The 142,375-nt window shown below is 42.7% G+C and overlaps 5 protein-coding genes and 1 long non-coding RNA gene across 17 annotated transcripts; 3 read left to right on the top strand and 3 right to left on the bottom strand.

Annotated features, from left to right (window-relative positions):
- Positions 1-14,415: 14,415 nt before the first annotated feature.
- On the bottom strand, positions 14,416-24,343 carry POP7 (POP7 ribonuclease P/MRP subunit). The gene is made up of 2 exons (XM_020979198.2): positions 24,149-24,343; positions 14,416-23,128 (listed from the first exon to the last, which is right to left on the bottom strand). Exons 1-2 carry the CDS (start codon positions 24,302-24,304, stop codon positions 22,688-22,690), a joined length of 597 nt encoding a protein of 198 aa, XP_020834857.1. The 5' UTR covers positions 24,305-24,343; the 3' UTR covers positions 14,416-22,687.
- A 43,614-nt stretch (positions 24,344-67,957) lies between these two features.
- Positions 67,958-72,818, bottom strand: LOC144457644 (uncharacterized). Its single transcript, XR_013487111.1, has 2 exons — positions 72,434-72,818; positions 67,958-68,379 (listed from the first exon to the last, which is right to left on the bottom strand). It is a non-coding gene; the product is annotated as an uncharacterized LOC144457644 (long non-coding RNA).
- A 103-nt stretch (positions 72,819-72,921) lies between these two features.
- GIGYF1 (GRB10 interacting GYF protein 1) lies at positions 72,922-86,923 on the top strand. 8 transcript variants are annotated; one of them, XM_020979093.2, is made up of 28 exons: positions 73,170-73,404; positions 75,228-75,306; positions 78,758-78,915; positions 79,042-79,115; positions 79,197-79,358; positions 79,451-79,580; positions 79,704-79,802; positions 79,985-80,096; positions 80,212-80,335; positions 80,843-80,883; positions 81,085-81,255; positions 81,462-81,712; positions 81,828-81,936; positions 82,277-82,411; positions 82,568-82,659; positions 82,824-82,995; positions 83,107-83,273; positions 83,532-83,632; positions 83,747-83,860; positions 83,973-84,073; positions 84,390-84,472; positions 84,561-84,698; positions 84,869-85,078; positions 85,667-85,848; positions 85,966-86,126; positions 86,211-86,383; positions 86,503-86,632; positions 86,780-86,923. In XM_020979093.2, exons 5-28 carry the CDS (start codon positions 79,324-79,326, stop codon positions 86,830-86,832), a joined length of 3,084 nt encoding a protein of 1,027 aa, XP_020834752.1. In that variant the 5' UTR covers positions 73,170-73,404; positions 75,228-75,306; positions 78,758-78,915; positions 79,042-79,115; positions 79,197-79,323; the 3' UTR covers positions 86,833-86,923. The 8 variants fall into 8 exon arrangements, with proteins under 8 accessions (XP_020834751.1, XP_020834750.1, XP_020834752.1 ...); XM_020979092.2 differs by lacking the exons at positions 73,170-73,404; positions 75,228-75,306 and adding an exon at positions 72,922-73,010; XM_020979091.2 differs by lacking the exons at positions 73,170-73,404; positions 75,228-75,306 and adding an exon at positions 73,029-73,052.
- Positions 86,924-89,475: 2,552 nt separating this feature from the next.
- On the bottom strand, positions 89,476-95,811 carry GNB2 (G protein subunit beta 2). 3 transcript variants are annotated; one of them, XM_020979100.2, is made up of 10 exons: positions 95,396-95,811; positions 92,527-92,647; positions 92,132-92,170; positions 91,912-92,018; positions 91,330-91,393; positions 91,011-91,173; positions 90,845-90,911; positions 90,334-90,535; positions 90,021-90,237; positions 89,476-89,927 (listed from the first exon to the last, which is right to left on the bottom strand). In XM_020979100.2, exons 2-10 carry the CDS (start codon positions 92,581-92,583, stop codon positions 89,821-89,823), a joined length of 1,023 nt encoding a protein of 340 aa, XP_020834759.1. In that variant the 5' UTR covers positions 92,584-92,647; positions 95,396-95,811; the 3' UTR covers positions 89,476-89,820. The 3 variants fall into 3 exon arrangements, with proteins under 3 accessions (XP_020834759.1, XP_020834760.1, XP_020834761.1); XM_020979101.2 differs by lacking the exon at positions 95,396-95,811 and adding an exon at positions 95,006-95,313; XM_020979102.2 differs by lacking the exon at positions 95,396-95,811 and adding an exon at positions 95,080-95,313.
- A 9,120-nt stretch (positions 95,812-104,931) lies between these two features.
- ACTL6B (actin like 6B) lies at positions 104,932-115,052 on the top strand. 2 transcript variants are annotated; one of them, XM_020979207.2, is made up of 14 exons: positions 104,932-106,058; positions 106,680-106,756; positions 107,065-107,230; positions 107,899-107,999; positions 108,514-108,611; positions 109,935-110,029; positions 110,144-110,250; positions 111,884-111,973; positions 112,266-112,327; positions 112,731-112,845; positions 113,112-113,192; positions 113,322-113,417; positions 113,681-113,767; positions 114,716-115,052. In XM_020979207.2, exons 1-14 carry the CDS (start codon positions 106,034-106,036, stop codon positions 114,794-114,796), a joined length of 1,281 nt encoding a protein of 426 aa, XP_020834866.1. In that variant the 5' UTR covers positions 104,932-106,033; the 3' UTR covers positions 114,797-115,052. The 2 variants fall into 2 exon arrangements, with proteins under 2 accessions (XP_020834866.1, XP_078011693.1); XM_078155567.1 differs by lacking the exons at positions 112,731-112,845; positions 113,322-113,417; positions 113,681-113,767; positions 114,716-115,052 and having other exon boundaries at positions 111,884-112,327.
- A 2,060-nt stretch (positions 115,053-117,112) lies between these two features.
- TFR2 (transferrin receptor 2) lies at positions 117,113-135,675 on the top strand. Of its 2 annotated transcripts, none has more exons than XM_020979200.1 (18): positions 117,113-117,334; positions 118,723-118,969; positions 119,523-119,700; positions 127,421-127,561; positions 127,653-127,764; positions 128,014-128,136; positions 128,853-128,972; positions 129,191-129,330; positions 129,692-129,855; positions 130,864-130,983; positions 131,294-131,376; positions 131,467-131,530; positions 131,621-131,688; positions 131,928-132,004; positions 132,182-132,266; positions 132,436-132,663; positions 132,903-133,043; positions 134,569-135,675. In XM_020979200.1, the coding sequence occupies exons 1-18, from the start codon at positions 117,302-117,304 to the stop codon at positions 134,839-134,841; spliced, it is 2,397 nt and encodes a 798-aa protein (XP_020834859.1). In that variant the 5' UTR covers positions 117,113-117,301; the 3' UTR covers positions 134,842-135,675. The 2 variants fall into 2 exon arrangements, with proteins under 2 accessions (XP_020834859.1, XP_020834860.1); XM_020979201.2 differs by having other exon boundaries at positions 134,573-134,786.
- The last annotated feature ends 6,700 nt before the right edge of the window (positions 135,676-142,375 follow it).

Below are 142,375 nucleotides of genomic sequence, written 5' to 3'. Positions count from 1 at the left end.
TATTAAGGTCAGGAGAGCGACTCTCTCTGTTACAGACTAGTTACAAACCTAGGCAAAACTCTTAACTTATACTCTTATGTGTAGAAGTTATAAAAACACTCATACTATCTATTTCACAGAGTTGTTATAAGGATCGAATGAGACAAAATCTGTTAAAATGTTATACAAAATGTTAGTTATGATGATGATAATCATTGACCCAAACTATGCCTTGGAAAATTAATCTGCCCGGTTGTATGTAGGATGATTTTAGGAGAGAGGCTGCCTATCAACTCAGCTGAGAACAACCTAGCCAGGAGTGTGATAAAGCAATCAAAATAGGCCCTCAAAAGGAAGGCCACATCTAGATATGGGTGCCACATGTTTGGAAAGATAAAGTTAGAAGCTGGAAGTTAGAAAGTTAAAATTATAAGACCCAAAGTGGTCGATACCACCCCCTGGGGGGCACTGGGACAATCAAGGAGGGAATGGGTGGGGGGTGAGGTAGTAGCCTGGGGTGCAATTGGGGGCCATTGAATAAAAATAACGGGGCGGTGGAAGCATAAGGAAAGAAGAGAAGAAAATTTTGAAAACACCGTTTGTACGTGTTTCGCCTGTCATGTAACAGAGTGAAAGTTGTAGTGATTACATTATTTTCCAAATAAACACACAAAATGCAAGTTATTACTGATCAGTGGTCAAGTCCACCACATTGTCGGGAAGTCCAGCATGCATAGGCAGGAATATGTGCATGGAATGACTCGTTTACAATACGATATGATACATATGATATAATGTTTATGACACAATATGGAGTCCTCAAAATTTCAATGCAGGAAAAAAACCTACAAATTTATAATAAATTATTAAATTTAAGATGCATCATTTAAAAAGATATTTTATATATTTTTTGAAATGATGCAAATTTCAAAAAAAAACCATTAAAGGATTAAAGAAAGTAGATTTTCAGGGGGCTGCTGAGTGCTTTTTTTAAAGAGGCGGTAGGCCAAATAAGTCTGGGAACCTCTGAGTTAGAGCTGGTGCGGAGCAGTGACTGGAATAGTGAAGAGCCCTGAGAAAGTACCATCTGAGGATCAACATAACTTCAAAGGAACTGGGAGGCATTTATAGAGTACTGCTATGAGCCAAGCACTTTTTACAGATATTATCTCATTTGATTCTCACAACAACCCTGGGAGATAGGTGCTGTCATAATCCCCATTCTTACAGTTGAGGAAACTGAGGCAAACAGAGGTTGAGAGACTTACCAAAGGTCACACAGCTAGTATATGTCTGAGTTCAAATTTGACCTCAGGTTTTCTTTTTTTTTTAATTAATTTATTTTGATTTATCAACAATCACTTCCATATGCTTTTGAGTTGAAAATTTTTCTCCCCCTTCCTCCCCCCCCCCGCCCACCCTCCCCAAGACGGCACACAATCTGATATAGGTTATACATTTACATTCCTCAGGTTTTCTTGATTCCAGGCCCAGTGCTTGATCCCATTGTGCCACCAGCTCCCTCTTAACGTGATAGTTGTTGACAAGTATTTCAACAGTAGTTGGGTGGGAGACAGATTAGACGTCTGAGGAGTTGAACCCCAGAACATATGGGTCAATTTAGGCTCCATGAAAGGGAAAAAAAATTCTTAATAATTAGAGCTGTTTAAGAGTGGAAAATGCCTTGGGGGGATGGCTTCCCTAACATAGGAGATCTTCAGGGAAAAACTGCATGGCTCATATTGTAGAGAGGATTTTAGCTCAGGTAAGGGTTGAACTAGGTGGCTTTGGGAGTCCCTTACCTGCCTAAGATTCTCAGTTTTATATCTAGAAATGAAGATATTGGTTAGCAGGCTACTGCAATAATATAGAAACCGAACTGGGGATTGGGGGCGTGGATTCTATAGAACGAATTGCCACCTTTTGCTTCAATTTCCATGTCCTTGCCTGGCCCTGGGAAAGTGAAAGGGTATGCATACTAGCCATAGCCTTTTTCCTCATTAGAGCTGGGTGACAAAACTGAGGCAGTATTGAGAGGGAAATTCAGGAAAGGGAACTTGGGTGTCCCATCTCTTTCAGCCCCTTAGGTCATCCCCTAAAGAAGCATCACAACACTGGCCTCTGCCATGGAGATAAAAGATCTGGATTTGAATCCTGGCCCTACATTTTACTAGCTGTGTGACTGGGGACAAGTTATTAAATCTCTTTGGACCACAGTTTCTTCACCTGTAAAATAGGAACCTCACTGGATGGTGGTGATGAAAGTGCTTTGTAAAACATATGCATATGTTTGTATCATGTGTATATATTATGTAGTTATGTATAGATATACACATACATGGGTATATGTATTATATAGGGGTGTGTGTACATACACACCTATGTATACACACGCATATATGTATAAATACTCATACATATGTGCGTGCGTGCATACATCTATGTATGTGTGTATGTGTACATATGGCAGTTAGGTGGCGAAGTAGATAAGCACCAGGCCTAGAGTTAAGAAAACCTGAGTTCAAATCTAGCCTCAGACACTTAACTAGCTGTATGACCCCAGGCAAGTCACTTAATCCTGTTTGCCTCAGTTTCCTCATTTGTAAAATGAGTTGGAGAAGGAAATGGCAAATCAGTCCAGCATCTTTGCCAAGAAAACCCCAAATGGGGTCATGAAGAGTCAGACACAACTGAAAAAAGACCGAACAACAACATATATCTACAGTGGACAAGTTATTGAACCTCTCGGAACCACATTTTCCTCATATGTACAATAGGGACCTCACTGGACTGTGGTAAGAAAAGTGCTTTGTAAACTATGTGTGTGTATGTATGTGTGTATCGTGTGTATGTATATTTATTCGATTATATAATGAATCTGTAACACATGTAATATAGGCAGATATAATATGCACATATATACACATATCTAACACAGTGCACCCATATATTATATGTGCATGCGTGTATGCACACGTATACACAGCCAACATTTAAAGTTCCATCACATTGCATACATTATCTCATTTGACCTTCACAACAACCCTGTGAGGGGGCTGTTATTATAATTGTTTCACAGATGAGTAAACTGAAGCTAAGAAAGAGTAAATGGTTTGCCCAGGGGTATAGTTAGAAAGTGTTCAAGGTAGGATTTGAACTCAGGTTTCCTGGTTCCAAGTCCAGTACTCCATTTACCATGCTTTTCATTTAATAAAAATAGGTATTGATGTGAATTATTATTGGTCCAGCCAACATTCCACCTTTTGAAGCCAGGTATCTCATTCTGGGGCCTGGCTTTGCTCCTTTGTCCCTTCCCCTCTCAGAACCTTGGTATTCTATTTCCTGGTCTCGTAGTCCCTTTTTTTTTTTTACCTTCGCTATATCCCTCATTCCCCTCTGAGAACCCAAGCATTCTCCACCTTGGTCGCTATCTTCTCCAAGTTTCCCTAGATTTTACTCCCTTCCCATAACGTAGGCAATTAAGAATGACCATCCCTACCCCCACCCCCAGCCTCAATACATGTACATCTTTCTCCTTGCACACACGTCCACACACGTCCACACTGGATCCCTGCTCTTCTGTCCCCCAGGGAAGTGGCTCTGCTCTCTCTGTTCTCTGTCTGCGTCACTGGGCTGCCCTGCCCTGACCAGGGAGAAGAGGCCAGGGACAGCTGGTGGGACAACCAAGAGTGAGGGGGAGGATAAATGATAGAGGAAGAAGGACACAGACTTCAGACAAGAGAAAAGAGGAGTTTTTCAAAGTTGTCCTCTGCCCTTGCAACAACTTGCCAAAACCCATAGCATATCTGTTAAAACAACGATTATAATTCATATTTCTATAGAGCTTTAAGGTTTGCAAAGCACTCTCTGCACAGCAAACCTGAGATTCTTTGTGCCAAGTGGGACTCAGCAAGGTGTAAGGGCATTCTAAGGGGACATCAGTTTCGCCAAGACAGTCAGGGACTCTTTTCCCCTATGCTCTAATCTAGAGAGAGATGGAGCTACGCTGCTTTTCATGTGGCCTTAGGGAGGACAGATATTCCTGAAGTTTGAGGGATAGGGGAATGACACGCGTATCCCATTTCCCCATCTCATCCCCTCCCTAGCCTTGCCCCACCCTCACAAAGGTGTAGCAACTTGATTGGTTGTGGAGCACAAATGAGACCTGAATGGATATAAAGTGAGGGACTATTTTCCTGTCAGATCCCTCTTAACCCTACTTTGATGGGAAAGTCAGCTAAAGTCCAGAAAATAAAGTAGAAAACCCAAATTCCATGACTTTTTTTTTCTGATATCACTGTTCTTTCCATCTTATAGAGCCTTTGATATCCTTCTCCCTTCTTGTGACACCATGGTTCCTCAAAGAGGGATACTGAACACAGAGAGGGAGAAGAAAAACCCTATCTCCAGAAGCCTATTTGGAGTTGAGAAGAAAAATTACAGTGTTCCAAAACTCATGGGGACGCCAAGGGCCTCTGGGTAGTCATCTTTCACTTCCTGAACAGACTGTGGAAGCCTATGGAGCAATAGCTGAGAATGAGCACTTGGGGAGAGATAAAGGGGGTGGGGGTGGAATTCATTGTTCCATAATTTTCTCCTGGCAACCAGAAGAGATGGAAAATCCAAGGAGAAGCAAATTTATAGCTCTTCTGAGCCATCCAAAATCTCTCCAGGCAGCACGACTCCACAGCGATTTAGAGAGGGAGACTCCCCAATATATCCTTCCTCTCTGCTTCACAGCAAAGATTCTCAGACTGGGGAGTTCAGCCAGAGGCTGAGAAAGCCTGCCTTTCTGCTAGGGAAATAAGGAAGTCAGGGGTTTGGAGGAGGGGCTTCCTGAACTTCAAAGAAACTAGGAAAAAGGCAAGAAAGTTGTAGAAATAGAGACCCCCTCCTAGATAAATGAAACTGTAGAGAATACAATTAGACAATTAGGGAAGTTGAGGCAGGAATGTTTTTCTTTTGTTTTTGGTCACAAGCTAGAGGCACCGGAAATAGAATCAGGCACCTGATCCTTCAGAGGCACATTTGCCGTTTTGGGGGAGCACCTCTGGTATGAGGGCTTGCTGAGCCCTTTTCAGGGTTGCTCATCGACCTTTGGTGTCCACCTGTCCCCCAATTCTCACCTGTGGCTCCAAGAAGCTGGAGCACACACAGCTGTTTCAATCTGGTAAAACTGTCTAGGCTGAGGGTAACCAACAGGCCTCAAACCCATCAGTGGAATTAGGGGGATGTCTACTCCAAGCATGTGAAGACTTCCCCCAATGGAATGGGCGGATGAGAACAACTGGTTCCGACAGCCATGAAGGTGGCTGAAGCAGGGGTTGAGTTCAAATCTGGTCTCAGGCAGTTACTAGCTTTATGATCCTAGCCAAGTCAGGTAACCCTGTTTGCCTCAGTTCCTCATCTGTAAAATGAGCTGGAGGAGGAAATGGCAAAACACTCCAGTAGCTTTTCTAAGAAAACCCAAATGGGGTCACAAAGAGTCAGACGTGACTGAACATCACCAATGAATTTCCACATTTTCTCTCCTATTAAAACGCAGACTCCCAGAGGGCCATGTTTTTGCCTTTCTTTGGATCCCTAGTGCTTAGCACAGTGCCTGGCACATAGTAGGTGTTTAATCAATACTTGTTGACTGACTATGAAGGGTGATTAGAAAGATGATAGTACCCTGGAAAGAAATAGAGAGGTCAGGAGGAGAGGTGGACTGGGTAGGAGGTAGAGGGTGGAATGAACTGCAAGTTTGAAATACCAGGGGGTCACTTAACCCCATTGACCAGCCAAAAAAAAAAAGAATTACTTTAGGGGCACAGGGGATAAAGCACCTGATGTCAGGAGGACCTGAGTTCAAATCCAGCCTCAGACCAAACACTTGACACTTACTAGCTGTGTGACCCTGGACGAATCACTTAACCCCAATTGCCTAAAAAAAAAAAAAAAGAAATACCAGGCAGTTAGGCCAGGAGAGATGGCTAGCAGGCAACTAACTGATACGTGGGATTGGATGTCAGGAACAAGATGAAAGCTGGATATACAGATTGTAGGGTGTCATCGACACAGATGACACTTGAACCCCTTGAATTGTATCTAGACTCTTTCCATCATAGCTGTGTGTACAGGTCACTCACTGAGAAAAGATCATCAGAACAGCAGAGTATGGGTAATATCCTTTCTTTAATGTATTTAAGTATATTTTGGAGCACTCTCCCTTAGAAAGAACTGAATGAGTTAGAATGAAAGGTATATTGAGAGGTACCTTTATTGAAACTCTGAACATCACATCATTTCAGGTCGGTTTCTGCCCTAAATTATTCGTAGTCCTGAATGCCAGATTACTTCTGGGGCTTCTGTATGGTTTTGTAGCTATTTTCAGGCAGGTCCAGGATGGTCCAGGAGGGCCAGGATCCAAAACACAGCTCTGTACGCCTGCCCTGGAATAGATTTGAACCTAGGAAGGATCAAACTTCATTTTGTTGCTTCTCACAAATACCCTTACTCTGAGCAGTTGCTTTCCAGGGGTGGGGAATCTGTGGCCTTCTAGGTCCCTGGGTGCGGCCTTTTGACTGAGTCCAAGTTTTATAGAACAAATCCTTTTATTCTCTAGGTCTTCAAGTTTGGTCCTTTGACTGAATCCAAATTTCACAGAACAAATCCCCCTAATTAAAGGGGATTCTAGCAACCCAGGGTAAGAGTTGACACTAGGGATGTGGGAGGAACTTCCTTGGTTCATATCTACTCCACTGCTGCCCAATTCAGTCTGGTGGGCTTTCCAAAGACAAAGGAGACCACTATCCTGGGTACGACATTTGGTCTCAACATTCTTGATTGCCCAACATAAACCCTCATCCCATCCAGTTCGAATCAGAAATCAGCCAGGAATTGCTTCCCTGTTGTAGGACTCAATAAACCATCACTGCTATGATTCATTTCATAGTGTCTGGCTTGTAGTTTCATATGTATAGAATGATGTTTGTTTCTTAGAACTGTGTCATCCTTCCTCTGAGTAAATGAATTTATATTGCCATGTAGGAAATAGGAACTTGGCTATATTAATAATTAAAGCCTTTCTCCCCTTGTTAGGATCTTTATGGACTGAAAGTTCATTCTCCTCTTAGAGAATCTTTATGCATTGAAAGTTCACTTACCACTAAAGAGTAACATCAAGTGATCATAAGCCCAAAAAGAAATCTTGAAAGAACTTAGAAAGGGTTTTAAAAATCAAATGAAAGAGAATGAGGAAAAATTAGAGGAAAAAAAGTAATTCAAGAAAACTATGAAAAGAAAGTTAACCAACTGAAAAAAAGAGATACAAAATCATAAGGAAGAAAATAAAAAGGAATTCAGAAATCAAAGAAAAGAGAATGAGGAAAAGTTAGAAAAAAATAAAATAAAAGCAAGCCAAGAAAATTATCAAAAGAAAGTTAACCAAATAGAAAAAGAGATACAAAATATTAAGGAAGAAAATAACTCCTTGAAAACTAGAATTGGACAAGTGAAATTGAATGATGTTAGAAGACATCAAGATATAATAAAAGCAGAAAAAAATAGAAGAGAATCTGAAGCAAGTTATCAGAAAAAACAACTGATATGAAGAACAGATAGAGGAGAGACAACATTTGTCAGACTACCTGAAAGTTATGATCAAAAAAAAGAATATGGATACAGTATTACAAGAAATTATTATGGAAAATTGCCCTGAAGTTCTAGAACAAGAAGGTAAAGTAGAAATAGAAAGAATCTACCAATCACCACCTGAAAGAGATCCTAGGAAGAAAATTTACTGGAATGTCATAGCCAAGTTCCAAAACTCCCAGGTAAAGAGAAAATATTGCAAGCAACAAGAGGAAAAAAAAACAATTTAAATATTGTGGTAAAACAATCAGGATTTCACAAGACTCAGCAGCTTCTACACTAAAAGACTGTAGGTCTTAGAACTTTTTATTTTGAAGAGCAAAGGAACTGGGGTTGCATCCAAGAATAACTTATCCAGCAGAGTTGAGTATAATCCTGAGTAATAAAAAAAAAAAGAGGACACTTGATGAACTGAAAGACTTTCAGGTATTTGTAACAAAAAGACCAGAACTCAATGGAAAATTCTATGTAAAAGATCCAGGAGAAATATAAGAAAATCATTAAAGACTAATTATAAAGCACTGATAAAGATTAAACTATTTATGATATATGAAAATGTTATCAGTATTCTTAAAACATCACTACTAAGGTAGTTTGAAAGAAAAGTTGTAGATGAGTTGTGTATGATGGGGTGATTTAAAAAAAAACAAAAATGGGTAGGAAAAGGTCAAAAGGAGTAATTATCTCATAAAAACAGGGTGCGAAAGGAACTAATACAGAGGAAACAGGTTTAGGTGGAGGACTAGTAATGTTGTAACCTTACTCTCATCTGGGTTTGAAGAGGAAACAAAGCTGAAGAGACCCGAAGCTCTAGAGAGGTGAGAAAACTTAGTCGGGGGAAGGGAGACATTTTTAAAAAGGTGTATAGAATAAAATTAGAAGGGTGAGGGAATTTTAGAGTGGGTAAAATAAGGAATAAGACGGTAAGGAGAAAAGATAAGGTAGGACACAGTAAAAAGAAAGGCTGAGAAGGAAAATAGTAAAAATGAGATGGAGGGAAATCCACAAATAGTAATTAGAACTTTGTCAAATCTATAAGAATATGAATCATTCCCCAATTAATAGTCAAAAGATATAAACAGGCAATTTTCTAATGAAGAAACCTAAATAATTTATAGTCATATATAAATGCTCTAAATCGTTACTGATGAAAGAAATGCAGATTCAAACAGCCTTGAGACATCATTTTATACCTACCAGATTGACCAAAATGATAGAAGGGGAAAGTGACAAATATTGGAGAGGAGGTAGAAAAATTGGGACACTAATTTTCACTGTTTGTCGGATTTTAAAATGATCTATTTTGGAGAACAATCTGGAATTATGCCCAAAGAATTATTAAATTGCTTATACCTTCTGACCCAGTTTAGAACATATAGGTTCTCTTCCTTTTTTCAAAAAAGGAAGAGAACCTATACGTTCTAAAATGTTTATAGCAGCTCTCTTTGTGGTGGCAAAAAATTTCGGGGATGATTATCATTTGGGGAATGGATGAACCAAGTTGTGGCATATAATTGTGATAGAATACTACTGTGCTATAAGAAATGATAAGCTCTATGATTTTTGAAAAAAAACATGGAAAGACACAAAATAATGAAAAGCGAAATAAGCAGAACTAAGAGGTCATTGTATACAGTAACAGCGATATTCTTTTAAGAACAACTTTGAGCAAACAAATTATTTTGTCTATTATAAATATCTAAATTAACTCTAAAGGACATATGAAGAAAGATGCTATCTGCATCTAGAGAAAGAACTGATAAATAGAAGTACATATAGAATAATTTTACATATATATGTACCTATTTGTGTGTAATGGTAGCTGTCTAGGGCGGGGGAGGGAAGAAAAAAAAGAAAAAACATATATGATAATTTGGTTGTATATTTAAAAGGAATAGCAACTTGTGCATAGTAGATTTGCAGTTTCATGTACAATTGTCTTTTTTATTGTACTCTGTTATAAAAATGATTGTTTTATTCCATAAATTAAAAATAAAAATAAATATATATTAAATTTTTAAAAAAAGTTTGCTTGCCCTCCCCTGTAGAATGTTTGCATTCATATGTAAATATCCCAAGGAATTAGCCACAAACACTTCCAGAAGACCTTTGATCCTCACTTAAGAAAGTAACCCAAAGCCATCCTTTTGGCACCAGACAATTTAGAGGCAGAACTTGGAAAGATTCATTTGTATTAGAGGGAACTTCCAAACCATCACCCCAAATCAGATGCAGATTTGGAAGTCCACAGCATCCCCACCCCCATATACAGCTTATGCTGTAAAGAATATAATCTAATAATTATTCTCATAATAAATCTCTTTTGGACACTTAAGTCTTGTGAGCTTTCTCCTTTCTCCTTCCTCTAGTGCAAATGTTGGGTAATTACTCTTTACATTTTTCCTCAGCTCTGCATTGTCTCCCTCAAAGTTCCTGCCTTCTTGGCCAGCCAGGCTAGAAGCTGGGCTCCTTCCTGTCAGTGGTATCCTGTCTGATGCAGCAACTTGCCCTGCCACCAATCAGTTCCAACCCAGGGATTCCAGGATCTCCAAATTCTCAAGCTCACAAAGTTGCTTCCAAGACTGGACATGTCCATCTCAGGGTCACTGTTCTGTCAGGAAAGGATACACAAAGTAGAAAAATGGCAGGCAGAGTAGAGTTCGTCTGCTAGCCAGAGGAGAGCATCTACTCTAGTTGCCAGTTTACATACAGGCAAAAAAACTGAGAAAGGGTCCACCTTTTTTAAGATCTATTGTATCACTGCTTCTTCCTGATCAGCATTCAATAAGAGGATTGCTTTGTTATCCCTAAAAACACCTGGGTCTGGTTCTGAGTCGGACATACTGCCAGTTAGAGCAGCCAGGGGCTTCATTATCCCCAAAGCACTCAAACACTGAGCTAGCACGTGTGATCAGGTAGAAGTGAACAGGGCTTCCTTGGACATGCCCTGTTATATATAGGAGTCATATGATTTCTTCACAGTAGAACTGTGTGTGTCAGTTCAACACAAAAGGTCCATTTTACCACGTAACCACCTAACAAGAAAAGTTCTCCTTTCCTTTTAAGGAGGTCCCATACCATACCCGGAACCTCTAACAATCATTCTACAAAACTACCCTGTAAATTATAATTTCTCTTACCTGGAGGAACACCGACCAAAATATGCCCAAAGAGGGTTAAATTAGCAGTTGAATACTAATATTTTAAAAAATAAGAAATATCCATAAGAAACCAAGGTCTTACGATTGTACTGGGTAAGCTAAAAACTATGGGTTTATGGTATGCTCAACGCTTATCTTTCATGCTTTCATTCTATTGTTGCTATGCCTGTAACCATCAAATATTCATTTAGGCCAATGGAAGAATTCATCCAAATGGTCCGTAAATGGCTGTAATGGGAATTCACACTTTCTGACAAGCCTCTCAAACACAAAACCTGGGTCCATCTTTACCTGTAGTCCGTGGATGACTGGTATCATCAGCAATCACATCAGGCCATCTCATCTGCACACCCAGCCCTTTGCCATCTTATTTTTTAGCTTATTTCATTTAAGGAAGTTCTAGATAAGCTATAGCCCGCACTAAATCAACAGCTAAAATGAGAAGAACCAAAGAATCACAGTTCAGAGTGATGAGATAGATATGTTTAGGAGATGAAGCTCCAGTGTCCTGTTCTTTTTCCTCCACAAAATTAAATACAAACCACATTTCCTACCAGAAAATTGCTTCTGGACTTCTTTGGACCCCAGGAAACATCACTGGGAAATTTCATTGTGCTCCAAAATGAAATCTGGCTAGTACATCTCATCAGTATCCTCTATCCCTCTGATTGGAGGACAGGGCCATGGGCTCCAGGGCCTCTTTGTAAGAAGGGAGCTCAGCACAGTTTTTCTCCCCATTTTCTACCAGCTCCATGCTTTCTGGACTTCTTTGGAATTTTCCAACATCCCCCCCACACCTGGTACCTTCAACCCCTACTTCCCTACAACTTTTCAGGTATGTGTATGGCCTTCTCCCATCGGATTGTAAGCTCCTTGAGGCAGCAACTTTCTTTGTTTTTATTTGTATTTCTGGCACTTAGCACAGTGCCTGGTGTATAGCAGGCACTTAATAAATGTTTATTAACTAATATCATCTGGGTAGCTAAGTAATGTAGTGACAGTCAGAAAGATGTGAATTCAAATCCTGCCTCATACCCTTACTTGTTGTATGACACTGGGCAAGGCAAGTCACTTAACATCTTTGTACCTCAGTTTTCTTATTCATAAAATAAAGAGACCTGACTTGATGGTATCTGAGGTTTCTTCCAGCTCTAAATTTAAATTCTATTAGCTAAGCAGCACACTGAAATGGCTTCCCTCTACTTTTCTGCCTCTCAGTAGCTTTATATCCATTTCTAGTTGAAGATAATCTATCTTTCACAATAATTTCTACATTTGTTGTTACCTTAACAGGTCTCTGCATCATTGTCCTGTTTGGCATTTAAATCCCTTGACAACCTAGCCCCTTCCTACTTTTCTAGCTCACCCCCAACCTTGTGTTCCAGAATGGTATTTGCAGGATGCCTACCAAATATTTCAGAAAACATATGGCATAGTAAAGAGGCTCATTCTAATCAATCACTCTTTCTAGCCTAGAATTTTAGAAACCTGATTTCCTTAACCAAGTAGAACGCTACCCCACACACCTCAGCAATTATGGATGATTATTAACAAGCTTTAAAAAAAAAAATCAAGGTATTATTACTGCCTACATGCATTTGGAAAAAATAAAATTTTAAATGCTGTTTCAAAAAAAGTAAACTTGGAAATATTTTAAAATAAGAAACTAAGAAATTAAGTTTTTATTAATATTTAGTATAACTATTGCAAGTACTGACACTGATACCTTCACTCAATCTATGTGTCAGTCTCATGTTACATGTCACATATGAAATATCCTGAGGAATTGTGGAAATTCTGCAAAGTGGATAGATAGATAAAAGCATTTATTACATGATTACTATGTTCTAGGCACTGTGCTTAGGGCTGAGGATACAAATAAAAGTATGCCAGAAAGTCCCTGCCCTCAAGGAGCTTATAATCTGATAGGGGAAGGGGAGCTGGAAAGGGAGGGGGCTACACATGCATTGGCATGACTGGAGGCATCCAGGAGTACAGTGGAGGCCTGGACCCAAGCAAGACCAGGCCAAGGCAAGCCCAGGGAGTTTTGGAGCAGAGTCCAGGTTTCCTGTGAGAATGGAGTACAAGAGATTTGGGGAGGAGATAGCATGAGGAGAGGCATCTGAAGAGGTGGCAACAGTGGAGCCCTCATTCATTTCTTCCTTTTCAGCATAGTGCAACCTATTCAACACATTCAACAACCTATCACACTGTCAGTACCATGTAACACTACTACATTAAATAGCTATACATATAGGTACAGACCAAAGAAATACAAATTAAGTTGAAAGCGGGAGATAAGTACTGATACCTGCATCACACAAAGCTTCGTGTGGAAGGGGCACGAAGAGGTGAGAAGAGAGTGCCTTGCCAGCATAAGGGATTGGAAGGCACAGAGTAGGAAGATGGAGGAACAGAAAGAAGGCTCACTGGGCTAGAATGCTGGACTAGGGATTGCATGAAGCATATAAAGAACTGAAAGGAATTATAATTTAGGGCCAGGTTGTGAAAAACTTTACATGTCAGAAGAGTTTATATTTTACCTAAGAGGCTACTTTCAGTATTAAAAATGTAAGAGGTTTTTGTCTTTTAATTGAAGCAACAAATAACAAGGGCTCCCTAATACCACTCCAAATTTACCTGGGGAAGCACAGTGAAATCACTGGGTCTTGACCCCACAAGTCTTCAATTTTTGGAGATTATGACGCTCTCCACAAACCCTGCTACCATCTTCTAGTGACCATGCGTTGAGTGCAAGCAGGGCCTCCAAGTTAACCTTGTGAGCTACAAAGACTTCTGGGTCTCATACTTCTTACAGTGATTTGTTTTGCAACCCTCTCCAACATATTAATCTTGCAGCATTGCATATTAGTTCCCTGATTAGTGGTCACTAGGATGGAAGGTCCATAGGGGCAGGTAAATAACCCTACCTTTTAATTAAAGTAGAGGCAGTATAATACAGTGGAATGAGTATTAGATCTGACATCAGTTTGAATCTTAGCTCTGTAACTTACCATCAGGAAGTCCTTGGGCTAGTTAATTTCCTCCTCAGCTTCAGCTCTCTTTAGCTATAGAATGAGGACACAGAACATGATCCCTAAGATTTTCTCCTTCCTGTGGCTGTCAGCCACTTCAAAAAGTTAGTAGGAGGGGAGGGAGCCAGGGCTTAGTGGGAGAAAGGATGGTGATGGAACCAATTTTCCTCATCTTTCCTGTTTTTTCTGAAGGGTCAGTCCACCAATTATCCCTTTGGTACAAATTCCAGCCTTTTTCTGAACATCTCATTTGGGGCTGGGAAGGTATTTGCAGTGAACTACCACAGAAGGAAAGCCCCACTGGTGAGCAGAGAGAAGGAATGTATTTAAACGAAAGAACAAACAAACAGGCCTGGGAAGGGAGAGACCAAAACAAAGTCAAAGTAAAAGGGCCCATGGTCACCACCTCAGCTGGGTCTCCAGCCAGGAAGGGAGGAAGAATGAGCCAAGGATACTGCCGTACATATGTGCAGGCAGACACACTGTTTACAGGACCAGAGATTTAAAATCCAAAATGACTACTGCAGAGAACCTACCCCCTTCATTTTACAGAGCAGGAAACAGAGTCCCAGAGAAGTTAAATGACTTGCCCAAGGCCACACATCTAATCAGTCAGTCAACGAGCATTTATTAAGCACTTACTATGTGACAAGTACTGGGAATACAAATAAGAGCAGATAGTTCTTATCTTCAAGGTGCTTACATTCTAATGGGGAAATAGGGAAAGACAACACACAAAAAAGTAGCTGGGAAGGGGAGGAAGTATTGTGCAGGGGCACAGTAAAGAAAGTCCTGTGGACATAGGTCAGCAGCACAGCCTTCAGAAAGATGAAGACGTTTGGCCTAGTAAGGACTAGGATTCACCCTATTCGTCTCCACGTACAATGTTTTGGGCTTGTTTAAAAAAAATTTTATATACATACACACACACACACACACACACACACACACACACACACACATATATATATATATGTATATATATATACATATATATACATATATATACTTCCTGTCCTTTCTGCTTCCATCACCACTGGGTTTAAGTACCTGGAAGAGGGTTAGCTTGTGAGGATTAGATCTGAGAGTACCTTGTCTTTAGGACAGACATATTTCTTTTCCAAGATGTGAAACTCAGGTGCTGGCAGCTGTTACTGGCTCAGAGTGGGCATGACAATTAGAAACTAACTATCTGAGAGGCAGTGGAGTAGAAAGGGTGCTTTTGGAGTCAAATGACCTGAATTCAGAACCAGACTCTACTATTTCAAGTCACTTAATTCTGTGGGCTGGTTTCCTTATCTGTAATTTGAGGGGACTGGACTTGTCCTTTAAATTTCCTTCCACTCTAAATCCTGTCACCATGTATCACAGGGAAGTCCTAACAAGAAGTCTCAGTCATCATTGTCTTCTTTCAGGCACTTGGACTGAAAGTAACCATTTTAAAACAAATTAAAGCATAATTATTTTACATTCCTCTGAGTCACCTATTTGATAAAAGAGGAGCATGCACCACAGAATTTCTGAGTCGGAAGGAATAAGAATGACCTCTAGAACAGGGATTCTTAACCTGAAGTTTAAAGACCCCCAAAGGGTCCACTGATAAGATTTCAAAGTATCCATGAACTTGGATAAAAAAAAGTATACATCTTTATTTTCACTAACCTTTGGTTTGCTTTATAATCCTGTGTATTTTATTTTGTCTTGAAAAATATTATTGTGAAAAGGTCCATAGGCTTCACCAGAAGTGAAGCAGGCTGGTTCACGCCACAAGAAAGGTTAGGAATCCCTATATTAGAATATATTCAACAAGTTACCTCCTAATAGTAACACTGTATCTTATGGTCCTACCCTGCCACTGAATTCTCCATCCCTCCTTCCCGGGGGATGTCAAAGTCCCTATCCTAGGTAGGCCCTGGTATCCTGGTGGATGAATAGGCTGGAGTTGGATAGACATAGAAGGTTAAGGTGATAGTAACTACCTTCTAAGCCACAGTCAGGGCAGCTATGCCACAGGGAGAACCCCAGAGTTGAGTGAAGTTAACTCCCTCCACAGGGGAGGTGTGTCTGGAGGACCAAGTGGTCACTGTTCCTAATAGTGAAGGTGAAGAAGGTGGGAGGGCAGTTGTCAAGATACCTATGTTGGCTAGGCCCCATACCCTGGTAGGATGGCTGGATCAAAGGTAATCTTTCTAGCTCCTCTTTCACACTATAGCCTGGCTAAGGATGCCGGTGGAAGTTTCACAGTCCCAGGATTCACTTTTCTCTCGGTGTATTCCTAAACACTTCTGCCATCAGAACATATCTCTAATAAGACATTTAGTCCTTCTTTCTCTTTCAGAGTCCCAAGCTAATTAAAGCTTTTCAGCAAGGATTTATTAATTACAAAGGAAACAACAACAACAAAAAATCTACAAAATAAACAAAAAACTTATAAAGCCCTGAGCATTTGGTCTTAGCCTCATTCAGAGCCTGTCATAATAAAACATTGGGTGGCCTGTGGCCCTCTTTCAAGTAGGAGCCTCTTTCTATATACCTACTTAGTCTCAAACCTCAAAAATCTTTCTCCGAAGATCTGCAGAGGGACCAGACTCTGGCTCTAGCCCTCTTCTTGAAAAAAGCTAACAGGGGCAGCTGGGTGGTACAGTAGATAGAGCACTGGACCTGGAGTCAGGAGGACCCGAGTTCAAATTCAGCCTCAGAGCAGACACTTGACACTTACTAGCTGTGTGACTCTGGGCAAGTCACTTAACCCCAATTGCCTCATCAAAAACATTAAAAGTGCCAACAGCTCACATGACCCTTAAGAAGGCCTCAAATTCTCTGTGACGTAGAGAATATAAATATTACAACCCCCATTTTATAGATGAGGAATATGAGTCTCAGGGTGTTTATAGAATTTTTGCCTAATCATACTATCACTATCAGAACCAGGATTCAAATCTAGATTTCTTGACTCTAATGCTCCTCCCCTTATGCTATACTCCCTTAACATATGGCATCCCCAAATGTTAAGGATGCTAATAAAAATGACTGCATGTTCATTTTAACTATATGTAGACACTCTCCCCACCAAAATACACACTCACACACCCACCCACACCCACACACCATTTTGCCACTCTCAAAGCACCTGCTGCTACATAAGCCTGTTTATCATTTTAACCCCAATATTCTCCTGGGAATGCTCTACAGCTGCAAACTCGAGCAACCACTATCTCAAAAAATAGAAGGAAAAACCAGAGGACAATGGAGACGCAAGGGAGGCATACAAATGCAAATAGCTAAGGGCCTGTTATCAATGCTAACCTACCTATAATAAGCAGGATAAAGAGAAATTAACAGGAACACAAATGACTTGAAAAGAAAGTAAGCCACTCATGCTACAAAAATGAATGACAAAACTTCCAGTTAAGGTGGTATCGTGAAAGGTCCAAAACAAGCCCAGCTCTCCCACACAAACCCCAACAAACATCTGAAAACAGTCCCAGAAAGACCAATGATAAATATTAAAGAAAGCAAGTTCTCTCCATTCCATAGTTGCACAAAAAGATGACTGGAAAAGGGCAGAGACCGGTAGCGGGGTCAAAACAGATACGCAGCCACCAGCTCAGGTGAACAAGTAAGCAAGGGTTACACCCTACAGAAACCACTATGAACTCTAGTAACCGGGTACAAGCCAGTAAAGGTGAGGAAAGAAGAGGGACTGGGGTGAACAGGATGTCTTGAGCCAATGCCCAGTCTGTCAAAATGGAAGTGGGAGAGAGAATTAGCCCTAATACTCCACAGGGAGACCAATCCCAGCACGCACACCTCGGAGCTTTGGGAGTTGAGAAAGAAGGGAAGAGTCATGCTTACTCAGCTCCTGGGCACTAGCGTAGGGAGGAGGGTTATGCAGGAAATCGTATATTAACACGATCTTCATTAGATTGGTGTCCATTAGGGAAACTGCAGAGGACAGAACCAACTGCTGACTGAAGATCATGAAATAAAGAAGGAGACCACTCAAGGCCAGAACTCACAGTGGACCACTAGAAGACTGATTTAGACACCAGAAATTGAGGCAGAGGGTGGGACCTAATACCAGCCACTCATCTAGATGAACAGCAGCAAAGGCATACAGATTATCACAGGGACGGCCAAACAAGACCAATCCAAACCATCCACCAGTTCCACAGGGGACTGACCTGAGCACAATATCCCCAACAAGAACAACTGAAGATGAACATATAAGGGGAAAACACACACACAATCACAATTAAGAAATACTATGGGTTATACAAAGCCTAAGCAAAGGTAAATCCAGAAGAGAGTAACACAACTATAATCAGAACCCCAGAGAAAAAAATGGCTTGGCCCTAAGTACTACAAGAGTTGGTGGAAGAAGTAAATTTAGTAATAGATGAAACAAGAGTTTGGGAGGAAAAAAATTAAAAGGAAAAAGGAAGTGTAAAACCTTGCGCAGGTGGCAGACTTGATAACAGAATAGAGCAAACAGAATTCAAAAACTATAAAATAAAAAGATTTTTAAAAATAGAATAAAACTTAAGTTATTCTACAATCAAAAAATGACCCAGAAAACAGATTGAGGAAAGATAATTTAAGAGTCATTGGAGTCTCTGAAAGCAAAACAAAATTAAAAGCCTGGGTCCCATATTTCAAGTAATCATAATGGACAACTGCTCAGATCTTTTAGAACCATGGGGCAAAATGAAAATGTTCCTAAAAGAAATGCCAAACTGAAAATACTCATGAATGTGTCATAGCTAAAATCCAGAGCTTCTAAGTGGGAAAACAAAAACAAAAACAAAACTACAAGCACCTAGTATTTGAAGTCAGTTCCTTGAAGTATCAAGGAGCCACAGTCACACAACACTCAACAGGAAAGAAAATACTGGAGCATGATAGTCCCAAATGCAAAAGACAAAGGACTGTAATTAAGAGGAACATATCCTGCAAAAATGAATAAAATCCTACAAGGAGAAAAATGGGCCTTTAATAAAACTTTCAAGCTTTCCTAATGAAAATCCAAACCTGAATAGAAACTGTGAAGTATAATGAATTATAAAGCTAGCCTTTACATAGTCACTAATATGTGCCAGTCCTGGTGCTAAGCACTTCACACAAATTATCTCTTTTGATCCTCACAATAATCCTGAGGTAGGTGATATTATCCTCATTTTGCAGTTGAGGAAACTGAGGTAAAAGAGGTTAAGTGACTTGCCTTGGCTTAGGGTCTGAAAACACATTTGAACTTAGGTCTCCCTAACAACAGGCTCAGTACTCTTTCCACTCGGCCACCTACTGCCTCTATAAACGTATTTGAGCACTTCACAGGGTTATATGATGAAGTACTCACGATACAGAGAGAAGATGCAAATGCCCTTTCAGAATCCTAATGTTTTTAAGTGTCACAGAGGAAATTAAATAAGAAACACAAATGTTGGGTATAGTTTTATTCTGTTTTGTTGCTTTTAAGAAAGGAAAGAAGAAGGAGGGGGAAAAAAGGAATATATTAGTGAACGGGCGAGAAAGGAGAAAGAACTTACTATTTCATGTAAGTGGGGTAAGGGAGTAGACAGAGAGAAGGTTAGGGGAAGCAAGCATCTCATGACCTCTCTTATCAGATCAGATAAAGGAGGACTGAACACAGAGTCTGGTGCAGAAATGTATTTAAGTCTACAAGTATACAGGGAGAGCAAGGGAAAGAGAAGAGGAGAGTAATAAGGAGAGGAGTCACAGGGAAATAGTTCCAACTAAAACAAATTTCAATTTTGGAAAGCTGACCATAGGGGTGATTTTTTTTATAAAAGAGAGAAAGTGTAAGAACCAAAGATCACGGTCTGAACTTTGGTGATGAGAGGAGGGGCAAAGAAGTAGGAACAGTGGTAATTTCAATTATGGATTATTTGACTGCTGCTGCTTCACTATCCCCTTCTTGGTAAAAAGGAGGCTGAGAAGTAAAGAAGGAAAAGTATAAGAGGATATGGTGGAGGGAAATACATAATAACAACGCAATATCAGTCATGATTGTGACTATGAAAGGGATAAACTTATCTATAAAATGGAAGACAACAGCAGAATGAGACACAGATATCAAAAACTGGAAAGGAAAATTGGAATTGGAAAGCAAAATCCAACAATATGTTGTTTATAAGAAATGCACCTGAAACAGAAATATTCATATAGAATTAAAACAAGATGCTAGAGCATAATTTATTATGCTTCAGGAATTTTTTAAAAAACAGTTGTAGCAATCATGATCTCAGACAAAGCAACAATAAAATTATGCTTAATGGCACCATAGATAATATTAGTACTTAATATATACATACCAAATGGCATGACATCTAAGTACCTGAAGGAAAAGTTAATGGAATTACCAGGAAAAATTGATAGCAAAACTATTAATAGCTAAGAACTTCCTTTCAGACTTGGACAAATCTAACAAAAAGATAAATAATAAAGAAGCTAAGGCTTAGAAAATTTAATATGGAAAATCTATGCTGATTACTAAATGGGAATATAAAGTATATGACATCTTTTTTCTTTTTTAAAATTGTCCATGTATTAAATTAGGGCATAAAACTGCAAATACAGAAAAATGAATTATTAATATTTACTGATCACCATTTACTGAATATTTGCTGACCACAATAAAATAAAAATTAAAATCAATAAAGAGCCTTTGAGGAGAAGTTAAACTTACACGGAGACAATTCTAAAGAATTAGTGATCGGGGCAACTAGGTGGTGCAGTGGATAGAGTACCAGCCCTGGATTCAGGAGGACCTGAGTTCAAATCTGGCCTCAGACACATAACACTTACTAGCTGTGTGACCCTTAACCCCATTGCCTAACTTAAAAAAAAAAATTAGTGATCAAAAAACAAATCACAGAAACAATAGATAACTTCATCCAAAAAATGACAATGACACAAAACTTTTGGGATGTAGCCAAAGTAACACCTATGGAGAGATGGATATCAATGAACACTTTCATTAACAAAAGAGAGATCAATGAATTAGGCAACTAGAAAGAGGCACACACAAAAAAACCAGAAATACTGAAAATCAAAGAGATAAAAAAGAAAACAAAAATTGAAATGATAAAACTAGGGCTCAGTTTTATGGGGGGAAAAAACGAATAAAATAGACAAAATATTAGCTAGTATATCCAAAAAAGGAGAAGAAAACTAAACTGCCAATACCCAAAGTAAAGGAGTTAGAAACCATTCTGCCCAACTATATGCCAGAAAATAAATGAGATGGATAAACTGTTGGTCCATCCATTCTGGAAAGCTATTTGGAAATAAAATTCATGCGTATTATTTGACACAGAGATACACTAGGGCTAGGCACACCCAAAAGGTATTAAAGAAAAAAAAGGACTCACATACACAAAAATATTAATAGCAACAGTTTTTGTCCTACCAAAGAAAGTAAAGGGATGTCCCTTAAGTGGGGTAATAGCTTAACAAATTATGGTATCTGCACAATAAGAGATGATGAAAGCTACTGATAAAAAGAAACTGGGGAAAACTTGAATTGATGTAGTAAAGTGAGCAGAACCAGTATTATTTTTATGTTATAACATCAGAAAGGAAAACGACTTCAGCAGAATTAAGAAGTTTTTATCAATGCAATGATCACTCACAACTCCAGAAGACTGATGAAGCATGACTCTCACCCACTTCTTGGTGAAGAAAACAGACTATAGGTAAAGACATACTTGTCTAGATGTGATCCCAAATTTGTTTTGACTATGTTTTTGTTATAAAGAAAAGCAGGAAAGAATTGGGAGGAAAAGTGGGAAAACAGATGAAAAACAAAGGGGTAAGAGAGGAAAGAAGAGATGGTTAATGGTGCATTTAAAAAATAAGGAAACCAGAAGAGTAGGGCTCAGATGTGGACACAGACAAGCAGGAAGTATTAGTACTCCCACATTAAATTTAATATATATTTTTACAAAGAACAAGCTATATATAGGAGATTGTTTCATAACAATGCTCATTTTCTGGCTGTCCTTGCATATGGGAGTGGTCATGGTTTTCTAGTTCACAATCATTTTAAAAAAGGAATAACAAGCAATGGGTAATACTAGTACATTAATACCCCGAGATACAAAGGCCTCCAGCATGTTGAGTAATCCTTATCATCTGCACTCCTGCTGCACTTTAAGGACCAGTAGGCCTTTCCATCTGTACTACAGCTCCTATGTGGGTCCCTCCTATCCTTTTTGGAATGTGAATGAACTCTTTGAGAACAAGATTCTCTCACTTTTCTATTTTATGTCCCTAACATTTAGCACAGAGGTCTGTATATCATAAGAGCTTACTCAATGTTTTTTCATTCACTTATCATCTGTGAAGGAGAATGAGAAAGCAATGGGGGAAAACATGGATCCCTCAAAGCAAAGTACAGTCTCCAGTGAGTGGGGTCAGTCAGAAGGAGGGCTTCACAGGCAGGAAATGAAACATCCCATTCCCTTCCAGTGGCCAGGAACCCTACAGGTGGAAAGACTGTAGGGTAACACATAGTAACACAGCGATGGAGGAAGATCAGAGAGAGAATTACAGAACATTCCAGCTTCTGAAAAAAACTCACTACTTAGGCCCAAACAAGAAAGAGAACATAAACTTCTCCCTCACACAGTCTTTTTTATTTCAGGAGCCTGAACCAATGGCTTTCTCTGGGGTTGGTGGCAGAAAGCTGGAAAACCCACAACAGTACCTCTCTCTAAGAGCCTGAATGGTGGGGAGGGAACCGAGATCTCTGAATGCCCAGAGTGTGAAAAATGAAAAGGAGAACCATGGCCCAGCACAAATGTAGAAAGGAAAATATGGCTATCCAGCTGAGAAAGCAGTAGAACTCCATTCCAGCTACTTGGGTGTAACACGGAAGACCCGAATGTGGATGGCCGAGTTATTTCGGGTTCGGGTCAGTGGCTCCCGAGTGTTAGTCTCAGGCTCCAGCTCATCCACCAGCTCCACAGTGGACGTGTTGGCAGCCACTTGCAAGGCCCCAAAGCTGCTGGCTTGCAACTGCAGTGCAATGTTGATGGCTCGATTAATGGCCAGGCCCAGGCCATGAATATAAATCTCAGGACAGCCACCCTGGCCCCTACCCCCTCCACCACCATCCAGAAGCTTCTGACATCGAGCCAGCTGGGCTTTGAAGTCAGTCTTCATGTTAACATAGATGTCATTTGGTCTTCGGGGGAGACGGTGGGGAAGCCGCTTTCGAAGAGTGTACTCCACTGGGTCCAGTTCAGTCTCACTGGCTCCCCATGTCTCTCCATTCTCAGCCATAGCTCCTGTGTCCTGTGGATACATGGGAAGAAAGGAGTCAGCTAAACTGGATTCCATGTACCCCAGGATGAGAACTTGAGGAAGGGGACACATATATGGACTTTTCCCTCTTCATTCTTCTAAATAATCTAAGAATGCTAGATCTAGAAGACACCTCAGAGTTCATCCAGATCGGATGTTTTTAACCTTTTTTTTTTTGGCATAGGGACCTCTTTGGCAGTTTGGTGAAGCCTATGGATCCTTTCTCAGAATAATGCTTTTAAGTGTATAACATAAAATGCATAGGATTACCGAGGAAGCCACTTACATTAACATACAATTATGAAAATATTTTTAAAAGTTCATGGATCCCAGATTAAAAAACCCTGATCTAGGCCAAATGACTCATTTTACAGTTAAGGAAACTGATGCTTAGAAGAATCTTGCCAAATAACAGTAGGGTTTGTCAGTCTTTCTGACTCCCAGCGCAATCCAGTTTTCATTAGAGCAGAGAAGCAGATACTTATAAGTATGTAGCATTTTATGGTTACAAAGTACTTGCCATAACTTCCATTTAGCCTCACAATAACTACCACCTTCCCCCATACAAAGGAGGTGACCCAAAGTGTTAAGAGATTCAGTTACCGTCCTAAACCTCTTCCCTCAACCCGTCAGAGGGGGTGAGCCAAGAACCTGGGCTCAAAGACCACTAAGCTCCCCCAAATTCCCAACCCTGACTGACAGATGAATAACATAGATACAGACGTAGAGCTATTTCTATACACTTCATTCATCAGCCCTCATCCAAACTGGTTTGCCACCTACACAACTCACACCCACACGTTCCACAAACATACACACCACATACACACATATGCCACAATACTCCACACGCACATCACATACACTTCACATACTACACGTACACATTACCCACAGCGCACCAACATACCACACAAAAATCATACAACTACATACATACTCCACACACCCCCATCTCAGCTTCCCAGCTGTCCCTGCCCTACCCCACCCCACCCCACCCCCGGCACTCACCGCCGTGGGAAGGGAGCGCCTTCCTCCCCGGGTGCCGGGGCCGGCCCGCTCCTCACACGCCAGAAGCACCTCAAGGAAGGAGTCGCCCGCAGAGGAGCAGCCACACCACCTATGGAAGCAGCGTCGGGATCCCGAAGCGCGAGTAACAAAGCGCATGCGCACCTGGCCCCGGAGGCTTGATCCATTAGACTTCCGTGTTTGCACCAATCGCCTGCCCCCTTCTTGGGTTTCGCCCTCCCATTCCCCCTTTCCTCTCTACTCCGGCTTGCGTGTTTTGGAGTCTCGCGAGGTTTCTAAAAGGGGGGGATGGGATCTCTCGAGTGGAAGAAAGTACCACGTGAAAGGAGGGGACGGAGCCCAAAAGAAGAGGGCGGGGTCGGGTGGAAGGGGACTTGAGTTCGGCTGCTGGGGAAGTGGGGAAGGGAAGGGGAGCTCCTTGGGGCTGCTGGCTTGATGTTCCTTTGGTGTGCGAGGGAGAAGGGGAGGATCTGGGCGGGCCTTGCAGGGCCGAGCTAATACGGGCTTCCTGCCTGGAGGAGGAGGCTGAGCTGTCTGGTGAATTGCCACAGCCCCAGGCGTTCAGGCCAAATCCGAGGACACCCTGGCGGGACCTATCTTTGCTAATCTTCACCCTGGGGCACTCTGCTGCCAAGGGTTAGGCTAATTAGCCTCCTTACCATCTGCATGGCACTTTACAAAATATTTTCAAATATGGTCTCATGTGTGATGCAAAACCCTGGATAGAGGACTGGACCTGGAGTCGGAAAGATCCCTAGTTCAAATTGGAACAAATGAAAATTCCGAGAGACAGTGTCTGGGTAATTAATAAGCAATTTATTAATTAGGTTAACACATAATAAATTGAGGTCAATGGTTTTTGTGGAAACCAAAGACCTCCTCCCTCCCCTCAAGGAGGCTGCTGAATGTTTAAATACCCTTGGAAAAGGGGGTGTCCCTGAGGGTGGAAATTGTGGAAAGCCCTGTAGATGCACTGGACACAGAAGAAGCCTGTTTGCTGAAAGGAGCTAATCAGGAGCCTGTAGTGAGCCAAAATATGGCTTGCTCCCAGATGCCTTTGTTGGTGCTGCAGGCTGGCCTTGCTCAATTGTGGCCTCCCCCACTTCCCCAAACTTGCCCAAACCAGCCTTGCAGTCAGCTGTTCCTGCAAACCATCTTGCTTCTATGTCCACCTGTTCCTGGGAAAGATTGTCCATTCTTTTTCCCAGCCCCTCCCTGAACGTCCTCTTTGTAGTTTTCAAGCATAAATCTCCCCTGCCTCTCCTGGGCTGTGGGCTCCTTTGTATGTGGGGGTTTTGGAACTAGTGTGTGATTTTCCTCCTAATAAAACTTCTGCTTTCAACCTAGCTTGGAAGTCTCTACATTTTGAGGGGTGGGCTTCACCTGGTTGACAAAATCAACTCTGATTGGTTAACAATGAGAAAATTAACATTATGATGAGAGGTGGACTGTTTCTAAAGAGGGACTGGGTACTGACTTTGATTAGGTTTGAGTTCTTGAACAGAGACCTGTCTCCACCAGTCATGCCTGAGTAGAACAATGGTGGGGTTACAGTAAGAATTCCATGAAAATAAGATGCTCTGGGTGGGATGAATTTTTGGGCAAGGTCATAAAAGTCCTTGAGAGGCTTTGAATGAGTAAGAGAGTCCCTTATATTTGGGTCCCTTATATAAAATTGATTGTTAATGTAATAAAGTAATAATTTTTCTCAAAATCCTGGTCTCAGACACTGTGTGACCCTGCACGAGTCACTTAACCTCTGCTGAAAGGAGCCAATAGGAGCCTGTAGTGAGCCAAAGTCATTTTGCTCACTTTCAGTTTCCTCATCTGTAGAACAAAGTTATAGCACCTACCTCCTAGGGTTGTTGTGAAGATCAAATGATAATTGTAAAGCAATTGGCACCTAGTAGGCACTATATAATGTTAGCTATTAGATAAGCAGAATTGGTGATATTCCCACTTCATAACTTAGTTAACAGAGACTGAGAGGGAATAAGTGACTCTTCCAAGGTGACCCAAAATATTCCCTGTCATGGCCATGATGCTCTCCATCCCCAATGTTTCCTAAGTTTCATATTAATTCTGAAAAAGGCATTAGTAGAGGTCATTCATAAAGAGGAGGATGAGGTTCAAGAATCAGGTCATCCAGAAAGAATTCAAGAGGCAGACATTCTCCTAGTCAAGAGGGCTTTATTGACACAAAAGCTGCTAGTCCTTAAGGGTACTAGCAGCTTGGAGAAGAACAGGAGCTTGCTTTTATACACAAATCTTGGGCACTCAACCAGGAATTAGGTATGCTTCTTTGTGGGCAGTTAACCACAGGGAAGAGGAAGCAGGTGTGTTGGGTACTTTTAACCACAGGGAAGGGGAGGCAGGAAAAGGGAAACACAGATGTGTCTTTTTTTAAATAATTTATTTTTAGTTTTTAACATTCACTTTCACAGGATTTTGAGTTCCAAATTTTTTCCCCATCTCTCCCCTCCTCCTACCTCAAGATGGCATTCATTCTGAATACCCCTTCCCCAAATCTGCCCTCCCTTCTATCACCCCTTCTCTTATTCTCTTCCTTTTCTATTTTCCTGTAGGGCAGGATAGATTTCTATACCCCATTGCCTGTATGTCTCATTCCCAGATGCATGTAAAAATGATTTTTAACATTCGTTTTTAAAACTTTGAGTTCCAAATTCTCTCCCTTCCTCCCTCCCCACTCACTCATTCAGAAGGCAAATAATTCCGTATAGGTTATACATCTGTAGTTATGCAAAAAACTTCCATAATAGTAATGTATATAATATATATATATATATATACATATATATATATATATATATATATATATACACACACACACACACACACACACACACACATATAATTCCCTCCATCCTATCCTGCTCTCCTGTTTATTCTATTGTCTCCTTTGGCCCTGTCCTTTCTCGAAAGTGTTTGCCTCTGATTACTTCCTCCCCCAAACTGCCATCCCTTCTGTCATCCCCTCCTCTTTTATCTCCTTTCCCCTATTTTCCTGTAGGGTAAGATAGATTTCCATACTCAGTTGAGTGTGTATGTTATTCCCTCCTTAAGCCAAATCCAATGAGAATAAGATTCATACCCTCTCACCTACCCCCTCTTTCCCTCCACTGTAAAAGCTTTTTCTTGCCTCTTTCATGTGAGATGATTTACCCCATTCTACTTCTCCCTTTTTCCTCCTCCCAGTACAATTCTCTCTCACCCTTTAATTTTATTTTTTATATATCATCCCTTCATATTCAACTCATCCTGTACCCTTTGTGTGTGTGTGTGTATACATGTATAATATATATATATATATATATATATATATACATATATATATATATACATATATATATATATATTCCCTCCAACTACCCTAATACTGAGAAAGGTTTCATGAGTTACAAATATCCATCTTTCCATGAATTGTAAACAGTTCAGCTTTAATAAGTCTCTTATGATACCTCCTTTTCATGCCTCTCTTGAGTCTTGTATTTGAAAGTTAAGTTTTCTATTCAGCTCTGGTCTTTTTCTACTTTGCCAGAGGACTGAGGGTGCCAGGCAGAATGAAGATGGCAGATCATGTCTAATCCCTCAGCAACTCCCTAATGACCTGGAAAGTGAATGCTGGTCCATTATCACTTTGTAAGGATTGAGGGAGCCCAAATGTGGGATTGATCTCATTCAAAAGTACCTTAGTCACTTCTGCAGCTTTTTCAGTGCAGCAAGGGAAGGCTTCTACCCAGTTTGTAAAGGTCTCTATTAGCACTAAGAGAAGCTTAAAGCCTCTGCCGGGTGGCATATGCATAAAATCTAGTTGTCAGTCCTTGCTTGTGAAGGTCTCTCCATTTTGGACAGGGGTAAGGAGAGATGGGCATCTCGCTGCTCCTTCAGGGTTGGCTTAGGCAGATACAAAGCCAGCCTTGCAAACCTGCCTAATTGTTTCCAGTATCTCAGGTCCAGTAAAGAGGGGTTTCACTAGATTGTAAAGGGTATGCTTTCCTAGATGGGTAGCCTGGTGGAGTCCAAGAAGGAGTTTCTACATTCTGCATCCTGGGATTGCTAATTGACCAGAGGGTAACTTATACCAACCATAAGGGAAGAGTTCAAATCCATTAGCCTGATATTGTTATTGTTCCTCAATGATATATTTCAGGAGTGAAAGGGTAACCTGAGGTATCAAGGATGTCATCAAGACTGAATCCCAAATGGTGGATTTAGTGGCCTTCTTTTAGTGCCAGTTGGTTTCCCATAGCCTGTTTGGATTCCCCCTTCTGGTGGCCTCTGCAATATATAACTGCCACCTCCTTAGGAGAGTATACTATCTGGAGAAGGTGCAGAATTTCGATCCCATGTTTAACATGGGGAGTTCTTTGTGGTCAAGAATCCCTGCTCCTCTCTCTCTCTCTCTCTCTCTCTCTCTCTCTCTCTCTCTCTCTCTCTCTCTCTCTCTCTCTCTCTTTTGCTAGGCAATGGGGAAGTGTCAAGCGTTTGAATCCACATTTGAACTCATGTCCTCCTGACTCCAGGGTCGGTGCTGTATCCACTGCGCCACCTAGCTGCCCCTCCTGCTCCTTTCAAATAGTGCCATGGGCACGTAAAGCGTGGAAGTCATATTTGGAGTCTGTAAAGATGTTTACTCTTTTGTTTTCCCCTAATTTCAGGGCTCCGGTGAACACTATGAGCTTGGCCTTTTGTACAGAAGGTCCTCAAGGGAGAGGCTCAGATTCTATAGTGCCCTGTAGGCTGATTATTACATAACTGGATCTCCTTACCCCTCCTTTCACAGAGCTAGAACCATCAGTACGCCATTCCTCCTCAGAATTAACAAGGAAGGAGTCCTTTAGATCAGGACGGCTAGAATGTACAGAATTCACAATTGTGGGTGAGGCTCTCAGAACCACTGGAATCAGGAAGTAAAGTGGCTGGATTCAGGGTGTCACATACACCAGGAGTCAGGTCAGTGGTCTCTAGCAGCCTGAAAAGGGCAGGGTTCTCATCTGGCTCTTGTGTAATTTCTCTTGTTTTGTCATAGCTCGCTTGTTTCTTTAGGCCACCTTTCATGCTTTCTAAAAGGCAGGTGATCATATGATCCCTTCTCTCCTGAGCCACATCATCAAGATAATTCCAGGAGGAAGCGAGAGGGATGGCCATTGCCCCAGGTGGATAGCGGGAGTCAGTCATGGACTTGGATAGATCATCACCATTTTTCTGGGCACAGTCCCAAATTATTCTCTTTTCCTCAACAGAATATGAGGTAGAAATAATGAGGTTAATGTGGCCCCAGGTTAGGTCAAATTGTAAGGAAACAGAGCAAAATCCTTCTGTAAATTTGGTGGGGTCCCCCGAGTAGCTGCCCAATTTCTCTTTAATTTGGGCAAGGTCAGACATTGAAAAAGGAACATGAACTCAGGTGTTCCCCACTCTGGGATCTGGGACTTCTCTTAGAGGGAGCATCAAAACAGACTGAGGGGGAGTTGGGGCTGGGGGTGCTAAAAAGGGAGGCTCCTGTCTGGTATTTGAGGGACTTAGTATCGGGTGGTCAGGAGGGGATATGAGGGAAGCTAAGGGACTTGGAGAAGCCCCTTTGGAGTCTGGGTAAGGAGCGGGCAAACTGGGATAAAGTTTTGGGACAGGAGGCACAAGAGGTTTAAGGGTAGTGGGTAGAGATTTAGGTTTAATCCCATGCATGATTGGATCATCTCGAATGTCAGATTCGAGGTTTGGTGCCTTGTCAGATTTGGGGAGTTCAGGACTGAATTGAGGGCACACAAGGAGCATTTTGCAAGAATCACAGAGGTCAGGGTCTTGAGAAAGAGCTATAAAGGCTTGAACATAGGGGACTTCTGTCCCTTTACTCTCCCTACAGCAAAAGAGATCTAACTAGAATAGTAGTGTAATTAAGGGAGCCATAGACAAGCCATTTTCCCTGGTCCTCTAGGTTATATTGTGGCCAAGCTGTATTACAGAAAAAGATGAGATGCTCTCTCTTAAGGTCCCCCTTCCCAAATTTTTCCCAATGTCTTAAGAGGCAACTGAGGGAAGAATCTTTTGGAATAGAAATATTTCGTCCTGTGTCCAAGTTCCTGTGGCTACTCACCACCTCTTCAGCTTTCCAAAGAGGAGGAGAATGGAGAAGGTGGCTAAATGAGAGGCATCCCCCCTCAAGAAGCTAAGAACCGCCTCACCTGACTGCTTAGAAGTCAGGAAGACCCACAATGAGGCTCTGAGTAATCTAGGCACCCACAGGAGTCTAGTCATAGGACACAGATAAAGGAAAGGGTAGGGAGAGAGAGAGAGAGAGAGAGAGAGACCTACTTGTTGGCCAGCAGAAGGTCCAACCCTCGGGTAGGTTCTGGGTTTTGGCACCAAAATGGCCAGGCTCTCATTGTTGCTGGGCAGAAGTCAGCCTCATCAATTTAATCAGTCCTCATTTTACAGATGAGGAACAAACTGAGGTACAAAGAAATTAAGTGACTTATCCAAGGTCACACAGATACTGGGTTTCAAACCAAAACTAGCATTCTTGCCACTATACCAAGCTCCCTCCCCTACACATGTATATCTTTAATTTAAAATGCTACTCTGCTATTCCCTGACCCCCACCTTAATCTATCTGTTTCTTTTGAAGGAAGTATATTCTTCCAAAGCCTTAATCGTGTCATACTTTTAATCCTACCAAATATCAGCGATATCTATGAAAACACATTTGCCTCCTTACATTAGGATATCTAATGTACCTTATTACCATGTTTTATACATGTTTGTGTAGACATCTGAGGTCATGAGTTTTATTGCTAGGTCTTTTCTAAATTTTGTCTTCTGTGAATTTTGGGGTGATTTTAATGCTAATCTTACTTTATAGCTGTTTTCTGATGGATAGCTTCAGTGGTTATAAGAGGGTAGTTTTCTCCTTTTTTAGCTTAAAGTACTTTTGACTAATTCTTAGTACCTGCCCTCTATTAATTATTTCTTATTTATCCTGTATTTAGCTTGTTTTGTATATATTTGTTTGCATGTTGTCTTCCCCATTAGATTATAAGCTCCTTGAAGTCAGGGACTGTCTTTTGCCTCTTTTTGCCCAGTGCTTAGCAGAGTGCCTGTCATATAGTAGGTGCTTAATAAATGTTTATTGATTAATTGATTGATAGACACAGAGCTGGCAAATATACAGAAGAGATATGTAGATATACTGCAGATATACAGAAGAGTTGCAATAAGTGCTGCTGGAATAAGAGATTCCACAGATAACTGATTATATGAAGGAATATTAGACCAGGTTCCTGCTACACTATAAAACCTAAAATCAGATTCCTTTGGTCATTGAGATCTAAAGCCAGATTCCCAAGTAAACAAAAACTGGGTGCTAGAATCAGTTAAGTGAGGTTTGAGGACATATCACCCACTATACAGGTAAGGTATAACTGAGTGTCCAACTTGGGAAATTTAGAGGAACCTTAGCATGGGGAACCTTGAAAATAAATGAGCAAAGAATCATTATTAACTCTGAAAAATACCAAAGAATAGGGGGCAGCTAGATGGCTCAGTGGATAGAGCTCTGGCCTTGGGGTGAGGAGGACCCAAGTTCAAACCTGGCCTCAGACACTTGACATTTACTAGCTGTGTGACCCTGGGCAAGTCACTTAACCCTAATTGCCTCACCAAAAAGCAAAAAAAAAATGTGTGTGTGTGTGTGTGTGTGTGTGTGTGTGTGTGTGTGTATATATATATAAATAACCAAAGAGCTCACAGAGATAACCTCAACTGTTAACTCTGAAAAATAAAATAAAACCAAATGGCTAACAGTGGTTATAAGCAATTCCCTCCATTGTAGGATGTGCACGCCACAGCTTCCTCTAGGAGGAGACCTGCTTTAAGCGGGGCCAAGCCTTGATACATATAGCAGTGGCTACACAGTGAAGTGTAGCAGTGACAATGAGAGGTAACAGAAACAATGAGACAAGTTTGATTCATAGCAGGGCTTCATGACTGTAACATGGTTTCTGCAGGTGCTTGTCCAAGCTCAGGGACCACTGGGGCTGGTGTGAAACAATGCTGGGATTTTGCCACAGCAAAGTTCATCCAGAAGGTGAGCACAAAGGATTGTCGTTATGCTAAGCTCAGGGCACAGGCTGCTTGCTGGGCAACAGGATGTCTCTTAATAGTAAAAAGAGAGGGATGGTCTTGGTATGGGGATCCTGATAATATAAAAATATATCTGTCCCAGGAAAGGCAACATTTCTCATGCACCCACTAGAGAAGTGAAACTTTACTTTCATCTCAACCAGACAAAGAAGGGCTGAAAACACATATAAACACTGACACAGATACAGTCACACACATGTGTGTGCACACACAGAAGGCTTGTTGTAGAAATACTGAGAAAGGGGAAGTGGAGATTAAGAGGGAAGGGAAGATAGATTCAGGGTAGATAGCCATAAGCAAAACAAACTCCAACCTCACAAGGTAGATTGTGAAGCAGGGTTTAAAAGCAAAGAAAGGGTAAGAACACGTGATATCAGAGGCTGAGCAAGAAGAATAAAAATAGACCAGTGGAACGAAAACAAATTTCATCAAACGACAGATCCCTAGTGCCTAGTATGGTGGTGCAGTGCTAGAACTGTAGTTGGGAAGACTCATCTTCCTGAGTTCAAATCTGGCCTCAGACATTTACTAGCTGTGTGACCCTGGGTGAATCACTTAGCCTTGTTTGCCTCAGTTTCCTTATCTGTAAAATGAGCCAGAGAAGGAAATGGCAAACCACTCCAGTATCTTTGCCAAGAAAACCCCAAATGGGGTCACAAAGAGTCAGATAAGACTGAAATGACTGAACAACAATAAAGTGCCTAGTATGGAGCTCACTCCACTCTTCACACCTTATTCTTTGTAAAGAGTGAGGCAGGGGCAGCTAAGTGGCGCAGTGGATAGAGCACCAGCCCTGGATTCAGGAGGGCCTAAGTTCAAATCCGGCCTCAGACACGTAACACTTACTAGCTGTGTGACCCTGGGCAAGTCACTTAACCCCATTGGCTAGCAAAAAAAACAAACCAAAAAAAAAAAGAGGCAGAAGGGCAAAGAAAGGGGAGAGCACAAGAGGACAGGATAGAGAGAAATACACAACTATCTTAACCGTGAAAGTGAATAGGATGTATTCATCCATTAAAAGAGAGGAGGGTGGCATATTAGAAATAAAATGTCCATACTTTTTGACTCAGAGATTCCACTGCTAGACACATACCTCAAAGAGGTACTTAACAAAAAGAAAAGCTCTATATAAAACAAAACATTTATAGCAGTTCTTTTTGTGGTAGCAAAGAACTGGAAACAAAGTGGATGCCAAGAGGTGGAGAACCTGTGGCCTTGAGGTCACATATGTCCTTCTAGGTCCTTGGGTACGGCCTTTTGACTGAGTCCAAGTTTTACCAAACAAATCCTTTTTATTAAGAGGCTTTGTTCTGTGAAGTTTGGATTCAGTCAAAGGGCCACACTTGAGGACCTAGAGGACCACGTGTGGCCTCAAGGCCACAGGTTCCCCACCCCTGGTAGAAGTCTATCAATTGTGAAATGTCTAGACAAATTGGGGCATATGAATGTAATGAAATATTACAGTGTTGTAGGAAATTATAAACACAATGGATGAAGAGAAGTATGAAAAGAGTGACATGAACTGAAGCAAAATGAAATAAGCAGGATTGGGAAAACAATATACAAACTGACTTAACAATGTACATGGGGAAAAAAAACAACCACAAAATAAGCCAAACTTTATGCTAATGAAAGTATAAGAACAAGCTTAGTCTGAAAGAAAGAAAGAAAGAAAGAAAGAAAGAAAGAAAGAAAGAAAGAAAGAAAGAAAGAAAGAAGGGAAGGAAGGAAGGAAGGAAGAAAAAGATACCTTCCCCTGCTCCTTTGCAGAGGTTGGAGCCCTTGAGTGTGGAACTTTGTTCAGAATGTCAATTTTTTGATGTGTGATCAGTTTTAATGATTTTTTTCTCTTTATTTCTTTTTAAAATTTTCTTTCTTTTTTTTTAAGAATTAAAAGGAGTCAAGCAAGAGAGAACATTATGAAATGCAAAATGGATAATTTTGATTACATTGAATTGAAAAGTTTTTGCACAAACAAAGCCAAGTCAACCAAGATTAGGAGGGAAGCAGAAATCTGGGAAAGAATTTTTACAACCAGTGTCTCTGATAAAGACCTCATTTCTAAAATACATAGAGAACTGAGTCAAATTTATAAGAATACAAGTCATTCCCCAATTGATAAATGATGAAAGGATATGAACAGGCAGTTCTCAGAGTTTCTAAAGCTATCTATAGGCATATGAAAATATGCTCTAAATCACTGTTGATTAGAGAAATGCAAACCAAAATGATTCTGAGGTACCACATCACACCTATCATATTAGTTAACATGACAAAACAGGAAAATGATAAATGCTGGAGAAGATGGGAAAATTGGAACACTAATGCATTGTTGGTGGAGCTGTGAACTGATTCAACTATTCTGGAGAACAATTTGGAACTATGCCCAAAGGGCTATAAAACTGTGCATACCCTTTGACCCAGCAATACTTTATCCCAAAGAGATCATACAAATGGGAAAAGGACCCACATGTATAAAAATATTTATAGCAGCAATTTTTGTGGTGGCAAAGAATTGGAAATTGAGGGGATGCCCATCAGTTGGGGAATGGCTGAACAAGTTGTAGTATATGAATATAATGGAGTACTATTGTGCTATAAGAAATGATGAGCAGGTGGACATCAGCAAAACCTGGAAAGACTTTGTATGGTCTGATGCTGAGTGAAGTGAGCAGAACCAGGAGAACATTGTACACAGTAATAGCTTCATTGTGTGATGACTAACTTTAATAGACTTATCTTTTCTTAGCAATGCAAGGATCTACAACAACTCCAAAAGACCCATGATAGAAAATGCTGTCCACATCCAGAAAAAGAACTATGGAGTCTTAATGCAGATCGAAGCATACTATTTACTCTCTCTCTCTTTTTTTGTTTCTTCTTTCTTATGGTTTCTCCCATTGGTTTTAATTCTTCTTTACAACATGACTAATGTGAAAATATGCTTAATATGAATATATATGTTGAGCCTATATCAGTTTACATGCCACCTTGGGACGGGGGGAGGGGAGAGATGGGGAGAAAATTCAGAACTCAAAATCTTATGGAAGTGAATGTTGAAAACTAAAAATAAATAAATAAATTTATTATTAAAATAATTAAAAGTTTATTAAAAGTACGTCAAGACAGTAACATGTTAGCAGGCTGATCACTAGAGATCAGCCAAAAATTTTCACTGTTATAAAAGATGGCTCTTTGGGAAATATACAAGAGAAAATCTAGTCAAAGTAAAAACAAAAGATGCCAATAAAAATCCATTTTAGAAACAAAGCTGAATCCAGCAATAGATAACAAGAAACACACTTAAAACAGAAAGATTCAGGGGGTAGCTAGGTGGCACAGTGGATAGAGCACCGGCCGTGAAGTCAGGAGGACCTGAGTTCAAATCTGGCCTCAGACCAAACACTTGGCACTTACTAGCTGTGTGATCCTGGGCAAGTCACTTAACCCTAATTGCCTAAAAGTAAAAAAAAAAACCCAGAAAGATTCACACAAAATTAATGTAAGGGAACAAATTCTAAAAAAGAAAAAAAAAAGGAGGAGCAATTATAATCTCAGAAAAGATAACAGCAAACATTTGATTAAAAGAGATAAAAGGGATTATTATGTTTAAATATGCATAAAGATGCCAAAGACAATGTATTAATATAAACACTTAATATGTAATATGCATTAAGTAGCATTGCACCTAAATATTTAAAGGGAAAAGTTAATAGATTTACAGGAAAAAATAAAGACCCAAACTATAGTGTATATACACTACTACTACTACTACTACTACTACTACTACTACCACTACTACCACTGCTACTACTAGTACTAGTACTACTACTACTACTACTACTTCCAACTCTATAATATCTGGAAATCTCAACATACTCCTCTCAGACTTAGACAATTATAACCAAAAGATAGACAAGAAAGTTAAGGACCTGAACAGAACTTTAGAATAGTTAGAATAATTCCCTGGTAATTGTTGAGTGGGATTAGAAAGAAATATACATCTTTTTCTGGTGTCTATGGCACCTTCACCAATATTGACCATGCATTATGGCAAATAAATGCCTAAACAATGCAGAAAATCTGAAATGTTAAACATATCCTTTATTGACCATACTGTAATAAAAATTAAATTGAATAAAGGGCCTTTGAAGACAAGATTAAAATTTGTTGATGGTTAAATAACATAATACTAAAGAATTGGTAGATCAAAGAACAAATCACAGAAACAATAGATAATTTTATCAAAGAAAATTTAAACAATAAGACAACATATTAAAACTTTTGGGATACAGACAAATCAGTTTTTAGGAGGAAAATTATATCTCTAAACACTTTTATCAACAAAATAAGATAAAGAGCATTAATTGGCCATGAAAGTAAAAAAGAAGAAAAGTAACAAATTCGAAAAAACCCTAATCTATACTGAAATACAAATTCTGAAAATGAAGGAAGAGACTAACAAAACTGGAGACAAACCATTGAATTAATAAAATTAGAAGCTATTTTCTTTTAGAAATTAAATCATTAGCTAGTCTGATTTTTTTAAAGAAGGAAAACTCAATTGCTAGTATCAAAAATGAAAAAGGTAAAACCACAAGTGTACAAAAATAAGGAAAATTCTTAGAAACTATTTTGTCCAATTATATGTAAACCAAACTGACAATTTAAATGAAATGGTTGAATATATGCCCAAAAAAAGACTACCTAGATTAACAGAACAATAAAGAATTTAAATAACTCCATTTCTGAAAAAAGAAATTCAACAAATCATAAATGAGCTCCTAAAGGATAAAAAAAAGGACCAAACTACTTACATACTTTGAATTTCATTCCTGATCACCCAGTAGAAAAGTTATGCAATGGATTTGAGATACATAATAAAATTGTACTAATTTGTGAGAAAAGACAGATTTAGTGGGAGGTAAAAAAAAAGTTAGCTTTAAAAACAAAATCTGAACATTTGAAACATGATTCAGAAGCAAAGAAATATAAGGTTAATACAGTGAAATACTAAATCAATACAAAGAGGAATGTAATTCTGATTTGTAAGAATCAGTTTGAATTAATCAGAGTCAATAATTGAAAAATAATTAAAAGAAATTTAAAGCGGTGTAAATTGGCACAGTGTAGACTCTAAGTTTAATTAAAATATAGTGAGAAATGGTAGAGAGGCTCTGGAAACTGGGCTTTTTAAAGAGCAATTAAGTATATAGCAAGCTTTAAACTAGAGCCCAGACAAGTGATTTTAATTCCTGTTTCTCCAATGATAGAAAGAACTATTACTTTTCCCTTAAACAGGGACCAACACAGGGTCCTCACTTTTGTACCAGCTATAAGAATTTCCACAATTGGCCAAGTCAAAAGCAGAATGAAAAGGAAAAGGAAGTTTAGACTGCAGAAACGGTGATGACCTTTTTAAGGTGAGAAGAGAAAAGTAAGATAAAAAGAGAATAGCCATGACTATCAAGCTTTGAATTACACTTGGAGAAATGTTTGTCATAAATATGGCATATAATATAATAATAAATGTAACAATAAAAGCTCACATTGAACTCGGGGAATTCATGAAGAATTCCAGAGCCAAAAGGGCAATGAAAAAAAAAAACTGGAAAAGAATAAACCAGCAAAAAGGAAATTTGCCTCAGGAACTTATCTCCTAGGTTCTGGGATAGGAAATTGCATGTGAAGACACATTTTTCTCCCCAGGAAGTTAGAGCTATATTTGAAATTTCTAATGTTTTCCAAGCTTGATTTCATAGATATTGGTATTGTGGAATCAGAAAAGCAGATGGAGTCACAATGCAACCTTTAGAATTGAATAGTTTCAAATCTGTATTTGTATTTGGTTTGATAAAATGATTGGGGACAATAACTATTCATGCATAGATAACCTGTGCTCTGGATAGTAATTGATCAACAATGGTAGCAATGAAATTAAAAATGAAGACTGTTCTATACTGGATTATGGGTGCAACCTGCATAGAATGTCAAAATTAGAAGATGTATGTGTAGTTGATAGAAGTTCTGAAGATCTTTATTTCAATTCCCACTCTCATTGATGAATCTCAGGATCTAGAACAAAGCTACATCTATCTCTCAGGGTTCTGGGGGTACCCTTGAGGAGTACAGGTAATTCTTTTATGCCATTGATTTGAACCCCTACCATTGGGTTCCCTGCCAATATTATCAATCAATAATCATTTTAGTTAGCCACTCTTAAGTTATTTTTAGAAAGCGATGCAGTACCACTGAGGTAGTACAGTAAGAAGATTTGGTAAAAGAAAAAAAAATATCCCTCTGAAAAGTCTGTAACACACTCTCTCCTACAAAGACATGCAGAGTCCAGGGGAAAGTGGGCTTAATCTTAGAGAATATATATAGCAAAAAAAAAATTCACAAATCCTGATTTCTGGAATTTCTTTTCTCTTGTTTTTGGGTTGCTCAAAAAATTCCTAGTAAGCATAGCATAGTCCTTTTCTGGACTCTTTGTACAGTCTGTCTTTGGTTCCTAAAACAGACATTGGTGATAGCAAAAGAGAAATATAGTAAATATAGTAAAACCATAATAGTAGGGGACTTTAATGTTTCCCTTTCAGATCTAGACAAATATAAGCAAAAGGCAAAAAAGAAAGAAGGACTTTAATAGAGCTTTAGAAAAATTAGAGATGATCAATCTCTGAGGGTTACTTAATGAGAATAGAAAAAAATTATACATACTTCTCAGCTGTATATGGCACCTTTACAAAAACTGTCCATGAATTCTTACATGAAAACCTTACCAAAAAAATGTAGAAAAACAGAAGAAGTAAGCCCATCATTTCCTGATCTAATTACTGATATAATAAAATTATATTTAGTAATGGACGCTTAAATAATTTTAAACTAATTGAAGATGAAATAACACAATTCTAAAGAACTTGTATATCAAAGAACAACTTGAAGAAATAATAGGAAATTTCATCAAAGAAAATGAAAACAATAAGAAATTCTGAAAATTAAAGAAGAGATGAGTAAAACTGAAAGCAAAAAAGAGCATTGTATTGATAAATATAGGAGTTGGGTTTTTTGAAACCTAATAAAACAGATTAACAGTTAGCTAACTTGATTTTCTTTAAGAGAAAGGAAAACCAAATTATTCATATCAAAAATTAAAAAGGAAAACCTTCAACAGTTGAAAAGGAAATAGAAGAAATTATTAGGAACTATTTTGCCCAATTATATGCTAACAAAATGAAAAACTTAGTGGAAATAGATGAATGCTAAATATAAATATATATAAATATATAAATACCTAGGGTAACAAAAGAATAAAAAGACTATTTAACCCAATATCAGGAAAAAAAAATTGAACAAAACATAAGTGAACTCCCAAAGGAAAAAGAAACCTAAGACTAGATGGATGCATAAGAGAATCTATTAAATATTCAAGAAACAATTCCAATAGTTTGCAATAATTGTTGTTGTTTGTCTTTTGTTCTTGAAGAGGACCAATGACATCATGAGGGTGAAGTCTTGACTTTTTGGTGAATTGGAATTAAATGATTCAGAGATACATGAAGTCATCACCTTTACTCCAGAGTCATCTGAGTCCAATAGCAAGACATAAATCAAGATAACTGGCGATAGAGCTCTTGGCCTTTCTACGCTAAGGTCTTTCCAGGTCTTAGTTTGTCTGAGACAATACCCATTCAGTGATTAAGGGCTAGGTAAGAACTGAGACAAAAGATGGCCTCGTTTACCATCACAAAAATGGGGAAGACCCTCAGAATTTCTGGACAGAACAGAAAACAATTGCTATTTATACTTCCTCTGAACCATCAAAACTCAATGAGCAAGACAGGCTTGGGACCAGTCAAAGAAAGCCACAGAGGTTTGGCAAAGGCATAATCAAGTAGCTCCATTTGAATCACAATGGGCTTTTTCAAAGCTTGTTTTTCTAGAGCTATAGTTCAAGAAATCATAAATGAAAACTATAAGAGACAAAGAATTAATTGTCTCAGCTTTTGGAGAAAAAAAAGGATAAATAAATAGGGGGAAAATCTAGCCTCCAGACTCCAAGATACCTTTTAAAGTATAATCAAACACTATATTCCTTTGGATGGAGTACCCACATGTAAGAATATGACTTCCCATATGCACAGAGTAACAGAAAGAAGAAGAGAGTTTGCAATAATAAAAAGAAAAAGAATCTTTCCAATCTCTTTCAATGCTACAAATATTATTGAAAAATAAAACTACAGGTCAAATATCTTTAATTAATAATGATGCAAAATTTTTGAATAAAATATCAATAAGTAGACTACAGCAACATATTAGAAAGATTATGACCAGGTTGGGTTTATACGAGGAAAGTGGGTTTTAGTTCAATATAAGGAAGGCCACAAATATAATAAACCATCTTAACAATATACATTATAAGTAATATAAATATATTTATTTGTTTTATTATTATATGTTATTATTATAAAATAAATAAATATAAATATAACATAAAAATAAATTAAAATAACATAAAAACATATAATTATTTCAATAAATACTGAACAGGCTTCTTATAAAATCCAACACTCATTTCTATTAAAACCCTAGGAAGGATAGGAATAAATGGACCTTTCCTTAATATAATAAATGTATTTATCTAAATTTAACAGTAAACATTATATGTAATTTAGAAAAGTTACAAGTTTTTCCAATAAGATCATGGGTAAAGAGAGAATGTCCATTATCATCAATACTATTTAACATAGTCTTAGATAATTTGAGCTACAGAAATAAGACAAGAAAAAGAAATCGCAGAAGAGAAATAAAAGTATTACATTTTTACAGATAATATGATAGTATCCTTAGAGAACTCTAGAGAATCAACAAAAAATTAATGTAAGCAATTAGTAACTTTAGCAAAGTTGTATACAAGATAAATCTACATGAATTATCAACTTTACTATATATGACCAACAAAATCCAGGAAGAAGAGCTAGAAAGGGGAATACTATTCAATATAACTACAGAAGCTATAAAATATTTGGGAGCATATCTTCCAAGATGCACCAAAGTACTACATGAATATAACTATAAAACATTCTTTTTTAAAAATTTAATTTATTTATTTTTAGTTTTCAACATTCACTTCCATAAGATTTTGAGTTTTAAATTTTCTCCCCTCCCATTTCCCTTCCCCCCCCCCCGACAGCATATAATCTGATAGAGGCTCTACATCTACATCCATGTTAAGCATATTTTCCCATTAGTCATGATGTAAAGAACAATTAGGACTAATGTGAGGAACCATGAGAATGAAACAATAAAACAAAACAACAAAGGAAAAGGAGAGCAAATAGTATGCTTCCATCTGCTTTCAGACTCCATATTTCTTTCTCTGGGTGTGGATAGCAATTTCCATCATGAATCTTTTGGAGCTGTCTTAGATTCTTGCATTGCTGTGAAGAGCCAAGTCTACCAAAGTCAGTCATCCTATAATGTGGCTGTTACTATGTACAATGTTCTCCTGGTTCTGTTCATTTCACTCTGCATCAGTTCATGTAAGTCTTTCCAAGTTTTTTTGAAGTTTGCTTGCTCATCATTTCTTATAGCACAATAGTATTCAATTACATTCATATGCTACAAATTGTTCAGCCATTTCCCAACTGATGAGTATCCCCTCAATTTCCAATTCTTTGCCACCACAAAAAGAGCTGCTATATTTTTGTACATGTGGGTCCTTTTCCTGTTTTAATAATCTCTTTGGGATATATACCTATTGGTATTGCTGGGTCAAAGGGTATGCACAATTTTATAGCCCTTTGGGCATAGTTCCAAATTGCTCTCCAAATTGTTGGATCATTTCACAATTCCATCAACAATGTATTAGTGTTCCAATTTTCCCACATCTTCTCCAACATTTATCATTGTCCTGTTTTGTCATGTTAGCCAATCTGATAGGTATGATGTGGTACCTCAGAGTCATTTTGATTTTCATTTCTCTAATCAATAGTGATTTAGTGCATTTTTTCGTATAACTATAGATAGCTTTAGTTTCTTCCTTTGAAAACTGCCTGTTAAAAAAAAAACCAAAAAAACCTGCCTGTTCATATCCTTTGACCATTTATCAATTGGGGAATGACTTGTATTCTTATAAATTTGCCTCAGTTCTCACATATTTTAGAAATGAGGTCTTTATCAGAGACACTGGTTGTAAAAATTCTTTCCCAGATTTCTGCTTCCTTCCTAATCTTGGTTGCAAATTGGTTTGTTTGTGCAAACACTTTTCAATTTATTGTAATCAAAACTGTCCATTTTGCATTTCATAATGCTCTCTATCTTGTTTGGTCATAAATTCTTCCCATCTCCATAGATCTGAAAGGTAAACTATTCCTTGCTCTTCTAGTTTGCTTATAGTATCAGTCTTTATATCTAAATCATGTACCCATTTTTACTTTATCTTGGTATAGGGTATAAGATGTTGGTCTATGCCCAGTTTCTGTTATACATTTTTCCAGTTTTCCTAGCAGTTTTCGCTAAATAGTGATTTCTTATCCCAGAAGCTGGAGTCTTTGGATTTATCAAATAGTTGGTTAGTGTAGTCACTGACTGTTGTGTCTTGTATACCTAACCTATTCCACTGATCCATCACTCTTTCTTAGACATAAAACATTCTTAGCAGAAATAAGGACAGACTTCTCCTGGTTCTGCTCACTTCACTCTACATCAGTTTATGTAAGTCTTTCCAGGTTTTTCTGAAATTATCTTGCTTGTCATATCTTATAGCACAATAGTATTTCATTACATTCATATACTACAACTTGTTCGGCCATTTCCCAACTGATGGACATCCCCTCAATTTCCAATTCTTTGCTACCACAAAAAGAGCTGCTGTAAATATTTTTGTACAAATAGGTCTATTTTGTTTACAGCATTTTGTTTATAGGTTTCTTTGGTTTACAGACCTAGTAATGGTATTGCTGGATCAAAGGATATGCACAGTTTTATAGCCCTTTGGGCATAGTTCCAAATCGTTCTCCAGAACAGTTGAATCAGTTCATAACTGAGTGGAGAGCTTTTAATACAACATTCCGTGAAGCAAAGGATATAGGCCTTCAGCCAAGAATAACTTATCCAGCAAAACTGAGTATTATGCTATAGGAGGACAAAATGGACCTTTAATGAAATACAAAAGTTCCAAGTATTTCTGATAAAAAGACCAGAGCTGCATAGAGACTTTAAAGATCAAACACAGGAGTTAAAAGAAACATGAAAAGGTAAATTCTAATGAACAATGATAAGGGAACTACTTACATTCAAATAGAGGGAGATGATACATGTGTCCCCTCTGAACCCTATTATCATTAGGGGTCACAGAATGGTTCTATTATGTCTTGATGATCTTCAGAGAAGAATAGAAAGAATGGAAAAGGAATACACTAGGTAAGGAAGAGTATGGAAAGTTAGGGGAAATTATCTTATATAACCAGGGTGTACAAGTAGACATCTATTCAAATAAGAAGAGGGAGTGGGGAGAACAGATAACACTTGAACCTCACTCTCTTCTGAACTGGGCAAAGGAGGGAAAATTACACACACATAGAGCTGGGCATAGAAATACATTTCACTCAACAGGGAAATAGGAGGGAAAGGGGAAAAGATGAAATGGGAATTAGAGGGAAAATAGATTAAGCAAGACATTAGTTCTAAGCAAAAAAAAATTCTAAGGATGTAAAAAAAAAATTTATAGCTAGCTTTTTTTTAGGTGGCAAAGGATGGAAATCTGAAAGGGTGCCCATAAATAGGGGAATAGCTAAACAAGTTATGGTATGGTTGCGGTCCTTCATGCTTGAATGATATCATTATGTCAGGGTCAAGGTCTGACAGACAAGATCTGATACAGGGTCAACTATATTTCTGATTTAGGCTGATCAGACTAATATGAGCTCAGAAAGCTCTATCACAGATTAGGCATAAATAGTCCATATGAACTTATAAAGCTATGGTATAAAAATGTGATGGAATGCTATTGTGCTGTAAGAAATGATGAAGGAGATAGTTTCAGAAGTACCTTTCATAAACTCAAGTAAAGTACCTTTTATAAACTCAAGTAAACAGAATCAAAAGAATAATCTATTCAATGACAAAAATATGGTAAAGACAAACATCTTTGAAAGAATTAGGAGCTCTGATCATAATGACTCACTATGATTCCAGAGAACTAATAAAGAAACATGATACCCATATCCTGGTAGAGTGGTGAAGGATTCAGGGTACAGAATGAGACATTGATTTTTTTTTTTTTTGGCTACGGCCAATGAGGAAATACGTTTTGCTTGACAGGGGTTTTGTTTTCCTTTTGTTCTCGCGGAGGCGCGGAACAGTGATGAGAAGGTAGATTTTTGTTATTTGAAAAAAGCAAATAAAATACAATTTTAAATAGTCTAAATCACTAGTAATTATAGAACTACAAATTAGTACAAATTTGAGGTTCCACCTGATACCTATCACACTGGCCAAGATGACAAAAGAGAAAAATGACAAATGTTGGAGGGGCTATGGAATAATAGGTACACTAGTGCATTGTTGGTAGAACTTTGAATGGGCGCATTCATTCTGGAAGGCAATTTGAAACTCTGCCCAAAAGGTTAATAAACGGTAAATACTGTTTGACCCATTTATTTCACTACTAGGCCATTAGAGGTAGGCCTAATGCCAATACCCTTTTAGTTCAGGTTGGATGTTGGGACAGAGTTAAGACCTTGTAAGTTATTGAACAGTTAACAAATGGAGGTTTATTTTGCCCTAGCATAGCAAAATGCAGCAAGAATACAATGGTTCTTACATTTTATGGGCAAGGGTTTCCCCCTCATCTCCATATGGAAAGTATATGGTCAGAAGGACAGGATTTGGTTGTTCCCATGGTTTCCAGGCAACCATAAAGTTGGAGGGGCCCTGACTCCAGGTGGGTGGGACTTTTTATGCCCTTAGGTAACTAGGAAGTTGAGTCAAGGGTTTCTGGGATTAATCAAGTTCCAGGGGAGATCACATAGGCCTAAACACAACGAAATCAAAGAAAGTGGAGAAGGATTTTAATGTATGAAAATATCTGTACTAGCTCTTTTTGTGGTAGCTAAAAATTGGAAACTAAGTGGGTGTCCTCTCATTTGGGAATGATTTTTTAAAATTTTAATAAATTTATTTATTTATTTATTTATTAGTTTTCAACATTCGTTCCCATAAGATTTTGAGTTCTAAATTTTCTCCCTCTTTCCCTCCCTCCCCAAGACAGCATGCAAATCTGATATAGGCTCTACATATACATTCATATTAAACATTTTCACATTAGTCATGTTGTAAAGAAGAATTAGAACCAGTGGGAAAAACCACAAGAAAGAAGAAACAAAAACAAACAAACAAAAAAGAGAGAGCAAATAGTATGCTTTGATCTGCATTAAGACTTCATAGTTCTTTTTTCTGGATGTGGACAGCATTTTCCACCATATGTCCCCTGGAGTTGTCTTAGATCCTTGCTTTGCTCAGAAGAGCTAAGTCTATCAAGGCTGGTCATCACACAATGTTGCTGTTACTATGTACAATGTTCTCCTGATTCTGCTCACTTCACTCAGCATCGGTTTATATAAGTCTTTCCAGGTTTTTCTGAAGTCCTTCTGGTCATCATTTCTTACCATTACATTCATATATTACAACTTGTTCAGCCATTGTTATTTGGGAATGATTAAACAAATTTAGTATATGAATGTAATTGTACCATAAAAAATGATTAGTTTCAAAGGAAAGTGAGAAATCTATGAACTGATGCAGATAGAAGTGATCAAAACTACAGTAATAATAATATTGTAGAGAAAAGCAGCTTCAAAAGACTTTAGAATTTTGATTAACTCAATGATAAACCATCAGTTTGTCGACTGGATCAGAACTGGCCTCTAAGCTGTGGGTAGTCAGAGCCAAACAAATAGAGCAGGCTAGAGACAGGTGAGTCAGGACACAAACAGAAGTTTAATTTCAGAAGGAGGAAAATTACATATGCATATAGAAGCCCCCCCTTCAAAAAAGGAGGGCTTAACATGCTGGACTAAAGACAGGACCTATATATATATACATATATATATGTGTGTGTATATATATACATATATATACATATATACATATATATATACATATACACATATATACATATATATACATATACACATATATACATATATATACATATATATATACACACATACATATATATATACATACATATATATATATACTAGGCTGGGCCATGACATAATCATTTTAGGTCTTGAGTTATTGTTCCCACAGTGGGGAACAGTATTGTCTCAGGTCTTTAGGGTCATGCCTACCTTTCAGGGCACAGAACCAGAATTCTGTAATGGGCACAGGAACGCAGTGATTGTGAACATGTGATGGATGGCTCTGGGAAACAGAGGGAGCTAAATACCTCAGTGAACATCTGGTACTGGTTCAAGCAATACACTTTGCCAGAGGGTGATATCATCCTGGGTGCAAGGGATTATTGTTATGCCAAGCTCAGGGCACAGCCTGTTTGCTAGGCCTTAGCTCTTGAAAACAGGGTATCTCCAAAATATTTTGACAAGTTCAAATGAACGATGATGAAACACATCACTCCTCCTGACAGAGAGGTCATGAACTTAAAATGCAGAAAAGGACATACATTTTCAGACACGGTTAATGTGGGATTTTGTTTTGCCAGACAATGTAGATATGTATTAAGGTATTTGCTTTTTTGTTTTGTTTTGTTTATTTATTTGCTCACTGCAGGGAGGGAAGTAGTGGTAGGGACAGATAAACTTTTTAAAATACTCATTACTTGAAAAAAAAATTTAAAAACTAGAAGAAAAAAAACCCTCCCATCCAAACCACTTTCTATTTATTAACTAAAGAGTGAAGAAACAAAGACAAAATTCTACAGATAAAATTAAATGAAGTATAGGTTAGAGTTTTTGAGCAACTTAAAAATAGTGACTTAACTCTGGTACACCTTGGAGAGTTCTAAAATCATTGAATCCAGTCAACAATGGAGAAAAAGGCAGAATTCTTAATTGTATTTAAAAGGAGGCTGCTGCTCTTGTCCAGTTACCACCCTAATTTATCTTCACAGAGATCAGAGTTCCTCTCTAAACTCTGACTTAGTTTGTCTTTAGAAACTGGGTAGGCCTTTTCCAGAATTAAGCCAAAGAACTTCAGACCAGGACACAGTCTCCTTGACATTGTCTCTAGGCAAGGGGAAACTGCTAAGATCTTTTATTCAGGGAATTTCCTCACATGCGTATACCTTCTTAATATACAATACTGTGCTACCTCAACCCCCTTTTACCTTGTGTTTCCTCTGAATAAAGTAGATCCATGTCTTGGGTTACATCCTGCCAAGTCTCAGTGATACTTGTAAAGTCAAATAAGGGCCCTTTGTAATAGATTCTCTAGCTCCTCTGTTGCCTCAACTTTGGGTATATAAATATAAGCATAATTTCCACACCATCTTTCCAACCACTACCACCACCTTAGTCTAGGGGGAGGATGGAAGGGAATTATTAGGTTCATGGCTTAGCTCTGTTCTTATAGAACACAGTAGTAACCCAAAACTCCCCTTAAGGCTTAAGCGCCAGGAGCCCTGATCCCTTCAGCCTTCTGTACCAGGATGACTACAACATCTCACCTGGAATAATGGCTTCGAGGTGACCATGGTTCCAACTCCCCATCCAATGACCTATCACTAGCACCTAAAACCGAGAAGGACAAATAAAATAGTGACTTTGGTGACTCTGCACAACCCTCCCTTACTTAAATCCAGTTGATTTGCAAGTCGTGACATCATCTTCCTGATGTCATGGTCCTCTTTGAGAACTAAGGACAAACCACATGTCTGGCTCCCAAGTATTGGTTTTACATTTTCATTGTGAGAATTACACCTTGAAAAAATCAGCAAACATTACGAACCAAGGCTTGATTTACTGTTTTGTTAATTGTCTAGGCATAATAAAATAATGGAGAAAATGTTAATAATGTAGATTATATTTAAAGGTGTATATTGCGGAAGCAGCTAGGTGGTTCGGTGAAGAGAGCACCAGCCCTGGAATCAGGAGGACCTGAGTTCAAATCCAGCCTCAGACACATAACACTCATTGGCTTGTGACTCAGGGCAAGTCACTTAACCCCAATTGCCTCACCAAAAAAAAAAAAAAGGAAGAAAAGAAAAAAGTGTATTGTGTGTACATTTTTTCCCAATTGTTAAACTTTTATTTGCTAGCACACTTGTGAATATATTGCTCTGTTCTACAATGGATCTCAAGTGATCAAGGATCAAAGTATTTGAGGAAAATCCCCTTATATTTCTTTGAAAGCTTCTTTTTAATCTGTTCTTTTACTATACCATAGTTCAATGGTTACTATACAAATTGCCTGTGAACCAAATCACATCAGTAGATTGTGAATGAGAAAGGGAGAGCCCCAAAATGGAGATGGAAAAGTGAGAGAAGAAATTAAAATTTTCCTAATTTCAGTATTTTGGAGCATTTTCTAGGTTATATACCTGGATCCATGCAGAATCCATATCCAGACTATGAATGCTACATACCAGCTCATTAGAGCTGTATGGAGAGGAGAGAGTACTCTACTTGTGTATAGTTGGCGTGACCTCTGGTGGCCAAAATATGTATTGTGTTCCCAGCCTGATTCTCAGGAGATCTCAAAAAGCAGGGGAATGAACCAGTTCTGAGAGCAACATAAAGGGTTGTGTGAAGGGCCTCACGTGGAAGAGTGATTAAGAGTTGTCCTGCTTGATTCCCCCAAAGATATTGTACTGGGAGAAGGAGAAAGGGAGAGGTAGAATGGAGTAAATTATCTCACATAAAAGAGGCAAGAAAAAGTTTTTACAGTGAAGGGGAGGAGGGGCGAGGTGAGAGGAAATGAGTGAACCTTACTCTTATCAGAATTGGCTTAAAGAGGAAATAACATACACACTCAGCTGGGTATAGAAACCTATCTTATCCTACAAGAAAGTAGGAGGAAGGGCGTAAGAGAAGGAGGGTGATAGAAGAGAGGGCAGAATGGGGGACGGGGTAATCAGAAGCAAACACTTTTGAGGAGGGACAGGGTGAAAGGAGAGAGTAGAATAAATGGGGGGGTGGGATAGGATGGAGAGAAATATAGTTAGTTTTTTACAACATGACTATTATGGAAGTGTTTTGCATGACTACACATGTATAACCTATATCCAATTGCTTGCCTTCTCAATGAGGGTGGGTGGGGAGGGAGGAAGGGAGAGGATTTGGAGCTCAAAGTTTTGAAAACGAATGTCAAAAATGTTTTTTACATGGAACTGGGAAAAAAATAAAATATCAAATAGAAAAAAAAAACAAAAATATGAACTTTCCCCTAATGCCTCCAAGGCATAATTTCTTCTATACCACTTCAGTCTCTGCGAGTGAAGGCTCAAAAACTTAGTCCAGTTCCCACATAGCCTTGAGCCCACTAAGCATCTCCAGATGTTGCATGCCTTTTGGATGAATAATTCCACTGCACTGGAGTCCCAAAGATCACTCCTTGCTCCTTGGGAATTTGATGCTGGGCTGGCTGCAAAACTTAGCTGAGATTCTGACTTTAGAATTCCTACAGCTCCCATGGTCAAAGACTCCCCTCCCTATACCTATAATGGAAAATAATGAACAAAAAGGCTAAGGAGGCCTATTTCTCAAGGGTCATGTGGCCTGGAGGTGGAGGGAGACCCCTTGGCATTTCCCTTTACAACATGGTTTCTCACCAGATGCCATCATGTCAACACAGTGCCTCTGAAGACAATGAGGCCAAAGCAAATTCAGGTCTTTTTGAAGACATTAATTGTTCTGGCTATATAATCAATCAGGAAAGTCTCCCAACCACTCACAGCATGGCTACAGTTGCTCTAGTCTCACTAAGACCCTTCTATGTGACAGGAAATTATCGATATCAAATGTAATATTAACTGTGGCCACCTCTGTCTCCTTATGTTTATTCTTTCCTAATATTAGATGAGTAAGTATTCTTAACTATTGGTTCCAGGGATGGAGGAGAAAGGGAATATGAGGCAACTGCCTTTCTCCCTACCTAGCTTTTAGTTCAAAGCGGTTCTGCCTACAAGCAACTGCAAAGGAAAAGACTCAGAGATGGGCAGGTTTTACATGCACACTCAATTTTGGCTCAGAACTTCCTGAGTCATTAGTTCTTCTAGCTTCACAGTCAATGAGAAGACTTTTTATCATTTCAAAATACCGAACTCTGTGTCATCATAGCCAGAAAATGGATCCCCAAAGTTTATACATGGTCTCTTGTATTGAAACCAGGTGGGGAATATCTGCATATGCTTGAAGGACCAAACCCTGTAGTCTAATTCATCCATGCTACCCCAATCTGAAGAAATAAAGTTATAGGTCATAAGGCAATGGAGAGACCCTTGGGGGTTTGAATAGGCTATAGCATATTACTGTGGAAGAATTATTCAGGAAAAGAGGTATAAAATTATATTATCAGATATATTTATAATTGGGAAAGAGAGGTGGACAAATCACGTAGCAAGAGATAACTGATGGACAACCCGAATGCTGCATAGTTACCCATGTAATGTCAAAAGATCTGGAGAAAGGCCCCCAAAACATCAGATGGATCCCTTCTGGAGGATTTCCAGGGAAAAAAAAAAAGGACAAACATTACAGAGAAGGAGGTGTGGATGGATTACTATAGATGGAAGTTACCACTTCCATTTATGGTTCTTCCTTACAGAGCCAAACCTGTGAGATGAGTGGTCTCTATTTGCTGTCTCCATTTCCTCATCACTCACCCCCTTCTTCACCATAGTTAAAGATATTCTGCAATCAACTACTCCAGTTTCATCTGCTAAGTGTGTCCTATTTCCCTGCGTGCTGATGGAGGAAGAGTTCAAATGTGAAGGGCAAAGGGAAGAACAATAAGCATCCAGTCCAGTAGACCCACACACTACTGTGTCCTCTTGCATGGTTTCTTCCCAGTGAAGTTGGGGAAATATGATGACAACATGGTGAGACAGCAAGGTGGTACAGTAGATAGAGCATTGGGCCTGGAATCAGAAGAAACCAGAATTCAAATTCAATTTCAGACACTTATGAGTTGTGTGACCTTGGGCAAGTCACTTATCCTCTGTTTGCTTTGGTTTCCTTATCTGTAAAATGGGGATAATAATAGTACCTACTTTCCAGGGTTTTTGTGAGGATCAAATGAGTTAATATTTAGGTAGCATAGCATCTGGCACATATATAAATGCTATATAAATATATATATATATATATACATATATATATATATATATATAAGTGCTATATAAATGCTAGCTATTATCATTATTTTATTATATATATTTTTAATATAAATTTATTTTTAGTTTTCAATATTCACTTCCACAAGTTTTTGAGTTCCAAATTTCTCACCCCTCCCCCCATCCCAAGATGGCGTGCATTCTGAATACCCCTTCCCCTGGTCTGCCTTCTCTTCTATCTCTCCCCCCTCCCTTCTCTTATCCCCTTCCTCTTCTATTTTCCTGTAGAGCAGGATAGACTTCTGTACCCCATTTCCTCTAGTTCTTATTTCCCAGTTGCATGTGAAAACATTTTTTTAAAAACATGTGTTTTTAAAACTTTGAGTTCCAAATTTTCTCCCTTCCTCTCTCCCTACCCACCCTCACTGAAAAGGCAAGCAACTCAATATAGGTTGTACATGTGCAGTTATGCAAAACACTTCCTTAGTAGTCATGTTGTGAAAAACTAACTCTATTTCCCTTAATCCTATCCTGCCCTCCCATTTATTCTATTCTTTCTTTTGACCCTGTCCCTCCTCAGAAGTATTTGCTTCTGATTACCCTCTTTCCTAATCTGCCCTCCTCTCTATCACCCCCCTGCTCTCTTGTCCCTTTCTCCCCCTATTTTCCTATAGGGTAAGACAGATTTCCATACCCAATTGAATGTGTATGTTATTCTCTCCTTAAGCCAAATCCTATGAGAATAAGATTCCCTCATTCCCTCTCACCTTCCCCTGTTTCCCTTCCACTGTGAGAGACTTTTCTTTTCTGGGTTTTTTTTTTTGTGAGATAATTTACCCCATTCTACCTCTCCCTTTCTTCTCCAAGTATCCTCCTCTCTCATCCCTTAATTTTATTCTCCAGATATGACCCCTTAATCTTCAACTCACCCTGTGCCCTCTATCTATCTATACATACATACATTTTTTTTCCTTCAAATACCCTAATACTGACAAGGTTCTCATGAGTTACAAATATCATCTTTCCATGCAGGAATGTAAACAGTTCAATCTTAATAAGTCTCTTATGACTTCTCTTTCCTGTTTACCTCTTCACGTTTCACTTGAGTCCTGTATTTGAAAGTCACATTTTCTATTCAGCTCTGGTCTTTTCATCAGGAATGCTTGAAAGTCCTCTATTTCACTGAATGACTATTTTTTCCCCTGAAGGATTATACTCAGTTTTGCTGGGTAGGTGATTCTTGGTTGTAATCCTATCTCCTTTGCCCTCCGGAATATTATATTCCATGCCCTGCGGTCCTTTCATGTAGAAGCTGCTAAATCTTGTGTTATCCTGATTGTGTTTCCATTTTAATTATTATATTGAGGGGCTTGTAGTAAGCAATTAATAATTCTTTTCATTCATTCATCTCCTTGCCTCCCACCAACCCTCTTCCTCCAAATAATTATTATTTTCCCCAGAGCCTGAGGCAATGGGAGTTAGGGAATGGAAGAGATAATAGGGAACTGACCATCATCATCATCATCATCATCATCATTATGTATTAATAATAACAATTAATGATAGTTGATGGCCAATTCCTTATTACTATTTTTACTGGCCATCAATGATTATGATGACAACAACAACAACAACTACTACTACTACTATTACTCCTCCTCCTCCTACACTCATAGATGAACAGTTCCCTATTATTTCTCCCATTGCCAAATATCCATTGATATTCCCCAGAGCCTCAGGCTCTGGGGAAAGTAATAATTTGGGAGCAGGGTGATTGATGGGAGTAGAAGAGATAATGAATGAATGAAAGAAAGAAAAAGATTATTGAGTGCTTACTATATTCCAGGCACCATGCTAAGTACTAGAGGTACAAATATAAGCAAGCAAGAAGTCCCTGTCCTCAAGAAGCTTACATTCTAACAAGGGAAGGAAAGACAACAAATATAGGAGAGTAGTGGCCAGGGAGGAATGATTTGTATAGAGAAGTCCCAGGAATGGTGATAGGAATCATAGACAATACACTGGAAACATCCTTTCCAGAAATGGTAGTGTTGATTTGATCACTTTCCTGAGAGCCAGAGTTGGAAAGTGGGCTGGGGAGTGGAAAGAATAGAAGGTTTTAATGGTATTAAAATAGGTAGGAGATCTGACCAAACAGTGGATACTGAGATGTTAAAAATCCATGTGTGGTGATTATATTGTCATGGTGATCAGAGGCAATGGCAAATCTGTTCTAGCTCACTTCTACTCTGTTTCCTTCCTTCTGATTTCATCTAAAATTCTGTGAATATGTATGTGCATATGCAATATAACAATCATCTATAAACCTCTGGGCTAATTTTGTTTAGTTTGTGAGTGTGTATGTTTCCCGTGTAAAGTTGTGTATATGTCCACATTGGTCTATCTAAATGTGCCTTGTAGGAAGTCAAGAGGTTCCGAGGAAGATTCTGATTCCTGCAAGGAGTAGAGCAGCAGATAAAGACCATGAGTCTGCATCCTCAGAATGAGGGGACTAAGCTAGAATTATATCTTTTTGCCCCTTTAAATATTGTTAGTCAAGGGAAAATAATTTTTAGGTTCAAGCCACTCTGCTGATCACTATCCCTTAACAAAGAAGGTGTGAAGCATAAATCATGGAGATGAAAGAGGCATGTTATGAACTCTAATTACATGATCATCACCATGACCTCTTACTAGCTAAATACTGGCTAAATAGCCTTCTTTTCACCTCTCATCCTGACCTTTCATCTCTATTTTATACTACAAGTCACTCCTGGCAGCTAGGTGGCACAGATCCAAGTCTGGAGTCAGGAGGAACTGAATTCAAAATCTTGCCTCAGACACTTACTTGCTGTATGATCCTGGACAATTCACCTAACCCTGTTTGCCTCAGTTTCTTCATCTGTAAAATGAATATCAAATGGGATTAAGAAGAGTTGGACAGGACTATAATGGCCAAACAACAACAAAAGTTACTCCCTCCTTGAAACCTCTTCCCTTAGCATCTGTGATACATTTTCCTCCTTTTCTCCGATCATTCCTCCTGTGGCTCCTCTGCCACCTCTGGATCCATGGCTGTGGGTAACCCTAAAAATTTGCCTTCAGTCTTTTCTACTATATTCCCTTAGATATTCCACTCAAAGTGAAATGATGATGATGATGATGATGATGATGATGATGATGATGATGATGATGATACCTTTTTGCATTGCAAGGTTTGCAAAGTACTTTACACATTTCATCATTCGTATCTCACATTAACTCTGTGAAGGAGACAGTAGTATCATTATCCTCATTTTACAGATGAGAAAACAAGCTCAGTAAGGATTTTGAGCCCCACCTTTATTCCTTAACTCCAAGTCCAGAGCTCTTTCTGTATGACAGCATTCCACTACCAAATCAACATCTTTAGCTATGAAGTTCCACCAAAGGCCTGTGCTTCATGTATTTTATTTCCACTCGACATTCTTAAATACTTTCTGCACAAGGTATTGGGTTAGGAGTTGAGTATACAAAGATAAATAGGACATAATGGAGTATGTGCACAAATAATTGTGGAACACAGGTTCTGGGCTCACTATCCCAACTTCCAAAAGTAGTAGCAGGTTGGGTTACCAGAGAGTGGATGGTTATTGTTCCCTTCAGCATTCTAGAGGCTATCCTAAAGGGCTGGGGTACAGGGGATGGAATTCTCTAGTACTAGGGGCTCATGAGCCCCCATCCAATGTGTTCCCCTGATGTCAACTGCCCAGTTAATATCTCCCCAAGGAATATTTATTGATATGGAATAGCAAGGACTAAAGTGTAACAAACATTCCAAAATAGGAACACCTCTGTCCTGGGGAAGAGTATACTCAAACTTAATGTAGCTGCTGCAAAATACTCTCTCCACCAAGTTCACTTTTGGGTGTGGCATAGTCAACGGACTAACTTCTTCCTTGCTTACAGGATATGGTGTCTCAGGTACTGGGCTGATGCTCTACTGGGCTGGGTCAAGAAGGTTGCTTTCAATGCTAGCTCTTCACCAGACTCAGTATCTATTGATGAGACTGGCTCTGATTGTTGAGGGGACCTTTATTGGCTCTTCCAAATTTTCAGAACTCACAAGATAATCTGGCTTGTTATATCTCTAATACTTATTCATCTAAAATAAAAAAAAAATAAACAGAAAGAGACAAAAGAAATAGCAGTGCCATGTGTTCGTGAGTACATGGCAGCTGGGTGGAGAAATAAATCAGGGCAGTGGGCTACAAGCTACTGCCACTATTGCTGCTCTCTTCTCATCCCAAGACCCATAGTATTTCTTCCTCATCACATGAAAGCCACAGGAAAGAGAAAACTCAGTTCTAGCTCAACAGCCAATTAAAAGGCTTTTCATCACCACACAATAAACCAAAAGGAAATAATCACAAGATATTTGAATCTAACATGAACTAAGTAAGGAAAAAACCCTATATTGTGTGTTTCCAGAAACAGGCTCACAAAAGATCCACATCAACTTGTAGCCCACAGAGCATATTGTGCATCCTCTGAGGACTGGACCTTCGTTGGCCAGTCCTTCCATTCAAAATGTAATGCAAAGGAGGACATTAAGTGCATAGGAGAAGCATTCAGGATATTTAAACTCACATGTTAGAGGGTTTTAGCAGTGGTAAACTTAAGTAGGTTCAGGAAGGGAACAGTCGAACCCCTAAATGACCTCTGAGGGTGAGATTCTATGTTTTTATATGCCCTTTCCTAAATGCAATGGGGACTGTAAATACAGCATGGGATAATAAATAGGCAGTTAGTAATTTTTTTTTAATCAGACCTGTGACTTCATCAGTATAGGGAGCTCCTAGAGATGAAATTTCTTCCCCCAATGCAAATTGTCACCTGTTCTATGACTTACACTCTCAGAGAGTTGCCTGGACCCATGAAAGGTTAAGAAAATTAGTCCAGGGCCATACGGCCAGGATATCAGAGGCAGTACTTGAACCTGGGTCTTTTTGACCTTGATAGCTTCTCTCAGGCACTCAGGCCAGCCATATCTTCATTTCTCACTATGCTGAAATCTGGACTTCACCATGTCCTGCAGCTACGGTAGGCATCTTCCTTCCTTCCTTTTTCCTTTTCAATCTTCATTTATATGTTATCTTCCCACATAGAATGTAGGCTTCTTTCTTTTTGCTTGTATTTGTATTCCCAAAACTTAGCTTAGTGCTTAGCAAGTGGTAAGCACTTAATAAATGTTTGTTGACTGGGTTGACTCCAAGGTCAGCTCTCAATCCAATTTCCTATGTTGCCTCTGTCTAATTCAATTCAATTCAATTCAATTCAATTCTGTGTCCCAGTGTGGCAGTACTCTGTAGTTTAGAACGTAGTTAACTGGGAGTCAGGAAATCTGGTTTTGAGTGCTGCCTCAGACACTAAGTAGCAGTGTGACTGTGGGAAAGTCACATAACCTTGCCAAAGAGAGGATTCTGGGAAGATGGCAGAATTGGTCAGAAAACTTTCGGTTCTCCAAATTTCCTCCTCAAAAAAAATACAGAACAGTGAACGTAGAATCAGGGTAAAGCAGTTGTCCTCCTAAGACAACTTAAGAAGACCCCAGGAAAGACTCGACCTCCAGGGGCGGAGGTTTAGCCTGGGTAAAGTGCAAATACCTCCTGGCAGATTCTGCAGAGCCTGCAAACAATGAGCTGGGGAGGGAAGCTGGGTTGGGAGGCAGCCTCTGACTCAGGAACTTTCATCTCACAGTTGGTGTGGGGATTGGATGGTTGAATAGGAGGTTAAAGGGCCTTCACCTGTAGAGAGATGCCAAGCTCAGCTGGGCTGACCTGATGCGGTCCCAGGCTGTGGCTGTGGAGGAGAAGGACTGTGGTAGCAGAGGGGCGGAAAACCTGTTGGCTGTGGGCACTTGCAGGAAAGCAGAGTTCCTGGTTTCAGTTGCAGGGCAGAAAAGACAGCTGTAGTTTGCAGCCACCAGAAGGAGTAAAGGGAGCAAGAGCATTTGTGGGACAGCATGGCTGGGGTCCCTAGCTGTGGCTTAGAGGTGGAGAGGAGTGTCCAAAGTTGGGTCCTGGAACAGTTCAGAAAATAACAGTAAGAAGGACTTGAGGCTTGAGACATTATTCCCCACACCTTAAGACTACAGCTTGATTATAACACTAGCTTCTAAAAAACAAAATAAAAATAAAAATGAGTAAATAAAGAGAAAGAACCCAACCATAGACAGCCACTATGGGGATAGAGAAGACCTGGGTTCATAAGAAGATAGTGGAGCTAAAAAAAACCATTCCTTTTTCAATGAGAAATGTCAAATGGTCACAAGCCCAAAAAGAGTTCTTGGAAGAACTTTAAAAAGACTTTTAAAATCAAATAAGAGAGACGGAGGAAAAATTGGGGGGGGGGAAGAGCCATCCAAGCAAGTCAAGAAAATTATGAAAATAAAGTCAACCAATTGGAAATAGAGAAGCAAAGACTTAAGAAAGAAAATAATTCCTTGAAAACTAGAATTGGGCAAGGAGAAGCTAATGACATTATAAGACACCAAAAAATAATAAAACAAAATCTAATGAAAAAATAGAAGAGAATGTGAAACATCTCAGCAGAAAAACAAATGATCTGGAAAACAGATCGAGGAGAGACAATATAAGATTACCTGAAAGTTACAATCAAAAAAGGAATCTTGATACACTATTATAAGAACAAGAAGGCAAAGAAGAAAAAGAAAAAATCCACCAATCACTACCTGAAAGAGATCCCAGGAGGAAAACTTATAGGAATATCATAGCCAAGCTTCAAAGCTCCCAGGTTAAGAGAAAATATTACAAGCAACAAGAAAAATACAATTCTTACAATAAGGATTACACAAGACCTACTTGTAGTAGCTACTACCTAGGTCTTGGAATACTATATTTGTAGAGCAAAAGAGCTAGGGTTATGATCAAAAGTAACTTACCCAGCAAAGTTAAGTATAATCTTGAATGGAAGAAAAAAAATGGACATTTAACAAGCTGAAAGACTTTCAAGTATCTGTGACAAAAAACTGCAGAACTTAATGGAAAATTTGACATATGAGATCCAGAAGAAATATAAGGTAAACATTAAAGACCAATTATAGGGGACTTAATAAGGTCAAAGTGTTTATTTCTTAGATGTGAAAGTGTTATCAGTACTCTTATGACCATCATCATTATTTGGGTAGTTTGAAAGAAAGACTTGGGCTAAGCTGTACTGTATGATGGGGTGAATGTAAAAAAAACTGCATAAAGAGAGATAAAAAGGAGTAATCATGCAATATGAAAAATTGATACAAAAGAAGCAAGGGGGAGGCTGGAACCTTACTCTCATCAGAAAGGGTTTAAAGAGGGAACAACATATATATGTGTGTGTATGTGTGTGTGTGTGTGTGTGTGTGTGATATATATATATATATATATATATATATATATATATATGTATATATCAAGAAGGGTATAAAAGTCTTCTAAATTTTGAAAGAAATAAGAGGGCAAGGGGATAGGGTAGGAGGAGAGAATAAAGGAGGGACTCTCAGAGGGGTAGGTAGGTTAAGGAATAGGAGGGCAAGGTAGTGGGAAGAAGTAAATTAGAGGAGTGAGGTGGGATAAAGTTAATAGGCAAGAAAGGATAGTGAGGAGGGAAATATACAACAAGTAATTATAGCTTAGAATATGAATAGGATGAATTTACCCATAAAATGGAATCAGAAAGCAGATTAGAAATCTGAAATATGTTGCTTTCAGGAAATACAATAAAAATGAGAGATACACACAAAGATAAAATAAAAGGCCAGAGTAGAAATTATTGTATAAAAAAAATCAGGGGCAGTAATCATGATCCCAGACAAAGTTAAAGCTAAAATAGATTTAATCAAAAGAGAAAAATAGAGAAATTATACTGTGTGTCAGCAATATTATTCAATATTGCTTTAGAGCATTTAAAATAACTACACAGTATAAAATACTGGTGGGTATACTTGCTAAAACAGACACAGGAACTACATGAAAACATAAAACATTTTTTATACAATTAAAGTCAGATTTAAATAACTGAAGTAATATTTATTGTTCGTGGGTATATAACACCAATATAATAAAAAATGACAATTTTACCTAATCTATTTTTTCAATGCCATCCCAATTAAGTTACTAAAAAATTATTTTACTGAGTTAGAAAAAATAATAACAAAGTTCATTTGGAAGAACAAAAGGTCAGGAATTTCAAAGAAACTAGGAGGAAAAGGTGTAAAGGAAGGAGATTCAGCAGTATCAGACCTTAAACTATATTATAAGGTGAGAGCATTGTTGAAGTATAAAATGGATATTTTTCATTATTTTAAATTAAAAATGTCTTGTATAAATAAAACCAATGTAGCCAAGAATAGAAGGAAAGCAGAAAACTGGGGCAGGGGAGGACTTTCTTAGACAAGCTCTCAGATAGGGTGTGATTGTGTTGGAATATTGCTGTGGTGTAGGAAATTATGAGCTGGTTGATTTAGGAAAACATGGAAAGACTTGGACCTATGAAGGAAGGTGCTATCCACCTCTAGAGAAAGAGAAGACAAGTGGAAATATGCATAGTGCAGTCTTACATATATGTGTATGCTTACAGATATCTACATATAGATATCTATGTATATCTATATGTATACCTATATCTATATCTATCTATCTATCTATCTATCTATCTATCTATCTATCTATCTATCTATCTATCTATCTATCTATCTATCTGTCCAAGTTTGATTGTAGCCTTTGCTAGGGTGGGGGCAAGGGAAGAAGGGAGTGGGGGAAAAAGTAAGAAGTGCATAGCAGAGAACAAAAGAAAACCTAGAAGGAAGCAAAGAAAAGCTGGGTAGCTTTGAAAACAATGTGTAGTATTTATTATACAGGTTTTCTTGAAATAAAAATTTATTGTTTTATATTGAATCCTCTCTTATGTTCTGTTGTGGACATGGAAATGTTTTTTTTCTTTTCTCATTTTGTATTTAAATTTAAAATGAATTTAAAAATTACAAAAAAATAACCTTGCCAAACCTCAATTTCTTTATCTGTAAAAAAGAGAATATTTTTACTATTTACCTAATATTATTTTGCACAAAGTACTTTGTGAACTTTAAAGCACGATGTAAATGTGAACTGACATCTCAAACTCAATGTATTTAATAATACTCAGTTCACTTCCCCTTTCAAATCTGTTGTTCTTTTTTCATCCTAGCTTTCAACCTGACCACAATGAACTACTTCTTGACTTGTATTGGTTTCCTTACTACCTCCGTGCTCATTCCCAGGTTGCCTATCCAAATCAGACTTGCCCTTTAGGTTCTAGTTCAAGTCTCAGTTTCCTTATCTCACCCCATCTCACAGTAATTTTCCCTTTCCTAAATTTCTGTAGCACTTCTATTTTGTATCATATAGCTTCACACTTGTTTAATCACATAATACTACTACCACTTCCTAAAAGGTCAGATTCTCAGCAATAAAATCATCTGAAATACATTTGTGAACTTAGAGATAAGTGAAAAACATCTCACTCTCCAAAAGTCCTCACTACAGATTCCCCAGAGAGTGTTCATTCATTTTACTTTTTAAAGTTTGTTTTAAATTTCTTTTTAAAAATCCTATTTTAGGGGCAGCTAGGTGGCACAGTGGATAGAGCACAGGCCCTGAAGTCAGGAGGACCTGAGTTCAAATCCAGCCTCAGACCAAAAACTTGACCGCCTACCAGCTGTGTGACCCTGGGCAAGTTACTTAACCCCAGTTGCCTAGAAAAAAATAAAATTAAAAAAATTCAATTTTATTTTCAGTTCCAAATTTTCTCCCTCTTACCTTTCCCATCCATTAAGATGATAAGAAAAACAAAACCACATGATGTTCAGACTCTTTATAACCCCATTTGGGGTTTTCTTGGCAAACATTCACTGGAGTGGTTTGCCATTTCCTTCTCCAGCTCATTTTACAGATGAGGAACTGGGGCAAACATTGTTAAGTGACTTGCTTGGGGTCACACAGCTAGTAAATATCTGAGGCTAGATTTGAGCTCAGGAAGATAGGTCTTCCTGACATCAGGCCCAGCACTCTATCCTCTGTGCCACTTAGCTATAACCCAAGTCCCAAAGTCCATTGGTATGGGTCAGGGGTGGGGAACCTGTGGCCTTGAGGCCACTGTGGTCTTCTAGGTCCTTGGGTGAAGGCTTTTGACTTAGCCCAAGTTTTATAGAACAAATCCTTTTATTAAGTTTGGATTCAGTCAAAGGGCTGCACTTGAGGATCTACAGGGCCACATGTGGCTTCAAGGCCGCAGGTTTCCCACCCCTGTACTATGGGTAATTGGTAGAGATCAATGCCCTACACCTTTGCAACAGGTGGTATGGAGTAAGAGGAGAGATTCAATCTCTTCAGTTTCTTTGTACTCTTCAGTCTTGTCAGGCTTGTCACTTGATTCAGGCACTTGTGACTCTTCACTTGGAGAGACAAGGTGGACAATGATTTCTGGACAAGATGGACTTCAGATTTGTCAGGGGGGGTTTTGGGGGGGGCTAGGCAATGGGGTTAAGTGACTTACCCTAGGTCACACAGCTAGTAAGTGTCAAGTGTTTGAGGCCAGATCTGAATTCAGGTTCTCCTGACTCCAGGGATGGTGCTCTATCCACTGCTCCACCTAGCTGCCCCCAGACTTCAGATTTCTGAAGGGAGAGTAAGACTCTGGAAAAAAGTGAACATGAAAGGTGCTAGAAGTCTCCATCAGGTCCTCATACCTACCTTGTTGCACTAGAGACTTCAGGGAATTTCTCCTTTGGGTGAGATCTGGGACTCTACAACTTGGCTTGGTTGAGCTGAGTTACCTCACTCCAGATGAGAGAGCTCCTTAACTTAGTACATCTGGAATATTTTCTCCTATTTTTGCTTTGCTATCACCTTGGGTAAATGGGTTTCCACTGTGGAATTAGTATTTGTTGGGAAAGGGGTCAAGCTCTGAATACAGAGCTTGGGGATCTTCCTTCCTCCACTAATGACTAGTGATCAGAAGTGTACCTTTAATATGAAAACTACATCCCCTAGACTAGTAACGTTTAAGGGAGGAGGCAGATATAATTCCAGCCTTGTAAGCTCTCCCTCTGGGAAGAATAGAATGACCAACCTCTGACTCCTCTTTTACTTTCCCTTCTAGAAGGAAATAAGTAGGGTTGGGAGAAGAGACTAGAGATGTTTATTCTACCTCCCTTTGAGTCACACGTGGCACAAGCAAAACAAATATCCATGAGAAGAAGAAGGAGAAGAAGAAGGAGAAGGAGAAGGAGCAGGAGAAGGAGAAGAGGAAGAGGAAGAGGAAGAGGAGGAAAAAAGGAAGAAAAATAAAGAAAAAAAAGAAAAGAAAATATGCTTCAGTCTATACTCTGAGTCCATCATCTCCTTTTCTGGAGATGGAGAGCACGTTTTACCATGAGTCCTTTGAAATTGTGGCTGGTCATGGTGCTGATCAGAATTCCTAAGTCTTTAAAAGTGTTTATCTTTATATTTTGTTGTTATTGTATATATTATTCTCCTGGATCTGCTCACTTCACTTTGTACAAACTAATAGAAGTCTTTCCAGGATTTTCTGAAACCATCCCCTTCACCATTTCTTACAGTACAGTTGTATTCCATCACCTTCATATACCATAATTTGTTCAGTTATTCTCCAATTGATGGGCACTCTCTCCTTTTCTAACTCTTTGCCTCAATGAAAAGAGCTATAAACATTTTTGCACATATGGATCCTTTTCCTCTTTCTTTGATCTCTTTGGGGTACTGTAGACCTAGTAAAGATGTTGCTGGGTCAGTGGGTATGCCACTGTTGATTCATTTTACTTATAATTCTAACAAGCTTAGTTATTTGGTTTCCCACTCCAGTCATCAGATTTGAAATACCAAATTGGAAAAGGGGTAGAACAGTCAAGGGTTGATAGAAATAAGTATCACAACAACATCCAAACATTCTCAGGCCTAGAAATGGGAATGCCAGTAATCAAGTAGTTTAATTAATCAGTTTCAGAGTGATGAATGTTCTCTTTGCTGAAGCAAAAGCACAGGTTATATACTTAAATCACAACTGGGGAAGGAGGAGGGAAGGTAGATTATTAAAAATCATTTAGTGGTTTCCTATGAGAAATCCACATGTCTCACAATACAACAATTCTGGAGTCAAGTCTTTGGGGGTCATGACCACCTCCCCTAAAGTACAGAACCAGAGTTCTGTGACGGGAACAGTTTCTACAGTCTTTGATTCGCTTCACTTCAGCTATGCAGGCAGAAGGATGCCAGTGGTTGTGACCCTTGTCAAGGTTTGCTTGATCAGTTCAAGCTATGTTGTGAGTTTGACTCACAAGCTGGAAAAGACAGCTCTTGAGAAAACTAAATTATTAGTATATTCATTATACATATCATATTGATTAATATGAAAATTATAAATTTCCTTCTCAGTAACAACTGAAAGCCTAAGGACGACTGAAACTAGAAAAGAACAGTAGTACATTTTTAAAAAATACTAAAAACCACATGGTAACCATCAATAGATACTGAAAAAACATTTCACAAAATTTATCACCTGTTTTTGTCAAAAAAAAAAAACCCAACACTAAACAGCATATAAATAAATAGGTCTTTCCTAAATATGGAAAATAGTTGTTTTCTAAAACCGAGAGCCAATGTTATATGTAATAGTGAAGCCTTTCCAATATGATCAGAGGTAAAGGAAGGATGTCCATTATCACTACTATTACTGAATCACAGATTCAAAGCGGAACATGGGTTTCACTCTGGCTGCATTGTCCAAGGGTGAGGTCTGCCACATTTTTCTGTGCCCTCCCCACTTAGGTTTACCTGGCACTTTGAGCGGATTCAGGGAGTCTTGGTTCTTCACCATCAGCTCAAGCCCCCACCAATTGTGTTCCCCTAATTTTAAGGGGGACTCAGTAACTAGTATCCCAGTTCAATTTAACCATTTAACATCAGATTAGCTTTTGTGAAGGAATATTTACTTCAAAGATATAGAAAGAACAAGCATAAAAATATTTTTGTCCAACACTTTGAGGAACAATCCCTCTCCTTACAAGTCCTCAGTCTCTAGGGAGGGGAGGAGGATTAGGTTTAAGCTTAACTCAGTTTCTACATAGAATTAGTCCCACTAAGTTCACCTTTGCTTCTCAAGGCTTCTCTACTTGCCTGGCTGTAACGCCTGGTCTGGATTCCTAGACTCTGAGATCCCCATGGCTTGTGCTCCTGGTTTAGAGGCCCTACTCACTGAATTGAGAAGGACAAATAAAAATAAAGTCCTAGACCCATTTCTGGAACCAAATGGCCTACTCTTTGGGAGGTGGAAGAAAGGTAGCCCTCAGGTCCTTTCCTCTTATTGCATGGTATCATCTGCTGTGAGTGAAGGAGTCCTTTACCCTCGGAAACAAATTCAAGAAAAAGGGCAGACTATGGTCAGTCAAGTTGTTTTAAAGACACAGACAGTTCCAGACAATAGAAAAAGTCTAGACACAGGGTAGGTCAGTGCAGAATGCCCATCCATGTTCAAGTCTCTCAGGAGCAGGCCCCCAGTATCTTCCATATGCGTAATTCCATCTTAGGTGATCTGAACATGCACCAAACCCCCACTATAAAATAATCACAGAATTTGAGAATTACAAGGGATCTCAGTGACCATGTAGTACAACCTACCCAACCAGTAGTTGTCCAGTCTCCAATTGAAAATCTCCCAGGAAAGTGGACCAGTCATGGAGGCAGCACATTTCCCTTTGAGATAGTTTGACATGACCGTAGGTTTTTCCTGACATCAAGCCTAAATTTACTTCTCCAACTTCTACCCACTACTCTTGATTCCGCCTTTTGGAACCAAATAAAATGAGGCCAACCCCTCCTCTAGATGATAGCCCTTCAAAGACTTGAAAACAGTTATCAAAGCCTTTTCAGTCTTCTCCAGGCTACACACGTTCAGTTCCTTCAGTTCCATGTTTTATAACATCTATTCTACTCTCTTCCAGACACTCTTCAGCTTATCAATATTCTTAAACTGTGTCATCCAGACGTGCACATAGTGATCCCTCCAGATGTGGTCTGATGAGGGTAGAGTACATTGAATTTACTACCTTCTTATTCCTGAGAGGATGGTGGTACCCTTGACAGTAATAGGGAAGTTTGGAAGGGGAACATTTGGTTAGGGGGAAAGAAAATGAGTTCAGCTTCAGCTTCAGATCATCATTTAAACCTGTCAAGACCCCTTTGGATCCTATTCTTCCCAGCTTTGTGAAATCTGCAAATCTGATAACCTACCATCTATGCCTTTATCCAAATCATTGATAAAAATGTTATATAGCATAAAGCCAAACACAGATTCCTGTGGTACTTCCCTAGAGAACTCCTGTGACATTAACATTGAACCATTACCTGAACATGAACCATTACATAAACCATTAACAAATACTCTGAGTGGCCATGCAACCTGTTTAAAATACATATGATTTTATCATCTTCTCCACAGGAACAGTATGAGGTACTTTATCAAAAGCTTTGCTAAAATCCAGGTAGACCACATCTGTAGCATTCCCTCCATCTACTAGTCATCTACTTCAGCTACTAGAATAGTCATTTTGCCAACGATGAAAATTAGGCTAGTCTAAGAAGATCTATTCTTTTTTTAATTATTTTATTTTGATTTATCAACACTGACTTCCATAAACTTTTGAGTTTTAAATTTCTCTCTCCTCCTTCCCCAAGACAGTGTACAATCTGATATAAGCTATATAGACAGATAGATAGATGGATATGCATATGCATATATATATATATATGAATGTGTGTCTATATATATATATATATATATATATATATATATATATATACATATATAGACACACATTCCTATTAAACATATTTTCACATCAGTCATGTTGAAAGGAAGAATTGGAACCAATAGAAGGAACCACAAGAAAGAGGAAACAAACAGAAGGAAAAAAAGACCAAACAGTATGCTTTGATCTGTATTCAAACTCCATGGTTCTTTCTTTGGAGATGGATAGCATTTTCCAAGGAAGATCTATTCTTTTTTTTTTGGTTAGCCATTGGGGTTAAGTGACTTGGCCAGGGTCACACAGCTAGTAAGTATTATGTGTCTCCCCACTCCAGGGCCGGAGCTCTCTCCACTGCGCCACTTAGCTGCCCCTAAGATCTATTCTTAATGAAGCCATGCTACCTCTTTATAATTACCACTTCCCTGCCTAGATGTTTGCCAACATCGCTTTAAAGATCCTTTCTAGAATGTTCCCAGGAATTAAAAATCAAGCTCAGTGATCCACAGTTTGCAAACTCTGTTCTTTCCTTTTTTGAAAATTGAGACATTTGTCCTCCGATCTTGTAATACCTCGCCAATTTTCCATGATCTTTTAAATAGCACTAACAGTGGCTCACCAATCATATCTGCCAGTTTTTTAGGATCTGAAGATGCAGTTCTTCTGGATCACGTGTCTTGAGTTCATCAAGGGCATCTGGGTGCTCTCTTGCTACCCCTTTATTTATCTTGAGTATCAACTCTTTGTTGTAATTTTTTCCTACCATTTTCAGAGTAAAGATCACCTTCAATAAGATCAAAGGAAGAAGAAAAGGACATACGTCTGGAACTCTTTGTTGTAATTTTTTCCTACCATTTTCAGAGTAAAGATCACCTTCAATAAGATCAAAGGAAGAAGAAAAGGACATACGTGTGGGAACAATTTATACAAATAACAACATTACAAAAAAAACAACTTTGAAAGACTTAAAAACACTCATCAATGCAATAGTTAAACACAATTCAAGAGGTAGGCACTAGTCATCTTCTAAGAAATTATGTATTCAGGATTCAGAATAAGACACATGTTCAGTCATAGGCAGTGTAGGAATGTGTGCATATTTAGGACAAGGTCTTTTGGGGTTTTTTCTAGTTTGTGGGGAGGGGATGGAGAGAGCAACGGAAAACAGAGATAGACTATCCACAAAAGAAAGGAGTGGAAAGAAAGGAAGGAAATAAGGTCATTGAAACATTTTTAATGCACAGAAGAGAATTAGAAAATCTAGAAATAAAGACAAGCAAAAATGTTAAAGGTTACATATTAAATTTATTGTATATTTAAAAAGAAAAATATGCTGTATGTAGCTCTGGCACCACTCTCTAAGGGTCAGGTTGCTACATCAGCCTCTCAGTCAAGCTACTGTTCCTTCCTATTGCCATTGGCTTGAGCACCCACTTTTTACTTTCTCTCCATTTATTAAGGGGCCAGTGAATAGCACAGTGAACCACTTAATATCAGATTAGCATTTACAAAATAATATTTATTTCAAAGATAAAGCAAGAGCAAAAATACAAAAGTTACAAACATACTCCTTCACACTACCTCAGTTTCTGGGGTAGCAAATTCAAATTTTAATTCAATTCCCACATAATATCAGTTCTACTAAGTTTAGGGCCAGAGGTGCCAGATGGGTCCTTTTCTTGGCTACCACCAGTTTGGAATCCTGAAAGTCCCTCCTTATTCCTCATCAGCACAATGTTGCTGTGGTTGTAAAGTTGAATTGTGTAACTCCAGGATGTGGAAGAAGACTCTGTTGGTTTATGCTTGCTCTGGCGGTGAACTTGAACTCTGGAATAACCAAATCACTGAGGAACCTTCTGGACCTTTAAAACTCACAAGGTCTTAAGGATCCACTCCTTCACTTGTCCCCTCCAAAGGGTGCTGAGGAAGAGACAATAGCTGAAGCTGACAGGTCTTTCTTTGATTGCCTCTTCAGCAAATCAAAGAGCCTCCTCTTCAACACATGGTTAGCCAACCAGAACCAGTTACAGAATGTCTACACATGCTCTACAGTCTGTCTTTCCACGACAGTCTCTTACACATTATCACAGTTCTCTCAGAAGCAGTTCCCTAGCATCTTGATGAGAGAGACACCATCTTCTCCTTAGCTTCTTCTACATAGCATTTAAGGCATTCTAGGCATGTGCCAGATCCCAATTGAAATAATAGAAATCTGAAGTTTCATGTACAATCCTCTTTTACTTTTCTATGTAGAAAATGGAAATGCCCATTTTATTTGGTGTTTGTTATGTTCAGAATAAAAAGGACCAATGATGATGCTAATAACCCACTTGCTGATACAGATGTGATGGGCTCAAGGTATAGATTAAGATACACATTTTTGGACAAAAGCAATGTAAGAGTTGGTTTTGACAATCCATATTTGTTACAAGGAATTTTTTTTCTTTCCCAATTGGGTGGGTCAAGTTGGGAGGAAAAGGAGGGTTATAAGATTGAGAATACAAAGAAGAGAACTATTGAAGTATTTTTTAATGTACAGAAGAAAACCTAGGAAAGGCCAGAAGAAAACAGAGACAACACCTTTTTGCAAATTTGTTTTATGTATTACATACTTAAAAGGAAAATGCAAGGTATGCATCAATCAATAAGCATTTATTAAGCACCTACTATGTGCCAGGCACTGTACTAAGTGTTCTAATCTTTTCATAATAGAGATTTGAGGTTTCATGTACAATGTTCTTTTTCTGTTCTACTTTTTGGTATTTAAGTTGACAATAAATTAATTTTAAAAAGAACAGTAGACTGGAGGCCAACAAACAGTATCTTGCACATAATGGCTGCTTAATTAATGTTTGGCTAGTCCCCCACTACAAATGTATTGAATGAATGAATGAATGCATGCAGACTCAATTCTCTCTTGGATTTCCTCCATCTGTCTGACCTGTCTGACTGTTCTGTCTTAGTCTCCTTTTTGTGTTTCCTTTTTTTTTTTTTTGGTTAGGCAATGTGGTTAAGTGACTTGCCCAGGGTCACACAGCTAGTAAGTGTTATGTGTCTGAGGCCGGATTTGAACTCAGGTCCTCCTGAATCCAGGGCCAGTGCTCTATCTACTGCACCACTTAGCTGCCCCTGCCTCACTCTTTACAGTGCTCTATCCACTGTGCCACCTAGCTGCCCCCATCTCCTTTTGCTGGATCTTTATTCGGGTCATGTCCACTAACCATAAGGGTCACCTAAAGCAATAGCCTGGGCCTTCATATTTTCTCCCTCTAGAAGATCTTGTTTGGTTTTCTCATCAAGTCCTATGGGTTCAACTATCATCTCTATTCGGATGATCCCCAGATCTATAGATCTAGCCCTAACTCCACTAAAGTCCAGTGGACTCCTTCTCCTTCTTGGGATCCTCAACTGGATATCCTTTAAATATCTCAAACATTATTGTCCAAAACAGAACTCATTATATCCTCCTCCCTACCACTCACATCCAAATCCTTCTTTATTCCCATCTTTCCTATTGTTCCCTAGAGGACAGACACTATTCTTACAATTATCCAAGCTTAAAACCTTGGTGTCATCCTCAACTCCTTACTCACTGGACACTCCTTAGTGTCATCCTCACTCCCTACATATCCAATCTGTTGCCAAGTCTTATCTTTACTACCTTCACAAAATCTCTCCTCTATCTTTCCTCTCAACTCACAACCACCATTCCGGTGCTAGCCTTCATCCTTTCTCACCTGGATTATTGCAATAACCTTCTGTTTGGTATTTTTGCCTCAAGTCTCTCTCCACTCCAGTCCAGCCTTTACTCAGAGGCCGAGGTAATTTTCCTCAGGTCCAGGTCTATGTTAGTCCTCTACTAAAAAAAATTTTTTTAAAAAAATCTAGTGGCTTCCTATCACCCCCAGGATCAAATATAAAGTTCTCTGTTTGGCATCCTACAAACTGCTTCTTACACTTTACTTCCTTCCATAAGGGGGCTGGAGGACTGCCAAGCCCTTTTCAGGGCTGCCTTCTCTCTTTTCCCGATTCACCTAACTCTGACCTGTGGCTTCAAGAAGCTGTTGCCATTGGCCACACGCTGTTAAACTGTTTCAGCAGACAGACTAAACCAGGTTGAGGGTAACTGAGGGGTTTCAAACCCACCAGTGAGTTAGGGGGTGTCTACCCCAAGCATGTGAGGACTTCCCCTTGGTGGAATGGATGGATGAGAACAATTTGTGCCACGAAGGCAGCTGAAGCAGGCGATGTGGAGCGCTTAGAGGTTAGTCAGACATCAAAGACGCCAAGGTCATCCACTGCATCTTGAACCATCACCAGTCATCCTGACTCTGTCCTGTACTGTGATGATTCTGGAAGACAGAGTGAGGCTGACTACTTCGTGCAACTCTGCCTCACTTAAATCCAATTTACACATTAATCAAAAGACATCACCTATACCATACCTAAGGAAAGTGTGGGAGAGAGGAGGAATTAGACTGACTACCAAACAAGGTTTACAGAGCCACGTGCTGACTGCATGCCTGTGACACCAGGAAAGTATACCAGTGCCATGCCAGGAAACTGAGTCACTCTCACTTGAATTGCCTTAGGAAGATTCTGAAGATCACCTGGCAGGATAAGATACCAGACACTGAGGTCCTTTCTCAAACTAAACTGCCAAGCATCCAAACTCTGTTGCAGAGAGCACAACACTTATGGGCTGGCCATTTTCGGATGCCAAATGTATGCCTGCCAAAAAGACTATTTTTTGGAGAACTCACACAGGGCAAGTGCTCACAAGATGGTCAGAAAAAGCGATACAAGGACACTTTTAAGGTCTCTCTTGAGAACTTTGGAATCGATTGTGTGACACGAAAGACCCTGGCACAGTGTATTGCCCGGCATGGTGTGCCCTCATCAGAGAAAGTACCACGCTCTATAAGCTGAGCAGAATTGAAGTAGTTCAAAAAACCTGAGATGTGCAGATTTAGAGAATCTACCCCAAATGTTCACATGGACTATTTGTGCCTGTAGAGCATTCTGAGTTCCTGTTGGTCTAACCAGACACAGTTGGACACACTGTAACTTGACTCTAACATAGTGACTTTATTTTGGTCCTCTTCAAGAACAAAGAACAACGACCAACCAGCTAGCCAACCAACCCTTCCATGAACCCTATGATCCATCAACACTGGCCTTCTTGCTGTTTCTCCCACAGGACACTGCGTCTCCTAATTCTGACTTTTCACTAGTTGTCCCTGGTACGGGAAATGTCCTTCCTCACCTCTACCTCCTGATTTCTCAGGCTTCCTTCAAGACAGCTCCAATTCTACCTTCTGCAGGAGGCCCTTCCCAATCTTCACTCCACCTAACCCCACCGCACAAGTGCCATCCTTCTGAAATTACTTTCCATTTACATTACATGTACATATATGTGTGTGGATACATGTATATTGTATGTACAACTGTTCTCATGTTTTCTCCATTAATTCTAATGAATTAAGTGAGCTCCTTGAGGGCAGTGGCCATGCTTTTTCTTTTCTTTGTATCCCCAGTGCTTGGCACAGTGCCTGGCATACTAGTAAGCCCTTGATAAATACTTGTTGACTGATTGAATGAATACTCTCCTAATTCCGCAGGCTGTGAAAAAGGCTCCATTGTAATACAATGCACTAAATAGACTGATGTTCATGAAGTTAACAAGAATGTTTTTGAGACAATCAACTAGCATTTAAACACCTAGTATGTGCTAACATGCTAATATCTAGCGAAACAAAGAGAGGCAAGACAGTTCCTGCTCTCAAGGAGACAACTTGCAAAAATAAGATGTATAAACAAGATAGACTGAATAAATGGTTGAGGGGCCGATGTGGCTAGAAATAATAAGACCTGAGTTCAAATCCAGTCACACACTTACTAGCTATGTGATCCTGGGCTAAACCTCTACCTGCCAATTTTCCCCCTTTAAAATGGGGATAGTAGTAGAACCTACCTCCCATGGTTGTTGTATCAATAAGATAAAGCGCTTTCCACACCCTGAAGCGCTACACAGATGCTATTATTATTACTGTTGATACTCTTCACAGTGTTTACAAGTGCCTTTCACATCCACGATCTCATGTGAGCCTCAGGATAATAACCCGGGGAGGGGCGCACTCCCACTCTCCCGTCCCACGTTGCCTTGGGCTGTGTGTGCCCTGGCAGGGCCTGGGGTCTCACTCCTCTTTTGTGTGTCTGCTTGCAAGCGACCCTCGTGGATCCGACTCGTACGTCGCCCAGCTAAATCGGACCCCCGGTAGGAGAGACGCGGCTTGACTGCTAATGTTCGAGGTTCGATGACGCCATGAGGCGCCCTGACGTACGTCCGTCAGTCCGTCCGTCCGTCCGTCGGTCCGTTCAGAGCAGCAGGGAGGGCCGCCTGTCAGGTGCTGGGGGAGCTGGCGCACTTAATTGGGGGAATAGTAGGAGGGGAAGAGGGGAGGGCGGTATAAAACAACCAAACAAGCCATCCCAACTGGCTCCGGGTCACGTGACGCGCCAGGCTGGGCTCCCCGATCACGTGCAGATCGGTAGGTGCTGTTCCGCGCGCCTACTGGAGCCCCCTTGCGAAGGTGTGTGAGTGTGTGGTGTGTGCGTGTGTCTGCCCGCCCGCGTGGATCTGTATGTGTGTAGCGGGGCCCGAGGCAGGGGGGTGGGGGTAGTTGTTGTGGGGGGCGGGGGGATTGGGCGCGGAGCGTTCCCTTGTCACGTGGCGCAAGGCGGGCAGCCATCTTGCTACAAACACAAACACTGAGGAGCGGCTGCAGCGGGAGCGCCAGCGCGCGCCGCCCCCCCTTCGCCTCCCTCCCCCTCCCCCCTCGCCGGCCAGTCTGCCGCGCGCCCTCGCCTCGCGCCACCAACGCCCCGGAACTGGAGCCCGAGCCTGGCGCAGCCTGCCCGGGATCGCCCGCCCGCCCACCAGCGGTAAGGAGCGCGTCCGTCCCATCCAGCCCAGCCCCCCAGCTCTGCCGGGGGGCGCCTGGGGCCTGCGGGCCGGCGTCCCCACCCCCAGCCCTCCCCTAACCCCAGCAGCCACTCTGGGGACCCAGGAGGCTGGAGGGGCGGCAGGCCGTAGCGAGGCTCGCTCCCCCCTTCCCCGCTAGGGCCAACCCCTCTTCCCCTGAGGGCGGGACTGGGCGGGCCAGGCCCCTCCTGCCTCTCCTGCTGGACGCCCAGCCGCGCGGGGCTCCGGCAGCATCTCGGCCTGGTCCGGAGACCCTGCCCCATCCGGGGCTGCCCTCCAGTCACCCCACCCCCAGCTCTGCGTGGCCGCTACAGTGACCCCGGACCCGCGGCCTTTCTGGGCCCCTTGGGGAAAGGCCCCCGAATCTCATCGAGGGGTGCGCTGTGTGCCGCCCGGGGTCCATGATGCCATCCTTCCTCTGCCCACAGATCTGTCCCCCTCTCCCCAGAATACCCCCCTTCCCATTGTACCCCTGTTCCTTCTCCAGTGAAATAAGGGGGCTGGACCGTAGTGATCCCAATTCGAGCTTTGACATTGTGAGTCTTGATTTTTAACGTGAAATTTCCTCATAAACGAATCACCCCAAATTGAAGCTCTTCTAAACTCCCCACCACAACAGTATACTCATCCCATTTCCATAATAGCTCTGACGGTTTTGGCAAAGAAGTACATCTCCACACAAAGTCATAACCCCCACTTTTCTACTCGAGGTCATAAGATCCTAGATTTTCAGCTGGAAGGGACCTTAGAGTTCGCTAAGTCTAACCTCTTATCTTGAACTAGGTGTCACCGATTCCAAGTCCACGACTCTGCCTACCTTTAGAGTGTTCGTTTTGTTTTTCCTGTAAATTTTCTTGTCTGGCAGTGACAAAGAGGAGAGGCAACCTCATGAACCCCATCCTCCTCAGGACTTCAGCCTTTTTGCAGAGCTCCCAGAAATTCCAGGATTCTGCTTTCATAGTGCTAGTCATGTAATACTTATAATAGCCCACATTTAGATAGCAGAAAAAGATGTCTCTGGGCCTCAGTTTTGTCATCTGTATCATGAGAGTACAGGAAGAGATTATTTCTAAGGTTCATGTGATTCTGTGAATATGGTTCCTCTCCCACTATTACCCTTTACCTGAATTACAACCAGATCTAATATCCCAGCTCTTGTTTTTCTTTCAGAATAAGCCACCTGTCTAGGTATCATTTTGATTTATGCAAGTATGCATAGGTTGAGAAATGTTTGGAGGGATTGCTCTGGGAGTGTTTTGTTATGTTTAATCAGGTCACACTGGAGCCTGGTTCAGCTGAGAAATCAGGGTCTTCAGGGTACTTGGTGATGATTAGAGACTCTGGAGAATCAAGTTTGGGCTACCTGAGAGGATATGGGAATTGATGGACTTTGAATCATTAGGGAAACTGGATTCTTGGATTTTAACCTTGTGACTGTTACTCAAGCTATATATAAGTTTTTGTACCCATGAGTTCCTAGAAGTAATAATATAAAAATGTAAGTAACTGGGAAGGAAGGGATTGGGGAGGACTTTAAGTGGTGCATTGAACCTTTGTCAGATCTTGGAAGTAAAGTGAGGAACAAGCAATCCAACGGATAAAATTTCAGAAACTAAAGTATCCCAAGGAATTAGGGATGATGAAAGAAGAGTTGCAGTTGATATGAAGCCCTCTTCAGCCTGTATCTGGGGACAGGAATCCTTGTTTTAGGCAGCAACAAGTATCCCTTGGCACAGTGTTTTGCATGTGGTAGGCAACTAATAAGTATTTTTAATTCCTTCAGATCCCATCAACTTGGAGGAATCAGTGGAAGAGCTCAAACAAAATGAAAGGATGTGAAAGCCCTTCAGCACTGTGCAAATGTAAATTATATTGATGGCTTCAGGAAATAGAGTTAGGGAGCAGAGATGCTCCCCCGCCCCCAATAGACTATGTCCTTTTCTAAGCTTCAGAGAAACTTTTCAACAGGATAGGAGAAAGGTCTAGTCTTTTTTTGAAATAGGGGGAATCTTGAAGACCCAAGCAGAGACAGCTACTCTGGATATTAGAGATTTGAGTGAGATTTTTCTGTCCACCACTTATGGTTAGAGCTAAGTTTGGAGTATTGGGAAGAAAGTATTTCAAGGATCTAGAATCTTAATGGTTTGAGTCCATCTTCCACCAGTGCAGATTTAAATCTCTTTTGTGACAGTTATTTTCAGAAGTTGCTGTGGCCAAAAAAAATATCACTTGTGGTCGACCTGGCGATGAACCTCTGCCACTTAACCAGGCTTGCCCTCAGACAGTACACATAGTCTGACAGAGCTGGTGCTTTGTTGGCATGGTTTTCAAGAACCTGGAAGCACCATGGTGTTCGTACTGTGATGAGGCATTGACGTAGAACTTGTGCTAAATAGACACTTAATTCCCACCTCCATCTTTCTTTTCCTTCCTGTTTCCTGGTAAGAACAGCCCTGACAGATCTGACACTAGCTTTAGACTGATTGGTTCGTTTACCATTGTCCTATTTTCTTGGTCTTTCTCTTGTATTCATAGAGAAGAAGATTCAAAATGAGTCCCCGAGTAGGGGTGTGTGTGCGCGTGTGTGTGTGTGTGTGTGTGTGTGTGTAAAACAATGAGCCTCAAGGATAAAGAGAAGTTGGGAGAAGTGAAGAATATGGTCATTAAGTTCCAGGAGAAGAAAAGAAAGCTAATCTATGTGTGATTTTCTTCCTATTACCTTGAATCTGACGAAATTTTAGGACATTTGGTCCTTAGTTCCCTAACATTCTCTCTTTCTCCCACCCTTCCCTTGCTCTGCTTCCTTCAGTTCATCTCAGCACACATTTTAAGCAACAACTGTGTGCTGGGCTAGGACATCTAAATTTAAAAAACTATTCCTTTCTCAAGGATCCTCCTATCACAATTTCTTCATCCATTAGTGCAAATGGGAAAACTGAACCATTGTGAATTTAGGATTCTTTCTGTATATATTCTCTTCCTTTGTGATTTTGTCAGCTTCCATGGGTTCAATTTTGCTTCAGTTAAACAGACGGCTCCCAGATTTCATATCCAGTCATAATCTTGCTCTTGAACTCCTGTCCTGTATTACCAACTGCCTGCTAAATATCTCCACTTGGTTGTCTTGGAGGCACCTCAAATTCAGTGTGTTCAAAAAAGAACTTATTTCATATTTCCCATCTGAAAATCCATATTTCCTCTAAACTTACGCATTCTTGTTAATGGCACCACCTTCCTTCTAGTCACCCAGGTGTACAACCTTGGAGTTATTCTTCTCTTCCTCAGTCCTCATATCCAGTCAATTTGCCATATCTTATTTAGTCTGCCTCCACAATATTTCTCCTATCCGTTCCCTTGTCTCTACACAAACAACTTTGACCCTAGCTTATGCCTTCATCAGCTTTTCCCTGAACTATTGGAGGATTCCCAGTCTCTCCTTTTTCTAGGCCAGATTTCAACTTGATATTCCTAAAACACAGATCTAACCATGTGACACTCCCCCAGCATATACACAAATCTTCAGTAGCTCCCTATCATAGGATAAAATGTGAAATAATCATCCTGTCATTTAAAGATCTTTATGATCTTGGCACAGTCTCTCTCTCTCAAAATCTTAGACATATGATTTATATTTCCTCATATAAAAAAAAAGTCTGTCCTTATTGAGTCCCTTATAATTAGTCTTTGATGTTTACCTTACTTTTCTCTTGGATCTTGTATGTCAAATTTTCTACTGATTTCAGGTCTTTCTGCAACAAAAATCTGAAAGTCTGGCAATTCATTGAATGTCCATTTTTTTCTTCATCCAAGATTATGCTTAACTTTGCTGGGTATGATACTTTTGGCTGCAACCCCATTTCTTTTGCTTTTCGATGTATAGTGTTCCAAGACCTTTGGTCTTTTAGTGTAGCTACTGCTAGGTCTTGTGTGATTCTAATTGTGGCTCTATCATATTTGAATTGGTTATTTTTCTTATTGCTTGTAATATTTTCTCCTTGGGCTGGGGATTTCATAATCTATCTATGATATTCCTATAAGTTTTCCTTTAGGGTCTCTTTCAGGTGCTGATTGGCAGATTTTTTCTTATTAGTCTTCTTGAAAAGGAAAATCTGACAACAGTACATGTACATTGGAATAATCCAATAACAGAGGAAATGAAGAGAGCTTTACCTGTTTTCTCTGACTCCCTTTTATACTTGTGAGAATTTTTTCATATATTCTCTTCTTCCTCTTTCCCACCTTCTCATTTTTGTATCTTTTATTTTTTAGATGCACAGATCTTACACCGTATTCTTTCTCCCCAGTGGCATAAAAGCCTTCAGTTTCTCTCCTTTAATTCCTATTTCTACAAGCAAAAGAAGTTTCTACCCAGTAACTACTCAGTTTTTTCTTCCTCTCCCTAGGGGAGGAAGGGAAGCCTTGGAGAGTGGCTCAGTGGTCCATTCCTGTCAGATAACTTACATCTTACCTTTGAGTACCCTTCTGAAACTTTTCCATCCCAGTTAATTCAGAACTTGATTCTTTCCAGAACTTGCAACAAGCATTTATTAAGTGCTACATACCAGACACTGCACTAAGTGCTAGGGATTAAAATATAAACAAACAAACAAACAAAAGACCACTTGCCCTGTGTCTGCCAGAATTCCTATCATTACCTTTTAAGGAGCCTCCCTTCTCTGTCCTTCTAACATTCTTCCTGTTCTTGGTCCCTTTCCTTCAAGTGTCCTCTTTATCATGAGAACAGGTTTCTCCTCTATTTTCCATCATGTTGTGTGACAACTCTTCTCTGATTATCTCTAGATTTAGTTTATCCAGAATAGGAGTCCTTAATCGTGGACTGCTTTGGCTGGTTAAGCCCTATGGACCCCTTCTCAGAATAATGTTTTTAAATGTGTGTGATAAATACATAGGATTATAAAAGAAACCGATTATATTGAAATCATTATCAAAATATTAACAGTTCCAAGTTCATAGATTGCCTGAAATCTATCCATGTACCCCAGGTTAAGAACTCCTGGTCTAGATTCTACCCCTTCCCCAACTGAGACTTTCACAGAGTGGTTTATGAAGTAATTTTTCATCCTGTCCTTACCCTGCCTTCCTCTGTAGGGATGCTGGTCATTTGGCAGTGTGTAATGGAGAGGGATGGAAAAACTAGGGGCTTGGGTAATCCACACACTGGATAAACTGCTCCTAAGTTTTTAATGTAGGCAGTAATCTGTACTTTGGGCAAAAGTAGGTTTTCAGATGGTCTGTGAAATCTGTGGTGACTGAAAAGTCAAGAGCATCTTTTCTTCTTCATTCTCTCTTAAGGAACTTTCCCAGATGTGAAGGGCCCTTGGTCACCATTATATTAAGGACCATATCTGATAACTGGTGACCCCTGGCTCAGTCCCTTACACCAGCCTCTGCCTGAAGAGAGCCATCTCCTCTATTCCCTGTCCCCAGGTACCTGGGGGACAGATTGCCAGGTAAGCTCAGGGTAGGAGTGAAGGACCCAGAACCTAACCTAGTGTCTCCAAAGAGGTCTCATTCAGGGTCAGAGAGGGAAAAGTAATCAGATTTATTGAGTTTGTCCATTTTTTTTCCACCTTCAGGTTATCCTCCTAGATTGATTTGTCTCTGGCCATCTTATGTTGTGAATGGCCCTGCACAACTGTCTATAACCCAGGTATTTTAAAGCAGCCTCTAATTTTATTCCCAGACCCTGGTGCCCTTGATTGATCCCTTTCTCTGATTTCTTGTTCCCCAGTGCACCATCTTCCTTCCTTGTTTCCATTTAAGTGTTTGGATATCAAGTGTCAAGCCTCTACCTTCCTGTCACACTCTCCCCATCTCCTCCCAGCTTCCAGCCTTCAGGAAACTCAATCAGCTTCACAATGGCAGCAGAAACTCTCAACTTTGGGCCCGAGTGGTAAGTTGGGACCTATTCTATAGGGTAGAAGAACCATGGGGAGAAGGGAGGGATTTCTGTGACCTTCTGTTTGCTTACCTACCCTGCCCTAGGCTTCGGGCACTGTCAAGTGGGAGTAGTGTGATCTCCCCACCTCCTTCCCCTGCCATGCCTAAATATAAGCTGGCTGAGTATCGTTATGGGCGTGAGGAGATGCTGGCACTCTATGTCAAGGAGAATAAGGTGGGTAGGCTTCCCCAAAAGAGAGTCTACTGAGAGAAACTATTTTGTTCTTTAGTGTCTGTACCTCATTGGGGAAGTATGTGGGAATATATAGTGTCTCAATTTTTCTACTTCTGGGACTAGCAGATTCCAGATGAATTGCAGGACAAAGAATTTGCTGCGGTGTTACAGGAGGAACCACTGCAGCCATTGGCATTGGAGCCTCTGACAGAAGAAGAGCAGGTGGGCCTAAGAACTAGATAACTATGTTTGAGAAAGTAAGTGAACAGGAAAGTCAGATACCTGGTTTTGGGGAGGGGGAATGACTTCTGAGGGTGGGGTATTAGGGTGGAATTGTAGAGAGCCAGGTGTTGGGGAAGCAGGTTATGCTGGTTTCTCATTCCCAACACTGGCTCCTTCCTCAGAGAAACTTCTCCCTGTCAGTGAACAGTGTGGCTGTGCTGAGGCTGATGGGGAAGGGGGCTGGCCCCCCCCCAGGTGGTATCTCTCGTGGCAGAGGCAGCACGAGGAGCCGAGGTAGTAGGGGATTACTGGGATTTCTGTAGGGTGAGGGAAGTGGGTGAATTGATTCTAAGGATTCCTAATAGTGGAGTCTGGTAGGTTCCTCTGCTAACCAGTTTATGGTGTCTAGCCTCTCTTTTTCCAGGCCGAGGCAGAGGTGATAGTGGCTTTTACCAAAGAAGCATTGAAGAAGGAGATGGAGCTTTTGGACGCAGTCCTCGGGAGATCCAGCGCAGCCAGAGTTGGGATGATAGGTATGGGCTGAAAAAAGGAAGGAATAAGGGGCAGCTAGGTGGTACAGTGGATAGAGCACTGGCCTTGGAGTCAGGAAGACCTGAGTTCAAATCCAGCCTCAGACACATAACACTTACTAGCTGTGTGACCCTGGGCAAGTCACTTAACCCCATTGCCTAGCAAAAAAAAAAAAGGGAGGAATATATAGACAGGGAATAAGTTAGTCAGAGAGGTAAGGTCACTGGAAGACCTATTTTTTTCCTATATCTTTTTGGACCATTTGTTAAATTCACTTCTGGTCCTGTGTTTTATTCATACTTCCTTCTCCACCCTCCCTACCCTGCCTCCCATTCAGATTCTGTTTAAATATTCCTTTCACCTAGGCCTCTCTCTCTAGCTCCCCTTTGTCCCCTCCTGCTTTCTTATTACAAAATGACTAGGGGTCTGTAGAACTTTGTACAGCTCGGGGTAATAGGGATATTTTTTTGTTTGATCTGACATCTTTTCCACCACTTTACCTCTTACAGAGGCGAGAGGCGATTTGAGAAGTCAACAAGGAGAGATGGAGGTACAGAGGATGTGGAAGGAGTACAGTTGGGTTAATCCTGGGAGGGAAAAAGATTGGGGACTCCCCTTGAAAGAAGCTTTGGGAATCAGTGTCCAATCAATGAATGCCTCATTTTCTAGTAAGGTTCATATTAGAGAGTCTTCTATACACCCCTCCCCTCCCAACACTAATCTTTTTAATAATTCTCTCCACTACTCCCAGTACGTTCTGGGTTTGAGGAGGGAGGATCAGGACCCCGGAAGGAACATGCACGCTCAGACAGCGAGAATTGGCGTTCTCTACGAGAGGACCAAGAAGAGGAAGACGAGGGCAGCTGGCGACTTGGGGCAGGTCCCCGTCGAGATGGAGATCGATGGCGTTCCACCAGTCCTGGTGAGGGGATGGGGGAGAATGGCATGGAGGTTAAGGAGAAATTCTTGCTGCTTTAGAGTCCTAAGGCAGAGAAGAAGGGAGTGTAGAAAATCCTGAGATGAGGAAGTATCTTCTTGGACTTCAGCATTTTTTCTAAGATTATTGGGGTTAATCAGAACTGTAGAGCTCAGATACTGATCCTTTCTCCACCTCCTTTTATTCCTCAGATGGTGGACCTCGATCTGCTGGCTGGCGGGAGCATGGGGAGAGGAGAAGAAAATTTGAGTTTGAGTTGCGAGGGGAGCGGGGTGGGGGTGTCGAGGAAGAGGGGCGGGGTGGGGGAGGCTCCCACCCCCGGAGGTCTCGGGGTCCTGATGGCTTTGATGATGACAAGGATGGACTCCCTGAGTGGTGTCTGGAGGATGAAGATGAGGAAATGGGCACCTTTGACTCATCTGGGGCCTTCTTGCCCCTTAAGGTATATTAAGAGAAAGATTGGGAAAGATTGGGCTGGGAGAACTGGTAGCAACTTCTACTATAACTAGGTCTTATTCTTCACCTCCCCCCCCAAAAAAAATAAATAAATGGTACAGAAGGGTCCCAAGGAGCCAATCCCTGAGGAACAAGAGCTAGACTTCCAGGGTCTAGAAGAAGAAGAAGAGGAGAAGCTGGATGGGCAGAATGGAGAGGGAACTGAGTCAGGTGAGACTGACGAATGAAATGGACAAGATGTGAAACTTGAAAGGTTAGGGAATAAGACAAAATATTGTGATGGGTTTACCGAAAAGGATGGGATCAGACTATCTGATCACTAGTGGAGTGGACCCATACTTCCAATGATGGAAGTTAATACTGGATGCTAATCAAAAGTCCTTGTTCTTCCACTGAATAGTTGTATAGCCCTGGGCAAAAGGTGATGATTTCCCTGTCTTCATTTTCATCGTCTTTAACCTATTTATGTTCAGGGACCATGTTACCTCTTTTTGTATCTTAGCAAGTTCTGTGATTTTTATGATACTTCCCTATGTCGCTCCTCTCTTAGGCATGGACCCAGGCCCACTACCCATCCAAGAGGAGAAAATGCATCCTCCATCCCCCCTGCCTACTCTGGATCCTCTCTGGAGACCTGACGGGGAAGGGGATGAGGCTGTTGAGAAAGATCTTCCAGTGTTTGAAGGTATTAGAAGGCAGTGATTTTAGGGGTTGGTGGAAACGCCCTTGGGGTGGAGTAATGGGTGGAACAGAGCTTTTTGTTTTAGTTGCTCTAGAACTGGAGGCAAGTTGTGTGGGCGTATGCTGCTCCTTCTTTATTTTCCCCATTCTTCTTTCTTAGGGGATGAAACTAGGGTGAACCCTGAGGCTGGTTTACCACCTGGTTCTCCTGGAGACACAGAAGATGATGAAGGCATGAAACATCTGCAGCAGGTGATGAAGGGGCTGCTTGAGGACTCCCTAGCCCATAGGTCTTACCTTTGCCCAATTTCAATTTGCCACGTCCCTAACTCTAACTGACTTTTTCCACCTTTTTGCCGCTCATCCTGCTCTGGCCTCAGCTATTAACCCCATGTCTTTCCTCCCTGGGGTCTTAGGAGGCAGAAAAGCTGGTAGCATCACTACAGGATAGCTCCCTAGAGGAGGAACAGTTCACAGCTGCCATGCAGGGCCAAGGACTTCGACACTCAGCTGCTGCTGCTGCTCTTCCACTCAGCCATGGGGCTGCCCGCAAGTGGTTCTACAAAGACCCACAGGGGGAGATTCAAGGTATTTCAGAGGGTGAGGGAGTTGATAACTAGGTCTAAGAAAGGAGGAATTAGAGAAAGGACATCCATGTGCTTAGTGTCTTTTCATTTCAGTGTTTTCTCTCTGGCCTAGGTCCCTTCACAACACAGGAGATGGCAGAGTGGTTCCAAGCTGGCTATTTCTCCATGGCATTGTTGGTGAAACGGGGCTGTGACGAAGGTTTCCAACCATTGGGTGAGGTTATCAAGATGTGGGGGCGTGTGCCCTTTGCCCCAGGACCCTCACCTCCCCCACTGCTGGTAAGCACACTTAATATGCTTCCCAGGGCACTAGAGTCTGTGTGAGAGAGATACCTCATGACAGGTGACAGGAAAGACCCAGGAAAATTTTGGTTAGGAGATACGGGACATGCTGAGGGAGTGAGAAGGTTAGGGGTCCCTTGGAAAGAGAGGAAGAATGTTTCTTCTGGAGTGCTTTCCCATGGTCTCTAGTGCTGTCTTCTTCCCACCACATTGAGCCTTGTTGCCTCTATGTTTCTGTTTCTGTCCATGTCTCAGGGAAACATGGATCAGGAGCGGCTGAAGAAGCAACAGGAGTTAGCCACAGCTGCACTGTACCAGCAACTGCAGCACCAGCAGTTCCTTCAGCTCATCAACAGGTAGTCCTGAGGTGGGTGGGCAGAGGTAGGGAGTCCCTTCCCTCAGCTCTGTGGAACATAGATTTGAAGTCCTGCCACAAGGATTAGAAATTGACTGTCCTGCATACTACCCAGCCGCCAGTTCCCACAGTGTGCACTCCAGCAAAAGGCAGCTATGGGAGACCTGACGCCTCAGCAGCAGCAACAGCTCACTGTGTTTCTGCAGCAGCTACAGGCTCTCAAACCCAGGTATAACCAGGACATGAGATCTTTCTCCCTTTTCCCCTGTCCCCAGAATGTGAAAGGAAGGGTCATATTTAGGAATAACATTAGAGTCCTAAATCAGACCTATTCTTCTCAGAGGTGGGGACCAGAACCTCCTTCCAACGATAAACCGTTCCTTGTCGGTGCCAGACTCAGGCACCCTCTGGGATTTGCATACCTCAGCTTCATCACAGTCAGGTATGTATATGACCAGACAAGGCCATCTGAGTCTTTTCCCACATCTCTTCTGCTATTCTACCTCCATCTAAAAAGTATCCACTTTCGTATCAAAAAGGAGCCTCACTGAAAATTTACCTTCCTTTCCATTCCTTGCTGGAAAGCTGGGAAGCAGTTGAATTCCCCTTCACCTTCAGCCTCACCAATCTCAGAGACCTGACCTAATCCCTTTATCTGATTCCTCTGATACGGTATCCATTTTCTGAGCAAAAGGCCTGAAGGATAAAAAGATCTCTCTTTGAAAACGACTCTTTTCCCCTCCCTTGCCTCTTTTCAGGTGGTGAGGCCAGTTTGTGGGACATACCAATTAACTCTTCGACTCAGGGTCCAATTCTAGAACAACTCCAGCTGCAACACAAAGTAAGTGAGTCACTTTAAGGCTGAGCATAAGGGTGGGATTGACTCAGGGGCCAGAGGGCTGGCCTCTGTATGCTGTTTTCCTTCTCAGCTCCAGGAGCGGAGAGACGTGGAACTCAGGGCAAAAAGAGAGGAGGAGGAACGGAAACGCCGGGAAGAAAAGCGGAGGCAGCAGCAGGAGGAACAGAAACGGAGACAGGAGGAGGAGGAGCTGTATCGGCGCAAGCAGGTAGGGAATGTAAGGGGTCAGCTCCTTCCAAAGACTAAAGAATTTGCTGTCAGGAGCCTTAGCTTCATCCGTTTTTAAGAGTTGCAGAGGGACCTTAGTCCCTGTCTAGTCAAATCCCCTACTTTTGACTTAGCAAAACCTCCTTGACTTAAACATGTGTTTCTTCCCAGGTTCGGCAGCAGGAACTACTCCTAAAGCTATTGCAGCAGCAGCAGGCAGTGCCTCCATCACCAGGCTCCCCTCCTCCACTCTGGGCTGGCCTGGCAAAGCAAGGCCTCTCGATGAAAACCCTGTTGGAGCTACAGCTGGAGGGTGACCGGCAGTTGCACAAGCAGCAACATCGGGAGCCTCCTCGAGCCCAGGCCCCAACCCAGCGGGCGGTAAGCCAGAGCCAGATCTGAGCAGTGCTTACATAACCCCTCGTCTTCTTTCACTGTCTTTTCCACCCCCATCTCATCTATACCATATGTAAGAGTGATACCTTAGTACCTGAGGGGAACCATTCTCGCTATTGCCTTCAGCTTTCAAGGGTGACCTAGAGATTGATGGGAAGCATCTAGAAGTAGAGGAACACCCAAGTGCTCATCAACCCCCACCCCTTTATTATTCTATTTGTTTTGTTTTGGAGGCAGTTGGGATTAAGTGACTTGCCTGGGGTCATACAGCTAGTAAGTGTCTGAGACCCTATTTGAACCTAGGTCCTCCTGACTCCAGGGCCAGTGCTCTATCCACTGTGCCACTTAGCTGCCCCCTTCCTCTTATTCTAAAGCCCAGTTTAATTTTTAAGATGTTCCTTTTTTTTTTTTGGTAAGTATGTGCCCTTTACCTCCTATCTCCCCTTCCCCATCCCCATGCAAATACTAAGAATAGGTTTCTCCCACCCAACTCTCTTGGCAGCTGTTCTAGAAAGCCTTCCTATCCTATTGTTCTTAGTAATCTGACTTCCCCTACTCTCTGTGTTTCTGCAGCATGGGGGCCTGGGCAGCGCACCTCTATCCCAGTGGGTGGCAGAGGCAGGACCCCTATGGGGAGGGCTAGAGAAGAGCGGGGGCAGTGGAAGTCTGGGGCTCTGGGAGGAAACACTCAAGGGCAGCAGCAACCTGGCCAGGAGCCTGGGCCTCAAGAACAGCCGAAGCAGTCCTTTGCTCAGGTGGGTGTGGGGCCTGATCTAGTCTGGGAGGAAGGAGGGCAGGGAAGCAGCAGGGTGAAGGATGGGGCAGGGGCAGAGTCAGCTCTGAACGCTGACTTCGCTCTGTTCTTCTGACAGTGATTCTTATGGCCACCCTTCTGGCCGACCTGGGCGAAAGAAGACAGATGAGGAAGAGAAGTTGCTGAAGCTGTTGCAAGGCATTCCTAAGCCCCAGGACGGCTTCACCCAGTGGTGTGAACAGATGCTTCACACGCTGAGCACCACTGGGAGCCTAGATGGTATGGACAGGGCACAGTGGGAGAGCCAGGGACCTGTGTAACCATACTCAGGTGGTCCCTGATATTTCCCACAAACCCCTACAGTGCCCATGGCTGTGGCGATCCTGAAAGAGGTGGAATCCCCCTATGATGTCCATGATTACATCCGGTCCTGTCTAGGGGACACGTTGGAAGCCAAAGAATTTGCCAAACAATTTTTAGAGCGGAGGGCCAAGAATAAGGCTAGTCAGCAACGGCAGCAGCAGCAGCAGCAGCAGGTGGGGGTCCAGAGGGACTGATCCATGGCCAGTGGGGGACCAATGCTTTTTGCTCTGGTTATAAGATAATGAAAATGATGGTTCTCAGCTTTTCTTCTGATCATCCTCTGTCTTTACAGGAGGCATGGCTCAGTACAAGCTCCCTACAAGCTGCTTTCCAAACCAATCACAACACGAAGCTGGGCCCTGGGGAGGGCAGCAAAGCTAAGAGGAGAGCACTGATGCTGCATGCAGACCCCAGCATCCTGGGTAGGTATGATGGTTGGGGATCTCCTCCTGTGGAGCCAAAACTGGGTGGGGAGGGGGTACAGTATGTGTGAGCTGTAGGAGCAATGGAACAAGTTGGTGACAGTCTGAGAGAATATTATTTTCAAATCCCTTACTCCCTGGCCCCAGGCTACTCCCTGCATGGATCCCCCAGTGAGATCGAGAGTGTGGAGGACTACTGAACAGCCAGCCCCCCAGCCCCACCTGAGGGGGGGGAAGGAGGTGGCTTGGATACCTGGGACCCTGAGCCTGGCCAGGTTCCCCCGGATAGGGGGAAGGCAGAAGCTGGAGGAAAAAGAGGCAGAGTCCTCAGCACTTGTTACAAACCACATGATGCACCTTAACTCACCCACCACGAGGCACTTTACAGATTTGGGGGGGGGGGTTGGGGGAGGGGAATTTTTTTTTTATTAAAACCTGAAGAAAATGTTTAAAAAAAAAAACTAGACTTCCCCCTCCCCTCCCAGTACCCTTTCTCCCCTTTGGGAGTTGATGGGTTTGGGATCTGATTGGGGTGGCAATGGAGTCCCAAAGGTCCCTTTTTAAAAAATGATGAGAGGGGAGGGTGGGTTCTGATTGAAAAAACAAAACACTGTTATTTGGGGGTGATAAGGGAACTAAGGCCCAGGGACCTGCCGAGTCCATGTTCCTCCTCCCCTAGGCTGCACTTAGCCTTTGCTACCCCATACACCAGCCCTCTGTGTAACTGGAAGCTTGGGCAAGAACAGTTTGCACAGTAGGGTCTCCTTTGACTCTATTGGACCCTCTGTGAACTGCTTGGGGTGGTTCCTGTGATTGTTGCTGATGTTTCTGGGGGGGCAGGGGCTGAGGAAGCCATCCCTGCTCTGCTGCTTTAGGGGTAAGTTGCACAAATCTGATGGGCCCACCAGCCTGGTCCCCTTGGCTGGGTAAGTAGGAATGGGGCCTTGTGTCAGTGTTAGCCCTGTTAAGGGAGCAAGAAGCAGTGGCCCGAGTTGAGGGGCTTCCATCTCTGCCATTTGGGGGGTGGGGGGAGGGACTAGTGCTGGGTAAACCAGCTCCCCAGTCCCCCATATGAATGTATTTTTTGGGACATGGCACCTATGCCCTATGCCCTACTCAGTTTTTGGCAGAAGGAATAGGAAGTGGACAGCCCTCTCCAGTAGCTGCCCTCCCTTTGAGGTAGAAGAGTAGGAACACAGGGAAAGGCAGCTTGGAGAAGGGGTTTTGGGGGCGGGGGGGGAGGGTGTGCTTCACACAACTTAAATTTGACCAAATTGGAGAGGAACAAATGGTCTCTCTCTCTACTCCCCTCTCCCTTTTACAAATACTGTGATGGGGGAGGGCGGGAGGATATCAAGAAGACATGTCTGTCTGTCTTGTATAAGGGTAGGTTGGAATTTGTTTCTTTTTTCTTTTATCATCTAATTGAGATCCATCTGAGTTTCTTACATTGTCTCCCCAACATTATCCACACTGCTCTCAACCCCCCAGAGTGCACAGTATTAGGCTAGGGTTCTGCCTCTACCTCCCCCTCATGAATGTACTTGTTCCCCTACCCTGGGGGAGGAGGGGAGGGGGAAGAGCAACATTACCCCCTTGGATCCCATATTTTTATTTTATTTTTGCACCAAAGTGGCAACTGGTTCAGAGTTGGTCATGGCCTTGGGTGGGGGAGGCTCCCCTATTTGCTTCCCCTTGGCTTCTTCAACAGTGTTAGTGTCTGTGTAATACTCTCTAAAGCAATAATGGGGATGGGGGGGGGAAATGTTTGGTTGTTTTTTTTTTTGTTGCTGCTGGCCTCCCTGACTCCCCCTTCCCTTCACTCCCTGCCCCCCTTCTGCCAGTATTCAGTGGCATTAGAGGTGGGGGAGGGCTACTATTGTGACTGAATGTAACCACCCCCCTGCCACAGCCAGTGTGTGTAGGGAGGCTGATTATCCCCGTCCTTGTGTCTTCCCCTTCCCTCCCCCAGCTGAAGAGACTTTGAACTTAGGGGATCCTTGAGCCTGGAGTGGCCTTAACCCTGTGAGGAAGCTGGAGGGAGGGAACCCCCACCCCCACCCCCTTTCTGAGAGTGGTCAATGTTTACAAATCTCTGAGCCCCTCGGAGGGGCCCAGGGACTCTGTACCCTGTTTCCATCCTATTTCCCTTTACCACCTCCCACAAACGGGTCTTCCTGGGCCCTGGCTGCTCCCTCTTTCCTGGGGCAGGGGCAAGGGAGGGGCCAGTCTGTTCGGTCTGCCTTTTTGCCCATACCCCAAATTCTATGTGACAATACCCCTCACCTTCCCCATGTAAATACCTATCCCACCCCTAAATAAAACTTAGTGTGTGTTCTCCCCTTATGTCTCAGCTGTCTCTTTATTGGGGGTGGAGGGAAAACAGAAGGGGGTCATGTCAACTCCAGGGACTGGAGCCAGTTTGCCCCTGGGACAGTAGTCCAACATCTATCAAGAAAAGGACTGGAACTCCTTCAGGAGATACAGCTAGTCTACCCCCCAAGGATATTTCTTTAGACTTCACTTGTGGCTTAGGTAAGGAAATTCCACATCCTCATCTTTTGCAATCACTTGGGCCCTGTGAGAAGGCCACAGAATTGTGGCCTCTAACCTTCCCTCAGATCTCAAAATTCTCAGCTGCTTCTCTCATCAGTTTTCTAGGTTGCATGATACATACTTGTGGCTCAGCTGCTTATACTACCTATTCTTTTGTCTTCTCTACATCCCACATTATGGAATGTGGGTGCATCTCATTTTCCAATAATGCTAAGTTTCTCTGGGCAGTCAATACCCAGAAAGGGACTTCTGGGAGGTAGAAAGGCAAAGCAGGGGCAGAGGCTAGGTACAGAGTTGGAATTGGTTCCTTTATGGAAAAACAGAAAATATAATAAAAATTAAAATAAAACCAGTTTTAAAAAGCCACTTCCTGGAGCTTCCCACTCTTGGCCCTGACCCTGGCCCTCCAGCAGGGAGAGGCTCCTGACCAGGGAAGGCAAAGAAGAGGGTAGGGAGCTTCCCCCCCAATCCCATCCCCATCTCTGGGGGAGGAAATGAGCCCCAGGGAGGAGGGAGCCCGAGCCCAGGTGTGTTCCACCAGTCCCCTCCCTCCACCCCCCAGCTCCTGGCCTGTAGTGTGGGGCATGGCCCTCCCTCCCCCCTCTTGGCCTGATACATTGGGGGTATGGCAGCTAGTTCCATATCTTGAGGAAGGAGTCCCAGGAACCCGTGGCCACAGCCATACCATCATCAGTCACCCCAAGACAGCTAACACGGTTGTCATGGCCAGCAAGGACACCTGGGAAGAAGTTGATCAGAATCAGCCCTGTACTTGTCCCAGCTCCTCACACACTTCCTCATGCATCTAGATTTTTTCCCCAAAATTACTCACCTGCCCGATCGCCTTTCATGGCATCCCAGATGTTGCAGTTGAAGTCATCATAGCCAGCCAGCAGCAGCCGGCCACTTCGGGAGAAGGCAACGGAGGTGATGCCACAGATGATGTTGTCATGAGAGTACATAAGTAGCTCTTGGTCTGCCCGAAGATCAAAGAGGCGGCACGTGGCATCATCAGAGCCCGTGGTAAAGGCATAGCCATTTGGAAAGAACTGGCAGGGAGAGAAGCAGAGTCAGGAGGAAGGTAAGAGAAAGAAAAGACTACAAAACTACCATCTTCTCATGCCCCACCCAGTCCCCTCACTCACGGCCACAGCATTGATGTCAGACTCATGGCCTGTAAAAGTTTGCCGGCACATGGAGTCTCGAACGTCCCACAGCTTGATGGAAGCATCACAGGCACCAGAGACAAAGCTTCGGCCGTCCGGAGCCAGAGAGAGGGACATTACATCCCCACTGTGTCCTGCAAAGCCCACTGTCTGCTGTCCTGTTTCTATATCCCACAGGGCACTGATGGGAGATCACATGACATAAGAAGTAAGCAGGCAGAGCACCTGATGTACTTCCTCTTCATTACCCCCCAGCCCCAGCTCAAAAAATACTCAAGGAAAGAGGTGCCACAACTTTGGCAGAAGTTGGGGGAAGGGCTTCCAACTATAGAGAGGTTAACAGAAGCTTAACAGGAAAAGTATAGGAATCTCAGGTGCTCCATTAAACAATCCTACTACTATATCCAATGTACAAAGGAACTATAGCCAAACAGAGAAGGTACAGAGTAATCCAGGAAGGGCATAAGGGTGATCTCCCCCAAGGACTCACCAGGTGGTATCTCCAGAGCTAGTGATGATCTGGTTATCATCTAAGAAGCGGCAGCAGGACAGGTATCCTGGGTGGGAGAAGAGGAGTATGTGGGGGGTCAGCATGGCTGCCATGGAAGGGAAGAAAATGCATCCCAACTGACTTCCCCAAGCCAGCATCCTCTTACCAGTGTGGCCTGGCAGCTCTCTGCTGACCCTGACATTGCCCTCTCGGGTTTTGAGACTGTAGATGGAGCAGATGTTGTCTAGCCCCCCACAAGCCACAAAATTCCCTGAGGGCGCATAGGCACAGGTCATGACCCAAGAGGATCGGAGAGGGATAGCATGAACCTGAAGGGGAAAAGGGGGAAGGTACATAGGATATGGGGTCACAACTCGGCCTAGTCTTCAACCCAGGCTTCCTGCCCAGCAGCCTCAATCATTGCCACCTACTCCCATACCTTGAAGTGTTCCCTTCAAAGATCTACAAATGCTGACCCTACTTACCTTATTGGTGGTATAACTGTCCCAGATTATAAGTTTTCCATCCTGTGAAGCACTCACCAGCAGCCTAAGGAGGAAGAAGCCAGGGCAGAGGAAAACTTTGGAAGTCTGAATGGAAGGAGGGGGTGGGGAGGTGAATCATGGCCTAGTTTCCCACCCAGAACAATTTCCTTCCTGGATTCTCCTAGCTTTGACCTTGAAAAAATTAATTCCCCACACTAAGCTTATTTTCTAGACTAAAATGAGTTATACTAGATGTCCTGTTAGGATATTCTGTGGTTCTAGGGCAGTGGCTTCTGGATGGTAATATCTATTTTCTCCTTGGTACTAAGGCTATGGTAAAAGCAGAAGTAGAAAGTAGAAAGGCAGGAATGAGGAGACAACCACAATTTGTTCAAGACAGGACTATGAACCTTAATGAAAATGCCCTCCCCCAAAACTTCTCAAATCATTCCTGCTCTCTTGACTAAAGCTTTCATGATCCCCTGAAGGAAAGACTTCCCTACCATTAAAGGCCAGCCAACCTAAGTATGACAGGAAAATATATGATGCAGAAGTTCTATGCACCCTCCCTGAATGGTGTACCTTGAATCTGTCCCCCAGTGCATGGCATAGATTTTTGCCAAGTGACCACGGAGGGTCCGTCGTGTTCTCATCTGGATTCTTCCAACAGGGTCCAGCCCAGCTGTTATCTGGGCAGAGGAATTGGGGGTACAATGTAACATGAGTGAGGGTCACAAGGTCCAGAACCCAAAGCATTCTATATCTTGCTCCCTCCTCCCCCAACCTCCCAAACCCTTCTCACCTGGGTCAATGTTGAATCTCCACATGCTTTCCGAGCATCCTGTGATGGAGACAGAAAGGATTTGAGGGGAGGGAGGAAAATTGAGGTGGGGGAGGGGAACAAGAACAAAAAGAGTGGACAGAAAGTAGAGAGGAGAAAACAAGAGAGATAAGACAGGTGAGAGTAAGCAGCAAGAAACAGGTAGGAGGAGAGAAGATAGGAAGGAAAATTAGAAGGAAAAAAAGTCACAGGAAAGCAGAGGAAGATAGGAATAAAGGGAGAAAGACATCAGGGAACGAGACGGGGAAGCCCCCCTCATCCTAACCACTTTATGGCAACAACTGTGAACCAATACCCTTTACTCCCCACATCAGCCCCTAGGACCTGCCCCCCTCCCTCTCCAGCCTGCCCCTTACCCGTATCTGATTCCGGAGCTGCTCTGCCTCCTGTCTCAGCTGCTCCAATTCACTCATGGTGGCAGCAGGGCAGCAGGGCCCCGGGGGCTGCAACAACTAGCTCTTCAGTGTCCAAGGAGATCTGGGGAGGGGATCGAGTCAGAGGCGGGGCCTCCAAGACTTTCTAGGGGCATAAGGGCCTGTGTCCAGGAGAACAAGATGCTCCTTCCTCCCTCCCATTTCCCACCCCAATCAGAGAGAATAAATTGTGTCCTCAGAGCCCTCCTCCTGCCCAGGGAAATCAAATTGAAATCTAAGGATCAGATCAAGTAGCAGTAAACTCTCCCTCTGCACCTTCACCAACTCAGATGAGGTAAGACTGCCAAGTCCTTCCCCTTCCTGAGCCAGCACTGGACACCCACCTTCAGAGTTGGAATCCAGAACTGAGCTTGAAAAAGCCACAGAGACATCCCACTTCCTTTCACTTCTGCCCCCTCCCACTCCCCATGCCCCACTGTTACTCAGAGAATAGTAAATGAAAAATGCAAGGGGGGATCCCCTTTCCTTTTCCCACCCCCCTCAAAAAATTCTAATGAGGAAAAGGGCCGATTTAAATCCAACCCCAACCTCCACCCCACATATATACACACCACTTTGAAAGGGAAGGCTGGGTTGGTTCGTGGGGTTGCCTAGGCAACTGTCATCCAAAGAACACCTCATTGGCGTTCTTCATTGGCCGAATGCCCCACCACTGCCTGTAGCCCAGGCAACGACATCCCCAGCTAAGTCCCAAGAGGAACAGTGACCCATTCCCTTCCAGCTTCCACCTAAGGGTTCTGGGCCTAGCAGTCCTTCCCCAGGTTCTGAGGTGGTTGCTTACATGGACTGTGGAAAGCCCATAGATAGATAGTGGGCTTGGGGACAGCTCAACAGGAGTCATCCCCAAACTAGTTACACCCTACTGACCTCCGGTATGTGAACCTGCTACTCCACTGGGGCTTGGGAACCCCCAGGCTGCTTCCTGCAGTCTCTTGGCCTTAAATCCTTCCTTCCTTTCCTCCCAGGGCACTCAATGATAGCAAGCAGAAGCCCCAGGGAGCCACTCAGGAGTAATTAGATTCCTCCAAAGGAGACAGATAGACACTGTTGGCAGAGAAGCAGCACTATTCTCTCCCAGTCGAGCCTGCCCTAGTCCTACCACATTGCTTAAGGACCCAAGTGTTCTGGGGACCTGCTCCATTCTACTCTGAATCCAGTATTCTGCTTTTCCCTACTCCAGGGACCAGGCCCAGGGCTCTGGAGGCTCCAGGACACAGGTATCCTGGGTACCATTTACCTTGAGATTCAAGTATTCTGGCCCCAATTTCTAAGCAGACCCAGGTCATAGAATCATAAGTTTATTGAAATGTCATCCATCTAGTCCAAGGATTCTTAACTTTTTTTTTTTAATCATAGATCTCTTTGGCAATCTGGTCTGCACCCATTTTCAGAATATTATTAAATGCATAAAATAAAATACACAGGATGACAAAGAAAATCAATTATATTGAAATAGTTATTTTTTTAAAAATCCTTTTTTTTAAAAAACAAGTTTATGAACCTTAGGTTAAGAATCCTTGACCAATCCAACCCCTTTGGTGAGGAAACAGACCCAGAGAAGTGACTTGGCCAGGGTCTCACAGATACAAATCAGAGGTGACATTTGAACCCAGACCCATCACTCTTTCCATTATATTACAAGTTCTGGTCTCTTCTGCTCTTGGGACCCTGACCACTGACTGTCTCTCACCTTTTGGGAACCAGAGCCCTCATGGAGCTTGGCAGACCCTCCTCTTTAAGTGAACCAGTCGTCATGTTTTCCTACAACTTCCACTTTCCTACCAGCCTTTTCCCTTGTCCCCCAACACCTGGGCTATTAAGGATGCCCCCCACATTAGATATCCCGGGAGAGGAGGGGGTGGGGAGCGGAGGAGACAGAAAGGCAGGCAGAGCACCTCTTTGAAGCTCTTGAGAAAACCCTCCTCCCACCATTAAAGGCTCAGCCCAGGCCTCACCCCAAAATGAGGGAAAGGGTGAATGCTTCCCATCACCCTTCCAAACCTCTTTTTCAGCCTGAAAGAATCCTGGGGTGCAGGAAATCCCAAGGGAGTTTGAAAAGGGGGAGGTAAATGTGAGAAACTCAGTTTTAGGGGTACCAAAGGTTGACCCCTCTCCTCCTTGAAAGCTTAGGGAGTTTGGCAACTGAGTAAAAGACCCAGTTCCCTGGGATAGCAAGGTGGGGAGTATTCTGCAACACCCCCACACCCCGCCCTGCCCCGTGTCCTCCCAGAGCATTTCTGGAGGTCCGAGAAAGTAGCCGGATCGGGGGTGGGAGACTCGCTGGACTCGCTCGGGAGGGAGTCTCCAGGTACGGAGACGGGGAACTGAAACCACTGGATGCAGGGGAAAGGGGGCAGGGGGTAGAAGGAGGGGGGGGTCTCACCCCACCCCCGAGCCTCACCCAGATACAGCCAGGGTCACCGAGAAGCCAGCAGAAGCCGGGGGAAGAAGGGTGGGGAGACTGGGGGAACCCACCCCAAATCAACGACCCCACCCCCACCGCGGGAGGCGGCCGGGGGCGTGGCCCACGGGATCCTGGGCAGGGGTGAGGGGGCGCGCGGAACGTTCTTGGGGGGCGAGGGTCCCCCACTTCCACTTCCGGGTTTGGGAGCGGACTGGGCACAAGTAGGGGAAGAGGATAGGAGGGAGGGCCGGAGAGTTACGTCCGCTCCCAGGAGGCCAGGCCCCGGAGGCGGAAGGAAGATAAGCTCCCCCAGCGCAGGGGGGGTGGGGGTGGGAGAGATTGGGGGCGCTGAGGGGAACAGGGGACTCCTTTTGCCTGCGGAGGTACCTGTGGTGGTGGATCTCTGCGGTCGGAAGGGGGGGTCGCAGGGACGCGCTCAAGGTCCCTGTCTCCCTCCGCGGCGGAGGCGGCGGCGGATGGATCTCTCAAAGTATCCCTCAAGTGAGTGCAGCCTACACTGTTCTCCCCGCAGCGGAGGGATCCCGCCCGCTCGTGACGTGATCGCTGTGGCCCGCCGCGCCCTGGGTCCGGCAGAGGATGAGACCAACTAATGTAGGAGGGTACGGCGTAGAAAAACACGCCGAACCGCGCGGGCGTTAGCTCCGTCCCAGGCGGAGAGAGCTAAGTCCACTCTCTCCCTGCGGAAAGCAGTCGTAAGGAGGGAATCGTGCCGTCGAAACGAAGCAGTAGCTCCCTCCGGGGACTGGTGCCGTTGGTACCAGCCCAGGAGGGGTGGGGGCGTGAAGCCGCTCGGCAGTCACATGACCACCCCCTCCTCCCCTCCCGGAATAGGTGGTTCCGGAATGGGAGGAGGGAGGCGGTGCCCTTATTACCGATCCTGACCGCGCCCCCGCCTGTCCTGGGGACCGCCAGGTCCGGCCCGACGCCGGGGAGGGCAGAGGAGCAAAGGAGCCTCCGAGCACTTAGGGTTTCTCCAGAGCCCATCTGGGCCGGGCGGAGTGGGTAGAGTGCAGGTGGATAGACTTGGAGGCAGGCAGACCTGAGTTCAAATCCTACCTCATGCCATTAAAAGCTGTGTGATCCAGGGTGAGTCACTTATAGTTCTGTGTGCCTCAGTTTCCTCCGCTGTAAAATAAGGCGACTGGACTTCACCTGAAAGGTCCCTTCCAGCTTTCCTTCTATGATCCTACAAAATGGTGCCAAAGCGGAGTTTTTGAGAGGCATCGGTGAACTTTAGAGCACTGGACTTGAAGTTAGGAAGACCCGTGTTTGAATATCGACTCAGGGCTCACTGGCTGTGTGACCCTGCTGAATTCACTGCATCAGATACCTAACCTGTAAAATGAGGGCGTTAGACTGCATGCCCTCTCAGGTTCCCTACAGCTCTAAGTCTGTACTTTGCCTTTTTATATACAGCTCTATAAGAGGTAGTCTGTTAGAATGGAGACCTAGTCCTAACTCTGAACTCCCTCTGTGATCCTTTCCCGAGTGCTTCAGTTTCCATTGCAGAGTGAAGGTAATTAATAGTTACCCTTCCCCTTCCACAGAAGCGGTAGAGCTCTTCCGAGATCGTGAATATGAAAGGACTTTGGAAGGCAGTGACAATGATCTCATATTACTGTACTCAGGTCCTTTTCTTCAGTCACCATTTGTGGAAGGTTGTAAATGTATTTGCTGTGCCTGTGTGGCAGACTGACTTGCCTGCTTGTGGAAAAGCTGGGAGTCCCGTTCTTTTAACTTCCAGGCTAGTATTCTTTCCATTGAATGACTGGTTAACCGATACCATCCGTAAAGTCCATGTCCCTCGCTTTAGTAACTCACGTTGTGCACCAGAAAAATGATGGCATTATCATCATAATCATCATTATTATCAAGCAAGTTTATTAAATTACATAAGTGGTTTTGGGCAAGTCACTTCTCAGGACCCCAGTTTAATAAGCCTGTTGGACATCAGGAATGGGTACAAGTAATCACTTTGACACTGACCTTTCAACCGGGTTCTCTCAGCTTCAGTGCCTTTTGTAAATGAGGATAATAATGCTGAAGAGGGATGCCCTGTGAATGCTGTGTTTGCCCTTGGCATTGTGTTAATTTGCATCAAGCTCCAGAACATTTCATTGCTTCCTGGAAGAGATCCATAGCTACTCAAAACTGCCTGCGATAGAGAAAAAGAAAAGTGGATGAAAGTCTATTGTCCAGAGTGGAACATGCATTTGGATGAACGACCATCTAGCTCATCTAGCAGCTAGGTAGTGAGAGTGCTGGACAGTCAGAAAGGAATGAGTTCAAATCCTGCCTCAGTTACTATGTGACCCTGGGCAAGTCACCCAGCTTCTCTGCACCTCTTATTTGTATAATAGGAATGTGTATAGCTTAAAGTTGTAATCTTTAAAGCTTAAAATTACATTAAGACTTGTGGGACACCCTGTAGATAGGATGCTAGTCAAACAAAATCATATTTTACTTAATATTCCCCAGTGTGTGTGTTTTTGTGTGTCTGTGTCTTAGAGAAATGATACAAATGGATAATAATTTGAGTGCATAGTTGGCAAGAAGAGAGCAGATTGGATTGCATTTGGGAAATTGCGCAGCTTTTTTAATTACTCCAAACTTCTCCAGTAAACAAAGGTCCATCTTTTTTTGTTTGTTTTGTTTTTTTGGTTGAGCAGTGGGGGTTAAGTGACTAACCCCCAGGGTCACACAGCTAGTGCATCTGAGGTCAGATTTGAACTCAGGTCCTCCTGAATCCCAGGGCCGGTGCTGTATCCACTGCACCACCTAGCTGTCCCTGGTCCATCTTTTTAATGCCAATATTTTACTGATGCTGTACAGCTGCAAGGCATGGAACACTACACTTTACTAAGAACTAAAAATGAACGTCACACAGAACGGTAAGCTGGTACAACATATAACAAACCAGGAACTTCAAAGAAGAACCAGAGTAAAGACTTTCAGGGAAATGTGTGATCAAAAAAGAAGATGGGAGAGGGATAAAAGTCGGACAGCCCAGGAGCTCCATTCATGTGCTCCACTTGTATCCTCACAACATCCTAAGCAAATAAAGCTCTCAGCAGTGGGCCCCCCCGACAAATTTAAAGTCATGCATGGGTGGGCTTCAGTCTGCATAATTGGAGGGCATACCTATGTTGATGAGAGTATCTGAGTAATACTAATACTTTTTACTTCAAAGCAGTTGGTGAATTGTTACTTTATATCTCTACAGCCCCATTAACTCCTATGATTTATATATGCTGCCTGCTAAAATTCAGGGGAATACTAAGTATAAGAGGATATTATGGGGGCAGCTAGGTGGTGCAGTGGATAGAGCTCTGGCCTTGCAGTCAGGAGGACCTGAGTTCAAATGTGTCCTCAGATGCTTGACACTAGCCGTGTGACCCTGGGCAAGTCACTTAACCCTGATTGTCTCACACACAAAAAAGAGGATGTTATGTTTGTCTAGCATCTTATAGTTTACAAAAGGCTCCTTATATTATCTTCACAACTCTGTGAACTAGATAGTGAAAGTCTGAAGCTTTGTGAAGATCCACAAGGGAGTCCCTGGAGTTGTGAGGTACCTTGCCCACACATGTGCCTCACTACCATTGCACTCTTAATTTTGTGCCCACATTTCCCGTGGGTGGTGTGTATATTTGTGGGACAGTGCACCCCAAGGCTTATAGGGAAAATGGTCTATAATTGCTCTTCTTACAATGTCGTGTTTGGTTCAGATTTATTGTATTTAGGGAATTTCGGGGGAGTGGAAGCCCCTGCCACCATTATAGATCAGCAACTCTCCTGCAGTTTATAGCCCTATAGATTTGTGTGCATCATTGGAGAGGGTAAGTGACTTGCTTAGTCTAGCTGAGTATCTAGCATGTGTCAGAAGTAGGACGTGACCTCAGGTCTTTCAGGACTTCTAGCCTTTGCACTGGTCATTGTAGAAACCACAGGTGTCTGAAGAATAAAGAGGAGAACAGGTATTAGCACCAAGAATATGTGGGGATTGTGGGTAAAGGTCTCTACCAACCACCTACCAACCTTGTCTTCTCTCTCCTTCCTCTCTTTTTTTCTCATTGAGGAGTTTGTGCCTTTCTGTCTGCTTTCCCCAGTCCTCTACCAGGAGAAGGCAACTCTATCTTTGGTGGAAAGTAGAGTCCTCAAAATCAAGGCATGTCCCCAGTAATCAAGATGTCTGAGTTTGGGGGGGAGGTACTTTTTAGGAATATCAGTTTGGTAGCGTTTTGTTGTAAGGGAAGTCTCTCCTCTCTCCAATACATCTTCCACACAGCTGTCAAGTTGATATTCTACTTGTCTGTGGCACTTGTCTATGCCACTCCCCTGTCCAAGAAACTCCAGTGGTTCCCTCTTACCTGTAGAGTCAAATACAAACTCCTTTGTTTGACTTTTGAAGCCCTTCACAATCTGGTTCCAGCCTGCCTTTCCAGGCTTATTGAATATTACTCTCCTTCATGTACTCTACCTGCCCGGCAAACTGCCCATCTGCTCTGACCAATACATGACGTTCTTTCTCCCCATCCCCCATATGCCTATAATCCCTCTTACCTGGAATGTTCTTCCTCTTCATCTCTGCCTTTGAGAATTCTAACTTCCTTTAAAGCTCACCTCAAGGATCTTTCCTCAGATAGCCTTTCCTGATCCCCAACCACACTCCCACTCCCCTTACTAGCACCACTGGGAAAGTATTTGGCCTGTGCAACACCTCCCCTCCCCCACCAAATGTGCCCAGTGCCTTCTTGTCGTAACTAGCCAGGTCCTCAGAGAATGGTTCCCAAATCCCCACATGGCTCTAGGGGTACCTCTGAGAGGTTGGAGATCACCTTTAATGCTGTTGGTGCCAAGCCTCATTCTGATGTGTTCTTATCATGATTGTCTGGTGGTTTTGAGAGAGGACATTCAGTATGGTGGTACAGTGAGAACAGTTGGCACAAAGCATCCTGTCAAACCCCCCCCACCCCAGCCCAAGTCTGTGACAGACATTGCTGGTGGGAGACATCAGGGAGAAGTGGGCTTCAGTTTAGCACATGTGGCAAAGGGGTAACTCATGGCTCTTGATTGCTGGCAGACCTTTTTTTCCCTTTCATGTGGTGCTCAACAATTTCCTCCTTAGCAAAGTGAATCTTTGTCCAGTCTATCCTTGACTTGGATGATGATAGGGAGATGGGAAAGCCAAAATCCTCAATTTTCCATAGTTTTTTTTTATAAATTTATTTTCAGTTTTCAATATTTACTTCCACAAAATTTTGAGTTCCAAATTTTCACCCCATCTCCCCCATCACCCCACCGCAAGATGGCATGCATTCTGAATACCCCTTCCCCTAGTCTGCCCTCTCTTCTATCTCTCCCCACTTCTCTTATCCCCTTCCCCTTCTATTTTCCTGTAGGGCAGGACAGACTTCTATACCCCATTTCCTGTATTTCTTATTTCCCAGTAGCGTGTGAAAACATTTTTTTTAAACATATGTTTTTAAAACTTTAAGTTTCAAATCTTCTCCCTTCCTCCCTCCCCACCCACCCTCATTGAAAAGGCAAACAACTCAATATAGGTTATACATGTGCAGTTATGCAAAACACTTCCATAGTAGACATGTTGTGAAAAATGAACTCTATTTCCCTTAATCCTATCCTGCCCTCCCATTTATTCTATTCTTTCTTTTGACCCTTCAGAAGTATTTGCTTCTGATTACTGCCTTTCCCAATCTGCCCTCTTCTCTATCATCCCCCTGTTCTCTTGTCCCCTTCTCCCCCTATTTTTCCCATAGGGTAAGACAGATTTCCTTACCCAATTGAATGTGTATGTTATTCCCTCCTTAAGCCAAATCCTATGAGAATAAGATTCCCTCATTCCCTCTCACCTTCCCCCATTTCCCCTCCACTGTAAGAGTATTTTCTTTTCTGGTTGTTTTTTTTTTTGTGAGATAATTTATCCCATTCTACCTCTCCCTTTCTTCTCCAATTTTTCTTTTTAGGGCATTCTTCTCCTCATTGGCTTTTTGGACCTCTTTTGCCATTTGGGTTAGGCTATTTTTTAAGGTGTTATTTTCTTCAGTATTTTTTTGTGTCTCTTTTAGCAAGCTGTTGACTTGTTTTTCATGGTTTTCTTGCATCATTCTCATTTCTCTTCCCAGTTTTTCCTCTACTTCTTTTACTTGCTTCTCAAAATCCCTTTTGAGCTCTTCCAAGGCTGGGGGACTGATTCATATTTTTCTTGGAGGCTTTGGATGTAGGAGCTTTGACTTTGTTGTCTTCTTCTGGTTGTATGTTTTGATCTTCTTTGTCACCAAAGTAAGATAATATAGTCTAACTCTTTTTGAGCTGCTTGCTCATGATCCTGGACAATTACTTGAATTTTAATCTCTTTGTTAAGGTAAGAGTCTGCTTCCAATGTGGAGAATGTACTGTCCCAAGCTTCAGGGGTTTGTACAGCTGTTTTCAGAGATACTTGTAGGGACCTGTAAATTTTCAGTTCTTGCAAGGTGGTATGATAAGGGGTAAGGTGTGTACTCCTTTCCTGGCCTGTGCTGTGGTGTGTTAGTGACCATAAGCACTACTTTCTGCCCTGGAACTGTGAGGAAGGTGTCCTGTCCACAGCCACTATAAGCTTCATCGTGCCAGCGCTCCTCCTCACCCCAGGACCCCCATCCAGAACTGTGACCCAGATCCAAGCATGGGAAAAGCAAGAGATTCCTGCCTCAGCACCAGCAGAGAGATCCCTGCAATCCCCCTCTGATCAGCCACTCGATTCCCCCCTCAGTCTGTGGGCCCGAAGCTGAGGAAGGAGCTGCCCACCCCAGGGCCACACTCTTGGGGAATGGAGCTGAGACTCCGCCTTCCTCTCTCAGTGCCGTAGAAACAGACTTTTCCTACTGACCTTCTAAGTTGTCTTTGGCATTCGTGGATGGAGGAGTTTGGAAACCACCACAGCTGCCCACGATTCAGTCCTCTGAGGCCTGCTCCAGTTGTGGCCTGCATGCCCACGCCGCGCTGAGCTCTGCTCCCAGCCCAGCAAGATATACCTTTCTGATCAATCATCCAGGTTGTCTTGGGCTGGAAATTTGTTTCACTCTGTCTTTTTGTGGGTTAAGCTGCCTTAGAATTTGTTTAGAGCCATTTTTATAGGTATTTGGAGGGGTTTGGGGGAGAGCTCAAGCAAGTTGCTGCTTTCACTTCGCCATCTTGGCTCCACCGATTTTCCATAGTTTTCAAGGTCCTCTTCCAGACAAAAAAGGGGGAGGAAGAGACCAGATTAGAAATCTTTTGTAAATTCCACCTCCCCAAGCAGTTTCTCTTTAGGAAGTATAACTAGAAGTCACAGTTGCTACAGTCTCTGGAATGAAGCCAGTTCTCAGCTCAATTGATAATTTATAGATCACCCCCAAGCTTCCTCAGACTATATGAACATTGACTATCCAAAGACACTTGAGTTCCTCCTTTGAAACTTACTCTTACCTCATTAAGGCATCAGGGCGTACTTTATTATGGGTCGGGATGGCTCGATTCAGTAAAGCCATGAACCTCAAACTTACACGTATATTTTATATTTTTAATTTTTTTTTTTTTGGTACATGCTATTTTCTCCCAATAGAATATAAACTCCTTGAGGGGCAGAAGATAGTTTCATTCTTTTGTTTTGGCATCACCAACAGTGCCTGGCACAAAGTAGGCTAAGTATTTAAGTAATGTTCAGGTAATGATTATCAAATGAAGAAATTCTGCATAACTCCTCCTCATGGACAAGTCCTGCCAGTTTAAGTGAATACGCAGCTACACATATAAAAATGCATGTCCCAGGACCTGGGAAACAAAATCAGCAGACATTAAGTGCCTACTATGAGCAGTGTGGCATAGTGGAGAAGGAGCCAGCCTCAAAACCAGAAAGATCTGGGTTCAAGTCCTGCCTTGACTTCTCTTAACTGGCTCTGGGCCAGAAGTATCAAACTTGGGTTTTGCCACCTGCAACCCAGGACTGGGCCCAAACCAAATTAAAGTGTAACTGGGGAATATTTTTCATCAAAATAAATAAAAATACAATAGAATATAAATAATGTTAATATGTGGGTTCTTAAGTCAGTATGCACCCTGCAAGGATCCTTATATATGATTTCTATTTTGAGTTTTACATTACACCACTGTTCTAAGCAACTCTCCATGACTATAAATTGCAAAGAAGGTACCAACCTGCATTGGTAGAAGAATCCACTCACCCCAGAGCTCTCTGTTCTGATAAAACCATTGGTGCAGGCTCTGTCCTTACAATGTGCTAGACTGTAAGCTAGATACTATAAATAAATGTATTTAAATTATTTAAGATAAATTTAGCTAGCTAGATAAATGAATATTAATAAAAAGAATGAAACTTCTCTTCACAAAGAGCGTATATCTTAAAGGAGAAAAGTGCCTTGAGCCAATAAAACATCAGCTAGAAGGGACCTTAGAATATCTAGTCTAGTCCCATTCTGTCTTTCCTACTTTTGTGCCCTATCCCCTTAAAAAAAAATCCCTAAGAACCTATAACAAATTTAGTATACACATATAATTATTTGCTGACAGCAGACTTATTCTAGAATCTCAGTCTCTTAAAGGTAAATTAGTGGACCCTGAATAGAAATTCCCTCTACAACGAGCTCAACATATGATCATCCAGTCTTTATTTGATGAACTCTAGTGATTAGGAGCTCTAATTGTTAAGAAGGGTTTTTTAAATCCTTTTTGAATAAACTGGAGAAATCCATTTTTCATAATTGTTGATGATTTTTTATATTAATCTCCCCTCCCCTATCTAAGCTTGAAATTGAGGTTGCTGGCTATTTTAACAGGGTACAAGACAGTAAAGCAAAGACATTAATATTTAAACTGCCAGCTGTCAAAAAGTTCATATTCACATTCATCTTTAAGTACCTCTACAGCTGCTTACTTGTCAATTTTAGGAAAATGGTCCCAACTTGCAACTCTCTCTGGATCCAGATTAGGAAGAAAGGAAGGAAACAAACACTGTGCCTAGTTAAGTACCAGGCCACTAGCACTAAGCTCTTTATAAATAGTCTCTCATTTGATCCTCACAACAGCCCTTTAAGGAAGAGTTATCCTCATTTTATAGGTGTGGAAACTGAGGCAAATAGAGGTTTAGTGATTTGCCCAGGTTCAGATGGCTAGGAAATGTCTTGAATTTGGATTTGAACTCGGGTCTTACTGACTCCAGGCACAGTGCCACTGCGCTCCCCTAGGGGCCAATTAAAACATTCTCAAGAATTCTCATGTTTCTTTGGAAGTATTAAATTCATTTCTCTCAAGAAATATGTTTTCTTTTGTCATTTCTTCACCCATCACAGTTAACAGCTTCTCCAGAACAGTTAAACCCTTAAGTCTCCAACAGAACAGTTAAATTCTAAGTCTCCTAAGACACTCCTTATTCAACTGTCACTCCCAAGATTCCATTGTCTTTTAATCCAGTAACAGTATTGCAGTTTTTATTGAAGGAGCTATTGAAGCTGGTATCACATTTATATTTAGCCAAAATATGCCTCTGTGTTTCACTCTCTGTATTTTTGTATCTGTCTGTCTTTTTCTTTTCTCCCTGCTTTCCCATTCCCATTGCTCCCATAGAATAGAAAAGAGAACAGTGGAGTTGGAGTCAGGAAGACCTAGGATGGAATATCCCACATCTTATTTAGCAGCTTTATCACCCTGTGCAAGTCACGGAACTTTCAATATCTTCAAAATGAGATGGTTGGATTCAATGACTTTTAAAGTCACTTTTAGCTCTAGATCTATATTGAGCCTTTGAGTCCAAGAATATGTCTAATCCCTATTCTACATGACAAACTTTCAAATATTTAAATACATATTTCTCCTAAATCCCCTAAAATTTTTTTCCTACAGGTTTATTGAAACACCAGCTCCAGTGCTCCAGCATCTGCACCAAATTCAGTGTGTTTTGAAGAGTGGAGAGTGAGGAGCCAAATCAAGGTTCCAGGGTCAATCACTTGAGCTATCCACTTGATTTTCACTTTATAAATCATTTCCTGAGCCAAACAAGGAGAGATTTTCATAGTTTCAAAAAGGCTCAAAAAGGGCAAAACTAACAGAGAGACAGAATGGTCAGAAAGAGGAGCAGACCTGAATTCAGTTGCAGGAATTCTTGGCCTGGGGTCTCTAAATTTTGTATGTATATGTGTGTATACTCACATACATATACATATGTATGTATGTATAGTGTATATGTATATATATTATTTTAATAAAGTTGGAGGGGGCTATGTTTTAACGCATTTAAAAATATTCTGAGACAGAGTTCACCAAACTGCCAGAGGGGTTTATGACACACAAAAAAGTTGAGTCACCAAGTTAAAGGTTAGATATAGGGAAGGAGAGGATTCTTCCATCCTTCAATTCTGTTTCTTTCCTTCTTCTCCCCCTCACTTCTTCCTTCTCTCCCTTCCTATCTTCCTTCTCAGTTTCTTGGCATTCTCTCTCACCCTTTGGCCTTCAGTATTCTCTGGGGCCTGGGTTAGCACCACATTGGCTTGTTACACTCCAGGCTCAGTCCAATTTAAATCAGTAAGAGCGCTCCAAGCAGACCTAGCTTAGGACAAAGACCGCACACGCCACTCTCACTTCGGGGCTCTGATCTTAGGATAGAGGAGTTTTCCTATCTCCGTCTCCCTTTTTGATAGCCGACCCCGCCTCGACCTCCTATTCCCCTCCCCCTCCCTCTTCCACTCCCAGACAGAAATTCCTGGGGGCACTTGGCCCTTTAAGACGGAGGCGCCGGCCTGGGTTATTGTCTGCTCTCCCCGCCAATTGGAAGCGTGAGTGGGGGGGGGGTGGGGGATCAGGTATTCTGATTGGCTGGTCCTCAAGCACCCTCTGCCCACCTCCTGGGTCTCTGGAGCTGTCCGGCTATCTCGGTGCTGATCCCGCCACTGCTACTTGGGTCCACGGCCTGGAACCGCCGCAGGAACTGGAGCCGGAGTGGAAGCAGCCACCATGAGCGGAGGTGTTTATGGGGGAGGTGAGCAAGCCCCGAGACCCCGGCATTCAAGCCAGGTCATTTCACACCGCACCCCTAGCCTGGTGTGTAACAGTTCCTGCAGCCCCAGCCTTCCATTCCTGGTAGCTGGTTTATACCTGCAGGGCAAGTGTCCGATGGCCAGCGTTCGTCGAGCATTCCTCACCTCCCTTAGGGCCCTCAGCTCTCCAGCTGCTCCCTTATCAGCTGCTCTTCGACTGCCTCTTGTACCCTTCTCCCAGGCAGCCCCTCACCCCAACCCAGAACCTTAGATCTTATGGATGCTCAGCTCCCCCTCCCCCCCCCCACAACTGCCCCCTCCATATCCGCATTCCACAGATCTCCCTGTGTCGGTGTTCCTACTGTTTCCTCAAATCCCACAGATGATCCCATGCCCAAAATGCCCATCTGAGTTGTGGCTTGTGGAGAAGACTCCTCCCTCCTTTCTGACCTCATGTCCACCTGGCCTCCCTCAGGTGGAGTTTGGGGGAAGGAGGAGAGTCCCCTTGCCCGGACTCCTTTTCTCCCTGGGCCTTCTGAGGTGGGGTTTGGGGGAGGGAAAGCCCCTCTGCTCTGACCTGCAATCTCTTCCCCCTCCTTCCCCCTCCCCCTGGACACACACAGATGAAGTCGGAGCGCTGGTTTTTGACATAGGTTCCTTCTCAGTTCGAGCAGGGTATGCTGGGGAGGATTGCCCCAAGGTGAGCCTTTCAGTTCCTCCCCTCTCAACTTACCTAAAGTCCACATGAGTCCTATTTTTCTCCCTCTTGGTCCCCTAGAACCCCACCCCCTTCCTTCATATGTAAACACCCTGAAGGAGTTAAAGGCTCCCGATAGTTTGGGAAAGTCCTAATATGGGTTCAATAGAATGACGATGTGAGCCCTGGAAAAGGGATGGGTTTGGTAAGAACAAAGGCATGTGATAATTGGGAAAGGGGTGTTCAGGGATATAAAGTAAAGTGGAAAAAAGAAAAGGTGACCATAATTTGCTCTCCCTTCCTCCCCCCAGGCTGACTTCCCCACTACAGTAGGGCTGCTGACGCTGGAGGAGGGGGGTGGGCTAGAGCTGGATGGAGAGAAGGAGAAGAAGGGAAAAACATTCCACATCGACACCAATGCCCTGCATGTACCGCGGGATGGGGCTGAGGTCATGTCACCCCTCAAGAATGGCATGAGTAAGGGAGACCCCAATCTCCAGTCCTGGGGACACTACTGCTGCAGCTCTTGACCCTGTCCCATTCACTGTGACCACAGTATGCCCCTGACCAACCCCTACCCCAGACACACAGCCAGCTGTTCCAAAGCTGATCAGGACCTCCCCTCACCAGGTCCCAGGGCTAACCACTTTTCCTTATTTCCTCTCTGCCCCCCTCCCCCAGCTTCAACCATACTCACTTCCCAGATCCCTAGAGTAGGGAAAGGGGTCTGGCTTTTCTACTCAGGCCTACCCCCACCCCATTTTTCTCTTCTCTCCTCTCCCTACCTCTCTTGCCTACACCTCTGTCTATGTCTTTCTTTTTCTCACACAAACATCCTGACACACACTCCTCTTGTCTGTCTCTATTTCCTTCTTCATTTCATTTACTCTCTCCCCCTGAAACATCTGTCTGCCTGTCTCTTGCTTTTTCTGTTTTTCTCTCTATATCTTTCTTTTTCTCTATCCTTTTCCTCCATCTCTCTGAATTTCCCTCTGTCTTCCTCTTCCTGACTTTGCTCTCTCTTCACTATCATCCCGTCTCCCTCTTCTCTCTGTCTCCCTTCCCCACATATCTGTCTGTCTCTTCCTTTCTCACCACCCCTCTTCTCCCATGCCTCTGTCTCCTCCTCCTGTCCCGGTGCCCAGTTGAGGACTGGGAGTGTTTCCGGGCCATTCTGGATCACACTTACAGCAAACATGTCAAATCGGAGCCAAATCTGCACCCTGTACTCATGTCTGAGGCCCTGGTATGTACTCCCAGTTCTGGTGTCCCCTTGTCTCTGGAGTCTGTCCTCCATCTTAACCAGCTTACCCTAGAATCCTTCATCTATCACCTTATTTCTACATTTGATCCCAACCTTGGAATCCCAATTAGCCACCCCATCTCTCTCCCCTTCAAAATCTTCATCAAAACTGAATCCTATCTCCCCCCTTTCCTCCAATTATCATTTTTCCACCTACCCTCTCCACAAGTGTTGCTCATTTTTGTATTCATATACCCCTCTCCCATCTCTCTCTGAATGGGGATTGGACTCATTCACCTGGGGTAGGGAGGAGGTTTGACAGTAAAGATAATTTTGCATTATGTTAGTTGACCTGGTCCCTGGCACTCTAAGTTTGAGTGTTAATGAACACGTATATTTGGGTATATATGTATGTGTATGTTAGTGCATTACTCTGTGTGTGTTTGCGTGCTTGAATGTTAGTGTATTTATCTCCAACCTAAACCCCGCCTTATCCTCTCTTCCCTCCCTCCTATAGTGGAATACTCGAGCCAAAAGGGAAAAACTCACAGAGCTAATGTTCGAACAATACAACATTCCTGCCTTCTTCTTGTGCAAGACAGCAGTGCTCACCGCGTATCCCCTGGGCTGGCCACAAAAAGGGGAGTCATGGGGGCACACTGGGAGCACCAAGTGAGGAAGGTAGTTGGTTGCTGAAGCAAGCTGAGTCTGGGCCTGATTTGGTGGAGTGAGTGCCCTCAAAGGTTAAGGAGCTAAACCCCATCCCACAATAGAGGACTAAGCATTGGCATTTTCTCCTAACCCCTCGTGACTCCTCTGGGAGGAACAGCCAGCTGAAAGGGCCCAAGCAGCTAAGATGCCCAAGGACTGCAGAATCGCAGGACCAAGAGAAGAAGTTCCCTTCTCACATTAATTCATCCCCACCCCAACCCCCAATGCAGACTAGGATGAAGCAGGAAGACAGGAAGAAATGATACTCAAAGAAGGGGGGGGGGTGAGAGTGGAAATGGAAGGGGATAGATAGCAAGGCAAAGAAGTGACCTGGCCAAAGGAATGGTAGACAAATATGGGAAGAGGAAAGAGGAATTGTCAATGAATATATTAGCAAATAATACTCAGAGAACTGCATGTAGTCTAGGGATCTATAGGAAGGTAGGTGGCTCAGTGAATAGCCCTTACGCTTAGAGTCAGGAAGACCTGAGTTCAAACCCAGGCTTAGACACTTACTGTGTGACCCTGGGCAAGTCATTTAGCCTCTTAATCCACTGGAGAAGGAAATGGCAAACCACTCCAGTATCCTTGCCAAGAAAATCCCATGCAAAGTATTGGCAAGCTACAGTTCACAGGGTCACAAAAAGTTGGACACAAGTCAACAACAACAACAAATCTAGGAACCGGTCTAAGTTCTGAGAGGCTCATCATCCAGTTGATAGTAGAATAATGAATTATTTGGCCACAATGTCTCTCAAAAGCCACCTACCAAGGAAGAAAGCAGTTGTTATCTATGTGGGTGAAAATTACAGACCTTAAAAAATATTGAAATAAGTATACAGAGAAGTAGGAGACAGGATCCCTACCTTCAGGAAACTTAAAATCTGGTTGAGGAGACAATATACATGAAAAGCAAATTAGTAATGTCACGCTGTGTGTGTATGGGTGTGATCAGAATTCAATGAGTGGTATTGGCAACAAATACTTTAAGGTCCTAGAGGACAGAGACCTAAGTAGGCTGGGGGGATTCAGGGAAGATTTTCTGGAGGAGGTGAAATTTGAACCTGAAAGGAAAGTCTGAGACCTAGAAAGGAGGGGTAAGGGAATAGGCCTAGCTAGGGCTGATGAGTGTTGTAAATTGACCAGTAGTGGGGGGTCAGAGGGATGCTTCTTCCAGCACCATCTTCACTTTGTTATTGTCTCTTTGACTTATTCCAACTGGGCCAGCTTTGCAAATGGGCGCTCAACAGGCCTGGTGCTGGACAGTGGGGCCACCCACACCACAGCCATCCCTGTGCATGATGGCTATGTCCTGCAGCAAGGTAGGACCCCGGTGGGGAGGAATCAGGGGCTGAGGTGTTTGATGATGGAGTTGTAGGGAATCCCACAGCCAGATCCCTGAGGTTTAATACCCCAATCCCCACCTTGCTTATTAGGTATCGTGAAGTCACCCCTGGCCGGGGACTTCATCTCCATGCAGTGCCGAGAGCTCTTTCAGGAAATGGCCATCGACATCATTCCACCTTATATGATTGCAGCAAAGGTAAGAACCCATGCAAGAGCAAACGAATCATCAAGCCCTCAGAGAATCCAATAACCATCATGTCGTCGAAGTCATGGAATTATAGAATCTATCCAATCAAAACACATTTGTTAAGTTCCTACTACTTGACTATTGACAAACATAGGGGATACAAAGACAGAAAATAGCTCCTGATCTTAAGGAATTTATACTCTATAGGGGGACATCATAAAACCATGGATCATTAGAACAATAGAGACTGTCTTAGTCCCACCCTTTCATTTTAAAGATGGGGGAAACTGAGGCCCTGAGAGAAGTACCTTTGCCCATCATCACCAATCAGTAGCAGATATAAGACTAGAATTTAGTTCTCCTGACTCCCAAGATTCTGCCTTCCTGACCCTTCAGTTCCTTTCTTGTGTCCCATCCCTTTCCTTCAGAGACTTGGCTTCCAGCTGACTTTCAATTAATCCCTGTTAAGAAGTTAGGAAAAGCTAGGTTGTGAGGTAGATAGAGCACCAGGCCTGGAGTCTGGAAAATTCATTTTCCTGAGTTCAAATGTGGTCTCAGACACTAGCTGTATTACCCTGGGCATGTCACTTAACCCTATTTGCGGCAATTTCCTCATCTGTAAAATGACTTGGAGAAGGAAATGTCAAAACACTTTAGTATCTTTGCCAAGAAAACCCCAAATGGTGGGACATGAAGAGTCAGACAAGACTCTTCAACAACAACATTAGGGAATTAGCAGTTGATCCCAAAGACATCTTTATTCTAATAGGAGATTTAAAGACCCAAAAGACTGAAGCTCTAATGATGGAATTTTAGACACAAGGACAGAATCAGACCTTTGAATCACATAATCCAATCCCGCCCCTTTATATATGGGGAAATGAGACCCAGAAAAAAGGAAGTGACTTTCACAGAGTCACTCAGAGAATTGGCAGACAAGCTGAGACCAGAACCTAGATCTGATTTCTGATCCATCCATTGTTAAGGAGACTCAATTTGTCTTATTCTTTTTCCCTCCCAGTAAATTTCTCTAATTTTTGTTTCCTGTTTGGAAATATCAGGTTGAATGCTACCCCCTTGCATACTGGACAATTAGGGATATTCTCACACCTTTCTTGACTCTATGCTAAGGCAGTATGGGCTGAACGCCATCTTTTTGTTCAGTCACAGAAAAGCTAGAGTTTTGAAGTTTGGTGTTTTTTTTTTAAGGTTTTCATGGGGGAATAACAGTGAGAGGTGGGAGGCAGGGGCTGACTTTCAGAGCCCTTTTTCACCCCTTCTCTCTTAGAGCACTCTCTTAGAGGCAGTTGTGGATTCTTCAGTTTGACATTGGCAGTGGAAAGAGACAGTGAAAGACCTGGAGTCAGACACCCCTCCCCCTCCACCACCTACTAGTTATTTGACTATGGATATTGTTTACTCTGAGCTCCAGTTTCCTCCTCTGTAGAATGGTGATAACAAAACCTCTAGTGCCCACCTCACTGCACTTGGCAAAAGTTATATACTAGATGATGATGTATTCCCAGAACCAGCTCATCCTAGTGAGGGGGAGGTAAAGGAAGCCAAGATGAAGAAAAGGCAGGGCCTCTGGTGAGTAGAATGAAGTAAAAGGATTGGTCTGTGCCTCTCCACCCCACCACAGGAGCCGGTCCGGGAAGGCGCTCCCCCAAACTGGAAGAAGAAGGAGAAGCTACCCCAGGTGTCCAAGTCCTGGCACAATTACATGTGCAATGTGAGGCACCTGAGACTCTTGATTTCCCTGCCCATGCCCCTACAACTTTGTTTGTTTCCTCTTCCCTGCCCTGGCCCCACCCTGGCCCAGACTTCTACTTCTATCCCTGTCACTGCTATTGCCCCCAGAACTCCCTTCCACACTTCCTTCCAGGTTTCACTTTCCTCCCTGGTTCCTCCTTCCCCTGCTGCCCAAGCCCTTATAGTACTTCCCAGCCCTGGGGAAGGGAAAGGGAAAGTAGGGGGGAGGCCTCAGGGATTCCTATCTTCCTCAACCCCTCCCTGGAGGATAGGAGGTGATCCAGGATTTCCAAGCTTCTGTGCTGCAGGTCTCTGATTCTCCCTATGATGAGCAGTAAGTGAGATTCTCTAGGGACAAGGGCTGGGACTGTTGGCTGGGATTCCATGGCTGGGGCCCCTAGAGGGTGAATGGTTGAGGAGAACACCTATTTCTCAGGAGGAAAACAACAGGTTCTGGTGTAGGAAAGCCAGTGGCATGTGTGTTTACATGCGCTTTCCCCACACCCCCACATCTAAGATTGAGGCAAGGCCAGGGCTAGGGCTAAGGGGAGGGTGAAGGAAGGGTTTGAAGCTAGAATCAAGAGGAAGACAGGAACTCACAGTTTTAGGGCCACCCTCGTATACTCATCTTTCACTAACAGCCCCAGATTGCCTTTCATCTCCACTAGTTTTCCCCAGGAACACCTCTTCCTGGCCAGCTACTGTACTAACCTTACTTTTCCCTATGCCCTGGGCAGGGTGGCTGCACAGATGCCCACAGTGCACTATGAGATGCCTAATGGGTACAACACAGATTATGGGGCTGAGAGGCTCCGCATCCCTGAGGGGCTGTTTGATCCCTCCAATGTCAAGGTGGGGCCAGAGTCCTGGGGTGGGGGTGGGGATGGGGTACTGGGAGACTACCTCTCTGGATTCCTGAGATAAGCAGGTCCTGGGATGTCCTGAGGGGAATGGGCCTTGGACCAGTACACTGGGGCCAGAGAGGAGTTTGGCCTGGTGGGGCTGGACCCTGGGATCCTGAAGGGAATGGGAGCTGGGCAGTAGAGTCCTCAGGGTGATGGCGCTGCTTCATGAGGTAGACAGACAGCTGTAACTCCAAGTGTCTTGTCTTCCCCCAGGGTCTGTCAGGTAATACTATGCTGGGAGTTGGCCATGTAGTGACTACCAGCATTGGGATGTGTGACATAGACATTCGACCGGTGAGTGAAGTCACCCCCGGGGCCTCTTGAGTGGGACAGGGAGGTGGGAGGAAGACAGAGAGGGGAGAGTTGGGCTGAGGCAGTAGTCACCTGTTCAACACTAGCTCATCCTTATCTCGTACCACACAGGGTCTCTATGGCAGTGTCATTGTCACTGGAGGGAATACACTGTTGCAAGGTTTTACTGACCGACTCAACCGAGAACTCTCCCAGAAAACACCCCCGGTAGGGATTAGGCCCCAGGGATCCTGGCTCTCCACTTCCAGGACCCAAACCTCCTTCCTTACCTGCATCCCCTTTCTGTTCCTCTAAGCCAGACTTCCTTCCTAGGTCTGAGGCATTCACCCTCCTTGGAAGGGGGATGATCCATATGGAGATCCCTACTTCTTCCTTTCTTCCCATGTAGCTGCTCCAGGCCCTCCCCTACACCAGGCCCTCCCAGGACCTGGGTGTCCTAACTTCCCCAACCCAGACCTCTCTCCTTACAGAGCATGCGGCTGAAACTCATTGCAAGCAACAGCACCATGGAACGGAAGTTCAGCCCCTGGATTGGGGGTTCCATTTTGGCCTCCCTGGTAAGGGGAGAATAGAAGACGGATGGGATAAAGTGGAGGAGTGGAATGGGGTGGGGTTCAAAATGGAGAAAATGGCTAGGAGAACAGGGTAGCAAGGAAGGATCTTTGGAAAGGATCAAGGTATGGGGGGACACGACACCACAGTACCTCAAACACTGCCTTGCACAGAATGGACATCTAAATCCAATCCAACAAATATAAGTGTCTACTTTATAAAGACTATTGTAACAGGTAGAGTTTAGATAGAAAGGACTTGGCTTTTAAGAAATTATCAGTAACCCTAAAGAAAACTGTTGCAGTAGAAGGGAGGGGCTAGAAGCTGTCATGCCAAGGGTGAAGGAGCTCAGTGAGGTGGTGCCACGAAGTTGGTCATGAAGACAGCTGTTTCCTAGAAGTTTGAAAATGAAGGGAGGATGGAAGTGGGATGTTAGCTATAGAGGCTAATATATTTAAGGAAAGATAGATAGATTAGATAGATAGATAGATAGATAGATAGATAGATAGATAGATAGATAGATAGATGATGGATGGATGGATGGATGATGGATGGATGGATGGATAGATAGATTTTTTTAGGATAGGAAGATCTAAACATTTTTGAGGGCCAAGAAGAAGGAGGCAGTGAAGAGGGATAGACTAAAGATGTAGAAAAAGGAAAGCTGCATTAAGGGAGCAAGGACTGAGTCCAGAGCATAGATGGGTAGATCAGACTGGGGAAGGAGGAGGCATGGTTCTTTCTTTGAATATGGTGGGGGAGGGAGGACAGGGACCTCGTATCTGGGAGTGAGGGAGGAGGCCAAGACAAGAGAAGGGAAAAAACTGGACTAAAGGGAATGGAGCAGGAGGTGTCCTGGAATGGCTTTCTAAACCAAGATAAGAAAGAATAGCACTCAAAGTGGGAAGAAATCTTCCTTTCCTTACAAGTTCTGAGGCATTCCCCTTTCCCAGGGCACCTTCCAGCAGATGTGGATCTCCAAACAGGAGTATGAGGAGGGAGGGAAGCAGTGTGTGGAGCGCAAGTGCCCCTGAGATGCAGAGCCCAGAGTGGGGAGAGGGAAAAGGGGGTCTGAGGAGAAAGAATCCCAGCCTGCTTTTCCCAACTCTCCTTCCCCCAAATACTGCCGGGAGAGGATGCCCCCCAACTCTCATTTTCTTTTTCTCTTTCTCTTTCTCACACACACTTACCACCCCCACCCCCACCTCCTACACACAGAGAATCCTCACTAGACCCACTCTACTGTTTCTGTTGTGATGTTTCAGTTTGGCAAATAAAAAAAGTTTTTAAAAAAAATAAAAAAGAAAGAAAAATAATCTAGCTCCAGAGTAGGGGACTCCTGGGGAGGGGAGGGAGGGAGAGCCAGAGAGTGGAATTGCTGGGGAGGATAGGGCTGGGGGGATTGGGGTGGGGAGGTGCAGGGTCACAGGGTCCTTTCCACCTTTAGCTAAGATCTCACGATACCAGCATTACATCAAATCTCACACAGGAGACTACGGATTTCATGGAGGCAGCCAGCAAGAGGAAGACAGGGGCTACCTGAACCAGGGCTTTAAAAAAAAAAAAGACTTCATGTTAGGCTCCTGTCCCCCACATAAAAGCTTAGGAAACAGCCTCTCCCACACACTTCTCAGGCTGCCCTGGTGATTTTTCACATCTATCCTTCAGTCCACCCTAGCTACTCCTTTTAACTTGATTTCTGGGCAGTTAAGTGGCTGGAGTACTGAGCCAGGGGTCAAAAAGACCTAGGTTCAGATTTAGCCTCAGATACTTAGCAGCTGTTTGACCCTGAGCAAATCTGTTTGTCTCAGTTTTCTCACTTATAAAATGAGGATAATAGTACCTTCCTCCCAGGGAAAGTGCTTAGCACAGTGCCTGGCACACAGTAGGCACTTTATAAATGTTTTGGTGGTTGTTCAGTCATGTCTGACTCCGTGATCCCATTTGGGGTTTTCTTGGCAACAATACCAGAGTGGTTTGCTGTTTCCTTCTCCAGCTCATTTTTACAGATGAGGAAACTAAGGCAAATGGGTCTTGTCCAGGGTCATACAACTAGTAAGTGTGTGAGGCCAGATTTAACTTGGGAAGATGAGTCTTCCATACTCCAGGCCCAGTGTTCTATCCACTTATTATTATTTTGCATTTTGTTTTGTTTTGTTTTTGCCTTGATCTCCTTATGTAGATAACTTGTTCTGCAACTTTTAGTCTTAGAAAGTCACATGAGGCACAGAAAATGTTAAATGATTTGCTCAGGGTCACATAACCAGTATGTCAGTCATTTTTTCAGAAGGGTAGGGAAATGGTGGGTAAGGAAGGGCCAAGGGCTTCTTCCAAAAGAGCTAGAACCTGGATGTCTGGACTCAGGCTCATGGTAAGGAAAAGACCATCTAATGGAAATGGGAGATGAATGGAGGGAGATGATACTAAAGATGGGAGGGAAAAGAGAAAGGAGGGCTTGGATAGAACTGGAAACAAGAAGGAATCAGAGCCTCACAACAGCCCTGGATGGCGGCAGAAGCAATAATAACTCTGGCTTAGCCAGACACTATCACTGAGGTGAGTGAATGAGTTGGGTAAATGAGTTTCCATTTCCACCCCCAAGAAAGGTGGAAGTGAGTAGAATACATTCCAGGGGCCCGTCCTAAAAGGGGCAAAAAGGGGGCAGGATGAAAAGATCAGAAGAACATTTTCCCCAAACATGCCACCCTTATCTCTCCGTCCAAGGATTTGGATGTCAGAACACACTCTTCCATCTGTCCACCATGTCACTGTGATATGAAACACAGACACTTATATACCATATAGCTTAGCATGAGACAGACCTGCAGTTAGCAACCAGACAACCCCTCTGAGGAAAGAGAGCTGGGACAGAGATGGGAGACAAGAATGGGACAAGTTAATGTATAACAGGATATGGAGTCTTACCTAGGAGAAACCAGAGGCCAGAGTACAGAGTGCATGAACTGGGGTTGGGGGGGGGGTTCCTGTGTGGGCCACAGGGCATACTCCCTTGGATTCCAAAAAAGGCATCAGGGACTTTGAGAAAGGAACAGTTAGAACAGCTAGAGAGCATGAGTGTGCCAGGGGTACAAGAAAAGGTGTTGGGATTATCTCGCTGGATAGGAGGAAGGCCAATGGAGAAAGGAAAATAGGGGCCAACCTCCTTCCTAAATTCACCTCCTCCCAACCCCCCTCACTCCTACCTACACCTTCAACCACACTCCCAGCAGGGACCTAGAGACCAAAGTCTGTTCAATCCCAGAAAATTGATTTTACTGCAGAGAAGGGGTGGAGTGGGGGTGGGAGGAGAGAGGGGTGGAGTTCTCTGATATTTATGACTTATTCCCCCCTCCCCAAACTCAGTTCCCCAGGGACCCAGGGGGAAGGTGGGTCCTAAAGAGACTGGGCATTTTGAAAACAACCAGAAATTTGAGGTGGAAGCCCAGCAAATTGCTTTCCTGCAGAGAGGACTTAGCTGCTAGGGCTAAGGGGACCTGGGGGCCTGTCCTCAGGCACAGCATTGAGGAGACGCCAGACAGATGGAAAGGTTTCGGGGGTTCTTCTTGAAAGCGGTAAGACTTTTGGAAGCTGGAGGGAAACACTATTCCCCAATCCAAATTCACCCTATCCCACAACCTGAAACAATCTGCATTCCCATGTCAAGTTGCAGAACACCTCACTCCTAACTCTGCTTCTTCCCCTGGTGCTTCCTGTCTCCTTCCAGGTATCTATCTTCTAGTTCCATAGAGCTCCTGATAGCCATGAGCTAGAGTATCTTAAGAAAGCTAGGTTTCAGTGAGTTCCAGAAAGTGGGAGGAATAGAGGATGGGAAGATGTGGAGGAGAATTTGTTCATAATAAAAGAGGATTCTACAGGCCAGCCAGTGAAAGATAAGGACTAGGAAGGGCTAGGGCTAGTATATGAATATACTACATTGTAGGTATATATGAATATGTATATGTATATTCATGTACATATATAGAATATGAATATATGGATAATAATGAAACAGTAGGGAGTTAGGGGGAGGGGAGAAGGGGTTTTGAAGGTGACAAGGCAGGTGTCCCTAGGAGAGACAGATCTTAAGCTCAGATATAATGGTGGAGAAAAAGGAGCCTGTTTCCTTCTCTATCCTCCAACCCCTACAGGAATGTAAGCTAATATAATAGCATCAGGAGAGGAGATAGTCCATCCTTTCCACCTCTCTTCTGAACTCTACTGCCAGCAATCCCGTCCCTTGCCCTAATCCAGGCCTGCCTTCCCCCAACCAGTGTCAGGGCATAAGTCCTGATAAGGTGAGAAGGATAGGACAGCCTCCAAATTATAGCAGGGAGTAAATGGTATCCCCAGATACTAGTGATTGAGATAGCCTCAGCTGCCTCACCCTTGTTATGGTTTTGTGCCTTCCCCAATCTTCTTTGCTTCCTCATCTCCTTGTCCTACCCTTTCTCTTTATCATTCCCTATCTCTCTGTCTTTCCTCAACTCCCTGTCTTATCCCAGTCCCACCATCACACTTCTCCCTATCATCCGCTGGGCCATCTCCTGATCTATATCTGGCCACTGGACCCAGATGGTTCTGGAAGAGAAAGTGAGGCTGGTGACTTTGCACAGCCCTCCCTCCCTCAAATCCAATTCAATTGCAAGTCATGGCATCATCTTCCTGATGTCTTGGTCCTCTTCGAGAATGAAGGACAAACCACACACAACCCTATCGTCTGCTATCCGTCTCCTTCCTCAGGCTATTCTCCCCATTTCTTCTCCATTGTCTTCTCCCATCTCCCTTTCCTATACCATCCACCTATCTCTCCATCCTCTATCCTGTCCCATTCCAGTGTCCTCTCCCCCCATCTCCATCTCTTCTCATCAAATATCGTTCCCTCCCTCAATTCCCCAAGGGCTTTTCCATGAGTTTCTGTCTATCTAGCCCTCTACTGACCTCAGGGTCCCTCTGCTCCCAGCATCAAGAGTTGTCTTCCCACCATTCCTATACCATCTACAAACAAGTAGAAGAGGACCAGGGAAAACAGTTGGAGGAAGATGAGAAACAAGAGGAAAGAGAAGAAGATCCAGCTGCTCTCATCATGCACATGGAGCTACCGACCACAAACAAACAGGGGCAAAAGCAGAGGGAATGTGGGAGGCAGAATCTGACCCCCAAGATAATCACTCACCTTATACTCATCAATTTCTTGGTCTTTACTGTGGGTAAGAACAAAGTCTCTGCTCCCTGGCCATGGGACTGGAGTGAGCTTGGGAGGTGAGGGGAGGGTCCCTCAGGAGATTAAGTGGAGGATCCAGTGGAGAAGATGTTAAATCGGGGCAGCTAGGTGGTGCAGTGAATAGAGCTCTGGCCTTGGAGTCAGGAGAATCTGAGTTCAAATCCAGCCTCAGACACTTAACACTTACTAGCTGTGTGACTCTGGGCAAGTCACTTAACCCTGATTGCCTCACACACACACACACACACACAAAGATGTTAAATCTGGGGTTTGGGAAAGGTTGGAGTCTGAACTCTTAGGTCCTGAAGTGGACGAGGCAGAATGATGAAGGGGTCAACAAAGAAGGGGTGAGTGGTCTTGGGGAAGAGCTAGTTTCTTGAATGTCTCAGTTTCAAGAAGGTAGAATGAAGGAGGGAAGAACATTATCTTAGAGGGATCCCAGGTAGATGGGAGATGGCAGGAACTCAAGTCCTGAGAGAGGAGGGAAAGGAAAAGGAAACATTAGAGGTAAATCAATCACTTGGCTTTCCTTACCTCAGCCTTCCTCTTCGGCTACATTGCCTTTCGGGGTTCATGCCAGTCTTGTAAGGATGCTATGTCAGAAGTGAGTGATGAAGAGCTGAATCCAGACAACAGCGGCTCTACCCTGTATTGGGCTGACCTTCGGGATATGTTCCACAAATACTTGGATGAGGAGCAACTGAAAAGTTCTATCAGGTAAGACCCAAGATTAGATCTTCAGCACTTCAAATAGAATCTTGCACTCTTCCTCCTAACTGGAGACTCAGATATCTTTCCCTCCAATCCCATGGTTCTTGACTCATTCAACTTCAGTTCTTGGTATCTAGGCAGCCCACTTTCCCTCCCCTCAGTTAATGTTCACTGAGAAATATCTCTGTACAATGAACTGTGCTAATGCTACAAAGATGCAAACAATATATAACTTGCCTCAGGGCTCTGATAGTCAGAGGGTATACTGCTTCTTTCCCTAGATGACTGCGATCTCCATGACATAAAATGGCTCCCCATTGCTCACTGGCAACTCCCTTGGCAGTGAAGCCTGGACTGTTCTCCTTCCATCTTAACTGCATCTATGTTTGAGGTCTCTTTCATTTTCACCTTCCCACTCCGAGTAACATATACACACTAATTTTGCCCCCCAAATGAAGAAAATCCAAATTACAACTCTGGTATGGATGATGATAGTGATAATGATAATAATTAGTATTTTTACAGCACTTTAAGGTTTGTAAAGCACTTTACAAATATTTCATTTTAATCTCATAATAACCCTGGGAGGCACTTTACCTGCTTTCATAAAGCTACATATGGTCCTTCATAAAGTCCATCCATTCTTTATCTGTATATGGATAGCATTTTCCTTTGTGAGTCCTTTGTACTTGTCTTGGATCATTGTGTTGCTGAGAAAAGCTGAGTCATTCATAGTTAATCATCACATGATGTTGCTGATACTGTGTACAGTGTTTTCCTGGTTCTGCTCATTTCACTTTGCATCAGTTCATACAAGTCTTTCCAGGGTTTTCCTTTACTCTATGTGTGTCTCTTCGCTTCAAGTGTGTTTCTTATAAGCAACATATTGTAGGATACTGTTTTTTGACCCTCTCTGCTATCCACTTCCATTTTATGTGAGAGTTCATCCCATTCACATTCACCATTATGATTACTACCTGTGTATTTCCTTCTGTCCTATTCTTCCTCCTGTTTGTCCTCTCTCTCCTTTCACCCTTTCCCAAATCATCAAAGTTTTGCTTCTGTCTGCCACCTCCCCTGATCTGCCCTCCTTTCTGTCAGTTCCCACCCTCCCTTTATTTAATCTCCTCCTCTCCTCTACTTCCCTTTCAAATAAGATAGATTTCTATATTCGTCTGATTGTGTATATTATTCCCTCTTTGAGACAATACTGATGAGAGTAAGGTTCAAGCAATACCCATTACCGCCCCCATCTTCCCCTCCACTGTAATAGGTCTTTCTTACCTCTTCACATAAGATAATTTATCCCATTCTACCTCTCCCTTCCTTCTGTACCCATTTTATTCCACTTTCTCATCCTTTGTTTTTTGTCATTCCATCAAATATACCTTATGCCCATACCATCTGTCTATGTTTATTCTTTCTATCCATACTGTTAGTGATACAATATTTAAGAGTTACAAGTATCATCTTCTCATGTAGGGATGTAGACAGTTTAGCTCTACTGAATCCCTTTTGAGTCCCCCTGCTTTTTGACCTGTTTATGATTCTCTTTAGTCTTGATATTAGAGGTCAAATTTTTGGTTTAGTTCCTGTCTTCTTCTTATGAAGGCTTCAAATCCTTCTATTTCATTGAATGACCATTTTCCCCTTGATATATTATGCTTAATTTTGCCTGTCAAGTGATTCTTGGTTGTAGTCCTAGCTCTTTCGCCCTCTAGAATGTCATGTTCCATGACCTCTGATCCTTTAATGTTGCAGCTGCCAAGTCCTGTGTGATCCTGATTGTGGCTCCCTGATATTTGAATGGTTTCTGTCTGGCTACTTGCAGTACTTTTTCTTTGACCTGATAGTTCTGAAATTTGGCTATAATGTTCCTTGGGGTTTTTAGTTTGGGATCTCTTTCTTGAGGTGATCAGTGGATTCTTCCAATGTCTATTTTGTCCTCTGGTTCCAGGACATCAAGGCAGTTTTCCTTGATAATTTCTTGAAAGATGCTGTCCAGGTCCTCCTTTTGATTATGGCTTTCAGGTATTCCAATGATTTTGATATTGTCTGTCCTGGATCTATTTACCAGGTCAGTTTGTTTTTCTCATGAGGTATTTTACATTTTTTTCCATTTTTTCCATTATTTTTATTTGTTTGATTGATTCATGCTGTCTCGTGGAGTCATTAGCTTCCACTTGCCTAATTCTAACTTTTGAGGTATTGTTTTCCTCAATTAGCTTTCATACTTTTCCATTTGGCCAGTTGTACTCTTTAAGGGGTTCTTTTCTCCAATGGATTTTTGTATCTCCTTTTCTGTTTGGCCAGTTCTACTTTTTAAGTGGTTTTCCAAATTGTTGAATCTTTTTTCATAGTTCTCTTGCATCACTCTCATTTCCCTTCACCATTTTTCTTCTACCTCTCTTATATGATTTTTAAGCTCCTTTTGGAGCTCTTCTATGAGTTCTTTCTGGGCTTGAGACCACTTCACATTTTTCTTTGGGGTTTTGCCCATAGATGTTTTGACATTATTGTCCTCTTCTGAGTTTGCATTTTGGTTTTCTCTGTCACCACAATAATTTTCTGTGGTCAGATTCTTTGTTTGTTTGTTTGTTTTCTGCTCATCCCCACCCCTCCCTTTTTTTGCCCTTTTTCCTTTCTTTTAAATTTGAGCTCTGCTCCTAGGGTAGAAGGGGCATTGTCTCCAGCTTCTTGTGCTAGTGGCTGCAGGCCCTGGCTATTTACCTGGTGCTGTACTGATGTTGCCCTGAGGTCCACGGGGGACCCTCATGTCTGGTGCTGTGCTATGGGGGTAGGGTGGGGGGTTGGCTGGTGCTGCTGGAGGCTATAGGGGTCTGGCATCTTACCTGGTGCTGAGCTGGGGCCCTAGTGATGGTTGTCTGGCATGTGCTGAGGCCAGGTGAGGTTTTTCTGTATTTCCCCGGGGTTACAACGAAGCATTGGCTCCTGGAGGATGCCTGCTTGGCTGGAGCTGCACCAGAGCACGTGGAGGTCCAGTTGCTGTAGGACACCCACCATGCACAATGCTGAAGCGCTTGGAGGTCCAGCCACCTCAGGATGCCTGCCTGCTGGGGCTGCATGGAAGCGCGTGATGGTTTTTAGAGCTGGAGTCGGCTGGTTCCCTTGGCTGTGCTAAGGCATGCGTGGGTCTTGGTATTGGAGTCTGACTGCTCCACCGCACTGAGGCTCAGAATCTCTCACTGCTTTGCTGAGGTGGGGCTTGCTGCTGGCTTCTGGGACTCTTCTTGTTCTGGAATGTACTCCCTTTTTACCTGAGTGAAATGGACCTTTCTTGCCAATCCTCCAAGTCTCCCAGGCTAAAAGAACACTCCACTCTGTCTTTTTGCTGGCTCTGCTGTTCTAGGACTTGTTCTGGGGTGCTATTTGATGGCTGTTTGGTTGTTTGGAGGTGGATATGAGAGAGCTACAGTGATTTACTGTTTACTCCACCACTTTGGCTCCCAAAAGTCCTGTTTATCTATTTTCATTCAGTGAGGATGCTTCATCCAGGGCAGGACAGGTTATGGGGTGTGTGTGTGTGTGTGTGTGTGTGCGTGTGTGTGTGTGCGCGCGCGTGCACTTGTGAAGAGAATAGTTTCTGTAAGAGGCCCTGGTCAATCTGTGTTCATCTACCAGACGAGTTTGGAGAAGCCAGGGACAGGCCAGAGCATGGTCAGATTACCATTGTGCATGGCAGTGATGAAATCAGGATCAACTAGTGAGTATATATCTGAGGTTTCCTCCTCTTTCTTCCACCCATGATGTAGAGAGTGAGAAACTGAGATAGAAAAACTGGAGTGGAAAGAGCCCAGAGACTATAAGATCAGCTGTAAGACCAAGTTATTACAGTGGCCCAGGTGCAAGGTGATGAGGACCTGAGCTAAGATAATTGCAGTAGGAGTGGAAAAGAAAAGATGAATACTAAAGATATTTGAAAGACGAGGATGATAAAAGTTGGTAACAACTTAGATTGGATATAGGGGACAAAGGAGAGGAAAGAATCAAATGTGACTCCTAGGTTTGTAGTCTGGGAGACTAGAAAAAGAGTAGTTAACATTTGCAGAAATGAGGTATGTGGGAATGACATTTGCTTTGCAGGAAAAGGTGAAGAGTTCCATTTTGTACATGGTGAATTTGGAATAATAGCATCTTCAGGGGATATCGTGTAAGGATATAAAGATGTGAGGGTGATAGTGAAGTTCATCCCAGAATTCTCTTGTCATTTCTTACAATACAATAATATTCCATTACAACCATATGTTACAATTTGTTCACCCACTGTCCATTGATGTAAGAAGTTTGTATGGCTTGAAATTATTCCTTCATTGGTATGATTCTTCCTCTTAACTTCCCCCTCCCAGTACCCACCTGTTTTTAATGAGTTTGATGTAGTATATGCTAACTTCTCTGATGTGTTCAACAATCAGGTTCTGATAAGAGTGAGGTTTATCTGATGCCCACTCCTCCCCCTAACCCTTCTTCCATGTTCATACAGTCTTCTCATATATCTCAGTTATGAGAAACTTCAAGTTCTACCCCCTTCTTCCTCTTTTCTACACAAATGCATTCCTTTTACTCTCTTCTTTCTTCCAATCTTAAGGGGGATCAGGAAAGGTTTGCTGTACAACATAAAATTTTAGGTAGGCTTGAAGAAGACCAAGAGGTGGAGATGAGGAGGGAAAACATTCCAGGCATGGGAGATGTCTAATGAAAATGTTAGAGTTAGGAGATAGAATTTCTTGTTTGAGGAACAGTAAGAAGACCACTATCACTGGTGGCACAGTAGATAGAGGGCTAGGCCTGGAGTCAGGAAGACTGCTCTTTCTGAATTCAAATCAGGCCTCAGACACTTACTGGCTATGTGACTCTGGGCAAGTCACTTAACCCTGTTTTAGATTTGGAGTAGGTATGTGGGAACTGGGCTGCCTGCCTCTGTTCAGGCCACCATTTTGGCTTGATGTACCCTTCTTTATAAAAAGGAAGAAATTGAAGCCCAGAAATGTTAAGATGAATTACTCAAAGTTCCATGGGTCATATAGGTAGTAAAAGTATTTGAGCAGGATTTGAAATTAAGTCTCCTCACTTTATAATCAATGCCCTTTCTATAATGTGATTAGGATAGAGCTCTGGGCTCCAATATTAGGGAGTAATAATGGAATCTCAGAGGTCAGAGAGACTTCTTAGATGATCTGATCCACCCTGGATCTCACAAAGAATACCCTCTATGATTTCTATAGCTAGTAATCTTCCAGGTTTCACATGAAGACCTCAAGAGAAGGGGAATTTATTCCCTCATGAGGAAGGAAGGAAGAGAAGAAGGAAGGAAAGAAACTTAGCATTTATCAAGCATCTACTATGTGTCCAGCACTATGCTAAGCATTTTACAAATATATCATTTTATTTGAAGTAGGTGTATTATTATCCCCATTTTACAGTTGAGGAAACTGAAGCAGACAGAAGTTAAGTGACTTATTCAGGGTCACACAGCTAGGAAGATTCTGAATCCAGATCTGAACTCAGGTCCTCCTAACTCCAGCTGCTCACACCAGCTGCCTTCAGGTGACATGCATAATGTGGGAGCTAGGCTGCTGGTAGACCTCAGCATCAAGATCTCCAGACTCCCAAACCAGCCAGTTTTACACTGTACTGCTCCATAGGTTGGATTTTCTGGGGATCTGGGGAGCACAATGGGATATGGTAAAGACAGTTCATGAACTATTGTCTCCAAGTCAAGCCTACTCCATCACAGGGAAGATGCAGTCTCCAATGCCTTCCTGACCTGCTTCGGATTTGGGCACTTTGCACATAATCAGTCACGAACCCTATCCATGGTTCCATTTCCATCTCAAGCTGACATTCTTTCTGGCTTTACCCCATGGGCAAGTCTGGGCCAGCATGATAGCAGGAGCACTGCCCCAGCTGCTTAGCGGTACAGAGCTGGGAGATACATCAGTCCAGGTGTGCACCCCATGATGGGAGAAAAGTTCAGTCAAGTTAGTAGCACAGCCAGGACTAGAACTCTTGGCTCATAATCCCATTCTTCTCCCGTTAGGAGAGGCAGCTAAGTGGCACAATGGATAGAGTACTGGGCCTGCAGTCAGGAAGTCCTTACCAGCTATGTGACTCTGGGCAAGTCACTTTGTTTGCCTCAACCTCCTCTTCTGTAAAATAGGTGTAATAGCAACACTTACCAAATAAGATAATATTTGTACAGCACCCAGCACATAGCAGAAGCTTAATTAGTGCTTATTTCCTTTCTTCTTTCAGAGGGCTGAAACAGTGGAAATTATAGGAAGGCAGCTTTTGGCCCAATGGGAAGACCAGCTTCTTAAGAATTAGAGCTGTATTTTTTTTCTTCAATTTTGTTTTCCTTTCTCTTTCTTATGGTTCCTCCTATTGGTTCTAATTCTTCCTTACAACATCACTAATGTGAAAATATGTTTAATAGGAATACATAAGTATAGCCTATATCAGACTGTACGCTGTCTTGGGAAGGGAGGTCTGGAGGGCAGGGGGAAAAAATTTAAAACTCAAAAGTTTATGGAAGTGATTGTTGATAAATCAAAATAAATTAATTTAAAAAAAAGAATTAGGGGCAGCTAGGTGGCACAGTGGATAGAACACCGGCCCTGAAGTCAGGAGGACCTGAGTTCAAATACAGCCTCAGACCAAACACTTGACACTTACTAGCTGTGTGACCCTGGGCAAGTCACTTAACCCCAATTACCCCTCCCCCCCAAAAAAGAATTAGAGCTATGCAACAATAGGATGGGTTGATTTCACCATGGAGTAGTGATGTTGCTGTTACAGGAAGTCTTCAAGCAAAGCTGGATCAGCCATTCACTAGGGAAGTTGTAGAATGATTCTCTGCCCTGGGTAGAAAGTTGACCTATGTGATCTGTGAGGCCCTTCTCTTATTCTCATTTACCCATCCATGAACTGGAAATAGTACTTGCAATATATCAGTTTTCTGTGAGAAAGGTGCTTTATAAACCTTAAAGCAATATATAAATGTGAATGACTATTATGACGCTATATCTAAAACTGAGGGTTTGAGCATGAGTAACAGAAATTGGCAACAACTTTCTGAGACTATGAATTACATAGGAGTTGCTGACCTGTATCAGTGGATGGATTTCCCCACACCAAAGAAATCCCAGGTATAGCCTTGGATATCCCACAAGTTCCTCAAATTGAACGTGCCTTGAAACTTTGTCTAACTTCCCTCTTCTGTTAATAGAGTTACCATACTTTCTTGTGCTTAAACCTCAAGTCTTTTTTTTTTTTGGTGGGTGGAGGGCAGGGAGGGTTCTAGACCTGGGATTTCTTTGGTGTGGGGAAATCCATCCGCTGATATAGAGTATCATATATCATACAGAGTACCATATGGAGGTATAGGACTGGAAGGACTCAGGAAATGTAGATTTGGGAGACATGAGCATTGGAGGAGCAGTTTTTGTTGAGTGGTGGATAGAGAAGTACATGACATGCGTTATTATGGGAGAGCCAATAGATGGAGGAAAATTTTGTTTTGGGGATTGAGGAGATTTGAGAATGTTTGATGGTGAAAGAAAAGGAGCCAGTGGAAATGGACAATAATTGAGATAGGGAGTAATTTAGGACAAAAGTACCCACATTTCTTTGTAAGGGGCAGATATCTAATCCCTCACTGATCAGTTGCCTCCCAGAATCCAAACGTCCTGCCCTTCTCCCCAAACAGGACCATCAGCCTTCTGGAACGATCCTCAGGTTCCCCTGGAATGACTGCTCTATCTCACCAGATACGAGATATGTTCTCCCAGCAGAAGCTAGACCATGTGTGGATGGATACTCATTACGTGGGGCTGCAGTTCCCTGACCCGTGAGTCGGAGTGGTGTTAGGCCTGATTGGCTGTGTCTGGTGGGACAGAGGGTGAGGGGTGGAAGAATTCCTGCCTTTTCTCCTACCACAGGGTCCGGCCAAACACACTGCATTGGGTCGATGGGTCCGGCAATGTTTTGAGAGAGTTACAGTTGGAAGATCCTGATGTCTATTGTCCCTACAGTGCCCAAGGCAGTGCTGTTGTAAGGGGATTTCCTGGGGCCCAGATGTCCCTTCCCAGCCCCACATATCCCATCCCTTTAGTTCCCACAGATCCAGACAGACTTGTTCCCCAGGCTCCCTACTCCTCTCCTAGTTCCCTTTGGCCCCAGAGCTACTGCCCTCCAGTTCTGCACCTTTCTATTCCTTACATGGCACCAGGCTCAGTCGGGGGTGGGGGGAAGGAAGCAGTCTATTGATCTGGTCACTGTTTGCCTTGCTGGACTCTGCAGGGAGGACTCATTTATGCTAACTATGGGCGACTGAAGGATATGGAAGCTCTCCAAGAGAAGGATTTGGACCCCAAGGGGCACCTACTACTGGTGCGAATAGGACATGTGAGCTTTGCTGAGAAGGTGAGGGACCTCTCCAGCACAGTAGAAACTGAAGAGGGAGGAGAGACCCAGGTAGCAAAGGCGGGGAAGAGCAACCCAATCCTACCAGCTTCCACTCCCTCCCAACAAGTCTGCTAGAATTAGAGATCTTATCATAGAAAGCCAGTGGAGAGAAATTGGAAAGAGCCTTGGACTTGGAGTCAATAGACATGGGTTCAAGTTTTGACTGTCACTCACCAGCTGTGTGAACTTAGAGAAATCTAAGTTCTAACCTCTCTGAGCTTCAATGTCCTCCTCTGTTAATGAGGAATAATAGTCCCTGCCCTGCTTCTCTCAGAGTTCTTGTGATGATCCAATCAGATAGCAGATGTGAAAACTCTACAACCCTAAAGTGCTCTATAATGTGAGCTATTATTGTTATGATTGTTGTGATTATTATTATGAAATAGGCAATGCAAGGGAACAGAAGGAATAGAAAAAACTCTTTAGAAAGAGGAAACAACTTATGAAGAAACAGGGAAGTAGTGGCTAGTAGGGAAGTAGGAACCATTATAGAGAAATTGGACATGGGTTTTGGAGAAATAATAAGTGTGGGGAGTACAGGAAACAGGATGTGGATTCTTGGGGTTCAGAAATGGAAAACATGGGGGTGTAGCAAGGACTCAGGAGGGTCGGAGAACTAGGAAGTGGGATGCAGGTGGATTCAGGAAGATGATGTGGCCTGACTCCTACATTAGGTGTCGAATGCTGAGGCCTTTGGGGCTCTGGGTGTCCTCATCTACCCAGACCCTGCTGACATCCACCCAGACCCCCACAAGAAGCTGAGGCTGTCTAACCACACAGCTGTGTATGGACATGTGAGTCTGGTACCTGGAAATCAAAGGGCCCTTCTTGCTTTTTAGGACCCTGACATCCTCAGAAAGGAAGACCAGGCATGAGGCCAAGTCCAATGCTACCTAGACTCTGTGGTTCATGTAGGAGGACTGGGTGGGGAATGGGATCAGGGAGATAAGGATAGGGATGATGCCCTGATCTGTTTCTGTCCTTGCCAGCTATGCCCCAACTCCCCCAACAGGTTCACATGGGAACAGGGGACCCCTATACTCCTGGCTTCCCCTCCTTTAATCAAACTCAGTTCCCACCTGTGGAATCTTCTGGCCTCCCTAGTATCCCAGTACAGCCCGTCAGTGCCAGCATCACTGCCCAGCTGCTGGGGTGAGTAGGGGAAGGCAGGGGGGGAAAAAAGCCTTGAGTTCTGCTTGGTCACAAGGATGCCAAGACCCAAAGAAAAAAAACACCTGTCTTTTCCATTCTTTTCCTCTTCTCAGTCCCACCCCAGCCCCCTTTTTCCCTTTTTCTCTATCCCTTTATTTCTGGCTGTCATCTCCATTTCCCTCTTTCTCTCATCTTCCCTCTCCATCTCTTCACCTTTTTCTGTGCCTCTGCCCACTCTTGACCTCCAGATCCTAGGGGCAAAGGCTGTGTGATAGGTCTGTGGCCTTCTCCCTCAACCCTGTTGTTTCCCTGGGCCTGTTCTAGAGCTATCTTATCTCCCTGACTTAGTTCCTGCTCCTAGGAAGCTGTCAGGCCCTGAGGCCCCCCAAGAGTGGAAAGGGACTCTCTCTGACACTCCATACCGTCTGGGCCCTGGGCCAACTTTGCGCCTTGTTGTCAACAACTATCGAACCTCAACTCCCATAATCAGCATCTTCGGTTGCATTGAAGGTCGCTCCGAACCTGGTAGGAGATGTGGGCTTTGGTTTATTTTGTGTATAGGGTATATGTGCTGCCTGTGTAAGATATAATGTCTAGATGGATTGTCTAAACAGATGTTCTTAGGAAGGCACTGGTATGATCTGAAGTCTGGACTGTCTCTGAGGAGAGAAGGAAAGCCAACAGGACGGCAGGAGGGAGAGAGAGAGAAAAAACTACAGAGCACAGCAAGGCTGAGACACTTGGCACTCTTTTCCTCAGCCTCCAAAAGTAGTACCAGAATATGGGGCAGCTAGGGGGCACAGTGAATAGAGCACCAGCCCTGGATTCAGGAGGATCTGAGTTCAAATCTGACCTCAGACATATAACACTTATTAGCTGTGTGACCCTGGGCAAGTCAGTTAACCTCATTGCCTAGCCAAAAAAAAAACCAAACAAACAGAATTCTATTTATCTGTCCCACTACATATTGCTGGTCTAGGAGTATGTTAAGTTCAGAACAAAGTTGCTTTCCTGGCCACTACCCTTTAAATTGGGGAGAGCTGCTCTAAGCTTCCATCATTGCCTCTTCCCACAAAACTCTGGTTACATAAAAGGCCATCAGAAATGAGTAAATCCATTTTTCCCAAGCAGATGGCAAACAGAAATTAGAGAATTTATACATACGAGAATATGAGAATGGCTCTTTAGACAGTAGGGAGATGAGATCACAGCTCAACAAAGAAAGAGGTCCTGATCCCACTCAAGGGAAAATTCCTCTCCCCTCCTCCAAAGCTGGAGTCAATCATATTGAGGAGGTGATTTCCCCTACATGTCAGTTTCCGAAGTTTCTCTCTCTGTGTTTGAAGTTGGTCCCCAAAAAGAGTTTAGAACGATCACTGTTCTTTCATTCTGTGTGTGTGTGTGTGTGTGTGTGTCTGTGTGTGTGTGTGTATAATGAAGGAAACTAAGAAAAATCAGTTATTTCCTAGGCACCACTGAAGATTCAGATCCAGCCCCCTGACTTCACATGTTTACTCCTTCTTCCTGCCCCAGATCATTACATTGTCGTTGGGGCCCAGAGAGATGCCTGGGGTCCAGGGGCAGCCAAGTCTGCTGTGGGCACAGCCCTCCTGCTGGAGCTGGTACACACCTTCTCTGCCATGATGAGGAATGGTAAGGCCAGGGCCAAGATACTAGGGTCAGGGAGGTGGAGAGAGAAGGGACTCAGGAATGAGAAGTAAGAGAGGACTAAGATTCGAGAAGGTTCCAGGACAGGATTGGGGCCAGAGCCCAGGGAAGGACTGGAGAGAAAGTCGTTAAGGAAGATTCCAAACCAGGGCTTGGAAGGGGAGATTGAAGGTACATGGGAGCATGTGAAGAACTAAAAGCTGGACAAGGTGATAACAACTCTAGGGGTGGCCAAATGAAATACGGATGAGAAAGGTAATTACTCTTCCTCACCCCCTTCCTTCCCATTCATCAGGTTTTCAGCCTCGAAGAAGCCTGCTTTTTGTCAGCTGGGATGCTGGTGACTTTGGGAATGTGGGAGCCACTGAATGGCTGGAGGTAATGGGCCAGAAATGGAAAGAGTCTCTAGGGTGGGGGTGCTCCTGGGTGCTGGGAGGGGGCTTGTCCTTAGTCTTCTCTCTCCTTCAGGGCTACCTCACCATGTTGCACCTCAAAGCTGCTGTCTATGTGAGCCTGGACAATGCTGTGCTTGGTGAGCTGAGATCTAAGCTTTCCTGTGGAAGAGAAGTTAGGACTTGAGCCCTAAGCCTAATTGGCTTCTCATTTCCGCCTCTCTCCTCAGGGGATGACCAGTTCCATGCAAAAACCAGTCCTCTTCTCACCAGCCTCATTGAGAGCATCCTAAAGCAGGTAAGGGCCCTAAGAAGGCATAGATCCAGAGATTGTCAGAACTGAAAGGAACCTTAAAGTACATCATTCAGCCCTTTCCTTTCCTGGAGAAAACTGGGGCCCAGAATTGAGAAGTGACTTGCCTAATGCCATAGAGGTTAGAGAGAACAAAAGTAGGGTCCAGGAAAAAACCAGGGGGATCAGAGGTCTAGGTGAAGTCTGATCGTTGAGGTCTTTTCCTCCGTCTTCTCCCGATCTAGGTGGATTCTCCCAACCATAGTGGTCAAAGCCTCTATGATCAGGTGGTGGTTCCAGGCCAGAGCTGGGAGACTGAGGTGTAAGTGACAGGCTTCCAGGGGATGGGGTGTCCAAGTTTGTTACGGAAAAGTAGGGGAGGGAAAGGGACAGATCTCGGTGGTCATGGTGGTGCTGGTATCCTACTGGGATCTGGGAAATCTGAGCAGGGAATTGTTCTCCACTCTTGGCTACTCTTGGCCATGCCTCCCATCCTCAGGATCCGGCCCCTGCCCATGGACAGCAGTGCTTACTCCTTCACTGCCTTTGGAGGGGTCCCTGCTGTTGAGTTCTCATTCACTGAGGTAAGCCTCATTCCACCCCCACCTACAGATATACTCCCTCTGTCACAACCCCATCATTCCAACCTTACCCACCATTCCATATCCTAGACCCATTGTCCCATCCCCAAACTCTACCCTTCTGTATCCCCAACTGTCACGGACCTTATTCTTCCCTATCTTTTGTCATCAGAAAGGCCCACCCTACCCCTTCCTGAACACCAAAGAAGATACATATAAGAATCTGCATGGAGCATTACAAGGGCGGCTGCCAGCTGTGGCCCGGGCTGTGGCCATGGTGGTGGGCCAACTACTCATCCGGCTCAGCCATGATCACCTGCTACCCTTAGACTTTGGTTGCTATGGTGATGTCATCCTGAAGCACATTGGCAGACTCAATGAGTTCTCTGGGGATCTCAAGGTTGGAACCTGGACATCAGTCCCTAGCCAGGGTTGAGATTTCTTCCCTGAATCCTATATTCCAAATCTTAGTCCCTTTGTGACTTAGTCCTGCCCCCACTCCTATCTCCCTTCATTTCTCTGAACCTGTGTCCTGATCTCCAGCCTTTCGCTTCTCTATTCCCTAAAGCCCCCAAATTCTGCTTCCTATTTCCTTCCTTGGCACCCTGGCACTTTCCTTAGTCCCTTTCTACTCTCTAGGCCCGAGGTCTGACCCTGCAGTGGATATATTCAGCCCGTGGAGACTACATCCGGTCAGCTGAGAAACTGCAGAAGGAGATCTACAGCTCAGAGGAGAGCAATGAGAGATTGATGAGAATGTATAATGTCCGCATCATGAGAGTGAGTCAGACTTATATGTCAGCCTTATCCTTATAACTACTGTCATAGGGCAGCCCCAACCCCAACCACTCCAGTTAGCAATATGAAGAAACCTTATTCCTCGACAGCTTTAGCTGTTATTGCTTGTCTTCTCTGCTTTTTGGGTCTTACACCCCAAGGCTGTTCCTCTGACCTTTCCCTACCCTCATTCTCTTTCCCGTGTCTAGCCCTAATCCCACCACCCCCACTTCCCTGTCTTGTTCCAAGCTTTTATCTTCCCTCTCCTTTCCCATCTCCTTTCTCCAATTCCTTTAATCTTCCCCCTTTTCCTATTCCCTCATCTTTCTCCTCTCCCACCTGGGATCACTAGAGGAGAATGAACAAAGAGAATAAGGTCAAGGACTGAAGTATTGAGCTACCCAGATCTGATTGGGATTAAATTACAAAAGGAGAGAGAATATTGAGAAAAAGAACCAGAGAAAGACACCTACATTTAGGCAGGAGGATAATTAAAGAAGAAGAGAATCAGGAGAAAATAATGCCAAAGAAGCCAATGCTATAGAGTTCAAAGAGGATAAAAAATGAGAAAAGACCATTGGATTTAGCAGCTGAGGTTATCTGTCACTCAGGGAAGAGTTGGTTTAGAAGACTGATGGGAGCTGAACTATGAGTGGCTAATGAGGAAGTAAAGACATCCAAAGTATACTATTCATACTCTTTCTAGATGTGTCACCACAAGATGAATGAAATAGGTCTTGAAGGATTCAGCAAATATAGGGAAGGATTTGTTATTGCTGTGTTTTTAGGATAAAGGAAGACCTGAGCATACTTGTAGACAGGGGAAGGAGACAATGGAGCAGGAAGGAATTGATGCTAGAGAGAGGGGATCCAGTCTCTTCCCTGGCTATTTACTATCAACAACTTCTCACCAGAATGCTACCTATAATCCCACTGACAGTATAAACCCCAGATTATCTGTCCAGGGATATGGAAAGAATTAGGAAGAGTGAATTGGGATGAAGGGGAAAGGCTTGTGTGGTTGGAAAGAGAACGGAGGCAAGTTGTTGAGGGACAGGGTTACCATGGAAAGCTCAGATCATTAAAGGATGCAGATGGGAAGATTAGATGGAATTGGGAAGTGTTAGTGAGGAAAGTGGGGGAGAAGGTCAGGGTAGCTATAGAACCAAGTGGTGAGGTGAGAAGTACTTGACCACCTATGTGACACTGGGCAAATCGTTTAACCTCCCTAGCTTCATCATCTGAAAAAAAAAAGGATTGGGCTAGATGATCAATAGTTCTTTCCAAATCTAAATCCTACAGCAAAAAAGCAGGGGAAGAGGGGGGCTGAGGAACTTGGAAAGTATAAAGAGCTGTGTCGAATCAGGAAGGAGTGCTGAAGAGAGTGGGGAAACTAGGCAAAGGGAAAATGATTGGGGGTGACTGAGGGTGGCTGAAGCTGTAGTATTGATGGGTGGCCAAAGTAGGTTCAAGAAGAAAAGTGATCTTCTGCTTCCTCTCTGACCACTCCCTATGCCCCTTGTGGCAGGTAGAATTCTACTTCCTATCCCAGTATGTGTCACCAGCAATCTACCCATTCCGTCACATCTTCCTGGGTCAAGGGGACCACACTCTGGGGGCCTTCCTGGAGCACCTGCAGCTGCTGAGGGGCGAGGAGGCTGTGGATGGCTCCCTAAAATATTCAAGACCTCATTTTGAAGAGGGCCACTTACGTCGTCAGCTGGCTCTACTCACCTGGACCCTGCAGGGAGCAGCTAATGCCCTCAGTGGAGATGTCTGGAACATTGACAACAACTTCTGAAGGTGGAAGAGTCACAGCATCCAGTCTTGTATATCTCCCTTTCTCAGGACCACCCATTCTCTCAACTTCTTCTCTAGATCCTTCACAGAATCTCCTCCTTTTACACATCCTTCTCCATTAAATTTCAGGGTGCTAGCCTGCTAGCTAGTGGCTGATCCCATTTCTTATTTGGCCCCCTTCCTTTGAAATGGATGTCTCTGTATATAATGTAAGAGGAAGCAGTTCCATTCTTCTTAAGGGGATGATCATACTGTTGGAGAGCAGTATCTGCTCAATCATTCTTATGCCCACTTTCCCTTCTCCTTGGCTTCCTGCCCCCCTCCAAAAAAAAAAATTAGGGCAAGGCAATTCAATGTCCATAACCTGAAATCCTATTTTTGTGCTCTGGACCCTCTCTTGAGTTTGAAGGTCCAGATCTGCCAAACTTTTCTGAAGGGAGGAATCTGGGAATAGTCCTGCTTTTTCCAGAGACATCATTTTCCTGGCATACTCAGAGCTACCCCAGCCTGCCCTTGCTCCCCTACCCATTCTTCACTCCTTGTCCTAGAAGGCATTTCCACACATAATTCCATGGACCCACTCAGTGACTGAGGATTCAAAGAAAAAAATTATTAAAAATCACAACACTCCTTGACAAGAAGCCTGGAATAGGGGAGGGAGCAGAGCAACCAACAGTGTCTTTCCTTTCTTCTCCCAGTGACCACTAGCATTAAATGTGTGTATGTATGTTTAATACATGTGTACACCTAGGTAACAAAACAGGTCATGAATAACCCTCAAACAAAAGGCTATTCTTGCCAATTCAATTTCAATAAAAGTTGCTTAAGCCTTGTGCCTGGGGATAACAAAAAGAAGAATCTCTGTTCTATACTCCAGGCATATGATTTGGACTGGGCTGAGTCCTGTGGAGCCTGGCCTCTAATGAGAAAGGGGCTAGGCCCCCTTTTCTCACACTCCTCGGCTCATTAACCCTCTGCCCCGGTATCTCTGATCTGTTTTTACATATAACTTAGGTCTGACTGACATGAAGGGTAAAAAGGGGAAGTTAAAAAAAGAACACTCAGTTACAATGTGAACTGGGCAATTGAATCCTACAATTCAGATCTAAATCCTACAGCAAAGAAGCAGGGGAGGAGTGGGGAGGCTAAGGAACTTGGGAAAGCATAAAGGGTTGTGGGGAATCAGGAAGGAGTGCTGCAGAGAGTGGGGAAACTAAGCAAAGGGAAAGTGATTGGGGGTGCCTGAGCAGGGCTGAAGCTGTAGTATTCATGGGTGGCCAAAATAGGGTTCAGGAAGAAAGGTGATCCTCTACTTCCTCTCTGACCAAAAGAAATGCTAAACATAAAAGGTTCATACTTGCATTAACAAAAAAAGACTTAAAACAGGATTCAGTAAAAATTTACAACTACTATTACAATATGCTGAGAGGCTGAGACCTAACCTCAAGGTAGAAAGCAGTTTTTAGGCATGTTAACTATGAATTTTTTTTTAGGGCTGCTAGGTGGCACAGTGGATAAAGCATCCACCCCTACTATCCCCACCCCACCCCAGCCAGGAAGACCTGAGTTCAGTCTCAGACACTTACTGGCTGTATGACCCTGGGCAAATCACTTAACCCTGTTTGCCTCAGTCTCTACATCTATAAAATGAGCTGAAGAAGGAAATGGCAAAACCACTTCAGCGTCTTTGCCAAGAAAATCCCAAATGGGATCACAGATACAATTGAACAACAACAATTACGCTTTTTACTTTTCCCCTTTAGTTTTGTACCGTCTCCCAGAAAGTGCTTGTACAACAGCCAGCTTTGGGCCAATTCTCTGTAAGAGAACCGGAGAGATTGCCATAGACTCCTCCCTTGCCACCATTCAGCTCCACCCCATGGGCCCAAGACCTCTATCACTCAGAAAGTTGCCTCTGAGCATAGACACATGCATTGTGGGATAAATACCCACTAGTCTAAAATCAGAAAAGAACAAACACAAAAGAGGCTTAGGTAAGACACGATACCATGTGCTCATAGCTACATGGAGGTCAAGGTTGGAGTTAAGGCAGTCTTCTTCTCCCACCCCACAGAACTGACATGATTTGCCAACTGAAAGGAAAAGAGAGGGGGCAGTCTATCCCTCTTACACATTCACTGAGTCATCACCCCTTCCACCTCCACATCTATAAAGGAATTCTTCATTTCAAAGTGCAAGCCCTGAGCCACAGGTTGCTGGAAGCAGGGCTCCAAAGTTTCCGTGTGGTCAACCAGAATCAGTAATGGCAACTCTGAACGTTCTCCAAGGCCAATTCAACCTCAAGACACACAGATACACAAGGTAATTTGAGAAAGGAGAACATTCATAACTGGGGGATTTAGGAAGGCTTCACGGAGGGCACCGTAACTGAAGTAAGCTTTAAAGAAAAATAATGTTTCTGAACGTCAGAGGTGGGGAAGGACAAGGAGGGGACAGGTTGTGTGAATGATAAAGGTAAGCATGTTAAGTTTGTGGAGAAGTACATAGTTTAGTTTGGTTGAAAGGTAGTATTTGTTTAGATAGAAAGTTGGGTCAAAGCCATATTGTATTAAATGCAGTGGGCAAGGATTTTCTATTTTATCCTAAAGATATCAGGGAGCCATTCTAGGTTTTTGATCAGGGAAATGGTATCATCAAACAATCTTTTTGACAGCTATGTGACATGATACTAGGGTGTTGGTTGTGAGTATTCTGAAAAAGAAGAGATTATGAAAATATAATCAACAGAACTTGAAAACTGATTGGATATGGAAAGTGAAGGAGAGTGAAGAGCCAAGGATCATGCTGAGAACATAAATCTTGTTGACTGGGAAGGTGGTGGTACCTCCAGCACAAGCTGGGTTCTTCCCCCCACCTTTATTTGTTTGTTTGCTATATGTGCTTATTTATTTTTAACATTCATTTTCAAAAAAATTTAATTTCCAGATTCTTTCTTCTTGCTGACCCTCCTCTACCCATTGAGAAGGCTAGCAATATAATATCAATTATACATGTAAAGTCACACAAAACATATTTCCATATTAGCGAGGTGAGCAAGGAAGTTTGGAAGAGGTTCCCTGGGTTTGGAGCAGGGTGGGGGTAGGGAGAAGAGTTCCATTTTGACATGGTGAGTTTGAGATATCAATGGAACATACGGACAGTTGGCATTATAAGACTTCTGAAGTTCAGTAAAGAGATTGGGGCCAGATTTAAAGATATATGAGATACAGAGATATGTAAGTTCCCTGCACATAAACAAGCATTGAACCTAGGGGAGCCAATGAGATCATTAAGAGACATGACAAGAAGCAGTTAGGTGGGAGAGCCGTGTCAAAGAAGCCAAGGCAAAGAAGTCTGCTACACCTATGTGGCAGGGCCAACAAAACTTCAGCTGCTACAGTGCTTTCCCTAATGTCTGATCTCTGTGATTCTTTCTACACCCTTCTTATTACAGTTTTGTATTTCACAACTTCATATCAATCCTTCCTCATACTAAATGAACGGCTTGCTCAAACAACAATAATAACACTAGCCAGCCTTAAGGTTTGTAAAACACTTTCAACATATCTCATTTGTTCCTCACAACAACCCTGTGAAGTACATGCTTTCATTGTTTCTATTTTATAGCTAAGAGAACTAAGGTTGAGAGAAGTTAAGTGATTTGTCCACAGTAAATGACCACAAAGAAGGGGGCAGCTAGGTGGTACAGTGGATAGAGCACCAGCCCTGAAGTCAGGAGGACCAGAGTTCAAATTCAGCCTCAGACCAAACACTTGATATTTACTAGCTGTGTGACCCTGGGCAAGTCACTTAACCCTAATTGCTTAAATAAAAAATAAATAAAATTTTTAAAAAATGACTGCAAAGACCACACACATACACATATTGTATCAATGTAATATATCTACAAAGAGCTACATGTTATATGTAGCTATATTAATAAGGACTTGTTAGTATCTTTCTTTGTGTATGAGAAGTTTATGCCTTCCCCTGTCCCCAACCCATGTGAGCAAACATTCCACCTGCCCAAAGGGGGCAAAAATCTATAGAGTTTATATGAGTCCTCAATCAGAGAAAAACCCATGGCCATTTTCCTGATACTTAATTGGCATATATCCTAAGTTAATTGCCCCTGGCTTTTTGTTACCAAGCCTGAAACCAGCAGAGAAGGTATCTTCCTCTTTGCTTAGCAATGAAGGTCCCAGATAGTCCCATAGCCCCTGGCATGATAAATAAGAACCTCTGGATTCTCCTAGTTGACTAATCTTGAGTAAAGGAACATCTCATTCCTATAGTTTCATCCTCCTCAACCAACAGCCAGACTCCATGATCCTAAATTGTTCTTCTGGAAACAAGAATAGCAGATAATACCTTGGTCCCTACCAATCACTACCCTGACACCCAAGAAAAGGAGGAAAGAAGAATGTCTAATACACAACAGAATTGTAACTTTTCCTACATGAAAAAAAAAAGAGAGCAAGTTCTCTTTGGAGTAGCTACATTGCCCAAATCTGCAGTACTGCCAGACTAGCTACCTGATCCGGATGCAGATTTTGGCATCTGCCAACAGCCTGTTCCCCTCTCCAACTGGCTTTAAAGAATAATAGCCTTGTTTAAAAAATCTCCTTTGGATACAGAAGTTTTATATTTGGACTTCCTTTATCCCTCCCTAGTTTGGATACAGGGTTACCACACAATCACTCATTTGGAGAGGCATTTGGTGCTAAACAAAGGAATTGAAATGGGTAATAAAAGCCCATAGGAGCCTTCATTATAATTACTACAATGAGAAGACTGACTTTAACCTGTTGAAGTGACACAGAGCCCAGCTTCCTCAGATCCATAACTCCTTGATTCAGTGAATTTTCATCATATTAGCATGTGTAAAACCCAATGACAAAAACAAAACGAAACAATACAAAACAATAGGAAAGACCTATATGAAGTAATACAACCAAAGATCGGCAAAACCAAACTTACGTATTGCACATCTATTCCCTACTCTCCACTCACTCAACCATCACACTATTTAGACTCCCTCTGACCTGAACTATAGTAGTAGCCTAATTGAAATTCCTACTGCTAGTCTAACGGGTCACGCATCCATTCTCCCCAAAACAGCCAAAATAATCTTCTTAAGGCACAAATATGACCATGAATACGCCCGGCTTCAAAAACCTTCAATGGCTAAATACCTCAAGGATTAACCAATTAACAAATATTAAGTGGTTACAGGTACTGTGTTAGGTGCTGGGGATACAAGTACAAAAGTGAGAGTCTTTGCCTGTGAGGAGCTTACTAGGGGGTTACAATATGTTCACAGGTAGGTCTGCATAAATTTTTTAAAACCATAAACACATACAACATACATAATGTATACTAAATACATCAAATGAAAAGTCACTAACAACCAGGGGTATCAGGAAAGGCCTCTTGAAGTTGGTACATGAGCTGAGCTTCAAAGGGAGTTAAGAATTCTAAGCAGCAGCAGGATGGAGGAAGAGCATTGCAGACACAGGTCTGTGCAAATGGAAGTAGGAGATGGGATATTGTGGACAGTAGCAAGTAGACTAGTCTGGCTGGAATGTAGACTGCTCAAAGAATAGTAATGGCCTGGAGCCAGATGTGAAGGGCTTTAAATGCCAAATAAAGAAGTTTGTATTTGATCCTACAGTCAGACAAGAGCCACAGGCCAGGAAAGGTGACATGGTGAGACCTATGCTTTAGAAATAACATTCTCTGGAATACTATTGTGCTATAAGAAATGATGAACGGACTGAAATCAGAAAAACCTGGACAGACTTGTATGGTCTGATGCTGAGTGAAATGAGCAGAACGAGGAGAACGTTGTACACTTAACAGTCATGTTGTTTGATGACTAATATTGATAGACTTAACCCTTCTCAGCAATGCAAGGATCTAAGACATCTCCAAAGGCGTCGTGATGGAAAATGCTATCCACATCCAAAGAAAGAACTATGGAGTTTGAATGCAGATCAAAGCATACTAGTTGCCTTTTTTTCTTCTGTTGTGTTTTATTTCCTCTTTCTGGTGGTTCCTCCTGTTGGTTCTAATTCTTACTTACAACAACCCTAATGTGAAAATATGTTTAATAGGAATGTATATGTATAGCCTATTCAGATTTCATGCTGTCTTGGGGAGGAAGGGGGAGAAAAATTTAAAACTCAAAAGCTTATGTTAGTGATTCAAAATAAATTAATTTTAAAAAAGAAATAACATTCTCACAATTCTATGGAAGGTGAAATAGAATGTGGAGAGAATGGATGCAGGAAGACCAATTAAGTAAGCAGTTGGAGATATAACACTGGAGCTCAGAAGATGGGTAAGGGCTAGATATGTAGATTTGGGAGTCTTTATAGTTGATAGTTGAATCCATGGGAGTAGATGATATCACCAAAAGTGAGGCTGTTGTAAGAGGTTAGGGCCCAGAAATACTTATACACAGGAGGTAGGAAACAGATGATAAACCCTGAAGAGATATTGAGTTCAACAGGTAAAAAGAGAACTATGACAGAATGGTAAAACAACTGAGGGAAAAGATAAAATACTAATTCCTTAGCCAAATGTTTAAGACCCTTTATAATCATACTTCCACCTTTTTTAAAAAATAAATTTTTAAAGTTTTCCATGTGTTCATGCGAGCCTCTTCAACCCTGCCCTCCAATTCTAAGATTAATTCTCATCTGTCTACCTTTCAGTCAACAAAAACTGATTAAGCCCTTACTACATGCCAAACACTGTGTTAAGTGCTGGGGATACAAAGAAATGAAGAAACACAGTCCTGGCCTTCAGGGAGCTCATCTTTTAATCGGAAATACAACATGCAAACACAAGACACATATAGTGTAAATGGGAGGTAATCTCAAAGGGAAGAAATAAGTCATGAGGGGAGGAAAAGAGAAAGCAGAGAGAGACTTAGAAACAGTCTTGCAGAAGGTGGCATTTGAGGGGCACCTAGGTGGCGCAGTGGATAGAGCACCAGCCCTGAAGTCAGGAGGACCTGAATTCAAATCTGGCCTCAGACCAAATGCTTGACACTTACTAGCTGTGTGACCCTGGGCAAGTCACTTAACCCCAATTGCCTAAAAAAAACCCCAAAACACTAGTGAGTAATTTTGGGGCAGCTAAGTGGTGCAGTGGATAGAGCAACGGCCTTGGATTCAGGAGGAGCTGAGTTTAAATCCAACCTCAGACACATAACACTTATTAGCTGTGTGACCTTGGGCAAGTCACTGAACCCTATTGCCTACCCCAAAAAAAAAAAGAAAGAAAGAAGGTGGCATTTCAGTCTTGGATTTGCCATAGCTTTCCTTCCAAGGAGCAAGCATCTCTTATTTTCATGGCTGCAGTAGACATCTGCAGTAATGTTTGAGCCAAAGGATATAAAATCTGATACTGCTTCCATTCCTTTTGCCTCAATTTGCCAGGACGTGTTGGAACCAGTTGCCAAGATCTTAGTTTTTTTTTGATGTTAATCATCAAGCCAGATTTTTTTTCTTTTCTTTTTTTTTTGG

Source organism: Phascolarctos cinereus, unplaced genomic scaffold (genome assembly GCF_003287225.1).
Source record: "Phascolarctos cinereus isolate Bilbo 61053 unplaced genomic scaffold, phaCin_HiC Scaffold_5;HRSCAF=322, whole genome shotgun sequence".
Classification (NCBI taxonomy): Eukaryota; Metazoa; Chordata; class Mammalia; order Diprotodontia; family Phascolarctidae; genus Phascolarctos; species Phascolarctos cinereus.
This window is presented reverse-complemented; position numbering and strand designations above follow the sequence as displayed.

Excerpts from the sequence above, each read along its gene's own strand:
- POP7 (XM_020979198.2), bottom strand. The coding sequence starts at position 24,304 with ATGCGCTTTGTTACTCGCGCTTCGGGATCCCGACGCTGCTTCCATAGG. Across the intron at positions 23,129-24,148 it reads GGCGCTCCCTTCCCACGGCG|GACACAGGAGCTATGGCTGA; the intron begins GTGAGTGCCGGG and ends ATGTATCCACAG.
- GIGYF1 (XM_020979092.2), top strand. The coding sequence starts at position 79,324 with ATGGCAGCAGAAACTCTCAACTTTGGGCCCGAGTG. Across the intron at positions 81,256-81,461 it reads ATGGCGTTCCACCAGTCCTG|ATGGTGGACCTCGATCTGCT; the intron begins GTGAGGGGATGG and ends TTTATTCCTCAG. Across the intron at positions 82,412-82,567 it reads AGATCTTCCAGTGTTTGAAG|GGGATGAAACTAGGGTGAAC; the intron begins GTATTAGAAGGC and ends CTTCTTTCTTAG.
- GNB2 (XM_020979100.2), bottom strand. The coding sequence starts at position 92,583 with ATGAGTGAATTGGAGCAGCTGAGACAGGAGGCAGAGCAGCTCCGGAAT. Across the intron at positions 92,019-92,131 it reads GAGATTCAACATTGACCCAG|ATAACAGCTGGGCTGGACCC; the intron begins GTGAGAAGGGTT and ends TCCTCTGCCCAG. Across the intron at positions 90,536-90,844 it reads AGCTCTGGAGATACCACCTG|TGCCCTGTGGGATATAGAAA; the intron begins GTGAGTCCTTGG and ends ATCTCCCATCAG.
- ACTL6B (XM_020979207.2), top strand. The coding sequence starts at position 106,034 with ATGAGCGGAGGTGTTTATGGGGGAG. Across the intron at positions 111,974-112,265 it reads GGCACAATTACATGTGCAAT|GAGGTGATCCAGGATTTCCA; the intron begins GTGAGGCACCTG and ends CCTGGAGGATAG. Across the intron at positions 113,193-113,321 it reads GTGACATAGACATTCGACCG|GGTCTCTATGGCAGTGTCAT; the intron begins GTGAGTGAAGTC and ends CGTACCACACAG.
- TFR2 (XM_020979200.1), top strand. The coding sequence starts at position 117,302 with ATGGAAAGGTTTCGGGGGTTCTTCTTGAAAGCG. Across the intron at positions 131,531-131,620 it reads CCTGGACAATGCTGTGCTTG|GGGATGACCAGTTCCATGCA; the intron begins GTGAGCTGAGAT and ends CTCTCTCCTCAG. Across the intron at positions 132,267-132,435 it reads TTGAGTTCTCATTCACTGAG|AAAGGCCCACCCTACCCCTT; the intron begins GTAAGCCTCATT and ends TTTTGTCATCAG.